A 117,821-nucleotide genomic window follows, 5' to 3' on the forward strand; every position below is an offset into this window, starting at 1 on the left:
TGTATCAGATCTTAACATGCAAAACAAGCCTAAGCTCAGACAGACCTATATATTCCAAGGTAAAACCTCAAACAATCCAGTGTTAACATTAACCGTACCTGTGTTCTTGCGTCCTAAAGACCACTGACTTTTTTTTCCTCCATATTTGTATTTAAATTCCACTTAATTAACATATAGTGTAATATTAGTTTCAAATGTAGAATTTTGTGATTCATCACTTACATACAACACCCTTAAGACCACTGTTTCAACAATGCATCCCTGCCAAGATAATCCAAGACTAACTCCTGCTCCCAAAACCCCATCCCAATTCTTTCCATTTGAGATGCCCTACTATTCCCTCAGTGTGCACTCTCCCGTGCTACAGCACCCTAATAATCCTGTTTGAATAAGAGTTTATGCCTAGTGGTCTTTGTATTAGAGACCTTAACAGGTTTAGGTTCCACTGAGACCCTTCATATTGTGGTATGGACCATCAATTGGATAGTAGTGTGCACATCTGAACTCCTCTTAGCTTCTGCTTGCTCAGAGCCAATCCTGTGCTGAAATTGCATTCCAGTTATTTCAATGAGTTCTTCAGTGTTGGATTTTGGGTTTTGGGTTTTGTCCTGGGAAGAAATTCCCCTGGGACTCTTTAGCTAGCTAATTAGGTATTTAATTATTTTTCTTGGTGAAGATTTAACAAATCTTTGAATTACCATTAGCCATCTTGCCTGTCTATTGTATATACTGCTGCACATCCAAAAAAGTTCACAGAAGATAGTTAAAGAGCCATTAAATCTGTTTTCCAAACTTCCCTTCCAGGAACTGATGAATTCACAAGGTCGTAATAACCTGACATCATTTAGACAAACTTTTTTTTTAATTCTAGTTTGAGATTTTTAAAAAAGATCTTTTTATTTATTTATTTATTTATTTATTTATTTATTTATTTATTTGAGACAGATAGAGAATGCAAAAGTGGGGTGGGGGCAGAGGGAGGAGGAGCAGGCTCCTTGCTGAGCAGTGCTGAATCCTGGCCCTCCAGGATCATGATCTGAGCTGAAGGCAGATGCTTGACTGACTGAGCCACCCAGGCACCCATACCAAACTTTTAAAAATTTAAACTTTTTAAGACCATATAAAAATGCTCTCTAGACTTGTCTGTGTGTAAAAAATTGGTTTTAGGAAAGATACTCTCTTAATATTCCACCTGCCGGGAGGCTGTTGATCAATGACCCTAGAAACTCACAGAAGCAATACTTTCCATTTTAACCTAAGTCAGGCCAATTGTCTTATGGCTCATCTGCAAAACACTTGGGCTACCTCTTGGCAGAATTCTGACCTCTATTTTCTCATTTTTGCACATACCTTCTCAATGACAAATTCACCAAAGGCAATTTGAATTCTAAGTGACCCACGTAGGGAAATTGCTGACATGAACAAAATTGTTCATTTGAGAAGCACTCTAAATCAGAAGAGGAATGAATCAGATGATAAGGGATTTAAAAAAAAAATCCCTGTGCTAATTCACTTATGTTAAATACTCACATAAATTTAAAGAAATAATTCAAGAAACTCCAAAAGGAGGGGGGGAGGCAAGAGCAGAGGGAGAAGACTCCTTGTTGAGCAGGGAGCCCACCTTGGAGTTCCATCCCAAGACCCTAAGATCATGACCTCAATGTCTTAACCAACTGAGCCACCCAGGCACCTCCTTCACGAACCCCCCTCCAACTAGAATATTTTTACATTGTGGTAAAGTAAGGGAGAAAAGTGATATTATTAACTCAAATGTACAGAATCATCTATATTTTAAGAATATCAAATGAACTTTTTTCTAATGCAATTTATAAAACTGTGTTCATAAATCAAATTTAAAAGACTTTTAAAAAAGTATACTTTCGGCTCTTCTAAGGGAAAACATTTCTGTTACAACTGTAGCTCTGAAAAAAGTTTTTGACTGCCATCAGTTAAGCCAAATAGGTACGAGACAAAAATAAATGCAAAGCAGAGCTGTTAGCCATAATTTAAAGTCTATGCTCTCGTTTTCTCTCTCTCTCTCTCAAATAAATAAAACCTTAAAAAATAATATTCTAGTTAGTATAAGGTTAGAGGTTTTTCCCAATAGTTTATAGTGTCTATTATGTTATATAGGTTTATTATTAAACACTTATTTTATTTATACATTTATTATACAGGTTATATGGGTTAACATTGTTTCCACAAGTCATTTAAATTACAAAAATAAAACTATGCCTAACAAAATGAAATTATAATAATAAAACTCTTTTTTTATGGTTTCTTTTTAAGATTTTATTTATTTATTCATGACAGACACACAGAGAGAAAAAGAGAGAGAGAGAGAGAGAGAGAGAGAGGCAGAGACACAGGCAGAGGGAGAAGCAGGCTCCATGCAGGAAGCCTGACATGGGACTCGATCCAGGTCTCCAGGATCAGGTCCTGGGCTGAAGGCAGCACTAAACTGCTGAGCCACCCGGGCTGCCTAAAACTCTTTTTAGAGATTTTAAATTTATGGAATCCTTATGCTACAACCAAAAAGACTTCCTCCATTAGCTTAATTTGTTATTTCCAGGGTGTTAGTTAACTTTAAGAACATAAATATTTATTTAATCAATAAGTAATCTTGAGCAACTAGGCAATATAATTTTGCTATACATGTGCTCCTATTTACAGATTTTATTTATTTATGTATTTATTTATGTATTTATGTATGTATGTATGTATTTATTTATTTATTTATTTATTTATTTATTATTTATGAGAGTATACAAGCAGTGGGGGTGGGGGGAAGAGCAAAGGGGGAGAAAGAGGGAAGGGGAAAGAATTTCAAGCAGACTTCACCAAGCATGGAGTCCAAAGCAGGGCTCAATCCCACAACCCTGAGACCATGACCTGAGCCAAAACCAAGAGTCAAGACACTCAACCACCTGAGCCACCCAGGTGCTCCATGTGTGCTCTTATTTAATAAATGGAGCAGATGCCTTTAGATTATGTTGGTATGCATGTTCATTTTGAGGAATATAAAAGAATCTGTGTAAGAGGATGTACATATAGTATAATAATGAATGCTTTTTCTACCTAGATAAAAAAAATATTTTGTCTTAAAAAGTGTCTGGTTGTGCAGGGTTATAAAAGAATACTTTTTTTGAAAGACAAATTTAAGAAGGTACAGAAAGTGTAGAGACTTGAGGGGTAAACTTTATTAATCTGGGGTTTATAATGAGGTACAAGTTATAGTTTGGAAAGGATCAATAAATGTGTTAAAACTTTTGACAAAATTGGTTAAATGTAATGGATGTATTCACAAGGACAACAGGCTTGTGAAGCCAATACAAGGTATTGTAACACAAAAAATAAAATGAGTAAAACTATAATTTGGATTTTCTTTCTAGAAAAACAGCAAAACTATCACTGTACTGAAATCAGTGAAGTGTCTTTTATCACTAAGTATTTTATGAGCATTTTGATATACACTGTTAAATCATTTGTGAAAAAAGCTACCCACTTTTGAAAAGATTAAAGTTCCTGATAATACTAGTCACCTATTCTTTCATCTTTTATGCTTGTGCACCAAAATTAGCAAAAGTAGACAATGTTTCAACAAGTAGTGTTAGGACAGTTGGACATCCACCTGCAAAAGTGAATTTAGGAGCCCTACCCAACACCAGTCATAAATATTAACTCAAAGTGGATCAAAGACCTAAATAAACAGCAAAAACTATACAACTCTTAAAAGAAAGCATAGGAATAAATCATTAAAACCATGGGTAAGGCAATGGTTTCTTCAATATGAAACCAAAAGCGTGACAAAAAGACAGACACAAATTGATCTGTATCAAAACTAAAAACTTTTGTGTTGCAATAGTCTCATCAAGAAAATGAAGACAATCCATAGAATGGAAGGTGATATTTGCAAATCATCTATCTGATAAGGTGATATAGGACAGAAAGTTAGGGTTCGAAGCCAATGGCCAAGAAAGAATTCTTGAGACGTCTTTGGTACAAAAAAGTGGTTTTATTAAAGCATAGGGACAGGACCTGTGGACATAAATAGCTGCATGGGGGTCATAAGGAGTGGCCCATTATATACTTTCAAGTTGGGAGAGGGTTAGGGAGAGTATAAGTCTTCAAAGAATTTTAAAAGCAAGGTTTCTGGGACCTTGAGGGGTCTAGCTATTGTTGGGAAAAGGTCATTTATTACCATCTAACAAAACCTTAGTCTTGAGACCCGTCAGATGTATATCAATGGGCCATGTCCTTGAGGGGATGATAGCCAACATATATCTTGTGGGGTTTAGAGATAAAGGAAATTTCTGAAGGAATTTTTATATATTAGACTTACAGGTTCCTGGAGGTCAGGCTAAGATTGCCTTCTGCCCCTTAGCAAAGTATTAACATCAAGACAGTTGAGTCCCTAGAGGAATGTCACTTTGCAGGTTTCAAGGATTTGTCAATGGGCTGTAGGTAGTAAGGAAATCTATTTTCTTCCGCCTTTGTTTCCCACATCAAAGGGACTTATGTCCAGCATATATAACTCAACAATAAGAAGACAAATAACCCAATTAAATGGGCGAAGAATTTGAATATTTTTTCAAAGAATATAAATGGCCAATAGTCTTATGAAAATACTCAACACCATTTACCATTAGAAAATTGCAGATCAAAACCAGAATGAGATACCACTTCTCACCCACTAGAAGAGCCACAACCAAAAACAGACAATAGCTAGTGTTGACAGGATGCAGAGACATCGAAACCCTCATACATTGCTGATGGGAATGTAAAATGGTACAACTGCTCTGGAAAACAGTCCAGCAGCTCTTTAAAAAGTTAAACAGAGTTACCATATAATCCAGTAACTCTACTCTTCTATACTCAAGAGAAATGAAGGCATAAATCCACATAAGAATTTGTAGAGGGGGGCAGCCCTGGTGGCTCAGCGGTTTAGCACCGCCTGATCCTGGAGACCCAGGATCAAGTCCCACATCGGGCTCCCTGCATGGAGCTTGCATCTCCCTCTGCCTGTGTCTCTGCCACTCTCTCTCTCTGTCTCTCATTCATAAATAAATAAAATCTTTAAAAAAAAAAAAAAAGAATTTGTAGAGGGCTCCTGGATGACACAGCTGGTTAAGTGTCTGCCTTCAGCTCAGGTCCTGATCTCAGGGTCCTGGGATAGAGCCGCAAGTCAGGCTCTCTGCTCGGGCTGGGGGTGGGAGAGTTGCTTCTCCCTCTCCCTCTCCTTCTGTGGGCTCTCTCTCTCAAATAAATAAAATCTTAGAAAAGAAAAAAAAAAAATAGATGAATGTTCACAGCAGTATTGTTCATAGTAGCCAAAAAACGGGGATGGGGGAGGATGTCCATCAACTAACATAAGGATTAAGTGTATATATTCTTACAATGGAATAATATCAGCAATAAAAAGGAAAGAAGTGCTGATATACTATGACATGGATGAATCTTGAAAACATTATGCTGGGGCTGGGATTAACTACTGATGGGTATGGAATTTCTAGGGAGGATGAAAATGTTCTAAAATTACATGGATGGTGGCTGCACAAACATGTGAATATACTATAAAACAAAAAATTGTACATACACTTTGAATCTGATGGTATGTGAATTATATGACAATAAAGCTCTTTTTTTAAATAGGCAATGTTGAAAGCAGTTGTGTACATAAAAGTTATGGAAAGAAATAGAAGACACAGAATGAAAAATTATTTGATCATTCTAACATGTAGTTATAAATCTAAAATCGAAAATATCTTACAACTATGGACCTAAGATGATAGCCATTCTCTTTTAAACAAAATAATTTGACATCAGTTTTCAATTAATTCTTCAAGTATTTGCATTTTGCTGGTACAAGAACCAGAACGTAATGATAAGGTAGATCTTATTAGAGATGTATTTGAAACCTAAAATTAACATTTACAAGATGGACATGTCCAGATTCATACATGACAACTGATAGTTACATTTAGAAGACAATGCCTTTATCAGGCACATATATTGTCAAAATTATGAAAATATGAAACAAAGTTTGTTACTTTCTCATTACTTGAAATTCTAATAAAGTTGTTTACTATCCTTTTACTTTTTGTTCAAGTGACTTAAAAACATTTTTAAAAACAGATCTATGGGGCACAGATGGTAAATAGTGTTACTATTTTTCCTACTATACTGAATATAGATATTGGCTGAGATTACTTCTTGCCTTTGGAATTTCTAACTCATGTTCATATCTTGTCTCCTCTGACATCTCCTTATGATTTTGCCTTTCCCAAATTCAGGCATAATAAAACTTGTAAGATGTCGTTTTGCCTTAACTCTTTCATTTACTTTATAGAAGAAATTTTAATAGGAAAAATTAAGCTTATTTGACATTCTCCAAATTTTAATTAATTCAAAAATATTGTTGTTTGCTTTTAAAAATCAAAAGAAAAAAACTTGGAAAATCAAGAATTCAGTCTTCCTAGATTAAATGATGCGTAAGTAAAATGTGTTAATAAAAATGTTTTTAAAAAAATATTTCAGTGTGTCTTAGTCTGTTCAAGCTGCTGTAACAAAATGCCAGAGACTAGGTAGCTTATTATGAACAAAAATTTGTTTCTCACAGTTCTGGAGGCTGGAAGCCTAAGATCAAGGTGCCTGCCCAGTGTGGTCAAGTGAAGGCTCTTTTGCAGGTCACAGACTTTTCATGTATCCTCACATAATGGATTGGCTAAAGGAGCTCTCTGGGGTCTCTTATAAGGGCATTAATCTCATGACCTAATCACTTCCCGAAGGCCCTACTACCATCACACTGGGCATTAGGATTTCAAAATATAAATTTTTGGGAACATACACATTCAGACTATAGCAAATGACTGTGTACATTTCAAGTAAAAAGAAATATACTCATTTTTATGTAAAGACTGATACAATAACTGTCTCCAAAAAATATATACTTTATGGGATAAATTACAGGCCTAGAAAACTATCACTGTCCATAATACCTTTATCATCTCATCATCATTTTTTTTAAGATTTTATTTATTTATTGAGAGGGAGAGCACAAGCATAGGGAGAGGCAGAGGGAGAAGCAGACTCTCTGCTGAGCAGGGAGCCAGACATGGGGCTCGATTCCAGGACCCCGGGATCACGACCTGAGCCAAAGGCAGACGCTCAACCAACTGAGCTACTCAGGTGCCCCTCATCATCATCATTTATCTTATAATTGTGCTATACCTCAATAGTGAATTCAACTCTCTTCCATTCTACAAAAACATCACTGTCCATAACATCCTCAATCCTCGGCAAATACAGTCTTCTGGAAGAGACATCAGAGAAAAACTGCCTTCAATGAAAAATAAGCTTATCAGATACTTTAACCAGCGTGGCAATGAAAGTCCAAGACAATGATTCCTGGATTCATGTTCCCAACTAAATGACAAATAGCTTCTCCCAACAGCTGGACAACCGTTCCATCAGGAGACTTTCAACTAGTGATTCTCAGGGATTCTCCAGAAGCCATTGTCTTTTTTTCTTCCAAATTTTTATTTAATTTCTAGTTAGTTAACATACAGTGTAACATTGGTTTCAGGAGAATTTAGGGATTCATTATTTACATATAACACTCAGTGCTCATCACAAGTGCCCTCCTTACAGAAGCCATTATCTTTAAAGGAAGACTGCTAATCAAACCCTCACATCAAGCAGATGACAACAGAAAATGAACCGCTTCTGCTCAAAGCAAAAAACATGGTTAATTTTCTAATACCCTGCCTCTTTTTTCCCTTTTGCTTATTATAGTTTGGCACCTCCTAGAGATAACCCTAAAGGTTTCTCAGTATGCTCTTACATATCTGTATCATTTAAGGATTTTATTCTTAATCCCCTAGGTCATTTTTGGGCACTTTAAGAAATGCAAAACTTTTTGGTTTCCACAGCTACTCTTTGAAACTGTCAAATTCCCCTGTAAAGGGGCACCTTGGTTAAGCATCTGCCTTCAGCTTAGGTCATGATCCTGGAGTCTGGGGATTGAGCCCAGAGCCTGGAGCACTTGGTTCTGCACTTGGCAGGGAGCCTGCTTCTTCCTCTCCCTCTGCCTCTCCCCACTCATGCTCTCTTTCTCTCAAATATTATTTTTTTAATTCCACTGTAAAAGATGTAATATCTATTCCTTTAAACTCCTAAGACCAATTTCTCCCAAAGGTCTCTTGATATTTGAGTTTTCCTCTTAATCATAGCCCCAGCCTTCATTTTTGTAAAAATTGAGACATTTACTCCAAGTCAACAAAATGCTTCTGCTATAATCATAACAGCATTTGTCAGATTCACCAGAGAAGGGACCAACCAAATCCTGCAGCTATTCTCACTGCACTAGTCATTTTCTCTGAAGATTTTCCAGACTTCTATGCAAGAACTAAACCCAATGACAATGTGCTCAGCTCAAGGAAACAATTACTGGCTCATTTCTGTTGTGATAAATTATCATTTATATTCCTAATATTATCTGTAACTCACCAGGAGTTTCTTAGGTCTACACCAGGCTTTTGCCTACCTCCTAAACCCAAATCTATCTTGTGTGTACAGAATAATTAAGAAGCTTTCAGATATTTAAAGCCCTTTTCTATTCAGAGCATGTTTCCTTGGGAAGGATAACCAGAGACTTTCAAAATGAAGCAGGAATTGGCTACTCAGGAGAGTTCTCAAAAGTGTTAACTCTTATGAACACAACTAAAAAAGGTGATTCAAATTTTGACTCATGCTGTGGAAGCCCAACAACCAGTTTGAGTTCACTCTCCAAGATTGTCATGGGCAATGACATAGTCTTCTATTTCCTCTTGGCAAACCAAAAGGCAATTTGCATTTATTATATTATATATAAAGGTCTATAAAAATCACTAGACAGGTACAATAGTCTTCAACTAAGCTAAAGAAAGAAGCTACCTGACTCTATAAAATAGACCCAGCTGGGCAGCCCAGGTGGCTCAGCAGTTTAGCGCCAGCTTCAGTCCAGGGCCTGATCCTGGGGACCGGGGATGGAGTCCCATACTGGGCTCCCTGCATGAAGTCTGCTTCTCCCTCTTCCTATGTCTCTGCCTCTCTGTGTGTGTCTCTCACGAATAAATAAATTTAAAATTCTAAAAAATAATAATAAGACCCAGCAGGACTTTGGGCTACAAATTTTTGTAGTCTGGGTTTTGTAACCTAGGCTCCTGGCTTTGCATTCTAATAGAATACTAATTTTGCTTCTGATATTTTATAGGTGGCAGATGCTTTCTGTTCTGAGACTTAAATGCTGTTATGTAGTCACTGCCAAATCACATGATTCAACAATCAACTATTATTAATATAAAGATCTGAGATTCAGTAAGGACTACCACTGAATACTTGATATACAATTATAACCTGGTAAAAAGCAATACTAATCTGGCTTGATTACAATTGCAGAAGGTAATGGTCTGTCCTTCAACACAGGTTGAAGAAAAACCAGAAGAAAAGTGAGAATTGAAAGAGAAACTACAATTTGCAAAAATCTACAACCTGCAAAATGCCTAAGTCTACCAAACTTTGACAACACTCAAGAAAATCGCCTGAACTCAAATTCTTACTGGTAGCTCAATTGGATACATGTTTCAAGATAAAATCACAAACTCATCAAGTGATAATTCTGCATAGGCTCATGTGTTCTAATGACACTGTACCAGGAACTAGAGAGTTGCTGGTACAATTTTCACCAATCCTTGCCAAAATGTTTCAAAACTAACCAGAGACCCCAAACTCCTATATGTATCCTTCCTTTGGAGATACACCTCTGGTGTTTGTACTTACTTGATGCAGCAAGCTAATAAACCTAGCTTTGATTATGTAGTGGGTTTTGGTCAATGGATGTCACCAGTATAAAATGAGCTAAAGTTCCTTTCTGAATGAGACACAATGGCTTTAACTTAATAGGAAAAGGTACTAAATCAATCCTATATTCTACACATAAATGTCTCAAATCACCAGTATTAAATAAAACCTCATCAATATTAACCATGGGAATTTTATTAAATAAAAATGTATGAATCTGCAGATATAAAACTGATAACCAATCCATATTAATGGAAAAACTTGTAATCTTAAGAAATACTAAAAATAATTTCTCCATATGCAAAAATGTATATTTGATGTTTTTCAAAAAATCCCGATTTTGATAGTTGATTTTAAGTTAACTACTCTAGCAAAGCATCATAAAAGTAAATGGAAGATTATAAATTCAATGGCATTTGGCACGCTATTGTTGTGAATATGCTTTATTTTTAAGTAAAAAATGAATTCTAGCCAAAACAAAGTGTGTGCCTCTGAATATTTTAAGCTTAAGGAAAAAAAAACTCATTAATAAGGAACATATTTTCATTTTTCCATGTTTTTAATTTTTTATAAAGAGTTTCATTAAGTTTCAGTCAATAAGTAGTTCTTAAACTTAGGCTTCATGATCCTTTTGACTTCGTACTTTTAAATGGAGGCATTTCTCTTCAAAACATGACAAATTTCGGAATCCATCAAAAATTATTTTATTCAAATTATGTTTTCCAAAAGAGAGGGTTCTGTGCTAGTCGTCTTTGAAAGTTTTCATACCTACAAAAGAAAAAATATATTTACAAGAAAATTAAAATCTTTTGTAATCTACCAAATGACTTATCAAAAAGCAAACATTTTAGATGTCACTTCTAAAAAGCTAAGATAAAAAAACAAAAGAGCTAAAAATTTAATCTGAAAGTTTTATTATTCTTATAAAAGGATAGCAAGCATAGTGATTTAAGTATGACTAGCTTATATCAGAGCACAAATCATAATAAATTTTATTAACTTTTATCTTCTGCAAAATTTGACAGACCCAAGGAGGAAAAAAAAATCAAATCTAACTCCCTCATTTCATAAATGAGTAGATGAGAGGAATTTGCTTAAGGTCAAATACTTATATTTTAACAAAGCTCAAACCTAGTATCTTCCAGATCGATCCATGCTACACCATGCTACCAGCTGTTCAACAAATTCTCTTGTATCCCCCACCCCCACACTCTGGGATAGTCAAAGTGAAAAGAACACCTATAAAACAGAATCATGAGGGGCACCTGGGTGGCTCAGTGAGTTAAGCATCTGCCTTGGCTCAGGCCATGATCTCAGGGTTCTGGGACTGAGCCCCCTGTCAGGCTCCCTGCTTCTCCTTCTCACTCTGCCCCTCCCCCTGCTCATGCGCACACGCATGCTCTCTCTCTCTCTCTCAAATAAATAAATTAAATTAAATTAAAACAGAACCAGGGGAAAGCCAAGGAAATCAATTTTATTAATCATTTAAGTATAGGGTGCAGTATAAACCACCCTGATGCCTTACGTATATTCTACTTCAGATCAAGACTTTCTAAACTCACAAAAAAATTTTGCTTTGTATTTCAAGACTCAAATATGGTTACTTATAAATAAAAATATTGAAAAATTTACAACTTTAATTGTGGCCCCTAAAAATAAGCAATTGTATTTTCCTGTCTTTATAAATTCAAAATGGCTACTATATAACAGAATATTGAGGGTAAGAACATTCTTTGATGTAAACTCCACAGTATGCTTTTAAATGGCATGCCAATGTTAATTAATGTATGCTGATGTCCACAATAAAAGAATATGTTTAAATGTCAAAAAAGAAATACATTCACAGGCAAAACAATATATGGTTATTAAAAGCCTTAATATTAAAGATACAAGATGTCCCATACCATTTCAGAACCACATTTGCTGGAATGAACATTTCAGATGGACTTGGTGTCATCTGGGCCTGAGACACAGCAAATGATGAAGCAAAATTGTAGAAGTTGTCCAACATCTTTTGTGTGAACTGAAAAGTTAATAATGAACGGATTAATGAATTATACTAAATATTCCACTCAGACTTTAATACTTTTAATTAAAACTATTCCTCCAGTATACTTGGTTTTAAGGATCATGAGTTCTAAGTCTAATGCTGTAAGGAAAGTTATAAAATGACACTGTGGCACAAAATCTTAATAACCTACCTTTTGTACTTCCTTTATATCTCAGAATTTCTGTGGTTTTTAACTATTTTAATTTCCTAACATTCATTTTGGGTGGAAAAATGTTTTTCCTTCAAAATATCTTCTTTTATGTCTGCCTCTACATCTACTATGACCCCTTCCCTCAAATCCCACCCTCCTCAAATCAAGCTACTTTCTCATATAAAATACTAAGAAGTCTTCTTCTTGCCAGTAAGATAAAAGCTTAAATATAATGAGAGGAAATGCTTTACTAGCTTTTATCTTTCTGCCTAACAATATCAAGGTAGTTTAATACGGGAGGCTATCATTAAAAGTTACTTGAACTAATATCCAGAGTTCAATAAAATCACTATTAAAAGATCAGTATCAGGAGAAAAAAATCAACAGTAACCCTCAACACTAACAACAAAATTTTAAAATGTAACTTTTATTTAAAAGATCCAATTCAGAATAGAAACAAAGCCTGTAAATACCTAGGAAAATATTTCAAGACTGCCTTGAGAGACAGGAAAGAAAACAAATTAAAGGGCCTATATATACCACATTCAGTGGAAAGACAGAATATTTTTAAGATGGGAAGACATAATGTAACGGAAGCAATTCTCCTCAAACTAAACCTATAAATCCAATGTTATTTCCAACAAAATCTGGTAAGGTTTTTCACGAAACTTAATAAGCCGATACTAAAAGTATTATGGAGAATATCTAAGCTTATTTGATGAGTAAGGGGTTCGGGAGGGGGGAGGGGGGACTTAGCCTACCAGATATTAAGACTTTTACTGGCAAAGGGACAGGCAAATAAACTAATTGGAATAGAAGAGAGCCCAGAAACAAATCCAAGCATATAAGACAACATGATATATAACAAAGATGCAATTAGCTCAGAGTAAAAAAAAAGAAAAAGACTAGCTTTCAATAAAAGCTTTAATAACTATGAGAACACCTTCACACATTAGAATAGGATAAGAAAGATTTCTCCAATATATAAAAAAAAACAGAAAAGAAACAACTGTTAAGATTATCAACACAAAAATACAATGTCTGCATGAAAAAGATACCAAAAATAGTATTAAAAAACAAGCAACGTACTAGAAGAAGAAAATTACAACATATAGAAAACGTTTTTTTTTTTTTTAAAGATTCCATTCATTTATTCATTAGAGACAGAGAGGCAGAAACATAGGCAGATGGAGAAGAAGCAGGCTCCATGCAAGGAGCCCGATGTGGGACTCAATCCCAGAACTTCGGGATCAAGCCCTGAGCCGAAGGCAGACGACCAACCACTGAGCCACTCAGGCATCCCACAACATATAGAAAATTACAAAGTATTATTACCCAGAATACAAAAAGGCCTTTGCCCAGAAATTAAATTACATTAAAAAGTGCCAAATAATACAACAGAAAATTGGGTAAAATACATAAATGATCAATTCCAATAAAAAAAAAAAATGAGGTCAAAATGAGAAAAGATGCTCAACTTCACCAGTCATCAAGAAATACAAACCAAAACCAAGTGATATTCAAATTTCACCCCAACAGTTTGTCAAAAATTTAAGGTCTTAAATATTAGTGAGAATACATATCAATATGGAAATGAAAAAACTGTCTCATTCATACAATGGCATACTACACAATTAAAAGACTAGATTTATTCCATGTACTAACACAGATAAGTCTTAAAAATCATGCTGAGTGAACAATAGCAAGTTGTAGAAATTTGTGGAGTATACCATTTATAATCATTTTTAAACATACAAAGGGGTAAGTCAACAAGAATGGAAAATAGAGGAAACAAACAAAAAAGGACTACAACACAGAAGAGAAATAAAAGGAACTTCTACAATAATAGTGTAAGAAAATAATACCTTGACTACAGTTATGCAACAGACCCAGAGAATAATCAGTCCACAGAAGAACAAAAAAGAGAGTTTCAAGAAGGATGTTTCGAAAACAAAGTTAAAATTGCTTTTTAAAAATATACTGAATAGGAATTTATACTTGGCAGAGTTTGGGCATAAATTAGACATGGAAATAGAAATCCATGCAAAACATAAAAATGAAGTATTTATTAACCAAGAAAAATAAAAGTCATACAAGAAAGGAAATGTAATCAAAGTACTACCTACATCTGGCTCAGTTCTGAAAAATATTTACCTGATCATAATACTAAAACTCTGAATATTAATTTAGTGAAAACCTGTAATAAAAAGGCAGGGGGGGAAGGGGGGGCCTTGGCTGGTTCAGTCAGTGGAACATATGACTCTGGGTTGTGAGTTCAAGCCTCATAATGGGTGCAGAGATTACTTAAAAATAAAATCTTTTAGTGGTGCCTGGGTGGCGCAGTCAGGCATCTGACTCTTGGTTTCAGCTCTGGTCTTGTAGGATTGAGCTCTGTATCAGGCTCTGCACTCACCGGGCTTGAGATTCTGTCTCTCTGCCCCTCCTCCTTTGCTCCTCCCCACCATAGGTGTGCTCTCTCCCTTATTTTCTTTCTAAAATGAATAAATAAATCTTTTTTAAAAAATAAAACATTTTTTAAAATTTAATCTTTTATAAAGGAGAGAAAAAACTCTATATGCTGGGGAACAGCACTGGTAAGTCAATGGAAAATACCTACAACAAATAAATTGATTAAGAACAGATTAAGCAAGTTTTTTTCTGCCACAAGGAAGTAAATACAGGTAGAGTACCTGTAAATACAGGTAGAGGAAAAAAAAATGAGGGAGTGGTTGAAAGTGAATGCTTTTGAGGAGAGTAAGAGCAGAGTATAAGAAGTACAACAGAGGACAACTGTTTGTTTTTGTTTTTAAGATTTTATTTATTTATTCATGACAGACAAAGAGAGAGAGAGGCAGAGACACAGGCAGAGGGAGAAGCAGGCTCCATGCAGGGAGCCTGACGTGGGACTCGATCCCGGGTCCCAGGATCACACCCCAGGCTGAAGGTGGCGTTAAACCGCTGGGCCACCGGGGCTGTCCAACAACTGTTTTGCATATAAAACTATCTGACGTTTTAAGCCATGTATATGTACTATTAATAAACATTAAATGAAACAAGAATAACTAAGTGTATTTTACAAACATGTTTAAACAAATAATGTTATATATATTTTGTGGATATATATATGAATGTTTCTCTTAATTAAAGTACTAACATAGGATGGCAAAGATACATGAAGTTAGAAGAGCAGCTACCTGGAGAAGAATTGGAAGAAGAGAAACAGTGAGACCAGCAAGCTGTATCAGAAATACTTTTTTTTTAATTAGTAGCAAATATGGCAAATATCAGTTAATCTAGATGGAAATCACTCAGAAGTCTTTGTATGTACTGCACTATAAAGAGAGCTCTATAAGAACAGCTATTATTTTGTCTACCTATTTTTATTTTTTGTGCTTAGAAAAGTCCTGGCACACAGTAGGTATATAATAAAATATTGGTGGAATGTATTTTCCTATATATTTAAAACACTTCATAATAATAAAGTGCTTGATAAAAAATATATATGCTTTATTTAAGAAGTTCAAATAATTTATAAATATATAGAGTAAAAAGTCTCCTTGCCCCTTTCCAGGGAGAACATCACTTTCATATGTATTTTTCAGACATTTTTCTAATACATTTTTCTAATATTTTTCAGACATTTTAATAGGATACTATTAACTATTGCTTTACAACTTGCTTTTCTTTTTAGCACAGCAGTTGATTTTTTTTAATTACTGGGGGAAAAAAAATTAAGACCCAGACTCTGTCATTCTTAATTCAGCCTATTCTCAGATGTGACAAGTCTGCTTTAAATTCATGGCCACAAACTTCAAGAGTATGCTGCCCAGCAAACTCATAAGGGGTTCCCAGGGGTTTTCTAGTCCACTCACCCTCCTCCTCTCCTACTTTTTCTTTATATTTCCTATACTCCTTTCCCCTCAATCTTAGCTGACAACCTTGTTTCCTGTTTCACTGAGCAAAGAGAAGGTATCAAGAGAGAACATGCCCAAGTTCTCATCACATTTATCAACCACCTACATCTGTATCCATATGACCATTACTCTGAATACGGTCTATTATCCTATCTAACGTCTCTCATTTCCTATTCAAACACTCTTCAGCAACTCTCCCAAACTCTTTTCCTGAATGCTTCATTCCCGTTAAACATGATGTAATATTTCCCATTAAAAATGGTAAAAAAAAAAAAAAAAAAAAAAAAATTTCTTGTCCCCACTGCCCCCTCAAGCAACCAAACGATTTATCTGCTATCCTCTATAACTATTCATCGAGACTCATCTATATTCAGTGTTTCCACTTCCTTCTCTCCAACTCACTCCAAACTCCAATTCTCTGAACTCTTAGCTAACTTTTTAATGACTTCTATCTTGTTGAATCCTGTAGGTAATTCTTAGCCCTCATCTTGACCCATCAGCAGTGTGATACTATTGATGCTTCTTCCTTCTTAAAAACCAGTCTTTGCTTAGCTTCCAAAACATTACTTTTTGGGTCTCCTTCTACTTCAGCCTGCTTTTTCTTTCTCTTCATCTCTTAAGCTTCTCAAATTTGAAATGGCCCCAAGCTCAGTCACTGGCCAACTTTTCCACTTAGTTACTTCTCTAGTAATCATATGCCCTTCAAAACTTTAAATACTATCTCTACACTGATAACTGCCACATTTTTATCCATATCCCAGATCTGTCTCTTGATCTCTAGACTTGTCATCTTCAGCTGGATGTCTAACAGGTATCCCAAACATAGTACAACCAAAATCCAACTCCTGATTCCACTCCGCACTTGCTCTTTTCATAGTATTCCTGTGTTCAAGGTCCTCAAGCCAACATCCTTGGGCCATAGTTGATGTCTCTCTTTAATCTCAGACCCTAAATGTGATCCACATGCTGAAACACACTATTGGCTCTATTTTCAAATTATCTCTAGAAATCAACTACAGGCATACCTCGGACATATTGCAGTTCAGTTCCAGACCACTGCAATAAAGTGAGTCAAATGAATTTTCTGGTTTCCCAGTGCACGTAAAAATTTTGTTTACACTATACCATAGTCTATTAAGTATGCAATAGCATTATGTCTTTAAAAAATGTACATACCTTCATTAAAAAATAGTTTATTGCTAAAAAATGCTAAACATCATCTGAGCTTTCAGCGAGTCGTAATCTTTTTTGCTGGTGGAAGGTCTTGCCTTGATGTTGATGGCTGCTGACTGATCAGGGTGGTGGTTTCTGAAGGTTGGGGTGGCTGTGGCAATTTCTTAAAATAAGACAACAATGAAGTTTGCCTCATAGATTGACTCTCTCTTTCACTTGAACCCTTAGAGGCCACTGTAGGATTATTCATTGGCCTAATTTCAATATTGTTGTGTCTCAGGAAATAGTGAGGCCCAAAGAGAGGGAGGAGGATGAGGAAATAGTTGGTAGGTGGAACAGTCAGAAAACACAACACTTATCGATTAAGTTCTTCATCTTACAAGGGCACAGTTTGTGGTGCCCCAAAACAATTATAATAGTAATATCAAAGATCATTGGTCACAGATCACTGTAACAAATAATGAAGAAGTTTGAAATGTTCTAATTACCAAAATGTGACACAGAGACACAAAGTGAGCAAATGCTGCTGGAAAATGTCACCAACAGATTTGCTCCATGCAGGGTTGCCACAAACCTTCAGTATGTAAAAAAAACATGATACCTGCGAAGCGCAATAAAGTGAAGCGCAATAAAACGAGGTATGCCAGTACTTTTAATCACCTTCATTTCCACCTCCCCAAACTACCCTGGTTCAGGTCATTATCATCTGTCATCTAGATGTTCAAAAGAGCCTCCTAAAAAAAAAAAAAAAAAAAAAAAAACAAAGAGCCTCCTAAAATTGATCTTCCTTCTTACTAGAGTGTCCGTCCAAAAATGCAAAAGTGATCCTTTTAAAATATAAGTTAAATTCTATTATTCTTCTGCTCAAAACTCTCTTCTCTTCCAAACAGAATTTGAGTCAAAGTCTTTATAAAAGCCAATGAGGTTACCATATGAATTTATATTGTGGCTCCCTCCCCAATTACCTCTCATCTCATCTCCCATCTCTCACCCTTGCTCACACTACAGCAGCCACAAAGCCCTTCATATTTTTCTTCGAATAACAGATTTCTACCTCCAGGCCTTTGCATTAGCTACACCTCTGCCTGTATCATTCTCCCATCCAGGGCTTTGCTGTACAGTTTAAAAGTCAACCATCATGGAATTATGTCACTTAAAGCTCCATGAGGACAAGGATCTCACTAATCAGGTTCACAACTGTATACCCACAGCCTAACTAACTGAGAGGAAAAAAGAAAATGCTAATATTTAATTCCATTTTTAAATCACTTTGAGCTATTTCATCACTATAAAAACAAGTCTCATCGAAGCATTTATAAATTTTAAAATACCTATAGAAGAAAGCAGGCAAGCTTAAATCATCCATGGAAGCCAACAATTTATGCCATACATATTTACCTCCATTTTTACATGTTTTCTACTACCAGGCTAAATTTTAAAGTATAGAATTTGGTTTTAAAATTTTTTTAGAAAATGTGTACCACATTACCTGAGTGAATGAGTCAACTGAGGATACAGCAGCATTGCCTACTGGAGTCTGTTGAGCCAAACTGTCCAATAATTCCACTGAAATTCCAATCTGAGCAACAGATGGAGTTCGGACAATATTCATGGCTCCAAAAGGATGTTGGCTTCCTTCTCCTGAAAAAAATTAATATGTACCACAAATTTCAAGTTTAACTTGTAGCCACACATATTCCTTTGTAAATATGTGAAAACCCTCCGATCTACATGCACTAAAAAGTTGTTACATAGTTTATCTCTTTTCAGAAAAATGTAAAAGGCTCGTTTTTACACACTAACAAAGAATAAGAAAACTAAAATTTTTCCCACCAGAAAAACAGCTATGACTTCTCTAAAACTTATTAAAATTACTGCTAGGTAGAAATGGAAAGTAACAAAATGAGAAAAATAAATGAATAAGCATTAATCACATTAAAAAATTATCAATGCTAACTCCAAAGGAAGGATATTTTCTAAGATTTTTTAAACTAGTTTTAGTATTTTCTCATTATTCCACTATAGAAAGATCTTAAATTACCATTATAACTGATAAATGACATAGCATATTTTACTAAATGTCACGGATCACCCCAAGGTCACTTGATGTTATCAAACAGGCAGTAAAGAAGCTTATTCATAGAAAATACTTAATAACTTTTTCCCCTTAAAATTCAATGTGTCATTTAGTATACACCTGAGCTTGTAAGTGCCATCTAACTTACATGTGGAGAATTTAGGCCAATTTTTTTTAACCCACATAAGACAATTAAAAAGTTAGTCTGACAAAAATCATACAATAGATTTTTGGTTATCTGCTGTTTTCATAGGACTTTAAGATATTTAATCAAATACTGAAGAACAAAAATCTGGAGCAACATATTATTCCTAATAACTAGAACACTGATTACAAATATCGAAACTCTCCTTGGGCAGCCCAGGTGGCTCAGCAGTTTAGTACTGCCTTCAGCCCAGGATGTGATCTGGAGACCCGGGTTTGAGTCCCACGTCGGGCTCCCTGCATGGAGCTTGCTTCTCCCTCTGCCTGTGTCTCTGCCTCTCTCTCTCTCATGAATAAATAAAATCTTAAAAAAAAAGAAAAGAAAAAAACCTCTCCTTAAGTTTTTAAGCTATGAATAAAAACTTACAATGTATTCTGTGATTTAAAAATATATACACCTTTCACTAAATATGACTACTTTAAGATAGTTTTAGTATATTTAAATTGTTTTACTAAATTTCCATATATTTATGAATTTTCCAGATGTTATTTCTATCATTGTGGTCAGAGAACATATTTTGTATGACTTCTGCCTTTGAATATATTGAAACTTGTTTTACAGTAGCCTAATATATGGTCTATCCAAGAAAATGCTCTATTGTGCACTTGAGAAGAACTTGTTCTGCTGCTGTTGGGTAGAATGTTCTGTGTATTAGCTCTTGGTGGTTTACAGTGTTCAAGTCTTCTATTTTCTCAATGACCTTCTGTCTAGACATTCTATCCATTACTGAAAGTTGGGTATTAAAGTTTCCAGTTGTTGAACTACTTTCTCCCTTTGATTCTGCCACATTTTGCTTTGTGAATTTTGAGATTCTGTTGTTAGGTGCAAACAAGTTTATAACTATTATCTTTCTGAATGGCCCTCTTATCATCTTATAATGTCTTTACCTCTAATATTTTTTGTCATACATCTATTTAGTCTGATTTTAGTCCATCCATTTAAGCTTAAGCTTTTACTGTTTGCATGTATCGTTTTTTCATCCTGTACTTTAAACCACTTTGTGTTTCAATCAATAGTTGGATCATGTTTTTTCTTTTTTTTCCATTCCTCAAATCTCTGCCTTTTAAATGGAGAATTTAATTTTGTGTTAACTAGATGCTTGCTAGTGTACCATTTTAATTCTCTTACCATTTTTTTAACTCTATATTTTTTGTTATCTCCTTAGTGGTTGCACTAGGAAGGATTACCATAAACATCTTAATTTACAACAATCTAATTTGGATTCATGCCAATAATTTCAGTAGTACACAAAAACTTTGTTATGTACTTTCTCTCCCTATGTGTTGTCATAAATTACTTCTTTATACATAGCATGTCCATAACATAGGTTAATGATTTCCATTTTATGAAGTTGTCTTTTATATCAAATGGTGAGGGGGTGGGGGGGGAAAGGAGTTACAAACAAAACAATATTGATTTTTATGATTAACTACATAGGTTTTACCTGTGTTTTTTTCCTTCATGTGAATTCAAATTACTGTCTCATGCCCTCTCTTTTCAGCCTGGAGAGTGCTCTTAATCTCTTATGGCTGAGTCTTTGAGTAATGATCTCACAGTTTATCTAAGAAGGTCTTCATTTCTCCATTTTTTTTTTTTTTTTAATTTTGAGAGAACATGTATGCACGTTGGAGGGAGGGGCAGTGGGAAAGAGAATCTCAGGCAGACTCTACACTGAGTATGGAGCTGAATGCAAGGCTGGATCTCACAACCCTGAGATCATGACCTCAGCTGAAATCAAGGGTTAGACGTTTGACTGAGCTACCCAGGCACTCCTACCCTTCATTTCTGATGGATACTTTCAATAGAGAATTATTGACAGTTTTTCTTTCAGTGCTTTATACCATCCCACTGCCTTTGGACTCCATTGTTTCTGATAAGAAATCCGCTGTTAATCATATTAAGAATCCTGTGTGAGGAGTTGCTTCTCTTACCAATTTATCTTTGACAGTTTGATTAGGATATGTCTTGGTATAGAGCTTATCCTACATGAAGTTTACTAAACTTAATTGTGTAATGTTTTTCATAAAATTTAGAATATTTTAGGGCATTATTTCTTCATATATTCCTTCCACCCCATCTCTGTCCTCCTTCCAGGACCCCTATTGTGCATATGTTGGTATACTTGATGGGATCTCAGAGACTGTTCATTTTTCTTCTTTTTTTTTAAGATTGTATTTATTCATGAGAGACACAGAGAAAGCCACTGACATAGGCAGAAGGAGAAGCAGGCTCCCTGCAGGGAGCCTGATGCAGGACTCAATCCCAGGATCCTGAGATCACTACCTGAGCAAAGGGCAGATGCTCAGCCACTGAGCCACTCAGGTGCCCCTCTTTTTTCTTTCAGCTCTTCAAATTAGGTATTTCAATTGATCTCTCCTCAAGTTCGCAGATTCTTTCTTCAGAGTACTCAGATCTACTGAAACCCTCTAGTGAACTCCTTTGCTACTGTACTTTCAGCTCTATCACTTATATTCAATTCCTTTTGATAATCACTCTATTAATATTTTCTATTTGATGCCGCATCATTTTCCTGGTTTCCTTCAACACTCAGTAAGTCCAATGTTGTTTCCTGGGGACAGTTTCTGTTCATTTATTCTCTGAAAGAGCCTTACATTCTTGTTTCTTTGCATGTTTCCTAACTTTTTGCTGAAAACTGGATGCTAAATATTATAATGCAGCAAATCCAGAAATTAGATGTCTCCCCCTCCTCAGAGTCTGTTGTTAATATTTGTTGTTTCCTAATGACTTTTCTGAACCAATACTTTAAAGTCTGTATTTTTTGTCCCATGTGACCACTGACATTTCTATTAGCTTAGTGATCAGCTAGTTTTTGAAAAGGCATTTCCTTAAAAGCCTGGAACCCAAAAATTCTCCCAGTCTTTGCAGATAGGTTCTGTGTGTTGGGACATCCCTTTAATACTAGCAAGGCAGTTTACAACTCTGCCTTACCTTTCACTTCCTGCTTATGGAGAGCCCCAAAGTCTGCCAGAAGTGGGAACTTAGGACCTTCTTAATTCTTTCCTGAGCATGTGCACAGCCCTAACTGTATATTAACTATTAACTTTGAGGTTTCCAAAAATTCCCAGGTCCAAGAACTCAAAGCCTTTATTCCCCAAACTATTTTACTCCCAGCATTTCCTCCCAAGCTTTGTAGTCAGTCTATTTTTGCCTTGATTGTTGTCAGTGCCTCAGGCATCAGTGACAAATACATTTGCAGGTAAATATTTTTGACAAACACTCCCAAGGTTGTCACTTCAGTAAGATAAAAGAAAGTCTTTTCTTTTTTTAAATATTTTATTTATTTATTCACGAGACAGAGAGAGAGAGAGAGAGAGGCAGAGACATGGGCAGAGGGAGAAGCAGGCTCCATGCAGGGAGCCCGATGTGGGACTCAATCCCAGGACTCCAGGATCATGCCCTGAGCTGAAGGCAGACGCTTAACCACTGAGCCACGCAGGCGTCCCAAGGAAAGTCTCTTCAATTAATCTCCAAGGGAACCACCAGACAAACCAAAATAAATACAGGTGACCCTTGAGCAACACAAGTCTGAACTGAGTCCACTTATACACATATTTTTTACAGCACAATATTGTAAATATATTTATGATTTTTGTAAAAGATTTTATTTATTAATGAGAGACACACACAGAGAGAGAGAGAGAAAGAGAGAGAGGCAGAGACACAGGCAGAGGGAGAAACAGGCTCCATGCAGGGAGCCCGACATGGGACTCGATCCTGGGTCCCCAGGATCAGGCCCTGGGCTGAAGGTGGCACTAAACCGCTGAGCCACCCAGGCTGCCCTCCCCTTATGATTTTCTTAATACCATTTTTTTTCTCGAGCTTATTTTGTCTCTAACTTATTACATATACAGTATATGTAATACACATAACATACAAAATACATGTTGCACATAACTTTTATGTTATCAGTAAGGTGGTCCAATCAACTTATAGGCTATTAGTAGTTCTGTTTTTGGAGAATCAAAAGCTACATGCAGACTTTCTACTGCACAGGAGATTGGTGCCTCAACCCCATGTTGTTTAAGTGTCAACTATAATTACAATTTGTTGTGATTGAGGTCCATTCTGCTCCCTCTGGCACCAGTACCAAGAACATGAGCTAATATTTTCAAGGCTACCACTGAGCTGAGGAACAGGGGATGATGGGTCCACTATAAGTTAAAATGCCACAAAGCTCACTGTTCTTATCAAGATTCAGTGGTTTTCTTGATTAAATGCGTCCCTGGTTACTACAAAGTTTTGGTTAGTTTCCAGAGTCCTGAAAAAGATTCTGACAGGCTATGGAGAGATGGACTTGTGAAGTTCTTTACTCTATCAAAATGTTAATTGTTTTAAACCTAGAATTACACTAAGTCCAGAAAATGTACTGCTATTTGTCTGCATAACAGGCTCCAATGACCTCAATCCAGGAAAAAGGTTCAATACAACCTTTAAGTGACTTAGTTTTAACTACTCCGGGAGTGACTGCCCAAACAGAAAGACTTGTCATCTCTAGCTTCCTTTATCAAATGGAAGCTCTTAGCAAATGATTAAATAAAACTGGCTATGATCCATTCTAAGAGATGGGACTACAGAAATATTCTGACTTCATTTTAAAGGTCTCTGAGGCTAAGACAACTTGAGACTCAAAAGTCTTCAGTAATCTTTATATTTTCAAAGAGATCCATTGTGCAATTAAAATCATTCTTTCACTCCTAACTCTGGGAAACGAACTGGGGGTGGTGGAAGGGGAGGAGAGCAGGGGGTGGGGATGAATGGGTGATGGGCACTGAGGGGGGCACTTGACGGGATGAGCACTGGGTGTTATTCTGTATGTTGGTAAATTGAACACCAATAAAAAATAAATTTATTATAAAAAAGTAGAAAAAAATAAAATAAAAAAATAAAATCATTCTTTCAGTCACTCTTCCCAAAATGGGCTTGACAGAGTAGTGATAACCTTCAAATACAAACGTTCTTGTGTGTAACCATAAAATACTGGGAAGAAACACTGGAACATAATATGCAAACTTAGTGTTTAATTTTGGATCTGAATTCATGACAGCAAAAGTTAAAAAAAAATCAATTACATTGAGCCTTACTGTCAAAAAATTAAACAAAAACAAAGTAAAACATCTGACCTGGTCTTAAGGAAAAAAATTAGATAAGTTCTTCAATTAACATTCTATTAGTGTAAAAGCAGCTGAAAATCTTTCAAAGGTGTTCCTCAAAGGGCCCTTCCTCAATGCAACCCAAGAACCTAACACAAGGCACACCTCAGAGGAAGAAATCCTACAAGAAACTAGTCTTTTACTGCTGGTACACAAGAAAAAGCAGTCATCATCATTTACTGCTTGGGTCTAACAGACTCTCTAAAAATAAATATATTTTAAGTCATTTTACAAAAAAATTTCACAAGAAGAAAAATAGTGAAAACCAATTTTATTAAAATTTTTAGCAAGTACTGAGGTACAACAAATCCAAATATTCACTGTACATCTCCCACGTTTTTAAGCTATAAATAGCCAAAATGGGGCAGCCCGGGTGGCTCAGCAGTTTAGTGTCACCTTCAGCCCAGGGCGTGATCCTGGAGACCTGGATAGAGTCCCACGTTGGGCTGGCTCCCTGCATGGAGCCTGCTTCCCCCTCTGCCTGTGTCTCTGCCTCTGTCTCTTTCTCTGTGTGTCTCTCATGAATAAATAAAATCTTTAAAAATAAATATAAATAAATAAAAATAAATGCCAAAATGAGCCACATTTCTCTGAATACCACTGTTCACTTTAGTGAATAAATGTGGAATATATCCATCTTATAAATATGACTGCTGATTTTTAAAAAATCTTCTAACAGCTCTAACTTATCAATACTTTGGGTTCTTTTACTAGCAACTGCATTATCATAATTCAACACTTCAAACACTGAAATTTTGAAAACTTAATGGCTCATAATTTGGACAGGTATCTTCTTTGATCATAATTTGTAGAACAGTTAGTTAGTTAGTTAGCTATTACAATCCTATTTTTCTATTCATGAGAGACACACAGAGAGGGGCAGAGGGAGAAGAGGCTCCTTGTGGGGACCCCAATGTGGGACTCGATCCCAGGACCCCGGGATCATGGTCTGAGCCCACCCAGTTGTCTGTAAAACATTGTCATTTTTATATTTATAAAATTATTTAGAATAACCAATCCAATTAATGTTTCATTTCTATAGCTATTGCCATCTAATTGCCTTTGTTTACACACCCACTTTCAGCCACGTCCACTTACAAGCTGTATCCAGTCCATTTTAAAGTAAAAACATGGAAGAATACCAGATACATTATCTTACTACATGTTCAAGATTTTGTCACTAAATACTGTGATTAATTCCTCTCTGTTAAATGACTAAATTGGTAAGAATACCATATTTTCTTTTGGTCCTCAGAAATACACTGTTCAATCATCAGTCTTTTAGTATGAGAAAATTCACCTAAGAGACCATCATCTGAAGATTCAGTCTGAGACTTTGCTTATATGATCAACTTCATCATCATCATGAGAGTCTAGCATGCTATTTGTCTCCTTGTATTCATTTTGATTCATACAATAATGGTGAAACTTGTTCCTGTCAATTTTCTTCTCTTTGCAATTATGAACAAAATATAACAAATTATGAATTCCCAATTCTGTTCAATAAAAGCAAACAGCAGACCATAAAAATGGTGTCTGCAGTCTCCTTTCTCATTTCTTAAAAGATGACATAATCTTTTAAACAATGCAATATGAAGATTCTATGATAATGTAATGGTAAAACTAAGGGGCACAGGCCAAATTTGGCCCCACAACCTAATTTCATAAGACCTGTGAGCTAAGAATAGTTTTTACATTTTTAAAGGTTATTTAAAGAAGAATATGCTACAGAGACCATATGTAGCCCACAAAGCTTAAAATATATACTATCTTACCCTTTTCAAAAACATTTGCCAGAGGCAACTAGGTGGCTCAGCTGGGTAAGCGTCTGCCTTTGACTTAAATCATGATCCTGGGATTGAGCTCTGCATTCAGGATCCCTGCTCAGCGGAGAGTCTGCTTTTCTCTCTCCTCTGCCCCTCCCTCCCTGCTTATGCTCACTCTCTCTCAATAAATAAAGTCTTAAAAAGTTTGCCAACCTCTGCTCTAATTAATTCCATCATTCTTCCACTTTCTTATTATTTCAGCCCTTTTTTTTGGCATAGTTGAGAGCAACTGATGAGTAATGATGAAATAATTCCTTAGATTAAATAGTAAAATATTTCATGATATAGGAAAAATAAGATTACCAGTATCACCAAATACATCTTAGATTTGTAAGATGGTCCGGTAGACCTATAATGGTAATTGCAAGACAGAATGACTTTTAAAAATACGTAAGAAAATGTTCTCTCTATTCTTTAGAAGATTTCTACAAAAGAATAAAACTCACAAAGTGTCAATCTTTCTAAGAGTTATAAATGCCCCTAAAAAGAAACTGAAAAACTACAAGTCCACTGGTGAAGATACCGTATATGTACATGGCAACAGATATGACTAAAGAAAATATTTATGCCAAGAATAAGTAATTCACTATGAAGTGGCATTTGAACATGACATATGCTAAAGAGCTACATAAAGCAGCTTAATTATGCCTGTAAAAGCCTTCTTGGTATTGAATATAATTAGAAATCAAATATATATTTCTAAAATATATATTTCTAAAACCTCATTTCTATTGATAGCCTGACAAGCCTGAATACATTTTTCACCCATGCATAGTTCAAGAGCAATGTGACTAACAAAGGTTTATCAACAATAAATATTTTAAACTAGATAAAAATGATAATGTATCTGACATTATAAAACCTCTTGAATTTGAATGTCTAAATGTATTTAAGCAATATTTACCAAGTATCTGAAGTTCATTACTGTGCTCTATACATTCTAAAGAACAGATAGTAAAAGATACAAATAGTCCCTACTCTCAAGGAGCTTACATTCTAATGAGGACAGTAACAGTTACTTAACCTTTCTGAATAGGCTTCATTTTGTTAAGATCTTTCCTAGATCTGTCTTTCTAAATTTTATAAAAACATACTAACTATTCCTTGAGTACCAACTATATGCCAGACACTTTTATACATTCTACATTTGTTATCTCTAATACTTGCAAAAACACTTGCACTGTAGGTATTATTAAGTCCATTTTACCTGAAATCCCCTCTAAGGTGAGACAATTTGGTCAACACAACACACTAGTAACTGGGATTCAAAATAGGTCTATCAAGCTCTAAAGCTGATGCTCATTATAGTTCATTATCCTACCTGTTTATACCAGATTCCATGATATGAACTCTTCACTGATTTTGTGTTTCACAATAAGCCATTTAAGAAAGCAAGTCAAGAAATGTCAGGCAGTAAAAGGTTCCCTCCCATTCTGGCTCACTAGTTCTGTTTCACGTGAATAGACTTATGAGTAGTATCTTGAACTCTTTTGTCCTTCCTAATCCCCTTGACAAGCTCAACCCAGTTTTAAAACAAAAACTAGAATAAATTTAAAAGTTTCTCCCGGCAACTGAGTTAAATGAAATTAGAAGGAGACTATATATGTCATGTGCAGAGAAAGCCAAAGTGATGACATTAAAATATGGCAGCAAGCCCAAAAAGAAAAGAGCAGAATTATAAAGAAATTCAAATGATGATTTATAATAAACTCTAATTTTAACATTTCTTAAAAATTCCTCTTGGGTGCTAAGCCTTTTTTCACGGTTATTTTTAATGTCACTGTCATAATAGACAAACGCTGAGCAACTGTGCCAGATTAAAGACTAAAGACAATTAAATGTAATGTACAATCCTAAATGAATCCTAGGTGGAGGGAATAATGCCTGTTACTAAAGGCATTATTAAGAAAATTGGCAAAACTTTAATGTATACTGTATATGAGACAAGAATATTGTATTAATGCGGAGTTTGCTGAATTTGATAATTATACTATGATTATATAAAATATATATAATATATATTTTTGTATTAGGAAACACATTCTGATGTATTTAGGAGTAAAGGAGCAATGTCTGCAACTTATTCTCAAAGTTTCAGGGGAAAAAATACATATATACACACACATATGCACATATATAGATTTCTAGAGAATGATAAATAAAATGTAGTAAAATTAAAGAATGTGGGACAATGTAAGAAATACTTCATACTATTTTTGTCATTTTTCTCTGATTTTAAAATTATTTCTAAATAAGTAAATAAAATTATTACAAAATAAAGTTGCTTTAAATCCCTGATGCAAAAAAGAATTTTAAATATCAGACTGGGGATACTTTTAGAATTTCATTCTAAACACTACCTCACAGTAGGGCCAGGATCAAAAAAGGAAAGGTAAAAACCCCACCATAAGGTACCCGATTTACTCTGAAGGCCTAAAACCTTAAAATATTACCTTTTCTCATAACAAAAGTATTCTACAAAGCTCTACTACATTCAGTACTCTATTTTATTCAGATAAATATATGATCCCTCTTCTTTATACCACAGGTGAACAGAACAACTATTTCTTATTCTTCTATTAAGTACAATCACATGTTAAAGTACTACAGACACAATAAAAAATACTTGTAAAGTTCCACATAAGTTTTTATTACATCTGACCTAATGTCCTACTCCCCCACCTGCTCTTCCAATCTTGGCCTCTTCTGTTTCCCATTCTCCATATAATTCTCCACTGCAGATGTCACTGGAATTCTCCCTGACTGAGGCATTGAACCATTTCCTCATTGTCTCGTGAAACACTTTACAAATAGTTAACCTACAGAGAAAAGGAAGGTTTAAGTTGAACTCTGTATGTATGAGAGTATGTGGATGTGGCTTAAACAAACTCTTCAAATAGTATAAGAACTCCATAAATATTTACCTTTGACAGACATGCATATAAGTATGCATAAATGTGCATAATATAAATTCTTTCAGTTACATATTTTTGGGAAGAGAAACTGCTTCCAACTTCTAAATTCAGAATCAAAATTTTAACCTTTATTTAAAAGATACTGTACTCATGTTCCTTATATATTGTGAACCAAAACTTCTTAAAGTTAACATTATATGGCATCTCATTATTCACACTTGTAATAGGTTTTAATAGATGTTTAAGTTATTATCAATGGACATGAGCACTTAGTTACCTACTACATGAATGGTGATTTTTCTTAGTCATCTTACAGTTTAACGATCCTGCTGAGGCTAAATAATACTCTCAGAACCAGGTTAAGACAATTTAAAAAAAATTTCAAAAAGCCTGTGCAATCTGACAGTATTAATACAGAAAGGATGTGGAAAGTAGAGTTTCCAATGAAATGGACACACATCAAAAAAATAAAAACAGACTATCACCCAAAAGACCTCATTGAGAAAATTAAAGATGCAGTCCACTGGAAAAAATTCTCAATATTATACTATATGTTAACTAACTTGAATTTAAATAAAATTTGGAGGGGGGGGAGAAAAAAATTCCCAACGCAACCAGACTTGATCATGAAATGCTTCTCTTAACCAGATTAGTGAAGGCAAAGGTGAGTAAATAATCCTGTTTGCCTCTGCTATTCAACTCTCAAACATGTGAAAATTCTAAACTCTGGGGAAAATACAGAGTATTTACAATAGACCTTTGGACTTCCAATTATCCAGATCTGACTCGCATGCTATTAAGAGCTGCAATGTTGAACTGTGGTATGAAGATGATAAAAATGGGAGATAAACATCTTTAATTCAAAATAAATCACCAAAGGCCACCTGGGTAGTTCAGTCAGCGAAGTATCTGACTTGGGCTCAGGTCCTGATCTTGTGGGTCATGGGATCAAACTCCCAACTAGACTCTGCACTCAGTGAGAGTCTCCTTGGATATTCCCTCCCTCTGTCCCTACCTACCCCACTCCCAACAAATAAATAAAATCATTAAAAAAAATCACCAAAATGTGATTTTTGTCATTACATTCAGAAATTTCATTAATTAGACCAATTTAACAAGGAAAACTGGAGGCCCTATAAAAATAGCAAGATTCAGGGAGCCTGTTTCCCCCTCTGTTTATGTCTCTGCCTCTTTCTCTGTGTCTCTCATGAATGAATAAAATCTTAAAAAAAAAAAAAAAACTAATACATCTTTGCAAAAAAAAAAAAAAGAGAGAGAGAGAGAAGAAACATGAATTAAAAAAAAAAAATCCAAAAGAGGTTTAAAAAAAAAACAAACAACCCAAAGAGCAAGGTAAAAATTTAAATCTAACATATCGGGCAGCCCGGGTGGCTCAGTGGTTTAGTGCCACCTTCAGTCTAGGGCCTGATCCTGGAGACCCGGGATTGAGTCCCATGTCAGGCTCCCTGCATGGAGCCTGCTTCTCCCTCTGCCTGTGTGTCTCTGCCTCTCTCTCTCTGTGTCTCTCATGAATAAATAAATAAAACCTTTAAAAAAAAATAAATCTAACATATCTATAACATTAAATATTAATGGACTAAGCATCTTATTTTAAAAACGGAGGATGTAAGAACACTTTTTAAAAAGCAGCACCTAAAAAAAAAAAAATAAAAAAAAGCAGTACCTAACTATATATATAAACTCTTTACAACAAAGCTTTACAACACACAGATTTATGTCAAAAAGTAAAAATGTAGAAAAAATATAGCATGTGAACGCTAACCATGAAAAAGCCAGAAAAGCTATATAAATTTTAAACAAAAAATAAATAAATAAATTTTAAACAAAGTAGACTTCAAGACAGTAGCATTACCAGAGGTAAAGGGCGTTTTATATAGACAAAAAGGCCAATTCATCAATCTTATACACTAATAAAACAGAGAAAGAGAGAACAATTGTTATGTCTTTTATTTCTTTTTTTTTTTTTTTTAATTTTTTTTTATTTATTTATGATAGGCACACAGTGAGAGAGAGAGAGGCAGAGACACAGGCAGAGGGAGAAGCAGGCTCCATGCACCGGGAGCCCGATGTGGGATTCGATCCCGGGTCTCCAGGATCGCGCCCTGGGCCAAAGGCAGGCGCCAAACCGCTGCGCCACCCAGGGATCCCTGTCTTTTATTTCTTTTCCAATCTCACTGCACTCCTTAATAGCTGTATTCACCATGGTGCTTGAAGGCCTGGGCAATGTAGTAAGGCAATAAAAGAAATATGAAATTGGAAGGAAAGAAATAGTCTTTTTCAAAGACATTATGATCACCTATTTAGGAAATCCTGGGCAGTTATTAGAATAATGGAGTTTAGTAAGACAGTCAATATGTTACCCTTTCCTTCATCTTTCGGGATACAAAGTAATATACAAAATTCAGTTGTGTGATAACCTGAAATGCTGTTGAGTATGAAGAGCAACACAAACTCATTCCTTGTTGGTGGGAATACAAATACACACTGCCACTTTGGAACACAGTTCAGCAGTTTCTTACAAAACTAAACATATTCTTACCATAGGATCTAGCAATCACACTCCTTGGTATTTACACAAAAGAGATGGAAACTTCAGTGCACACAAAAGTCTACACATGGATGTTTTAAAGTAGCTTTATCCATAACTGTCAGAAATTGAAAACACCAAGATGTCCCTCAGTAGGTAAATAGATAAGCTGTGGTATATCCAGACAATGGAACATCATTCAGCACTACAAAGAAATGAGCTATCAAGTCAAAGAAGCCATCTGAAAAGGCTTTCATACATATCATGCCAACTACATGACACTGAGGAAAAGGTAAAATCAGAGAAACAATAAAAATTCAGTGGCTGCTCAGATTGGAGGTTAGGGGGAGTGTGTGTGGGGGGGGAGGGGTGAATAAATAGATTTTTAGGGCAGTGAAAATACTGTGTTATGGTACAACTATAGATATGTCATTAAATACTTATCCAAACTCACAGAAAGTATAACACCAAGAGCGAACCCTAAAGTAAACTGCACCTTGAGTGACTACGATGTGTCTGAGTGATTATAATGTAGGTTCATCCTTGGTTAAAAAACAAAACAAAACAAAACCATAACCATTCTGGTGAATGATGTTGATAATGAAAGGAGGCTATGCCTGGTGTGGGATAGGGGTATATGGGAAATCTGTGTACCTTCCTCTCAATTTTGTTGTAAACCTAAAACTCCCTCCAAAAAAATAAAGTCTTTTTAAAAATTCAGTTGTACTTCCATATACTAGCAATAAAACAACTGATAATTTACAGGATGTTCAGAGACTTGTGGAAAAAAATAAAAAGCCAAAATGTCCAACAAAGAGTAAGTAATCAAATCATAACTTATCATCAAAATGTAATACTATGCTATTATTTTAAACAAGTTAGGGGCACCTGGTGGCTCAGTGGTTGAGCATCTGCCTTTGGCTCAGGTCATGGTCCTGGGGTCCTGGGATCGAGTCCCACATCGGGATCCCCATGGGGAGCCTGCTTCTCCCTCTGCCTATGTCTCTGCCTCTCTCTGTTTCTCATGAATAAATAAAATCTTTAAAAAAAATTTAATTAAAAAAATAAAACAAGTTTAAAAAAAAGAACCATACCTCTCTACATCAGTTTTTTTTTTTTTTTTTTTAAGATTTTATTTATTTATTTAAGAGAGAGCGTGCACATACAAGCAGGAGGGAGAGAGGAGCAGGGAGCCCAATGCAGGCCTTGATCCCAGGACACTGGGATCATGACCTGAGCCAAAGCCAGACATTTAACCAACTAGCCACCTAGGTGCCCCTATACCGGTATTTCTGAGAGCCTTTTTTAACTCATGTCACCTTATTGCTTTAAATAAACATAAAAATCTCATTTTCTATTACCAGTCCAGCCCATTTGAAGATCAGAATGTGTTTCTCACTTTATGGGAAGTTTCTAACTTTATGGGTTAATAGGGAAAAAAGGAGGGAAAAGAAGGAAAAACTAAACACTTAATACTTTTAGAACATATCAAAAATCCATAACCCCTATGAAGTATTACTAAGCAAAAATGGCAGAACACAGTAGTTACAGGCATATGAACTATACGTATATATAAGACAATGGAAATTTGAATGTATTTTTCTCCTTAAGTTTACTTTAGGAGGAGAAAAGACTATGCTTAGAATAGTGAACTAAGAATCTGAGAATCTAGATACTAATTCCTGCTCTATTTTAGAAACACTGTAAAAATTTCTAAATCTCAAGACTCTCAACAGTAAAATTAAGGAGTAATTTTTTTTTTTTTTTTAGGTAAAAAAAAATTGGGCATGGAGCCCAATGCAGGGCTTGAACTCATGACCCTGAGATCAAGATCTGAGCTGAGATCAAGAGTCAAATGTTTAACTGAGCCACCGAGATGCCCCAGATTAAATTATTTTTAGGGCCTTCCATTCTAACATCCCATGGCTTACTCTGTTATTATACTTGGCAAGGATATGTTCTACTAGTTGTTTTATGTAGTACCAAGTACACTGTACCTTTATTATGACTTTCTAAAAATTGCCATGAAAATCATGATCCATTATCCACATTCAGTACCCTTTCTCCAGGCCTCCTATACCATTTGTTTTAAAGGCCATTTTATTCCAGGAATTCAGTTCCACTTCTAGGAGTTTCTTCTACAGAAATACAGTGCTAGAAAATACGTACAAAGATATGTGTAAGAATTTTTATTGTAGCATTGGTAGTAAAACAATTTAAAACAATGGAAATAACCCAAATTTCCGTCAATGGGAATTAGTTAAACAAATGATGGTATTGCCATACAGCATTCAATGGTTTCAAAGAGGTTGATTTATACATAATACCTAAAAGTTAACAGACTCTCTTCTCTTAGCAAAATATTGTAAATTCTCTAAAATCCAGCCTCTTAAAAACCAGACATCCTAACATCCCCTTCTAGTCTTTCATGTGTATTAACTACTTATACACGTTAAAGCCTAGTACAATGAACTGCACAAGGAGATATTCAATATATGTTATCCTTTTCTTCACCCTTCAAACATTATAAAATCTAACTGGTTTCTCTGGCTCTAATCTCAACAGATTCTCCAAGCCATTCTGGACAATAATTTTCCTAGAACATCAACTTCATACTATCATTCTTTTGCTCAAAAACTTGTCTACTAGAAAAATTTAAACCCCATATAGCTTGACCATCACACAACAGCTTCACTTTACCTTTAAAACCTTACCCCTCGTACCTCTCAAATAAGAGCTTACCATGCCATACTTAAAAGTCTGCCTCCTCAGTCATTTGGAGATGCTATCCATATTACTACCTTTATGACTGATCATTTCCAAGTGTAATTCTCATCCTCTCACTGCCATCCCATCCAAACCTACTCACATACTTCAAATACATATTGCACACTAATCTTTCACAAAGCCATTTTAAATTAACTGTTTACTAATCTGTGTCCTTTGAATACCATCTTGGAGTGATTTTAATATTCACACATTCACACACACACACAGACACACACACACTGAACCTAACAGAACAGTCATCAACTTGACACATATGTGCTAAGAGTGAAGTAGATTTTCAATAATTAGTTGAGGAATGGGATATACAACAAAGTTTAAACTATACAAGCACGTACTTTTCTGTAATTTATTTAATTGAAATGCCTAAAGCAATTTCTGGTATATTTCCCAAGCTTTCACAATGTAGAAAGACAACTTAAGAATCATGGTATAGAATTACTGACCATCGATTCCCTATCCTGTACTTTTCATCTCTGTAACCTATCTATTTTATAACTGGAAGTATGTATCTCTTAATACCCTTTATCCATTTTACACATCCCTCCATCCACCTCATCTCTTGTAACCACGTTTGTTCTCTATATTTAAGAATCCATTTTGTTCATTCAGTTGTGCATTTTTTTAAGATTCCACATATTAGTGAAATCATGGTATTTGTCTTTCTCAATCTGACTTACTTCACTTAGCAGGATACCCTCTAGGTTCACCCATGTTGTCGTAAATGGCAAGATCTCATTCTTTTTTATAGCTATTATTCTATTGTGGGTGTGTACATACATATATCTTTATCTATTGATAGATACTTGGGTTAACTTCCATAAGAAGTTTCCAGATGAAAAAATACATCATAGGGAATATAGTCACTACTGTTGTAGTAACTAACATTATGGTGACAGACGGGGACTGCACTTATCATGGTGAGTAGTGTGTAGAATTGTCAAATCAGTATGTTGTACACCAGGGCACCTGGGTGGCTCAGTGGTTGAGCATCTGCCTTTGGCTCGGGTCCTGATCCTGGGGTTCTGGAATTGAGTCCCACATCAGGTTCCCCACAGGAGCCTGCTTAGGTCTCTGCCTATGTCTCTGTCTCTCTGTCTCTCTCAAGAATAAATAAAATCTTTAAAAAAATATATGTTGTACACCTAAAACTGGTATAATATTCAATAAAAAGAAAAAAAAAGAAGAGTGCAAGACAATCCCTAAAAAAGGAATTGAGAGCCACAGTGTGAAATGGGAAACAAAAGGAGTAGCACCTACCTTAAGCCTGGGGATCTATATAGTTTGAAGAGGAAAGGGGCAAATATTGAATCAACCCCTAACATGAGTGAACAATCTAGATTACTCAGGGTCTACTTCATTTGGTGTTCTGCTTTGATTTATAGTATTTGGTTTGTGTTCACCAAGAGGCTTCTGTTCACAATCTGAAATAATTTATTCAAGACGGATGCCTTGGTGGCTCAGTGGTTGAGCCTCTGCCTTCAGCTCAGCATGTAATCTCTGGGTCCCCGTTGAATACCACAACCAGCACCCTGCGGGGAGCCTGCTTCTCCCTCTGCCTGTGTCTCTGCCTCTCTCTGTGTCTCTCATGAATAAATAAATAAAATCTTTTAAAATAAATTAAAAAAATAAAAAAACTTGATCGTGAAAGATAAGAATTTATTTAAGAGTTGCTGGTAGGGATGGGGAGCATGATTAGAGGTAGAAGGAAGTACCAAAGAGGAGCAATAATAGAAAAAGTAACACTGGGGAATGCTTTTAAGTCTATATCATACATATATAAACAATAGTTCACTGGACCCTCTAAGCAAAATACAGAGACAGGAAAAAAAAACATGGTATAGTGAACAACTTAGTACCTATAGCTACCCACTTTTCTTAGAAGTTCCATAAAACAAGTTTTAATTTTGTTAATATTTCCTTGTTTGTCCTAAATTTGAGTTAGCATACATTTCCTACTACACTTGATCTTAGCGAAAAGTAATCATACACTTCCTACTAAAGAGAAGAATCTCTTTACATACAACTCCCAGTATTTCATAATTTTTACTAATTTTTTGGTTAAATATCTCTTCCACATTATGAAGTCCAAGGACAGCGTCTAAAGACAAAATTGCAAAAGACTCATTTAAATAAACTTCCCAAATTCTCTAACCACCAAATCATATCTCCTAAGTTTGTGGATTTTTTTTTTTTTTTTTTTTTTTTTTAGGATTTTTATATCCCATGTAGGCAGAAATGAAAGGAAGGAGAAAGAAAAAGATTCTTTTTGTTTCTTAATCTCAAATCCTTCATTTTATATTTTCAAGTTTAATCCTATTCTAGTTGTTAAACAGATTGTTGTTAAACCCCCATATTGTTCCAGCATCAGCTTAAAAATGTATTCACCATATAACTCGTTTCAGATTCCAAGAATCACAAAGAATCTTCTCTCAATCAAAATAAGACTTATAGTAACTGGCTTCAAGATTCCCTACTAACCACAATTCTCCCAATAGAGCTCTCTTAACTTTCCCCAATCAAAACTGTTCTATACAAAGTAATCTTTCATCATCTAGCAGAGAACAGCTAGAACACTATCAAAGTTTTTTGAAATGAAATTTGTTTCACTCGAACTTTCTACCCTCCTTGCTTTCCTACAATTTTACTCATAACATCTCAATTCAATTACAACTGCCTAGAGTTGCTTCAACGAGTCTGTCTCACTCAGAGGTTCTACTTAGCTAGGTTTGCCCAATAAATAAACTTAAACACTTAGGCTTGAAAGCAGCATCTTTAAGGTTTCAAAAATATACATCTATTAAAAGTCAATCTATTCTTATACTTTAATAATACACTATTCTCTAATATGAATAACATTTATATATATAAATTAAGAATTCTGATACTCTTAAAAATTCTGATACTTTAAACATCCAAAAAGTGTCTTTCTAAACTTACTAGTGAAAGAACCAACCAAAACATTTAACAGCATATTATCATTTGCTTAATGTTTGATATGCACTAAGTCGCTAAGCATGGTAAGCTGCTTTATTTTTCTTTAAAAGAACATCATGCTTTACCCATCACAAATACTGCCTTGAAAATGTTTTAATGGATAAAATTATCAATAGCCATGTTATAATGGAAATGATGACAAACCGTTCATTTTTAAAATGGCAGGAGAATAAAAGAACTAATCTTATTATCATAATGGAAATATATCCATTCTTGTACTGAATCAGGTATTACTCTGAGACTAAGTTTTAGACTATTTTACCTAGCCCCATAACAGAAAACATTTCTGAGTTATTACTGTTCCACTTACAAGAACTGGATTAACCCATTTTTGGCTGCTGAATATTCTCCAAATTTGTAAAATAACACATTAAGGAAACATCTGGGTTCTTATGACCCCAAATGTCACCCTCACCCCAACCTTCAACTTGTTGGGTATCATAAAAGAAAAGACGGCCAAAGACAATGCAAAAAAGATAGAAGAATGCACTCTTCACTATTCCCAAAGCCATGTCCTGCAAGGAATACAGTGATGATCACAAATGAAAAACAGACATAAAATGTTGGCAAAGTTGGGGCAAAGAGAGAGAGAAAAAGGTGGGCATTAAATTGATAATAAAATTGCTATGTCTCCAAAAACAAAAAATGGGTTCTAGTCTCCTGGTTGGTTGCTAATATTTACTTTAATCGATGCATATACATTTTTTTTAAAGATTTTATTTATTTATTCATGAGAGGCACACAGAGAGAGATAGAGATAGAGAGAGAGAGAGAGAGAGAGAGAGAGAGAGAGAGAGGCAGAGACACAGGCAGAGGGAGAAGCAGGCTCCATGGAGGGAGCCTGACGTGGGACTCGATCCTGGGTCTCTAGGATCACACCCCGGGCTGAAGGTGGCACTAAACCGCTGAGCCACCGGGGCTGCCCCGATGCATATACATTGATTAAAGTCTACATACAATATAAATCTGCACTTTCCACCTATGCAAAAGGTTAACAGCTAGCTGGCTACTAGCCTACTGCTATACAAACAAAACCTACCACTTTATATTTAAGGCATTGCTATCATGTCCCACAGGCTCCTCAAATCCAAACCAAAAACATCACCTCTCTTCCCCCTGTAATTAGCTGTTTCTCTTCCTATATTGCTAAATACTTAGCAGTATCTAACCTTCTAGCATGTCTTCACACTAGTGATTTACTGTTTAAAAAAAAACGCTGTAAAAATATCTATTTCCATTTCTTTTTAAACCAATATATAAATATTCATTTATGTATGTTTATATTTTATTTTCAAATAGAGGATTTTGGGAGTCCCCAAATGAATATCAAAGTGAACAAAGATGTAGAAAAATGTGCCATTACTTGGTCTTTTCAACAAATGGTTCTAGAATAATTGACTATCCATATGGAAAAAAAAAAAAAAAGAACTTCAATCCATACCTCGCACTAAATACAAAATTAATTCAAACTGGATCCCAGACATATGTATAAAATCTCAAACTAAAAAACAAGGAGAAAACCTTGGTGACCTTGAATTAGATAAAGATTTCTTAGGCTCAATACCAAAAGCACAATGCATAAAACAACAACATGAAAAACTGGACTTTATCAAAATTAAAAATTTCTGCTCTATCAAAGACATTGTTAAGAGAAAAGACAAGTCAAAGACTGGAAAAAAAACATTTTCAAATCACATATCTTATAAAGAACTTATATGTATCAAGAATATATATAAAACTCTCAAAACTCAATAATAAAACCTAGTAAAAAAAACTTTTTACTTAAGTAACAAAACAACAACCCAACTTAAGTAAAAAACCAAAGACTTAAGTAGACCTTTCAACAAGGAACATATATAGATATGCAAATAAGCACACAAAAAAATGTTGAACATCGTTAATCATTAAATTTAAAAGTGTATATATACCTCTATACACCTATTAGAATGCCTAAAACTGAACAAACCAAGTGTTGGCAAGGATGTAAAGAAACTAGAACTTTCATATACTGCTAGTTGAATATAAAATGGAAGAACCATGTTGGAAAATAGTTTGGCAATGTTTTAAAAAATTAAATATAGAGGTACCATATGATCCAGCCATTTCAATCCTAGACATTTACCCAAGAGAAAGGAGGGCATGTGCCCATACAAAGACTTATATATAAATGTTTATATCAGTTTTATTTTTATAGATCAAAACCCCTACAATCCAAATATCCATCAACGGTAAATGGACGAATAGTGGGACATTCATACAATGGAATACTACCCAGAAATAAAAAGGAATGAACTACTGATACTTACTACAACATGGATGACTCTAAAAATAACTCAGCTGAGTTAAGCTAAACAAAAAAGCATACTGTATGTGCTCATTTATACAAAACTCTAGAAATTTAAACTTTTACAATGAAACAAACTAGATTAGTAGTTGCCTAAGGCAGGAGAGGAGACAAGAGAAAGGATTACAAAGGAGCACTAGGAAACTTCTAGCGGTGATATGCTCATTATCTTCAGTGTAGTGTTTCACAGACAGGTATATACATATATCAAAATTTATCAAACTGTATCCTTTAAATTTGTGCAATTTATTATATGTTAATTATATCTTAATAAATTATTAAAATTGTTAATAAAAAGTAAATTTTCTCTGTTCTTTGGAAGATCTCTTAAGAAAGGATAAAAATTTAAAAAATTAAAAAAAAAGAAAGGATAAAAATTATGAAATAGTATCTGCCTAAAAAAAATGAAAAATTACAGGGATCCCTGGGTGGCGCAGCAGTTTGGCGCCTGCCTTTGGCTCGGGGCGCGATCCTGGAGACCTGGGATCGAATCCCACATCAGGCTCCCAGTGCATGGAGCCTGCTTCTCCCTCGGGCCTATGTATCTGCCTCTTCTCTCTCTCTCTCTCTGTGACTATCGTAAATAAATTAAAAAAAAAAAAAAAAAAAGAAAAGAAAAATTAAAATTAGGGGGCACCTGGCTGGCTCAGTAGGTGGAGCATGGGACTCTTGATGTCAAGGTTGTAAATTCAAGCCCCACATTGGATATAGAGAAAAAAAAAATCTTGAAAAAAAAATTTTTAATTACTTCTAATGGATCCTGAGGGTATACTAATGGTTAGAACATATCAAATATAAATAAATATGTATACACATATATCTATGATTTTATAATACTTTAAAAAATACTTTTGGAGGATATTAGGGAATCAATTCATATTTTGAACACTGGCATACAAGGAGGATCAATCAAGCATTATCATGCCTTTCCTATGACTCTACCTCTGAGTAACCAAATAGTAGATATTCGAGAGTCTCTTTATCGCTAGTAAATGAAATCACTGAATTAGAATATGATCATTTGAACCCCTACTGAATTACCAAATGTAGGCATTGCATATATATGGCTAATTTCACAAAAAGAGAAAACCATGTATGAACTTCTTAATCAAACAACACACCATTACCTATAATAATCCCACCAAAAAATTTTTTTAAATAAACTCAAAGGAAGTCTGATCAATCTCTTAGTCCAAGTAATTTACTGGAAATAGAGGACAGAGAATATATTACACCTTTAATTTTTATGAAAGATACTTGAGACATCAACCAGTTGCAATGTACAATGTTGATCCAAAGTACAGCTTTAAAAAAAAGTACTTACAACTTTAAAATATATAAACCAAAAACTTCTCAGATCACTGGAAATCTGAACACTATAATTAGACATTCAATTCCCTATCAAGGAATTATTTTGTTCTTAAATGTGATAAAAGCATTATGATTATGTTTTAAAAAGTAGAAAGAAAAAAAGACCTTTTTTTTTTTTTTCAAGATGTTATTTATTTATTCATGAGAGACACACAGAGAGAGGCAGAGACATAGGCAGAGATCCCTGCAGGGAGCCCAATGCGGGACTCAATCCCAGGACCCCAGAATCACACTCTTAAGACCTTGTCTTTTAAAGACACTTATTAATGTATTTATGGATTACATGTTATGATTCTGGGATCTGTTTCTAAATAATAAGATAAGGAAGAAGTGAGTGGGATTATAAAAGAAATAACACTGGGGGGGAATCCCCGGGTGGCTCAGCGGTTTGGCGCCTGCCTTTGGCCCAGGGCGCGATCCTGGAGTCCCAGGATCGAGTCCCACGTGGGGCTCCCTGCATGGAGCCTGCTTCTCCCTCCTCCTGTGTCTCTGCCTCTTTCTCTCTCTATCATAAATAAAAATAAATAAATAAATCTTTAAAACAAAACAAAACAAAACAAAACACTGGGGCACCTGGGTGGCTCAGTGGACTAAGTATCCAACTCTCAATTTCAGATCAGGTCATGATCTCATGGTCATATGATCTAGCCCTGCCCTGGGCTCTGCACTGGCCAAAGTCTGCTTGGGATTCTCTTTCTCCCTCTGCCCCTCCCCCCTGGGTTGTGCGTGCACATTCTCTCAATCCCAAATAAATAAAATCTTAAAAAAAAAATATTATTCATGAGTTAGTCATTTTTGAAATTGAGTAATGAGTAGAGAATGGTTCAATATTCTATTTGGTCAGCTTCTGTATATACTTGAATTTTGTATAATGAAAAATAAAATAATAAAAAATAAGATATCTTGTTGAATTCACTTTCTATTTTTATGTACATCAATATAAAAATCCTAAATAAATAAGACTGGCATAGGTCAAATTTCTTCTCCTATACTGTCCTCGTCCTTTTTTGGTATGAATATTCTATTAGCTTAGAAATATAAACTAAAAAAAAAAAAAAATATATATATATATATATAAACTAAAAGTTTCTTTCTACTAAAAGTTTATATAAGATACAAATAATTTGTTTCATAAAGGTTTAGGTGAACTTTGTAAAACCATCTAGGCCTGATAGCTACATGTGGAAGGGAGGATTTCCACAATGTTTTATCTTTTGACTTGTAATTATACAGCACCATAAGCTGCATACTGATTTATCTGCCATTTACTACAATTTGTTTCGTGACTTGGTATATGGTCAAATTTCATAAATATTCTGTGTATTTATAAATGTATATGATCTAATAATTAGGTGTGGAGTTCCATAAATGTCCATTGGATCAAACTTGTTAACTCTTTTATCCAAATCTTCCATTTTACTAACATTTTATTTACCTGATTACCTAGGTGAATAAAATATTAACAGCATTTCTCATTCTAAATGTCAATTTTTTAAAATATATATTGAAGTTACATATACAAATTCATGATTTATATTTTCCTAGAAATATTTTGGCTTTCCTAATGAATTATTTCATTCCTACTGAATGAATTTCTTAATCCCTGATGTTTTTGTCTTAGTCTAATTTTTCTTAAAATTAGTCTATTTATGACAGGCATTTTTTTGGTTCTTCATTTTAAAATATTTTAGACCTATTACTCATAAGCAGCAGTATAATTATTTGTTTGCTCCCTTTAAAAGAAATCCTATCCTGGAGTCTCCATGTTTTTTTTTTTTTTTCCTCACAAGTGTACTGTTTACATTTCTTCTGATAATTCAAATGATTTCCACCATCTTTTGCTTTTAATATACTATGCCTTTAGTTTGCTTTTCCTTTTTTTTTAACTTTTCCTCAAGCTTTTAACAAGATTACCTGAAAGTAGAATCAGTATGATTATTCTCTTAACAATAAGACCTCAGAAATCTTTTACTCCAATCACCACCTCTCCTTTCTTACTCATTATTTTCCAGTATATTTAATCCTTGTGTATTTATTGTGTTGTTTTATACAGTAAGGTTGCCAAATTAGGCTACATGTTTACCAATTCTTTAACTTTGCATCTTGCATGCTCTTCTACATCCTGAGTTCAATTTCCTCTTATAAAGTATATCTACCTTCAGTAGTTCTTTCAGTAATGGTCTATGAGTAGTAAACTTTCCATCTCTATCAGCAAAATATATTTCTCCATCACTTTAGAATAATAGTTTTGAGTTATTTTATTCTTCCTTGGCACTTTGAAGATATTAATCTATTAGTTTTGGCCTCTATTCATGCTCATGGTAAGTCTGCTAAACTGCCATCCAGTTATGATTGACTTGTCTCTCTGGTTCCTTTATTACTTTCTCTTTATATTAAATGCCCAGAAATTTCACTATAATGTATCGAATTGCCCCATTATATTCCTTCTACTTATAGATTGTTTGTTTTTAGGCACAGTCACAAAAAAAATAGAAAGTGATCTGAGAATGACTATTTTCTTAATTCTTCCAAAGACTTCAAAACTAACTCAAACTCCATGCTAAAAGTATGAGGCATTAATTTATTACATACAGTGGATGCCCTAGGGTAGTGGTTCTCAAATTTTAGCATGCACAATACCTGGAGAACTGGATTCTACCCAAGGTTTCTGATCCATAGGTCTGGGGTCCTGCCATGAATCTGCATTTCTAACAAATTCCCAGATGATGTTAATGTTAATTCTGGTGCTCAGGTAATCATGATTTAAGAATCACTATCTTGGAGTGCCTGGGTGGTTCAGCTGGTTGAGCATCTACCCTCAGCTCAGGTCATGATCCTGAGGTCCTGGGATCAAGTCCTGCTTGCAGCTCTCTGCTCAGTGGGGAGTTTTGGTCTCTCTCCCCTCCCTCCACTTATGCTCACTCACTCTCACTCACTTTCTCTCTCTCAAATAAAATCTTAAAAAAAAAAATCACTGTCTTAGGGATTATTGGTAATCATCTCATGGAATCCCAGTTGATAAGAACCACAGTGATTTGTCTTGCTTCTTAAATGTAAAGATTAGTATTTATCATCAATTCTAAACAGAATTTAGCTCTAAATACTGCTCTCTCCCACTTCTTTTTTTTTTTTTTTTTCTCTCCCACTTCTTCTAGAATTCCAACTACATAAAATAACAGCATCTAACAGTCCATCATCCTGCCAGAACTGCTTCAATTTATTTTCACACAGCCCTCAGGCTAAAACCAAAATTTGTTCATATCATCTCCCCTACCCAAGATAGTTTACTCGCTCCCTTATACCTATAGGAACAGTTCTTTATGTGGAGAGATATATGGATGTGCTTCAGAGTACATGCATACTTTTGAGTATTTACATTAGGTTACACATATTTTTCATAATACTACGAAATAGGTCTGTAATCTAAACACATTAAAAATTGCTGACTTAAATTCAAATGAGTCGATATGACACATAAAGCTTTTCCTGATCCGTGCCTGCCTAATCTATCCTGGAACCACCCTACACACATCATACTTCCAAAATTTCTTCATTCTACACATACTACCTCCACCCAGAAAAGAATGCCCAATAGGCCTCTCCCAGGTCTAATTAACTTCTTCTCTTCCCAAGAGGTCCAATACCACCTCCTCCAGGAAGCCTTCTCAACCCACTTGAGAGTTAGTTGCTCCCCTTTCTATTCTCTCTCAGCATCTTATACAAACATACACTATTAGACTTCATCCTTCTAATTAGTGGTCCACAAAACTATCTTCCTTTGTAAGAATATGAGTTATCTCCAGCAAGAACTTAATCACCATTTTTAAATCCTCATAGTAGATACTAAAATGTTGTTAAATAAATAAACATGTTGCCAAATATAATTTTTCTTTGGACTCTATAGACATTTTCTAGAATGTACTAAGAATTTTCATGTCTGTTTTCATGTAGATTTTCAAGAGAACCAGAGATTCAATGAGAGTAAATGGCATCTAATCTAGTTTTGTTCTCACATTTCTCCACAAAATACTTCAAAGCCTCAAAGCAAGGATTACGCCCCTATAAGGTCTGATGCCTGCATTATCATTACAACCAAGAGAAAAACATCAGAGGGATAATCAAATCTAAGAGTTCAAAACCATCATTTAAAGAAAAAAAGGACTCATTTTTCTATCCAAATCTACTTGCTTCATCTACTTACAGATGTGCATATTACAAATTCTGAGAAGATTCCTTGACATTATTTATTAAAACACCCAATAAAATCCCTTTACAAAAGTATACAAAATCCCTATACAAAAGTGAGTGGCTCTCTCCAGGGACAGAGAGTGGAAATGTGAGGAGCCTGAGAAGGTCTTTTGCTTATTACTTTTCAAATGTATCAGTTTATCATATGAATTTTTAAAAAATAATACATCACTCTAGCAACCAGTAAAACATAATGGAAAGTTAAAAAATAAGCGCCACATCCTATGTCATACTATTAAGAAAACAGCTTAATTATGTAATTAATATTTTTCTTACCAGATTTAAGACCTGAAATTTTGAAGATGGCACTTGGTTTCCCATTTGTGACAAATCCTAGGAGCTGCCATACAGGCATTCCACTTGAATCAGGATAGGAAAAGTAGACAGATCCTCCCATTCCCTCAGGAAATGGGATTGTTCCCAGCATAAAAACCACAACATGGTTGATATTTTCATAATCAGGCAAGTCAAAAACAAATTTATCCTCTGCCACTTGCTGTGCAGCTGTTTGCACCTAGAAAATAAGAAACTTGTCTTAGTTCAAGAGTTTGAGGAGTTTCTATAACCCTTAACGTGTTCCTGTAAGCTGTTATCAGGTACAATTATAGTCGTTATACCCAGTATAGCCTTGGGTTAATCTGTTAGTCTATATGGAATATCCAAATATACCAGTGTCAAATATAAAAAGAATATATATATTCAGCCTTAAAATGATCGTTTAATGAATGTAACCTTTAAAAAATAGAACTAAATTATTTCAGAAGTGCCCTCAAAGGAATTTACTTACATAAGTAAATCACTACCACTTCAGAATGTCAAAGAAACGAAAGGCTGTTCAAAATACCACACCACCAAAACCTTATTCTCTAGGTAGGTAAAGAAGGTAAAGCACGGGGAATTAAAATGGGTAAGCAATCTAGAAGGAATTAGTTAATCCTCATTATTTGCAAATTCCATATTTATTAATTTGCCTACTCACTAGAATTTATTTGTAAGCACAAAATCGATATTCATTGTACTTTGGTCATTCATGAACAGGTTCGTGTGCAGAGCAGCAAAAATCTGGAGTTGCCTAATGCACGTTTTCCTAGGAGAGGTGGAAAAAAGTTAGCTGTGCCTTTTTTTCTGCTCTCATACCATAAACAAATGTGCTTTTCACAATTTAGTGCCATGTTTGTATTTTGTGTTTTGTTGGTGATTCTGATGTTTAAAATGTCCAAGCTGAAATGCTGGCTAGTATTCCTAGGTCTGAAACAGCTGTTATGTGCCATGCTGAGAAAATGTTACATAAGTTGCATTCAGAAATGAGTTATGGTGTCTTGGCTGTTAAGTTCAACTAATGAATCAACAACACATTAAACAGAAACATGTAGAAAACAAGGTTATGTAATGATAGGCTGATAAAAACTGTCATCAGAAGCCTGAAAAAAATCTAACTCTGTATTTCCCCTAAAAGCAACAAATCAGTATTTACCAACTGAGGAACTGAGTGTTCACACTGACTTCACAGAACTGAACTGCTGTGAATAACGAGAATCAACTATATAAAAAGCAAAAATCCTACCTTGAATATGCTGAGTGGGAACCTGTAAAAGTTTCCTCTTGACTCATTTCATAATCTAATTTTCTGGTCTAGAATTGAATGTCAGTTTCTAGAATGAGATCTTATCTTAAAGTTTGAGAAATCTATTTCCACAAAGAAAACTCATTTTATCCACTTTCAGAAAATGATGGATAATTGCTGTATCACATCCATTAGCAAAAATGAAGTATTAATTCTGAGGGCACTCAGGTCAAAAGGCTGTCAGGAATTTACGTATACAAAATTTTTTGGTTTTCTTTTTAATTGCTTTTGACACTGCATTCACCGTAACACCAAATCTGAATTACTACCAGTATTTTAAGACTGTAAATGGTCAAATCTTATTACCTAGAACGTAACCTTTTTTTGTCTGCTAATAGTTGCTGTTGTACTAATATTTAGCTTTTTTCTTTTATAATATCCTTGCCACTACAAAGAAACTTAAAATCGTTATAGTTGTATTATCAATCAAGTAATAGTTGTCCTAAATTTATTCCCAAGAGACAAGAATGAATGCTCTTAAAATCAAGTTCTGATTCCCTCCTCTTAAGTTTTCCAACCCCATTAAAAACTGTCCAGTTTAACATAGAGAATAAAACAAAAGAAAAACATAAATATAAAACCAAACTGCCTGTATTAGTATCAAATCCGATTTCACCAGTTTTTGGCATGCACATAATCTTAAAAACATATAAAATGATGGTATTTACAAGCCATGAAATAACCATCAGGCAAAATAAATATCTGTTAAATGTCAACTCTGTACCAAGCACAAGACATTCTGTAAATCTGTATTATGACACACTAATCCTTAACCTTAGGGAAAAAGAAAACTTTAAGAAAAAATTTTCAAGGAATGAAACTGAGTTTATAAACTTAAATAAGTAGATTTTTCTAGTTAGATAATGAAGCTAAGTTTTGGATGTCTCCAGGTCTATTTGCCCTTCATTTTGATTAACATGTTCTCCAATTAACAAAGAGTCAAACACCTCCTAAAAATCTCATCTTTTAGGAACTCCTACTGGATATCCATTACAGAGGTTAGGTGTTAGGTAAGTAGACACAGGTTCTACTTTAACTAAATTTCCTTCCAAGTTAGTTGACAACATGTGATACTTGGAATCCATGTGGCCTTTTCTTTATAAAAACACACAGAGGGGCTCCTGGCTGGCTCAGTGGTAAAGCATGTGACTCTTCATCGCAGGGTGGTGAGTTCAATCCCCACGTTGGGTGTAGAGATTACTTAAAAATAAATAAAAATAGAACACACACACATTTTAAATGTCATTCATCAACGACACTCACTCATCAGAGTCCCACACTCATCCCAGGCTGGTCCTTTCATTTTCCCTGCCAACAGCAGGAGACATCCAAAGTTATCTCACCAATATTACCAATTACCACCATCGCCAAAGTGGCCTCCCAGTTATTCGAGAGCCAGACAAACTTTTTGAGGCTACTCGTTTCCAATTTATCTTTGTATTTTCTTGGCACTGTGTACTGAATACATTACCAACAGTTGATGAAGACTGTAATTCCACAAATGGGCTGCAAAATTTAACAAAGCAGGGCGAAAAAATAAATAAATAAATAAAGAACTCTGGATGTAAAGGAGTTAAGTTTGAAAAAGATTCCCGGGTGGTTTCCAAAGAGGCAAGCAACATTCATCCCCTAGTTCACTCCTAAACAGTTCCAGGTGCTGATCTCATTTAACTCTCATTATCTGGCAAGGCAGGTTATTATCTCTTTTGACCAATGAGGATTTTCGCAGGCCACGACTCACACTTAAATTTAGGCGTCTTTATCAGCCACCTTCCAATTACTTTAAGCATATTTTTTTTACTGGGGTCCTTCCACAAAGACCCCAAAGGTATACATGCCCCCAGCACCACCTTCTTTCAGAAACAGGATGTTAGGGAGTAGAGTCAAACGCCAGGTGTACCTCTAACTCACTCCGCGAGCTCAGACAAGAACTTACACTGCCAACGGAGCTTACGTTCCTCAACTACAAAATAAGGATTTTAATAACCACCCCACGAGTTATGAGGGTAAACTCTGAAGTGCCCGGTAAGCGCTACCCGGAAGGCTGAAATTATGAGAAATGGACAAAAGCCGGGCATTGCCAGGCGCAGGGATGAGGCACGCTCGACAAACAGCCCCTGAAGTGGCTACTCTTCAAATGACTGCGGAGCTGAGGGCGGAGGAGAACCAACACCCCAGCGCCCACTCGCCACCCTCCCATTTAGCTGGAAAGTACACTGCGGGGCTTTCCCCGCGTCTCCGCACCAGCGCACCCTCCCCTTGGCGGGCCTCGCCCTCCGGTGTCCTGCCCCCTTCCTGATACCACCCGGCCCCATCCTCACCAGCCTCCCTGCCACCAAGCAGCCAAACATGGCGGCGACTCCGCTCAGCCGGCGGGGACCCGAAGCCGGCGACTACGAGTCCTCGGGCTACGGCCCTAGTCGAGCCCAAGAACCTTCCAGAACATGCAGGAGGACGCCTGCCCCTCCACTACATAGCGACTAGGCCAGCGGCAGGAACGCCTTCTGCCCCCGCGACCTCTGACCCCACGTCCTAACCAGCACGCCCCTCAGGCGGCGAGTACTTCCGGAGCTTACGCCAGCCGCCCCCACTAAGGGAGAAAGACGGGCCAGAACCAGTATGAGACTACAAGTCCCAGAGGGCCATGCGCCGGGTTCCGGGAGGAGCGTCAGGAGGATCTGGCTTTCGGGATTGACGACGGTCCAGATCCCAGGTTTTCAAACTCAGCGCCAGTAGGTGTTTCTCATGTTTGTGTGACATTTTAGAGGTTACAGCGTCCTTACAACAATCACTTCACTAGGTCCTGGCAAAAACTTTATGAGGTAGGTACTGCTGTCTCCATTTAGGTATGTGAGTGACCAGCTCCCAGTCTACACGGCGCTCAGTGTCGGAGCTTGAATCCAAGTCCGGTTTCAACTCCAGGCTCTCTCGGCTCCGCACTGTCACAGAAGCACTAATTTTCAATCAGCTGTTTGGTACTTATTGACAACTTTATTGTTATTACATATTACATATTATTTATATATAAATATGTATACAGGTATAGAAATGTGTAAATCTTATATATATACTTATTATATATCAACATGTATATGTTGTTGTAGTAAGTTGTTATTCTTTTCAGCTTCACTTAACTCCCCCATTTATTTTCTGTAAAACTGTAAGCAAGGTCTTATAGAACTTTATAACTTTGTCTCCATTTGTAAAATAATAATTGTACCTATCTTATAGGGTTGCAGAGAGTGAATAAAGTGAATTGTGTATAGAAAGCACAAAAGAGGGACACCTGGGCGGCTCAGCGGTTTAGCGCCGCCTGCAGCCCAGGGCCTGATCCTGGAGACCCGGGATCGAGTCCCACGTCGGGCTCCCTGCATGGAGCCTGCTCCTCCCTCTGCCTGTGTCTCTGCCTGTCTCTGTGTCTCTCATGAATAAAGAAATAAAAACTTAAAAACACATAAAACACACACACAATAAAGAGGGCACCTGGGTGGTTCAATGGTTGAGCATCTCCCTTTGGCTCAGGTCATGATCCCAGGGTCCTGGGATCAAGTTCCGCATCAGGCTTCCTGCAGGGAGCCTGCCTATGTCTCTACCTCTCTCTGTGTGTCTCTCATGAATAAATAAATAAAATCTTAAAAAATAAATAAAGAGGGGCGCCTGGTGGCTCATTTGGTTAAACATCCAACTCTTGATCTTAGCTCAGGTCCTGATTTCGGGGGTCATGAGTTCAAGGCCCATGTTGGGCTCCCCACTGGGCATAGAGCCTACTTAGTTTTTTTTTTTTAATATTTTATTTATTTATTCATGAGAGAGAGAGAGAGAGAAAGAGAGGCAGAGACACAGGCAGAGGGAGAAGCAGGCTCCATTCCATGCAGGGAGCCTGATGTGGGACTCGACCCTGGGTCTCCAGGATCAGGCCCTGGGCTGAAGGCGGCACTAAACCGCTGAGCCACCCGGGCTGCCCGAGCCTACTTAGTTAAAAAAAATAAAGAAGACATGAGATGAGATTCAGAGTACAGGATGGTCAACCAAGGGAAGTGATAAAGAGAATTTTAAAGGTGATGGCAAAAGGAAGTCCCAGGACATATGCAGAGAGCTATCAATCCAGGGACCATCTGGAGGGGTTTGTTTTTTCAGGGGGAAAAATAGAAAATATAACTATTTGATACTTTGACATGAAAAATTATACAGAGAGGTGTTTTATGGATGGATGAAGATTTAGCATCAATCAGATAATTCAAACTAAAACAGAAAGAGGCCATTTTTAGGCCAATAGAAATAAAATTGTACAAAAAAAGAGTGACTTGGCACAAAATAATATATACATGAATGTTTTGTTCCCTTTGGCTGTTGTAAGAAATTGCCCCAAATTTGGTGGCTTAAAAGAACACATATTCTTTTACTGTTCTAGAGGTCAGAGGTTGGACAAACTCACATCAGTAGAGCCACAGTTTTCCCAGAAGCTCTAAGATAAAATCCATTTCTTGCCTTTTTCAGATTTTAGAGCTGTGTTCCTTAGCTTATAGCCTCATTCATCCATCTTCAAATTCAACGGTGTAACATCCTGCTCCATTCCTTTTTTTTTTTTTTTTTTTTTTTTTTTTTTTTTTTTTTTCCTGCTCCATTCCTTACATTGCCTTCTTCTCTGTACCAAATTTCACTCTGTCTTCCTCTTACACCAATATTTGTAATGGCATTTAGGGTCTACCAGGATAATCCAGAATAATCTCCCCATCTCAATAGCCTTAACAATTATACCTGTAAAGTCTCTTTTTCTTTTCTTTTTTTCTTTTCTTTTTTTTTTAAGTCTCTTTTTCCATGTAAAGTAACATTTCCAGGTCCCAAGGATTAGGACCTGACCATTTTGGGAGGACATTATTCAGCCTTCTACATTATCTTAATAAAAACTCCAAATGTAGATTAAATTAAAATTGTTATTTAACTACGTTAAGAAGATAAGAGAAGAGGAAGAGGAGGTATGGGTATGGACAACTAAAATTCTCCTCAAACACAGTCAATGTATATCAAAACGAATGAATCAAAAGAGAATAACAATTGCATATTAGAATGATCAGGTAAACACAGGAAGAAATAGCTAAAAACTTAGTGCTTGCTTCTGTGGAGTAGAACATGAGCAGAAAACTACTGTTTTTTGTGTAAAAGCCTTTTTATCCTGTTTCACTTTTTTTTTTTAAGATTTTATTTATTCATGAGAGACACACACAGAGAGAGACGCAGAGACATAGGCAGAGGGAGAAGCAGGTTCCACGCAGGTAGCCCGACGCAGGACTCCATCCCAGGTCTCCAGGATCAGGCCCTGGGCTGAAGGCGGCACTAAACCACTGAGCCATCAGGGCTGCCCCTGTTTCACTTTTTAAACTATGTGCCTATATTATTTTATAATTACTATAAAATCTATAAAATCTAATTTTATAAAAGTGAAAAAAATGAATCAGACTAATCTCTAAAATTCCTTGCACTGCCATGATTTCATGCCTCTTTAACATTATTGTTGAAATCACCAGCATCACAGCCGCTGAAATTCTGATGCCTAAAACAAACACTATCAGGAAATCATCAATAAAAATCATACTGGTATAAGAACTTCAGCTCAGAAAAAGACATACTGGTGATTTGAAACTTTCCAAGTGACAGTCTCTCATGAAGGGAGATCTGAGTGGCTTTCCCGTTGCTTATCTCATCGCCTATACCAGATTGCAAAAATATCACAAATTCTTCTTCTCCCTGTGTCCATGACCTTGCAGTGTGACTTTGCAGCTTCTCACATCAAGAGATGGAATCTATGTCTTCAGCCTCCTGGCCTTCTTACCTGATTTGATGGAAAGAATGCAGAAGTGATGTGCCAGTTCCGAGCCTAGGTCTCAAAAATATTTGCAAGTGTCTGCTGTAGTTCTTGGAACTTTGACAGTCTACCACAGAAACAAACCAAGGATAGCTTGCTGGATAATGAAAGAAACCTGGCCCCCGTGCCTCAAACAACAACCAGTCAAACCCTAGTAGTCTGTTCTCTCCTAGGAACAGAGCTACTAAGCTGATTTGCAGCTGACCAGAGACGAGTGAACCCAGTCAAGACCAGAAGGACCACTCAGCCAAGCTCAGCCAAAATAGAATCATGAGTTAAATAAATTTGAAATGTTTTGTTATGCAGCAAAAGCTAACTTCTGTGTGGTTCCTTCACAATTTGTGATTACTTTTTATTCATTAATTTTCTTTCCCTGTAACAATTACTGGTAGTTATCTATTTAACATCCACTTCCCTCTTCTTTCTTGTAAACAGGTATCCATCCATTTTTTTTTTTTAAGATTTTATTTATTTATTCATGAGAGACACAGAAAGAGAGAGAGAGAGGCAGAGACAGACAGAGGGAGAAGCAGGCTCCATGCAGAGAGCCCCGGTCCCCAGGATCCGGCCCTGGGCTGAAGGCGGCGCTAAACCGCTGAGCCACCGGGGCTGCCCTATCCATCGTATTTTTGTTCAGGAATCCATCCCTCTTCCAGGAGGCTCAGAGCCCCAGAGGAAGACTCTGCTTAATCTAACCAACAATTTTCCTGTCCCTTTGCAGTGGTAGGTTTAGACTCAGTCCCACGACCAAATTCTGGTCAGTGAAACCTGAAAGGAAATCTGCTGGGGGTTGCTGGGATAGGTTTCTCACTCTAAAGAAAATCACATGACGAGATGATCACTTTTTCCTTCTATACATTGACATAACTGAAAGTGACACCTGAAGTTGTAGCAAGCAACCATCTTAAAACTTCAGAGAAAACGATCTGACAAAAAAAAAAATGTATACAAAATTTTAGGAGTTTAAATTTTAAACATTTTTAGCAGTTTTAAATTTTGCATCAAATAAAAAAAAATTAAACAATGGCCAATATTCAAAATCAATGACTTTCTGACCACCTACAATGTAATGGTTTTAGAATTGAACACAAAAACACTCCCTCAACTCATTGCACACAATATTAACAGAAATCACCCAACTTGCTAAATTTCACATCAGCCTGGGGTAACTGAAACGGAAAAAGTGAAATGAGTCTGCTTTCATTCACCTAAAGTTTTGTTCTGTCTCAGAAAATAACCACAAAATACCAAGAATTTTTTTAGAAACCCATCAATTAAAAATTTTTTTTAAAAAAACATCAATTCAATACCAAAATGATAGTCATTTTCTACATAGCAAGGGAAACCCACAGATGATAAATGAAGTTAGGAGAAGTTACACATTTTATAGTGTTAGAGCTATATTCTAAAGAAAAAAAGTTTAAAGGTTTTATTTATTTATTCATGAGAGATGCAGAAAGAGAGGCAGAAACACAGGCAGAGGGAGAAGCAGTCTCTTCATAGGGAGCCCGATGTGGGACTCAAAACAGAACTCCAGGATCATGCCCTGAGCTGAAGGCACACGCTCAACTGCTGAGCCACCCAGGCATCCCTAGAGCTATATTCTATGGGTAGAGACCATCTAGCACCTTTTTTTTTTTTAAGTAAGCTCTACATCCAACATGGGGCTTGACCTCATGATCCTGAGATCAAGAGTTCATGCTTTACTGACTGAACCGCCAGGAGGCCCTAATGTGGGTCTTGTTTCCAATCTCTTAGACTCATTTTCCCTAGATCAGTGTGTGCCAGAGTGTAGGTTAAGATGATTACTAGGTTCTTGATGGGATGAGCCCTGGGTGTTATACTGTATGTTGGCAAATAGAACTCCAACAAAAAAAATATACAAAAAAAAAAAAAAAAAAAAAGATGATTACCAGGTTGTGCAATCAACTTAGTCACAACCACATTACCAAAAGCAAAAAAGAAAGAAATAGAAATGTTAGAATACATCATACAGGGGATCCCTGGCTGGCTCAGCGGTTTGGTGCCTGCCTTCAGCCCAGGGCATGATCCTGGAGTCCCGGGATCAAGTCCCATGTCGGGCTCCCTGCATGGAGCCTGCTTCTCCCTCTGCCTGTGTCTCTGCCTCTTTCTCTGTCTCTCATGAATAAATAAATAAATAATCTTAAAAAAAAAAATACGTCATACATGATAAGTGTATTGTTTCATGGAACTTTTTGTTTTGGTTTTATATATATGTTTGTGTAGCTGGGATACTATAATCTATTTCTTACTGTAGGGTGTATTAAAAAAATGTTTTTTAAATTGCTCTTCTAGATGATGCAATTAAGCAGATGACTATCCCCTTTTGCCTCAAGTGAGAGTTTTAAGGCTTTAAGCACTTCTGTACAATATGACCATCAGTTCTTTTTTTTTTAAATAAATTTATTTTTTATTGGTGTTCAATTTACCAACATACAGAATAACACCCAGTGCTCATCCCGTCAAGTGCCCCCCTCAGTGCCCGTCACCCATTCACCCCCACCCACCTGACCATCAATTCTTTAGGCCTCTACCCTTCTCAAGCATTTGCTTAAAAAAAATAAAAATAAAAATAAAATCATTTAATTTCTATCCAGCCTTTTCCCAGTATTCTGTAGGATGATACACCTAAAGTCATATTCCAGTCCTTTCTTAGCCAAATTGTTCTTTCCTTCTAAATGCCTCAAGACTTCATCGTACTTGCCATCTCTGCAATAGCAACCATCTACTCTCCTTTGTAGATCTCTTCACACTTAGGTCCCTGCCTACAGAGCACAATACGGCTCTCAGCCTCTGCCCTATTTCCTATTGCTGAAATCAATGTGGGGAGAAGTGGAAAATCACTCTATTCATTTTACTTAAAAGGACTGAAGAAGACCAAGATAGAGCCAGAAAGAGACTGATAAAAAGACTAAATAGTTTTAAATAAATGAGAACCCCTATTAACAGAATTGGTTCTGAGAAAAGGGAGGCACAGGACCTCATGTCAGCCCCAGGCAGGAACAGCTTCATAGGTGTGTGACCACTGCAATAAGTACAGGGCACTGGGCTCAGAAAGAACTAAGTACAGACTTAGTAAAATGTCTCCACCCTTCCCATCTTGACATTCTTAGTAATTTTCTTTGAACTTGGATTTTGTAAGTAAGCTCCAATGGGACAAGGTAAGTGTGTTTTCCTCTACAATTGAGTAGGCAGGGGTCCTGACAACCCCAAGAGGCCATGTTTTCAGTTTGAACCAGAACTTGGTTTGAACAAAGACAAAAAGCATTTTAAGAAACTTCAACAACAACAACAACAAAAGAAACTTGAACAACTAAGGAACACTATTCCTGCTTGTTACTTCATTACTTCCTTGTATTAGTCAACCATTTAATACTGAAGATAACAGAACAAAATGGGGACGCCTGGGTGGCTCAGCGGTTGAGCGTCTGCCTTTGGCTCAAGGAGTGATCAGGGGGCCAGGATTGAGTCCCACATGGGGCTCCCTGCGAGGAGCCTGCTTCCCACATCGGGCTTCCCTGCAAGAAGCCTGCTTCTCCCTCAGCCAATGTCTCTGCCTATTTCATGAATAAATAAATAAAATCTTTAAAACAACACCACAGAACAAAAAGGAAAGATAGGACAATGGATAGTTGTTTTCCTTTGTCCTAAAATCAGTAAGTCAAATGCAGAGAATGTTGGCAGAATGTGTAATACCAGTAAGTGAAATAAAAGTTACTTTTGTGGGACACCTGGGTGGCTCAGCGACTGGGCACCTGTCTTTGGCTCAGGGTGTGATCCCCCCAGTCCCAGGATTGAGTAACGCACCGGGCTCCCTGCTGGAGCCTGCTTCTCCTTCTGCCTGTGTCTCTACCTCTCTCTGTGCCTCCTATGAATAAATAAATAAAATCCTTTTTTTTTTTTTTTGTTACTTTTGTGCTGCATTTTCACTGTACTGGCAAGAACTAAATACACATTTAAGTACAAGCTACAAAATGCTAGTTGCATTATTTCAATTTGGAGTTCAATGCTTTTATGTTTGCAGTGAAAACTCATATGAAGATGATCGGCAAAATTCAAGCTAATATAAAAACTTAGAATGGTGTTTTTACTTAGAATGGCATTAAAAGCAAATTTTAAAATATTGTAAGTTGAGAAATCACAGAAAAAAAATATTTCGTATTTTTCAGTCCCCTTAATGGCACCTTTTTCCTGCTTTTTAAACAAGAGGCTTGCAATTTCCTTTTTCAGTGGGCCCTGCAAATGACCACTAGCATCCTATTCCTCTGGAATTATTCTATATTTCTTTCCCAAAGAACTGGGTGTGAGGTCCATTAAAGTACAGGGGGCTTCAGGAAGACGTCATCCTGAAATCCATAGACAAAAATTCTGTGTCACTCACCCACCCAAGCTCTGGAGCACATCATGACTTGGACTCTCTTGGAAGCAATGAGCATAGTCTTGGCCTACATGGACAGTTATACTGCTTATTAGTACCTCAACTGAGGTGGGGGTGCAGATTTTTCTCAGGACGTAACAGTTTGAGGCAATGTTCTGGCTTGGTAGTGGTGACTGAAACAGACTGGCACATTAGTGGCTAGGACTCCAATGCAAGTCGGAGACATGATGGTAAATTACAGGCCAGAACCAGCATCTTTCTCCCTGCCTACGACACTCAGGTCTCATGGTAGCAAGTAAAATACTTCAAATATTGCTTTTCCTTTTTTTGGATATGCAGTTACCACTGGATCTTTTCATTTTATGCTCTGTACTTCATAACTCCTCATATTCATTTCCTTTTGACACATTCCAAGTAATTTCTTAGGATTTTTTTCCGGGTCACTAACCTCTATTCAGTTGTATCTAACTAGAATCATTCACTTTTACTTCATTTTTCACTTCTGAAGGTTCTATTTGTTTCTTTTCTGAAGGTTCTATTTGTTTCCTTTAATAAATCCTCCTGGTCAGTCTTCGTATTCTCCTACTGCTTGCTCATTTTCGAGATTGCAATTTTATTCTTTTTATTCATTTTGACAAATATTTGAGTACATATGTGCAAGGCGCTGTTCTAGTGCTGGGGTTATACCAGCAAGAGTGAAAAAAAAAATCACCCTTATAAAGACTACATACCCCAGTAGAAGGAGAAATACAGCCAACCAAAGTAAATTATGTAGTATATTAGATGATCATTTAAATGTTCAGTAAGAAAGCCAGGAAAGGGTGGAGTACAGGGAAAGAGAAAATAATTTTACATGTGGCTCTTTTACATTTTCTGCTAATTACAGTATCTGACGTCTTTGGTGGTCTATTACATACTGTTTCAACTATCACTCATAGCACATTTCATTGCCTATCTGGTGATTTCATGAGTTATTTGATCTAAATTTTCAGCATCTTAGAGGAGCCTCCTGAAGTGGTTAGTTTCAGCATCTGGAATCCACAGCAAGAGTAGGCCAACTATGGTTTTGAACCAAATATGGCCCACTGCGTGTTTCTGTCCATTTTATTGAACACAGCCAGGCCCATTCATCTATTGTCTAGTCACTTTCACATTACAGTAGCAATGTTGAATGGATGTGGCAGAGAATATAGCCCACAAAGCCTAAAACATTTACTATCCAGCGGTTTACAAAAAAAGTTTGCCAACTGCTTATCTACAGATACACACAGGAATTAGTGATAAAAGTAAAATGGGTACCAACATACACTGTTGGAGCAAGTGGTACAATATTACTAGAAATACCCTCTCATGAACTAATTCTGACAGATGAGGGTGTAAATCATCGAGAGATAATGAAGACTTGTACACTGAGCTGTAACTCAAAATTTTGTTCATCACAATAGCAAAAAACCGAGGAGCAATGAACACATCCAAAAAGGTGTTCAATACTAGTACATTCATGGAAATCTATGAGATTTATAAAAACAAGTCTCACGAGAATCTCAAAACTTGATATTCAGCCTTGTATTTTACCTGGCACCCTTCATTTTACTTCCTATCTTATGATTACTCAGGTTTTCTTTATTCCCTCTGCTTTAGGTTAACTTCTCCATATGTCATGTTGGTGCTAATTCTTTGGGGGATTTTCTGGTCTATCAGGCTCATTCTTGCTGTTTCTTCTTGTTCATAAACAAAGCACCTTATGTTTGGAACAAAAAGATCCACTACTCTGATTCCCTCAATCTACTTCTCTTAGCCAATATCTTTCTAGAAAAGCAGATGGAACACTGTACACACTCATTTCTTTCATTCTTCAACTGCATTCAAGCTTCCATGTCTCTCACTTGCTCTAATGGTAATATTTCCATTGGTTACTAATGGTCTAGCTACAAACCAAATAGTATTTTTTAACTGACTAGACAGCTCAGTTAATTCATTATGTATTCCAACTCTACAGATTTTTATTATTTATTTTTAAAATATTTTATTTATTCATGAGAGACAGAGAGAGGCAGAAACAGGCAGAGGGAGAAGCAGGCCCCTGGCAGGGAGCCCGATGCAGGATTCGATCCCGGCACTCCGGGATCAGAACCTGAACAAAAGGTAGATGCTCAAACAGTGAGCCACCCAGGCTTCCCCAGATTTTTAAATATAATTACTATAAAGTTATTATAGAAGAAACACAAAGACTTAGGAAATACAATGTCTGAAATATAATGTCTGATACATAAATGTCTGATATGTAACAAATGAGGTCCCTAAGTGGCTCAGTCAGTTCAGCGTCTGCCTTTGGCTCAGGTCATGATCCCAGGATCCTGGGATCAAGTCCCACTTTAGGATCCTTGCTCAGCAAGGAGTCTGCTTCTCCCTCTACCACTCCCCCTGCTTGTGATCTCTCTCGAATAAATGAATGAATGAATGAAATCTTTATAAAAAAGAAGCAACAATGTATTTAGGGTACATCTGAGTACTATTCCAGCTGCTTCACTTATTTAATCATTTGATCCTTAATAACCCTATGAGGTAGGTATTCTTATCCCTGTTTCACACAAGAAGAAACTGAGGTAGATGTTAAATTACTTAGCTCAGCTCATGTTTGCAGAGCCAAGACTAAAGTCCGCTTAATCCTAGAGCTTACACTTAATCACTACATTATATAGCTTTCTTCAGTTAAAAGGACTACAAAAATGATCATTACAAAAAAGAAAGGGAATACTTTTATTACTTTCAACATTTCTTTTTATCACAATGAAAATAAACACACAGCTTTACAAAAATAAATTTTTATTAAAAGCAGTAGAGTCTGAGCAGAAGACAGTACAAAGAATGTAAACAATGTAAACATCACTACATTCAGCTCAGCCTGATTGAATGCTGAAAGACAACTCTAAATGCTCTATGTGCCCTTACTAGCAAGATACATTAATTCTATTATACACAGAAAACACACTCTAATTTTGATAAGGAAAAAATATTTTATCGAAGTCGGTCCCAGCGCCAAATACTGGCATCATCACAAACAGCTATAAGAATACTGCTATCCCTGCTAAAACTGGTTTGTCGAATAGCAGCACCACATTTATGATGAGTCAGTGTTGTACATCTAGGAAAAAACAAGACAATAGGTTAAAAGCCATTCATAAATATTGTCAGTAGCAAATTAAACCAACGAATAAGAAAACAAACAGATGTTCCAAGTCATATGGAAAGCATTTAAAATATCACTAAGAGCTCAATCTCTAATTTCATAACATTTGGGTATATTTTAAATTAATAAAAAGAAAGGTGTAACTTGTCACCAAAGTACTCATGATAAACAGCCATTATGAGAATAAAAAATATTTTTAAATAACTGAGTCATATAAATGTTAAAAATGATTTAAGAATGATACTTCAAGGGATCCATGGGTGGCTCAATGGTTGAGCGTCCCAGGTTGTGATCCCGGAGTCCTGGGATTGAGTCCCAATCAGGCTCCAAGCACGGAGCCTCCTTCTCCCTCTATGTGTCTCTGCCTCTCTGTGTCTCTCATGAATAAATTAAATATTGGCATAGCGTTTGAGAAAAAGACAGAAATTATCAATAAAAATTTCTAAATACTTACTTAGCTTTATGAGGATCTTCCACTTCTAAATCCCAAACATAAAGTTTGCCAACCTGATTGCCCAATGCAAGCATCTGTATAAACGTATTTTTAAAAACACCAAATTATTAAAATAGGCTATAGAGCATTCAAATATTCCTAAGATATATTCATATTTCATAAAAACCTCAGTTCCAGACTATGGCTATACTCCTGATTATTTCTATTTCTTTGTATCTTATACTTCTGATTCGTAAATGGATAACAGCAACTTATACTTCAGAGGCATCCTGAGCAAATTAGAAGGCAAATTTATGAAGGACTTTACAATTTACATTGTAGCAAAAGCTACAGACAGCTCCTCCAAAGTTTTCTTATAGAAATAAATACCCAGATAATTTGTTACTACAAATTCATAACACCAATCTCTAAAATTTCTCTAAGCTTTTCTACAAAAAAGCTATTTAAAAAGTTAACATTCAATCACCATAACATTAAATCTTAGTAACAGATGTTATGGAAAGTAAGCACCATTGCCAAGATTGACACCTGTCAACTGCATTTATAATACGCACTGCAAATGGTGTGGAGAGCCTACTCTATAAAGATAGAATAAATAACATCAACGGCTAAAGTAATCAATCACTACAAGATATCAAGGTAGATTCTTAGAGGAAACTGAACATGGATGCACAACAGAGAAAAGTGAAATTACAATGGTCTGAAGTAATTTTAAAATGTAGAAATATGTTGCTACCTTTTGCCAGAAATCCATAGAAAACCTCATGTACCAAATGTCACACTGGCTGTAATCGAATCGCCCAAGAATAGTCACATTAGACTCACTGGGTTTAATTTTATCTATATCATCTTCCATTTTGCCAGGTTTCCAGCACACAATGGCATTTTCACAAGACTTTAGAAGACAGAAATGAGAAAAAATTGTTACATATAGAACTGAAATTTAAAACTTAAAACAAAGCCTTCTTTTCTCTATTATCTTTTTAGAATTGACAGTCTTAAGACCTGGTTATCCATCTAGTAGATACAGTGATATACATTTATTTATATTTACAGAGTCAAGGTCCACACTTGAGGATAAGAGGTCATCTTACAACAGAATTTGACAATATTAAAAAGCATTATATTATCTGGAATATCCATTTTGAAGTCAGAATTTCTTTTCCAAACCAAATTCAGCTCTCAATACTCTGGCATCCAGAGACTTGAGTGTTTTATAACATTTGTTATAAAATATAAAATATAAAATTAAAAAATATATATATAAAATTATATGTTATAAAATATAAAATTATAATTTATAAAATTATAAACGATAAAATTATAAAAACTCTATACAAAAATATGCTTTTCAGTATGGCCCCTGCTTAGAGGCCTTAAAAATCATATTATATAGAAGGTAATAAACTCAGTGGTTTAAATCAAGACATTGATATGGGGATACGACTGAAATAGACTAAGTTATACTTTTCTTATTCTGTAACATAGTATCTTTGCTGAAAAAAAACTGCAACACAGTGGGCACTATTCATATTATAGGTCAGTGGTGTGCCAATTAAGGAACATTTGGCAATGTCCCTGGCCTTTAGCAGGTAGAGGCCAGAGATGCTGCTACATCCTACAATCAATATACAGGATGGCCCCTCCCATTAAAAATAAAGATTGTGTAGCCCAGTATTTCAACAGAACCTGGACTGAGAAATTCCTGTTGGTAGAGAGCTTTCCGGAGTTTTACAGGACACAGCCCACACAGCCACATGTTGCAGCTCTGCCCGTTTCACTAACATATGAATGGTTCAAAAGCAGGGCCAAAGGAAGATTAGGGAGGGGACAACACTTCCCCCCATTTTTCTTCTCTTTTTTAGATTATATAAAATCCCAGGGCTATATATCTGATATACAAGTTCTTTACTGTAAAGTACCTTAGACATCACCTACTTTGATGACTTAACTAAATGTACAACTGGAATGACAGCTTGTAGACTTCCATCCAAAGACTCCTCTTGGTCCCAACCCTAATGAATCAGAATCTCTACAAGGGAAGGCCAACGCAGAAAAACTGCCACAGTTCTTCAAGTGCTTGTCACTGATTACACTGGTAAAAGATCCTTAATAAATAAAGTCCTCGCAGGGAGAACTAAAACTTAGGGAGGGAAAAAGAATTTGTTCACTGTAATGGATGACTGCACTTGAAAATCATGTAGAGAGCTTTTTAAAATTACAAATTCCCAAGTCCTTCTGCCAGATTTAGGATCTCTGGGATGGTGGCCTAGGTCTCTATTTTTACAATGTTCTCCCTGTGATTCTGATGCAGAAATAGATTTGCGACTGCCAATATAGTTCACTCAGGTCAGCTTCCTGAAACCTAAAATGCAGAAATCCTTTCCTATCATCTAATTAAGTTCTAAGAAAAATTTTAGAGCTAGTGGCTTTTTATTTCCACTTCCAAAACAACGGAGTATATGTACTCCCCCCTATTTATCCTCACTATTACTTAAAAGACTGAATACCAAATATAAACCAAACATAAAACTTTGGAAGGTAGAAAGAAGGCAGACTGGTTAGGAACCCTGGGACATGAAGATGTTGAATTCCTTGGCTTTCTTTTGCTTTGTTTATGTACCCCAGACTGGACACCAGATAGAGCAGCCAGCAGCTCAGCAATACTCACAGGTTAAGTCCAAAAATACCCCCACCAACAAAAGCCTGCTCTAACCAAAGAACCAGGAAAGGGACAACATAGCAGGAGAGAAAATTTTCAAACACTCTAGTCCAACATCACAGAAAAAACTGGGCCCACCCTCTCATGAACCAGCAAAGGCTAAGTGGGGAGCACTTCTCAGGTGGCAACTATGCACCTCAAGTGCATACCTGAACCTCTCTACCCCTCACTGACTCTCTCTACCCCTCATCCTAATGAGGTAACTCCTCCTACTCTCTGGCTGGGGTGTTATCAGAGCAGACCTAGCAGAGAGCATGTTTACAATCATCCATGACCCCCAGTGTCAGGGGAGAGCTAGTGGAATAGTAATGAGACACCATCATCTCCACTTTCCCATCACCTGCCAATCATGAAGCAATGCTTCCCCTTCCCCTAATGAAAATTAATCAGAGGAAGCCTCCTGTAAAAGATCTAAATAAAGTTAAGAGTCTTGTGATACAACACTTAAAATATCTAGATCTCAATAAAAAAATTCAATTATACCAAGAATCATAAAAATCTTAACTTTAATCATAAAAGACAATAAATACCAACACTGAGATACATAGATAACAGAACAATCTAACAAGGATTTTGAAGCTGCCATCATAAAAATACCTCCATGGGGTAAAAAAAAGTGCTTCAATGAGCAATTACAAACACATTTAAAACAATAAAAAAGTCAACGAAGAAATAAAAGGAATCAAATGGAAATTTTAGAAATGAAAAATACTATAACCAAAATAAGAAAATCAACTGAAAGTTTCAACAGAAGAGAGTCAGTGAATTTAAAGTTAGAAAAACAGAAACTACCCAATCTATACAAAAGAAAACAAATGTAAAAAATGAGAGTCCCAAGGGTTAAATAAAAATCTAACATTCGTATCATTAGAATTCCAAAAGGGAGGAAGAGAGTGGGTCTGAGAAAGAATTTGAATAATGGCTGAAAAGTTCCCAAATTTGGGATAAACTATGGCCCCCCAAAACATAAATCTACTATAAATTTAAGAAGGTGAGTGAACCCCAAAAGATAAACTCAAAGAAACTAGGGTATGTTTACATTTAAATTTCTGATAATTAAAAAGACAAAATCCTGAAAGCAATTAAGACAGGACACATTATGTTTAGGAGAAAAAAAAAAATCCAATGATGGCAGATGTCTCATCAAAACCACAGGCCCTGGAAAGAAGAAAACAACTGTCTACCCAAAATCCTGTATTAAGTGAATATACCTTTCAGCAATGAAGGAGAAATGAAGACATTCTCAGATGAAGAAAAAGGAGGAACTTGTCATTAGCAAACCTACCCTAAAAGAATGGTTATAGGGGGTTTTAGCAACAAAGGAAATAATTTAAGAAGAAATTTTAGAACATCAGGAGAGGAAAAAGAAGGAAGGAAAGAGAACAATGGAAGGAAAAAGAACAATGGAAAAAGCAAAACGAGTGAATACAATACTCTCCTTATGTTTGATGGCTGAAGCAAAAATGGTAACATTTTTTGATGTTCTCAATTATAAAGGAAATATTTAAGACAATTATACTGTAAATGGTGGACAAAGCAACATAAAGGGAAGGTTTCTACACTTCACATCAAGTGGTAAAATGTACACAAATTATGTAAATATGTTTTTCCATTTATGTTTGCATGGTAGGTATATCTTGAGGCAATTTTTTAATCTTTTTTTTTTTTTTTTAAAGTAGGCTCCGTGCCCAGCATGGAGCCCAATGTGGAGCTTGAACTCATGACCATGATTATCAAGACCTGAGCGGAGATCAGGACTCAGATGCTTAACTAATTGAGCCACTCAGGCACTCCAGCAATTTTTTATTTTGAACCTACATATATTTTATACCTGAAGTGACTTTCTTATAATGGCATTAATGAAAATACATAGTATATAGCAAAAGGTAACAAAACAGTTAATATGCATATATAATGTAACATATAGAGGAAACATCAACAAAGCTACCTAAAGAAATATACTCAGTATTACAGATAAAATGGAATTCTAGAAGCACTTGGATGGCTCAACTGGTTAAGTATCTGCCTTCAGGTGAGGTCATGATCTTGAGGTTCTGGGACAGAGCCCCACATCAGGCTCCCTGCTCAGTAGGAAATCTGCTTCTCCCTCTCCTTCTGGTCCTCTCCCCGCTCACACTCTCTCTTATGTGAGCTCGCTCTCAAACAAATTTTTTAAAAAAATTTTAAGTGGGATTCTAAAAAATGTTTATATAGCACTGCTTGGCTGACTATTAATAGAGCATGAGACCCTGATTTAGGGCTTCAGTTCAAGCCCCACACTGAGCATAGAGCCTACAAAAAAACAAAAAATCATGTAACCTACAGGAAAATAGGAAAAAAGCCCAGATAAATTAATTAAAGAAAAAAAAAAAAGGCCCAGTCACCAAGACATAGCAACAACAAGCAACCCACAGAGTGGCAAAACATCATAAAACTGAAAGCAAAAAGAAAAAAATGCACAATTACAGCTGGAGACTTTTCCATCTCTCAATAATTGATAAAATAAGTCGAGAGAAGAATCAATGAAGTTATATAAGGATTCAACCACTGTCAAACCAATAGCACCTGACACGTATGGAGCTCCACACAAACAGATTACACATTCCTTTCAAGTTCCCACAGAACACATTCAAGATAGTCATAAGTCTCAGAAACAACCAAATCACAGGGAATATGCTCTGAACACAATGAAATCAAACTAGAAATCAGTAAGATAAAGATTAACACAATCTCCAACACCTAGAAACTAAACACACTTCATATCACAATTAGTGAGATGCAGCTAAAGAAGTGCTGAAAAGAAAACTTCTAGCATCTAGTACTTATCTTAGAAAAAGTCTCAACTCAATAATGTAAGCTCCCACACCTTAAGAAATTAGTCAAAGAGCAAAACATAGCACAGCAAACAAAAGGAAGAAGAGATAAAAAAAAAACTGGTGAGCCCTTACCAAAACTTACCAAAAAAGAGAAGACAAATTACCATTTCAGGAATGAAACAGAGCTATCAGGAAACTTTGCAGTTGTCAAAAGGAAAATAAGAGAATGTTACAAACAACTCTACACATAAATTTTACCTTAGATGGAGTGGATCAATTCCTTAAACAGCACAAACTACCACAACTCACACAATAGGAAATAGTTAATTGAATAGCTCTTTTAACTATTAAGGAAATGGAATCTGTATCTTTAAAACTCTCTCTCAAAAATTTCTAGGCTCAGATGATTAGAGAATTCTAACAACCATTTATGAGGAATTTCTATATAATTTCTTCCCAAAAAATATCAGAGGAAACTTGCCGATTCATTTTATGAAGCCAGTATTAGCAATACCAAAACCAGACAAAGACATTACAAAAACTTCAGACTAGTATCATAGCCTCATGAATACAAACACAGAAATCTTTAACAAAATATCAGCTATTAGCAACACATTTAAAAAATTACACACTATGAGCAAATATACTCATTCCAGGGATACAGGACCAGATCAATATTAAAAAAAAAAAACAAAAACAAAAACAGAAAAGCCAATAAAATACATCCACTAACAGGCTAAGGAAGAAAAACTATATCTGTATCATGAAGTGATACAGAAAAAAGCATTTGACAAAATTCAACACCCATTCATGATAAAACTCTCAAAAAATTAGTAAGGAGTACAGTTCTCAACTTGATAGAGAACATCCACAAAAACCATACAGCTAATATACCTAATTGTGAAACACAGAATTCTTACCCTCTAATATCAGAAACAAGTCAAGAATGTCGGATTTTAACACTGCTATTCAACACAAAACTGGAAGTTTGCCAGTGCAATAAGGCAAGGTCAGAAAGGAAGATATAAAACTGTCCCTACCTGCAGATGAGGTGATAGTCTACGTAAACACCCCAAGTACTAGACAAAAAAAATCCTAGAATTAGTAAGCAGCATAGCTAGGTCACAGGATGCAAGGTCAATATGAAAAATCAATTGCATTTCTGTATACTAGCAATAAACACAGAAATTAGAAATACCATTTACAATCACCCAAAAAAGAGAAGTAGTACTTAATTATAAATCTAGCAAAGTATGTATAGGACTTGCAGGCTAAAAGCTACAAAATGCTGATAATAAAAATCAAAAGATCCAAATGGAGAGACATACTATGTTCATGGACTGGAGAGCAAAGATGTCAATTAATTCCCCCATCAAACGGATATAAAACAGAAAGGCAAAGGAATCAAAAGAGCTAAAACAATTTTGAAAAAGAATAATAAAGTGGAAGAAAACACGTAACTGTTTCCAAGACTTATTATCAAGACTGTATATATATTCTAGTGGTAGAGGTACTAGAGCAGAAAAACCAGAAACAGCCTCACACAAACAGGCCAAACAATTTTTGACCAAGGTGCAGAAGCAATTAAAAGGAAAAAGAACAGTTATTCCACAAATGGTGCTGAATAACTAGATACCCATAGGCAAAAAATGAACTACTTCTAAACCTCATCCAAAATTAGCTCAAAATAGATCATACATTTAATATAAAACATAACCCTATAAAACTTCTAGAAGAAAACAGGAAAAAACCTTTAGAATCCGGAGCATAGAGGTTTTAAATGTAACATCAAAAGCACAATCCATAATTTTTTTCAAGCAAAAATCAATAAATTGAAATTCATCAAAATTAAAAACATTTGCTCTGCAAAAGACCCTGTTAAGAGGATGAAAAGACAAGCTATGGACTGGAAGAAAATATTTGCAAACTACGTATCTGACATAGGATTCATATTCAGAATATATTAAGAACTCTCAAAACTCAACAATAAAAAAACACAAAACCAATCCAATTAGAAAATGAGGAAAAGATATGAAGAGACATCATCGAAAAGGATATATGGATGGTAAATAAGCATATGAAAGATGTTCAACATCACTAGCCATCAGGGAAATGTAAATTAAGACCATGATGAGATATCACTACACACCTATCAGAACAGCTAAAATAAAAAATAGTGACAATACCAAATGCCGGCGAAGATTCGGAGACACTGGATCTTTCATACATTGTTGGTGGGAATGTAAAATGGCACGGCCACTCTGGAAAATAGTTTGGCAGTTTCTTAAAAAACTAAACAAACTTAACCATGACCCAGCAATTGCCATTCTAGGCATTTATCCCAGAGAAATGAAAACTTAAGTCCACACAAAAACCTGTACACGATTGTTCATTAGCAGCTTTATTTGTAATACACCCAAACTGAAAAGGACCAAAATGTCCTACAATAGATGAATTGTGGTACATCCATACCATGGAATACTACTCAACAATAAAAAAGGAAAACGACTGATACACACAACAACTTGGATGGCATTATACTAAGTGGAAAAAACTAATCTTAAAGGGTCCCATACAGTAACATTCTTGAAATGACAAAATTCACATGTGATGAAAAGACAACATAAACTCTACACACACATTGTACAATGTCAATTTGCTAAATTTGATACTGTATTACAGTTATGTGAGATGTATGTGGGAGAACCTGAGTGACGGGCAATATGGGACTCCTCTTGTACTTTCTTTGAAACTTATTGAGAATCTAATTATCTCAAGATCAAAAGTTAAAAAAAAAAAAAAAAAAAAGGGTAAAAAGGCCAAGAAAAAAAGTCAGGCTCTGCCCAAGAAAATATGAAACGCCCTGAAATCCACATCAAGAAAAGAAACTGGATAGCAATTTTTCCAAATATGACAATCCTAAATGTTCAGATAACATCACCAACAATACTCTAAATTATCAGCAAAAAATATGTAAATGTACATCAACACATTAGAGAGCAGGGGTTGGCAAACTGCAGCCCATAGCCAACTCCAGCTGTCTGTTTTTGTAAATACAAATTTACTGAAATGGACACGACATAACAAAAAACTCACTATGGCTTTAGATATTGGTTATTTTATAATACTGGATATCAGAAGAATATCATCTTACAAGTTAACGTTTTTCCTATTATTGCAGCACAAGTTATAATAATTCATCAGGATGTTTTATGCCTAAAACAAGTTTCCAAATCTATGAGACTTTACGGAGGGGCGAGGGGAGGGAATTTCCCATCTGCCATCCAATTTACCAAAATATAAAATAAATTGTGCTCCCTGCAAAGTTCCAACTCACACAAACACAAATAGAAGTACAGCTTAACAGCAGTTAGCATACCTTGGAAAGTATCAAATCACCTAACCATCGCACACAATCGACATAATTCCTATGTATGTCTCTGGTGGAAAAGTCAGGAAAGTGAATTTTCTGAGAAATAAATGGCCTGAAATGGAAATGCCAAAAGTTAAAAGAAAAAAGTTAAAAAAAAAAAATTACCATAGGAGAATCACATTAATTTTCACTTTCAGATTTATAAAACATTGACAAATGAAATATATGACTATTAACTCTGTGTTCCTAGAAAACTGCCAACTTTCCTGTTTATCGAGAGCTAAAGTCTCATTTCATGTATTTGTTTCTGTATTTTTTCCATTATCGGCCTTCAATTTTATCTTATGAAATTTCATTTATAAAAATTATACCTGCTTATCTTACTATGTAGACCAAAATTAATCACTTCAATTCTGGCTATCCTAACCAATGATAAGCACAGTCATCCGATTACAGCACCAAAAGTTTCTCATGGAAAACATTAAGCTATCTACTCAATCCTTTAAAATTAAGCATTAACAATCTATGCAACTCAACATATCTAAATTATTTCAAAAGATAGTCACCTTTCTAGGAACAATGACACATCATTCCAAAGGCTGCTAAAAATAAGGTTAGATGAGTCTTGCCTTGAGCAACAATTTCTAAAAATGACCTCTGACAGGAATCTGGCATTTATTAAGACTTTTCCTCTATTTAGGAAAGTGAAACATAGTGCTATTTTTTCCTTAAAAATGTTGTGAGAAGACCACCAAGCATAGAAATTGCTACTAATTCTATAATTAAAAGTATACCTAACATTTCTAATCTAATGATTCAGTTTTATACTGAAATAACTGTAGAAGAATGATATGATGCCATGAATTAATTGTGTCTTGGGCAACTCACATGTCCTCTCTTTACTTTTCTCTCATATGTAAAAAGGATGTTGGGCTGAATCATCTCAAACATTCCTTCCAGTTCAAATTCTGGGAGCTTTTCTTTATTAAAACATTAAAATGTTATTAATGATCTGATACAAATTCTCAATTCTACTATAATTATGTTAATTGCTTTTTAGCCAAATATATATGTTAGTGCACTGAAATATTTGTTGACAGTTATAAATTTAACTGACAATCTATTAATAACCTGGTTTGATAACCAGAAAATAAATGTTAGCTTTTTTGTTAAAACAGAAGTGCAAAGTTAATATACACAGACATGACAGTTACAGTGAAAACATTAATAGCCTGAAAAGATTCTGAAAAGACAATGACCGAATTAAGAATTGAAGCATTTCAAAAATATATTAAGAGGGGTATCTGGCTAGCTTCGTTGGTGAAACGTGCAACTCTGGATCTTGGGGCTTTAAGCTTGAGCTGCATGTTGGGTATGTGTGTATGTGTGTGTATACATATATACACATACACACACACACATATATTTTTTTGTAAGAAAACTCTAAAGTTCGCAGAGTCCCATGAAGCAAGGCCCTCCCTGCTTCTGAATTTTCTCCTTCTAAAATATGGATCATCATTTAAAGGAAAGCATTACATTACCACGAATAAAAGCCAAGAAACCCATTTTAAAAAATCACGATTTACTCTCTTGACTTTGAATTTATTAGACTGTTGACAAATAATACAAGTAATATTATTCTGAAAGGTTCTTTACTCTATCCCACACCAAGTTTAAGCAGCTTAAAACTGTTATAATGTAATAGCCAAGCATGTGCTTACCTAAATAAAAATAAGTGAAAAGTACCACTAAATTAAGATGAAACCACAACTTAAGGGGGATTTTGAAAAAGGAGCCACAAACATTAGACTAAAAATAAGACTTTGATTTAAAATGAGTAAACTTTATGGTATGGTAAACTGGTACCTCAAAGTTATTTAAAAAAGGCTTCTAAACTCAATGTTGGAGAATTATTTAAAAATTCCAGAGAAAGTAAAATGCATCTATCCAACAGCATGAAATAGTTTTAAATAGCACAGTTTTTACCTGTTAGTTTTATTTGGGTTATAATCGTAAGATTCCTTAATTGCATTCATCATTCTCTTTGAATTGATCCTCCAAAGTTTAAGAGAGTGATCCATACCACAGGACATTATTTTTTCACCCAAAAGATCATAGTCCTGTATGTAAAACAGAAAAGCTTAAATATCCAAAATTGCCCAAAATTAAACTATCCAATTTTCATCTGATGTACAACATAATGAAAACCGTATTTCAAGTCATATACATACATTTTATCTATGTAGTCCATAAATCAGTTGATGCTGCTTTCAAGATTTTTTTCAAGATTTATTTTAACTGATTTGTCATGATCACAATATGTGAGCTTATACAATATATAAGTAAATTATTTGAATTTAGTTTTATCTATTCAATTATCTTTAAATATTTCCTTTGATTTTGAAAGTAAACTGAATGAATTATTCATTATATATTACATGTATTATAAACTGAAACAATTATTCCATGACACAAAGACCTATGTAAGTTTTCTTTGTCCAACCCTGATTAAACAATGAAACTGACAGCTATATGTGAAACTATACAATGAGTCCTTGAACAAAACTGAAATTTTACTTTTATCTGTGTACCTAAGTAAAATACTTGTTATATAGGTTATAAGTTCACTTTTAAAAAGAAAAAAGGTAAAAAAAAAAGGTCTAAAAAAGGGACAAGATATTTTAACTTTTTCATTTGCTACCTACTAATTTTGAAGACACGTAACAGAACATCTATAATAACAACCTTATCCCACCTTATTTCATAGATAAAACAATGAGGCACCAAGATGCTATTTAATTTAGCACATGGTTCATGTGTTAAAATAAAACCTTTAAAAAAAGGGAAGATTTAAAAAAAAAAAAAAGGGAAGAAAACAGTACAGAGTTCTATTTGAGGAAGAGAATATTTTCTTTATTAATCTAGATATTTCTGTGTACTCCAACCTTTGAATTGGTCATGAATACTGTTTTACAAGAGCCTAAGGGTTTTAGGTTTGGTGTTCACTGAATTCACAAGTCTGGTTGCTGCTACTTCTAATTACCTGTCAACAGCAATAAGACACCCTTACGATCAGTAGCTCGAATTTATAATTTTTTTTTTAATTTGTATTTATTTATGATAGTCACACAGAGAGAGAGAGAGAGAGAGAGAGAGAGAGAGAGAGAGAGGGGGGCAGACATAGGCAGAGGGAGAAGCAGGCTCCATGCACCGGGAACCCGACGTGGGACTCGATCCCGGGTCTCCAGGATCGCGCCCTGGGCCAAAGGCAGGCGCCAAACTGCTACACCACCCAGGGATCCCTCGAATTTATAATTCTTAACGGATGGTGTCATGGCTTTTAGGACACAAAACCAGATGGGAGAATGCTACTGCAACTTTAGAAAATCCAAGGTGACAAGGTAGCTGAGGAGGTAGGTATGATTCTCCAAAGAATATAAACTCTAACTACAGGAATATTTAAGTCCTTTCAAATAAAACGCTACCTGCTTCAAAACATGGTGCCTCTTTACAGTTTAATAAAATACCGAAGACTTGTAAAACCACTAGATAAGCTATAAAATAAAATGTAAGTAAAGCTAAAATAATGTGAAAATACTAGCTGACCAAAAATATCATTATCATTAAAATGAATCAACAAATTATAAAACATAAAGATACCATGAAACCAAAGGGTTACCTGAAACTTAGTTTAAGCATAATAAAACAATTCCTAAAAATAGATCTTATATTTCAGCTTCAAATAAAAAATGAAAGCCGATCTCAATTGCTAAGCAGCTTAACCTTTTTCTTCAGTAATTGAGAAACAGCAAAACAAAAGTTACCTTGGTGATTTTTGATTGAACAAGTTCATGGTATTGTTTCATGAGATTCTAGGTGCTGGTATAAAGTGCAAGAGTACAGATAAAGCACAAAGAGCCTTACTTGCTTTATTCCTTCATCTGTAAACTAAAAACCTTATTATGTTCCAAGTAAATAAAATGAGTGGCTGGCAGACTATATGAAACCAACCATATGCTTTCATGTCAGAGTTCCATGAGGATTGTTCAGAGCTCTGTACACCTGATGGTCACTGCCCTGCAGCTTTCAACTTACAGCACTCAGAACTTCATCTCTGTGCCCTTCTACGCCTCCAAATATCGCCACCAGAGTGTCTGTCTGGATATTCCACAATCGTAAGGCATGATCTAGACATAAAAAGAATTAAAATGGACTTTTATCCTTCATTTACTCTGGACTCTCAAAACCTCTGTAAAGAAGTAAAAACTACAAAAGTTTGGACTTCAGCAATACACAGGGAGGACTGGGAATGTAATCTACATTATATAACTGCTTAAAAAATTTACATCAACATGCAGACTTAAGTATGAGCTCAAACTTTTCAGATCAGAAAGAAATATCTATGTCGTCTTAAAATATGTTTAGCTTATTTACCTCAAATCATATCCTAATTTGATGGACTCATGCTCCTGAGATAATACTTAGAGATTTGACTTAGGTTTCACATTGAAACTTACATGTCACAGAGTAAGATACTCTATGACACAGAGTAAGATAAAGCTTTTTCCTCCACAGAATCCACATTTACAAATTGAAGGGGACTGCAAGATTTCTAAAGTAAACCCAAAATAGGATTAAAAACTACATACACCACAACAAGCTTTTATAGTATTATAGACCTCCTAGAAATATAACTGTAATTTGAACAATCTCATTTTCCACTAAACATTAGCAGCAAAATATATAGCAACAACATAAAAATGTATTCTGTGAAATATAACAATGCCTATACTATATATGAATATTAACATATTCCATACACTAGAAGGCAATTATAAATTGTGTTTAATAGTAGAAATTAACATTGCTGTAAAAATTATTTCTTGATTCCAATTGTGTACAATTTTTTGTGTAGACACTTGTTTTCATTTTTCTTGACTACATACACACACAGCAATAGTATTTCTACGTTTAACCTTTTGAGGAACTGCTAGACTGTTTTTTTTTTCCAATAAAATAGTATCTACTTTTAATCAGTGATGTTTGATTCCTTCTTTAATTTAAAAAGGCGATCATATTTTAATTAATGGTCTATAACAGCATGTGCAGCCATGGTATAACCTATATGACATTTTCACAAGGCGCTGTTGCTTGCTTTTTTGAAATCAGATGTCTCTAAATATATGGTCTAAACAAAATATATAGCCCGATTATGATACAACTTAGAAACTAAAAGAACACAGGAAATTTTATTGTAACATATTGGAAAGCTTAATATTTAACAAAAGCAGCTCCCAAAATTTTCTGGACCTATGTTTCTACATTTGCAGATCATTATGGTAATTAAACTGTAGGAAATGCCACTGTTTTTTTATGGTCTTAGATTATCTATTCATGTTACTATGATACTTTTGTGAAGTTGATTAAGTGCTGAGTATTAGACTAAGGGTCTTAGCAGGCTCAAAGGACAAAAATCAGACCTTGAATGAAGTTTGAATTAATCCAGGTCGCCATTTGCTTAGGTTTTGATAATAGTCCACCCAAAATAGCATGACTAATAGAAATTTTTATATCTGAGTGATATTCCTGCCAGCAGCACCAACTGTTGAATGTTAAATATGAGTTTTGCAAGGTTAGACTGGTTTTTAAGGGAGATATATTTTACTTTCCCACCAGCAATGTGTAAGGGGCTTCAAACTTATCTACCTCTTAGTCAACATATGTTACTGCCTTTTTGATTACTGTCAAAACCCTAGTAGGTATAAAGTGGTCTCATTGTGTGGGTTTTTTTTTTTTTAAGATTTTATTTATCCATGAGAGACACAGTGAGAGAGAGGCAGAGACACAAGGAGAGGGAAAAGCAGGCTCCACGCCAAGAAGCCTGATGTGGGACTCAATCCCGGAATCCCAGGATCACGCCCTGAGCCAAAGGCAGATGCCCAACTGCCAAGCCACCCAGATGTCCCTCTCATTGTGTTTTTGATTTGTATTTCCCTAATGAAACGATATTATGCATTTTTTCATGTGCTCACTGGACATTTGTGTATATTCTTTAGAAAGTCTGTTCTACACCTTTGTCCATTTTTTAAAGGGTTGTCTTGCTGAATTTTAAGAGCTCTTGATACAAATCCCTTATTAGATCTATAACTGTAGGTTATCTTTACACTTACTGACACAACAGAGCAAGAGCTGGGTTAGAGAGCTGTAATATTTAGAAAGTGTGGCATTATGACCTATATCACTTGTAAAGAAATACTTGGGCCCAGCTATTATCAAGAAAAGAGAAAAAGTTATCAACTCTTCTTAGATGTTGATTTCCAAACTTAAGCCTTGGTAGATAACGAAAAATCACACAGAAGCATTTTCATGGAAGAGTTTTGATTTGAGAACATTTTTTAGTACCTGCAGATTGTGAGGGAAGGTTACAGGTTTGACAAGCCTTTAAGAATAAACTTGACTAGAATAATAATGTAGAAAAAGAGAAAAGGCAATCAAGAACAGAATGTAGAAATAAGAACACAGCTGATTTCAGAAAGCTCAGAAATTAGTAAAAGGCTTCTCTGAACCCTGAATAACTTCTATTCCCAACATAAGCATATAGAGCAAGGCAGGGCTTTTTCTTTACATGTATGGGAAATATTTCAAAGAGCTTATGCTGGAGAACTTAGCATTTTAAGGAATTCTATTAGAGAATCCTTTATAAAACAAAAACTTTATACATGAAAAAGCAAAACAGATTTTCAGATGCATTATTTCTAACTACATGGCTGGTCAGTGATAAGAGGACTTGCTAAACTATTTTAAGAATTCTTAATATTATAACTTTGGTGATCTGCCACTTAAAAATTAATATAGCTTAAAATAATCCAATTGAGGATAAATGATGATAATGCACTATCGTGATTAAGGTTGATACATGCTTAATCTTCAGTACCAATTATTTTATCTATGTCTGATATTAAAAGCATATTTCATGGTCTTTTTACCTAATTTTGGACCTGGGGATGCTAACATAGCCTGACATTCTATTAAAATGTATTTTGTGGGCAACCCTGGTGGCTCAGTGGTTTAGCGCCACCTTCAGCCGAGGGCCTGGTCCTGGAGACCAGGGATAGAGTCCCGCGTCCGGCTCCCTGCATGGAGCCTGCTTCTCCCTCTGCCTGTGTCTCTGCCTCTCTCTCTCTGTGTCTATCATGAATAAATAAATAAAATTTAAAAATAAATAAATAAAAAATAATAAATAAAAAATAAAATGTATTTTGTAAGTTCATTTTTTAAAAACAGATTTCATTTATTTATTCATGAGACACACACAGAGGCAGAGACACAGGCAGAGGGAGAAGCAGGCTCCATGCAGGGAACTTGATGTGGGACTCGATACAGCGACCACGGGTACACGACTTGAGCTGAAGGCAGATGCTCAACCGCTGAGCCACTGAGGCGTCCCTACTTTATAATTCTTTTCAAGTTTGGCTGTTGGTTTTTTTCTTTTCTAGTACCTTAGAACTCTTTGTCCCTTAAAAAATAATTCCCAAATAAATAGGACTAAAGAAACATTTGCTTCTCTTACCTTTACTTACTGAGAGGAGAAGATTTGGATCTCTTGGGTGGAATTTCAGCTCATTGATAGCATTTCCATGGCCAACATAATGCTACAATAAATTTATAACATTCAACTTTCATATTAAAATCAATAAATTCTTTCATTAATCTTAAGAGAATGGAAAAATAGTTTCACTTAAAGTAGTGGTTCTCAACCCTGGCTGCATATTAAAATCAACGGACAAAGTCAAAGGAAAAAAAAGATGCTTAAGTCTTATACCTGCAGGTACTCTGATTGGACTGGATCAGCTAGGACCCAGGCAAGGATTTAAAAGATACTGAGGTGATTCTAATGTGCCCCAGAGTTAAAAACTTCTGATTAAGGTGATTTGCAAAACTTCTTAGTATCAAATTCCCAGGTTTCACCTTTCAGTTAGTTCTTTACATCCCTGATCAGGATATTTGGAAAAAGTACTTACTCTTCCCCTATAGTTCATATAGACCCTTTCAGAATACAGCAAGGCAGAAGAGAAATTACTTTTTTTTTTTTAAATTGCAAATAATAAAAACTTCCCGCTTATTCCTTAATTTGTATTATCAAATGTAACAAAGGTCTCAAAAGACTTGTCTAAAAGAAGCAAAAAGCAAAAAAAAGTACAAATCAAGATTGTAAGATATTGATTCCACTAGCTTTCAATTAAAAATGACACATTTTCACACAATTTTCTGTATTCAAAAAAGTGTGTATATAATTTAACCAAAAACCTACCTTTATGCACTGCATTGTTATGGGATTAATTATCCTAATTATGCCTCTAGATCCAGCCACTGCCAGCAAAGGATGGCTTGTATTACTATCATATGTCCATGCACAAGTATAAAAGTTTTCATCAGCCTAAGAAATGCCAGTTAAGAAATAGAATTTGTTTTTGAAAAGTAAACATGTCAACGATTATAGTATAATACATGGAAACCTCTAAAGAAATGCTCAAGTTTTTGACACAGGAGTTCTCGTTTCTCCTTACACAACCATATTTAAACAATGGACATTTTAGGTTTACAATCTATACCATGCGGTCAAACAAAGCCAGTCCTTCCATTCAGTTTTGATGATTATTTAGATCCCTGCATAAATACTCCACTGTCATTTGAAAGCAACCATAGACAATATGCAAAAGAATGAGTATAGCTGTGTCCCAGTAAAATTTTATTTACAAAGACAGGTAGCTAGCCCCACAGGCTAGAACTTGCTAACCCTTTTTATCTCAATACTTCTGACTATGCCTTGCTAGATAAAGAGTTAACTGTTTAGTTTTCCACCTTTTCCTGTGAGAAACTTTCCCAACATGGTTACAGGTCACTTCTTTCTGCATAAACTACAGAAGAATGAATATCCTTTCCTTTTCTTGTTTGCTAGGTTTTCAAATGGATCTGAAAGAAATACCATATCATCAACCTTTGTCTAACTTTCGGCTTTTTAAATCTTTCTTTTTCTTTAGGTACTCATGTTTTGCAGTATTTTATTTCCTAAACAAACAGCACATTTACTTTTTCCCTATAGGCTTTGTTGTTCAAGTACTTGGTATGAGTGCCAGTCACAGCTTCTTATCGGCCCCTATTTATTAATATTAACTACTCTGAAGTGATAAAATTCTAAGCAAGGTCAAAGAAACAAGACGTTTTAGCTACTCTGCTATCATTTCTATTACCAGATTTTCAAAGCACATCTTCAGGCACCTCTATCCACCTTTCAATGCATTTCTAGGGATCAGGAAAATTAGATAAACTAGGTATGACAAATTTCTTGGGTGATAGTTAAGAAACAGCACTGGTTAAAGAAAGGACACCATAACTTTGGGAACTACGAAAAAGTTTTGGTGCACTTATTAAAAGTCAATTTCTTTAGCCAAAGATATTGAAAACCCAAGAAAGGATACATCAGCATCCACATAAGACTGCAACAACCGGATTTCTCCTTGTGAGTGACATTCATATAAGGTAACCTAATAAAAACAAAAATATAGTAAATTGCATCTCAAATACAGAAACCACAATTTCTTCACCTTTGAAACATATTTTAGTCACAGATGTCTTAAAGATACTACAGAAATTGCTTTAGAATAGCTTCTTTAAACTGAAGGAAGCATTTATAGGGATCCCTGGGTGGCGCAGTGGTTTGGCGCCTGCCTTTGGCCCAGGGTGCGATCCTGGAGACCTAGGATCGAATCCCACGTCAGGCTCCCGGTGCATGGAGCCTGCTTCTCCCTCTGCCTATGTCTCTGCCTCTCTCTCTCTCTGTGACTATCATAAATAAATAAAAATTTAAAAAAAAAATTTAAAAAAAGGAAGCATTTATAAAGCCTAATGTATTACATAATTTCCTTAGTATAATAAATATTGTAGCAATAATAATGGTTTCTATTTCCAATAGATCTAATTTAAATTTAGATCTCATTCATGTAATTGCACCGACTCTTCAAAGTGAATACAGTTGAATTCCTCAAAGTAAAATTGTAGTTTATCATTTTTTAAATCAAGTTCTTAAAGTCTTTGGTAGTTTATGAATACTTACATATTAATTACAAATAATAAAGTCTATAATTTGCCTACTAAGTTTTTCTCATGAACACAGCTCATTAAATATTAACTTTCTGATGTATGGCTGTCCTTTTATTTGCTGTATATTCTAAAGTTAATATATAAACTATATACAATTAAAACTTTAATAAATTTTCTATTTTTCTTACAGATTATAGTCATGTTAGCAATACTTATTAATTTTAACAGATCCTATAAATCATCTATCACTGCCTATAAAATTAATAAAATCACTCTAATAGTCTAAAAAATATTCCTTATGAGTGCTAAACTAGTTTATGTCCTAGAATTTTGTGGAGTTTTTTTTTTTTCTTTAAAAAAGTCCGGAGATGCCTGGGTGGCGCAGCGGTTCAGCGTCTGTCTGCCGTGTGGCTCAGCGCAGGATCCCCAGGATCCGGGAATCTGGGATTGAGTCCCACACATCCAGCTCCTTGCAGGGGAGCCTGCTTTTCCCTCTGCCTGTTTCTCTGCCTCTCTCTCTCTCATGAATATATAAAATCTTAAAAACAAACAAAAATCCAAACAGAATTTTTTGTAAAAATTCAGTAAACTATCCAATGGCCTTTCATGTCATTTTAAATGAAACTAGGGATACTTTCTGTTAGAATACCTGGAACATTTAAATAAGTATATTGAAGCACTACTTATAATTAATTCTATTATCATGGCCAAGTTAGTGAAGTATAATCTTAGGTTTATAGTTATGTCTTAAAAATAGATTCATATCAAAGCACTTATGTTCCCAACTAGGAAAAAATAACCTAATCTTTTTCTTGAACCTGTATCTTTCCCCATGACTTTTTTTCCCCCAAAGAATTTAGGAACCAGACAACTATAAGAAGCCACGTATCACAAGCCACATTTGGCTAAACACCAAAAAAAGCTATTATTCCATGTTATCAATTGCAGTAGCCAAGTTTCAAATTTTCAGTATTTCAACAATCTAGTAAAAGCACCAGAGCCTTAAATGTAATGAAACTTTCCTTAAAGAAAGTTTTATAGAAAACTACCTGAAGCCAAATTTTACTTTTTAGAAAAATGGAATAGAAAGGATCTAGCCCAGAATGGATGCATGTGTTTATTATGTTTCTTAAACTTGTAGGGAAAAAAAACTTGAAAATATGCTGACATTTGAAAAATACAGAGTTCACAACTCTCTTGTAAGGTTACTTTGTTTGAAAACAGAATACCAACACTTGAGAAACAAAAATCAAATATAGAAAACAGTATGCATTAAAATCACATTCTTTTATTGCCTAAGAAGCTTAATACAACCACTAAAGAAGCATAAAATTTTATTTTACTCAAAGTAACAATGTATGGATCATCTCTCAGATTCACTCCTCTTCACCTCTTAAGCTAAAGGCAGAGGAAGTAACTTGTATTTGTTGTTAAACGGTATCTAATCATTCTATTTCCTCAGTTTTTCTTTTTCCAAACCTAACAACTAATTTCTATGGTATTTCTCCTAATTCCTAGTATAGTATTAATGGATAACCAGAATGTTAGCTAATGCAAACTTAAGAGGACAATTTTCCCTAAGGACTAAGGAATCTTCCAGTTCTCCATTCATCTGGAAGTCAACAGAATAAATAAGTCTTTGCAGTCCACCAGTTCAGCCCCCATTTAAACTAAAAAGTTCAAAATGGTTTATGTTAAAATGTGTCACCATGTTTCTTCCATACACTTCTCTCAGTTCAAGATACTTTTTGGCTTCTTTAAATAAAAATAAATCTAACATGTTTATTGCAAATAGTTAAAATACTTTCAAAAAAAAAATACTTTCAATACCTAATATATAAGCCACTGGATTATGCTTTGAATTTACAGAGAGCCACTAAGCTTATTATTTTTAAGAAACTATAGACTTTATATCCTAATTTGAATGATACACAAAAACAGGAATCAATTTTTTCAGCCATTCAAAATGAAATATTAATGAGAACAAAATATAAACAGAAAGCTGTTTCATAAACAACTGAGAGTAATAAATGAAATAAAGACGTATTGTCAGTCATGTATACCAGGTTTCAACATTTTCAACTAGTTTGTGACAATTTCTAGAATATTACATAAGGAATATTAGTAAACCAGCTATGCCAAATTTACTTCACGATAATTACACTTCAATATTATTATTATTATTATTTTTTTTTACACTTCAATATTATAACACTGAAGTCTAATAATCAAACCAAATGCCAAACAGACCCCTGAACACTCACTCTGTTGCTTCCTACAGTTGCAAACACTAATGGATCTCCTTCTTTACTGTGCCAGTTAAACTGTACTCCAAATAATGGTTGATTATGATCTTCCTATAAAAAAAAATCATAAAAGAAAAATTACTATAATTTAGAAACAAAAGAATGGTGAACTGACCATTTCATTTCCCCTTAAACTCCTCCCACACCTGCCACAAAATGTAGGCCACTATTTAAAGTAGAGATCAGGAAATGAGAACTCATCTGTGAAAACACTTCGATATTTGCCTTCTGTTTTCTTAAACCCAATCATATTCTGATCAAAATTAAACTGGATAATTATCATTGATGCATTTAATCTCTTGGGACATACGGACATTAACTTTTGTTTCCCAAACAGGAAATGAACAAATATACAAAAAGTTAATACAGCTTCTCTAACACTCACTAAACCTTATTAGGTTTAATTTTTTTCCCCGTAAAATGAAGTATATCAGACTCCATTCAAATCACTGCTTTCCATTATTCCTATAGAAACAATTTCAAATAATCTTGGATTTGGGTCCAAAAAAAAATCCCAAATTTGATAACAAACAGTAATACCTGAGCAGTGTTGACCAGGGGAGGCAAAGGACTGTAACATCAGTTACCAAGAGGCTATTACGGAGGTACATAAAATACAAGTACAGTTGAACCCTGAATGACACAGGTTGGAACTGCAGAGGTCCAATTAAACACATTTTTTTAAATACAGTACTATAAACGTATTTTCTTATGATTTTCTTAACATTTTTTTCTTTATGTTACTTTAAGAATGTAGTATAAAATACACACATGTACAAAAGAGGTGTTAATCAACTTTATGTTACTGGTAGGGTATATTACTGACCTCTGATCAACAAGAGGTTATATTAAGTAGTGAAGTTTGGGGGAATCCAAAATTAAGCTTAGATTTTCTACTGCACAAAGGTGGGGGCAGAGCACTTCAAGCCTCAAGTTGTTCAAGGGTCAACAGTATTCACTTTTATTCACAATATTATTTTTCAGCCTTAGACTTTTACTGTCAATCTCCTGGCACTGAACATTAACTTTCACATTCACCTTTAACAACCTTCATTTCTCATTCTTTAAGTCACAGCTTTAGGTTTTTGAAATATTTAATCATTTTAAACAGGAAAACCAACACCTCCCAAACATACTACCTAGAAATAGGTTAAAATAACTATTAACACAAAACTATAATAGACACTTTGCTTAAAAAAAAAAAAAAAAAAAAAAGAATACAGGGACGCCTGAATGGCTCAGAGGTTGAACGCCTGCCTTCCGTCCAGGGCATAATCCTGAAGTCCCCAATGAAGTCCCACATCAGGCTCCCTGCATGGAGCCTGCCCCTTTCTCTCTGTGTCTCTCATGAATAAATAAATAAATAAAATAAAAATACGGAAATTAATTTCCCTCCATTTAAGAGAATATAATTTGACACACTGAGCAATGTATTTTGCTACACAGACAGGAAAATTAATTTCCATATAGCCAGAGTTTTTTATGCTTTCTGAATATTTACCACAAATGATAAGGATTAAATATTTAAAAACTGCACGAAAACATCTGTTTCAATTTATGTTGACTGAAAGTTAATAGATCACATTCAGTTCTTTTTAGTAGCGGCATCAAGAAGTGGCTTTGTTTGAAAGTTTTAATCAAAATACAAAGAATAACACATTCCAAAATCTTTTATCTTAATACAAATAAAAAAGAAAACCCAGTACGTAATACTAGGTATTACCCATTTAAATTAAAACAAATAAAGCAAAACAAATTTAATAACTATGCAGTCTAGGCAACAACAAAAACCTTCAAAATACTTTTTAAAAAATTTAAAACTTGACAAAGTATCTGAGCAGAAAATGTTTACCACTGAAAATTATTCTGAAGGCGAGCACTCAGACTACAGGATCTGTCTTTCTGCACATACCTTGAGACTATTTACACACTTGAAAGAATATTTGCATTTCTTTGACTTCCATTTTCCCTTCCCCCAACTTTTCCTTCCAGGAGCATTTGGTGTATTTGTAGGTGTATCAGGGCGTTCAGTGTTGGTACCACTTTCTATACTGACAGCATCATCCTGTAACCAGTAAATTAGGAAAAATTACGTGATACAGCAATACTGTAACAGCAAATGACTTTGTGCTGGGTAGCTGACTGACCCAGAAGTAGTAATTAACAAATTCTACAAGAAATGGAAAAAATGATTCCTATCTCCAAATAAGGATAAAAAGCAAACCAGTTACACATTATTTGTGGATTTTGGGTATTTCAGCAATAATATAAACAAGAAAAGCTCATCAGAGTAATAGTAAGAATAATATTGCCTTTAAATAATAGAGCACGGTTCTATGCCAGCCACCTTAATACACTGGCTCATTTCATGTTTACAACTCTTCACAGAAGGTACTTTTAGATAAGGAAGTGTTGTTTAGAAAGCTTAAGTGGTCTCTTGCTGCTTAGGGTTGCTGGGATTCCAACCAAAGCTGTGATTCCTAAATCTGACTCAACTACATGTTTTCATAATTCATTTGACCGCTGCTCAGCTTGGAATACAGTGGTCAGTGGCCCTCTGAGGATCAGGGAGTACTACTGCCTCTTATTCTAGATACAGTTTCTGAAAATCCTGTTATCATTCAAATTACGCTTAATCAGAATACGACCATTTAGGATTTCTTTAAAATCTTACATATTCTGTGCTATTTACAAGTGACATTTGCCTCACAGCTCTTATGTAATAATGCTTATATAGAATTCCAGAAACTCTCTATACTTAAAGTCCTTCCAAATGTAGAAATGACTGCAGAAAATCATGAAAATTCACTTAATGTATACCCTATCTCCAGTCTCCAAAATACATTCATGGCTCTTTAATCTAAGATTTAACTACCTCCTCTGACTACAGATTTCAGTGTGTTCTTTGGAATAAAGAGATTTCTTTAAACCTATTGCCTTAGGGTAATAGTTCCTAAACTCACTCCAGAGGAAGCCTTTTTTTCAAGGAATGCCTGTTAATATCTATTAAAACAAGTCTAGGAAACACTGCCTTAGGGGGTAGTTCTAAATGACTGCCTCTGAGTTTTATATTTACAGAAGTTTCAAAAATTAACGGGAGTGTCCAAAAGCATATAAAAAATTCATACTAATTCACCTAAAAACAGGATGGTATTATACAGTTATTCTTGGGGATACTTTTCAAAATTTCAAACGGTCCTACCTTTAAAAAAAAACAAAAAAGACAACACTAATTATTCTTGAATGTATCAATTAGGATAAAAAATTGGATAGATGGGACACAGTAAGTGTTCAACATTTGAATTGTAATTTAATGTAAATACAATCAGACAAAAAAAATGTAAAATTCTAAAGTTCAGTTCCTAGGCTGAAATCACGGTTTATATCTCTATTTCTCACCCTCTTTCCCAGTTTCACATAGTTAACATCTAGTGTAGAAAATAACCAACCTTCAGTGAAAAACTATGTACTATCTATAGCACACCTTTCCATGATATCAGATTCTAGCCCTCTTCATTGCCTTTGAACAACCTTAAAATTCATTTTATATTGTGGATAACTGAGGAAGAGGTTCAAAATGCCTTCCCTTCCACTCTCTAAAAAACTTTTGCCTCCATCTGCAATTTCACCTCTCCATTCCTTTAATGCATAAATGTATATTATTTGACTTAAACTTGCCTGGTTCTCTCATATGAGTAAATAAAAATTAACATGTTTCACTTACCTTTTTCTGAAAATTGTCTTTTAACACTAGAGAAGTAAAATAATAAGACTGACATTTATTCACCGGCTTCTTTACATTCTGGCCCAAAATTCAACTGCAAGTCAAGAAACCACACGAAACACTGTTTTGTTTAACTTACTCATCTCCAAAGGAAAATCACGAAGGAATCCAATGGAAATGCAACAGTCACAATGCTTTAGTTTTATCTTTAAATTAAAATCAAACCTTTGCTGAGTATCTGTGTATAGGTTGACTTCCACCTTGGCACCTCCTCAAGATACAAAAAGATGATATGGCACTACCATCTTTTTTTGCCCAACGAGGAAACAGTAATTTGTCCCTTAATCTTGCCACAGGTTACTTAAGCCAAGTATAAATCTCTAGATTCATCCCTGTACTAGGCAACCATTAATACTCTTCCAGAAGTGAAATAAATACTCTGCAGTCATTAAGACCTTTATAAATTCAATAAAATGGCATATACATATACAAAACCCCTAAAATACGTCCTTTCAATTCTTTGATTCACATCCACAGTAATAATTGCTCAGGTTACCTTAACTCCCAACTCAAAAACACCACATTCTTTACTCACTTGCTTTTGGCTTTTCATTATTCACTTTCCTCAAGAGTAAGACCACTACTACCCCTGTTAGCTTTCTCTGAACTTAATTTTCTACAGTGTTCTTTACTGCCTTTCCTCACTGCTTCCCTCTAACCCATGTCCTCATTTAGGGTTGCTGGGTGGAATTCACAGGGCCTGTGAATTTAAATGGCAAAAACAAACAAACCTACTTAATTTTCACCATCTTTAACTGAAATTTAGCATTTCCTTCTATTAAAAGAAGGCAACATACATGCAAATACTACTATAGCTCTGACTTTCTCATCAGTGGAAATCAAATATTTTTATATTATTCTCGTAGTTGCAGATCTCAAAAAACTTGTTTATGACCATCGCTACTACCAGACCCTCCGCTTGATCCAGTTATTTAATGTGCTAATGAAGTAATTGGGGCAGACTAGCTCAGTAGGCAGGGCATGGGCTCAGGATCTCTGGGTTTTAGTTCCAGCCCCATGCTGCGTGAACAAATTACTTAAAAAAAAAAAAAAACTTAAAAAAAGTACTTATTTGAACATTTATATTAAAGCAACTTACTAAAACAAACCTTAAATTTGTTTTGAAGAACATTTTAATAACATTTCATCATTTTGTTAGTTTATTTGCAGCCTTATATACTGTATTTTATACATTAAAAAATGTTCTGAGAAGGCTACCCAAATGCATTGAGGTGTCCAAAGCACTAAAAAGGTTTAAAGTCCCTATTCAAATGAGAGAACCAAAACAAAAGCTTAATCCACTGTTTGGTGCCAAACAGCTTTAGAACGTAAAGAATATATCCTCGAGGGTCTACCAAAAAGGCTTTCAATTTATTAGGTCCCCTGAAATTTTCCTCAGTCTAAATAGAGTACTGACATTTTCATTACATTTCTGCTCGATTATTTAATATGTGCAAGGGCCAGAAGCATAAGTCTTCATAGTAATTAACTGTTGTATAGTACTTCAGAGTGGAGCAGGGACTCTTCTATGCAATTTACCTGTATTATCTCATTTAGTCCACACAAACACTCTTTGAGGTAAATAGCATTATTATCTCCATTTCTAAAAAAATTAAGAAAACTAGATCAAGTAGCTTGCTCAAGGTCAAGCAGCCAGTAAGCAGATTGAGAATTTTAACCTAACATGTGGATCCAATCTGTACTCCTAATGGCTCACCTAATTTGCCCAGAAATAAAACACGCTCCAAGGACTGAAATGAAGAGGGCCAAAAGCGTTAGAAAGCAATATATAAAATTGAGAAGTACAAACAGGAAAAAGATTTAAAGTAACGTTCAACACCTCAACTTTCCAGAAACTTCAAGTCCAAATCCCACAAACTACCTTTCTTCTGTCTACAAAAATTCTTTTCCATCTCTCCAGTGAAAATTTTGGTCATGACACCGTGCCATATGTAAGCCTCAGATAGTGATGTAACGATGTAGAATTTAGGAAATGGGTAAGACGGCGTTTATTCCTAAAACTGGACAAGCTGAAAAAAAAAAAATGAAAAAACAACACCCTCCCACAACACTTTGAAGGTTTTAAAAATATACTCAGATATTATTGCCATGCATGATGAAAATCCACATTTGGATAACTCTGAATTGTCGTTTTGCTGACCTTATTGGTATAAACTGAAAACTGAAAATTAATGTCACTTTAGTCATTCCTGGCGACTTACCTAAACACTAGAATGATTACCGAGATCCATTTCGGAGTTTTTAAAAAGAAAAACTCTGATTCCAAAATATCTTAGATTTGCGAAACGACGAGTCCACACCTGAAGCCATGTGTCTTTACCCACCGTTGCCTAAAATCTTCCAGGTCATCCCTCTACTCTAGTAAAACTTTAAAAATAGTAACCGATTCTTCCCATTACAGCAAAGGTGGTTTCCCTCCGACTCATAAGACGACCCTCTCAATTCTGCTCCGGAAGGAAAGCCGCCTGTCAGGGACGCCCCATCCATCCCCACCCACAGGGCAGGGGCAGACCTAAAATCCCATCTTCAGAGGAGTCACCCAAACCCCGTGAAGTTGAAGATGTAACTGCGCTTCCCGTGCTGGACAATCGGTAAGGGTCGAGGAGAGACACGATCCAATTCCTTCTTAAGAGTCGCTAACTCACGCTGGCTCCTCCTTCCAACTTTCTCAGAAAAACCTCTAAGTTGCCTTTTAAACTCCGGGAATCTCAGATCTGCACTCCCCCCGCCAAGCCTCCCAAAGGCCCCCCCGACCTCGCCCGGGGGTCTCAGCGCAGACCCCTCGGGACCCCCGCCCACCACGCTCTCTGAGCCCTCTCTCCTCCGCCAAGTTTCTGCTCGCTCTCGGCCCCCGCTCGAAGTCCCCGTAGAGACAAGTTCGATTTTCTCCTCCCCGCCCGCGTTTTCCTGAGGGTGACACCTCTCCCTCCCCCCACAGCAGCCACCCCGCCCGCCCCCACGCCGACAGTTTAAAAAAGAACTTAAAACTTTCATTCCGGAGTCCCGTCCGCACTGCTCTGGGCTACACTCACATTCTCGTCTCCAGAGAGGTCCGGGTTGCTGTTCTCGTCGCTACTCAGCTTCTGCTTCTTGGCCGCAGGCATGTCTGTTCCCGCCGGCGCTGTCGACACTTCCCTCTCGGACATATTCCTCCGCCTCCCTCCAGGTTCCTGCCGCCTAGGGCGGGGCCTCCGCCACACCGCCGTCAAGCAAGCCCGGCCGGAGCCTGCCGCAAAGTTGCCGCTGCCGCCGCCACCCCCACCGCTCCCCCCACTGTCGCAAACCGCGCCCAGCCGCCGAGGCGGGCGTGCGTGCGACCCCGCCACACTGCTGAAAAAGGGGCGCGCGTGCGCGCCCTCCCGCGCAGCTTCCTGGCTCGTTCCCTTTCCCTGCTCCCGTCTTGCCCTTTTCCCGCCGCCCTCCCGGCAGTTTGCACGGAGAGGTGGGATCCGTTGGCTGTCGAGAGCAGTATTTCGTACGTCCCCTTTCCCCACTGCCGTCTCGAAAAAGAAGAGGCGGAACTCAAAGGGATGCGCCCTCACCCCCTTCCTCCTTCCAAAGACGTTTCAGCCGCAATCGGCCCAATCGTTCGTTCCCCGACCCGCTGCAAGGACTCGAAAGTCTGTGGAATGGACTAGACCACCGATGTTCCAGGGGATGGGGGGAGATACGAGAAGTCACCTCTTGCTTTAGCGGCGTACGCCAAGTGTCCTTAATCTTGAGCTCGGAGGACAATACTCTCGCTTTATTCGGGGGGCTCTGGAAGGTCTAGTGTTTCGCTGTGGATAGGAGTTCGAAAACCGTGCAGTCCCTCTCACTTGCCTCCCCCATCTAGCAAGTGGAAGTTACCGACTCAGACCTGCGCATGCGCCGGGGCGTATTCTCGCGCTGGGTTGTCCAGACCCGCCTCCCGGGGCCCCTCCTCTCCGAAAGCTCGTCGGCCGGACCAGGTAGTCTTCCACCGGGTTTCCGTAGCCCGGGGTGGATTTCAAAGCACCAGCGAGGCGGACTGTCGGGATGCGTCCTAAATTCTTGATGACTGTCTAAGCCGATGAATATTTATTTTAATCAGTGATGATTCTCACCCACTTGTGCCGATGTTGAGTATCATTTAAATTAGCAACATCCTGCTGTTATGATTCTAGACTCCAAGGAGTCGTATAGTCTAAAGTGCCCTTTTTAACAAGAAATTGTCAAGGCCCTGAACAACGCCAAGGCCTAAAAATCAGTAGTTATCTCCGACTGTGTATGACTGTGATACTTGACGGACAAAATTTTAAGGACACACCAGATACGAGAAAATTTTAGGGAAAGGCAGCAAAACTGTTATACTTCACCAAAATGTTTGTTCACTGTTGGTATATCTGGGCGCTTGACAGGTGTCAAGTAAAATTGGAGAAACTTGTGGATTTGTTAGATGGTTCATTAAGGCACATAAAGAAGCAGCAGGAAAGGAGAACCTTGACAAGAAGTAAAAGTAAAAGCCAGACCCTCACCCCCTTTTTGGTAGATTTTAGTTGGGACTAATCTTTCTGGGCCTCATTGACCTCATCTGTGAAAATGAGGAAATTGGAAGGGACCGGACACTTCCGGAGGACCTACTTGATACTACGTATTTTTTCTTTGTTAGACCTCATTACATCACCCAATGGGTAACCTGTTTAGAGTGTCCCATCCATAAAATTCTTGTGTACTTGAATTACTTCTGCATTATGCCTTAAGAGAGAAGGTCAGTTTCATTATCTGCAGATTGGAAGTCACTCTTCCTTCGGAAACAAGGCGAGAACTTAGTTGAGTATGAAAAAAAAAAAAAAAGGAAGGTAAGGCAAAGGCAGGGCACAATAAGAGGTCTTTGCAATGAAGACTCGGGAAAAATAGGAGGCTGAACAAAAATTAAAGTTCAAGTCTTAATAATAAGAATTGCAGGGTCGCCTGGGTGGCTCAGCATTTGCGTATCTGGCCCAGGGTGTGCTCCCGGGGTTCTGGGATCAAGTCCCACATCCGGCTCCCTGCGAGGAGCCTTCTTCTCCCTCTTCCTATGTCTCTGCCTCTCTCTGTCTTTCATGAATAAATACACAAAATAGTTTTTAAAAAATAAGAATTGCAGTTATTTGTTAAACTCTTCTAATATGCCAGGCATTCCTCAGTTAGAAAGAGATGAGATTGGTATGGAGTCAGCAACTGAGAAAGTAAGATGTGCTTAGTGTGACATTTTCATGGGCAGAGACAAACTTCCTGTCTGTTGAGAAGATTGTGAAATTTTGCTCTACAATTAAAGGATAGTCAACTAAAGCATTTACAACCCGAATTACACTGTGTGTCTGGGATCAGTGGGAACTGGAAAGTGGGAGTCAAATTCTGGTCATAAAATTAGGAAAGTTGCTGAACATTTGAATACAGGACACATATGGAAGGAAAATGCCTCTATGTATGCATGTTATCTGTAACAAAGCAAAAATGTTTTTAAAGAGTTATTAAAACTTGGAGGAATATTTTTTAAAAATTTTCTGATGAGTCAGGGATAATGAATGGAAATTAGTTAATGCTCATTAGTGTTAAAAAATTATTCTAACACTTGTTAAAATAGTAAGGGACTTTATTCAGGACTATTGTAATGGGTATCATGACTATTGCCAATAGAAAAGAGTTAGGGCTCAACTCTGAAATGTAGCAAGCAAGGATGGAGATTTATAATCAAGGAACGGAGTTGGGGGTGAAGGAGTTTAGAACATACCACCCACAATATGCTTCTTTAGTATATCGGTTATTTTGAGCTGAGGTCACTTGAAAAAAAGCCTTTCTCTGAACTCCTCTTATCTGCCTAAAGACAGATCCTCCAAAGGAGCTCAACTGTCATAAATCCCCTACCCAGGAGTTTCATCAACCAGAGAAGATTGACTCTTATCACAGAAGAGGAGACTAGAAGTCACACCACACCCACACCAACTTTGTCACCAACTGTCATATCTCCCATCTATTGTAAGGGATCTTTAAAAAAATAATAATTTACTCTCATCTTTCAAAAAAAAAAATCATTTACTTTCTCTGTGTGAAATACATCTCCCAGCCCCTTCCCCCATTGATGGTATAAGCTCAAGTCTCACTACTTTTTGGGGTATTCACTTTTTGTTCCCTGTGATGCCCCTACGCATGTTATATTAAAATTAATAAATTGTATACCTTTTCTCCTGTTAATCTGCTTGTTATCACTTTATTTCATAGACTCAGTTATCCAACCTAGGAGGGTAAGAGGAAAGGCTTTTCCTCCACTGTGTGACGGAGAGGGTAGGAGGTAGTGGAAACTTAGTAAAAATAAACATTCAGGGTAGGAGGATTCTTTCTAAACTGACTTGCCAGAGTGATCAGATATCCAGAGTTGGGGAAAAAAATTTGATCAGCTATCAACGGTGGAGATCAAAGGTGAAGATCAAAGACAGGTCCCAAGGACGAGGCCTACTTGAGAAGAGGGCTCAGAGGAGCCTGACTACCATTTGGTCAAGAGGAGAGTCTTTGTGACTAATCTAACATATATAATATATCATGCATCTTACTTGAAGTGCTATCCTCCTGGTATTTCTTAAATACAAAAGACTATTATTAAAAATCATAAATTTCTCGACACTGAATTACTGTGAGGGATTTCAGGAATCATTACAATTGGAGAAGTCTTACCACACACATTTTTACAAATGTGGAAACTATGACTTAGCATAGTTAAACAATTTTCACAAAGACACACAGCTTTTCAAAGTAGCAAAGCTAGGGATCATATTCATATATGATTGGTTGGAAAGCCAAAGCGCTTTTGCCTCAGAATAAAAAACCCAGGCAGCTCTAGATTTATGTAATTTTACTCACAGATCTTGGTCTTCAGACCACATAATCTTTTATACACTATCAAAGAACATTAAAAAGCTACCTAACTTGGGACAGAAAGAAAACAACTAGAGAAACAAGGGAATCCAAATGAAGTCTGGAGTTCACTTAACAGTTATGGATATAGGGATCCCTGGGTGGCGCAGCGGTTTGGTGCCTGCCTTTGGCCCAGGGTGCGATCCTGGAGACCCGGGATCGAATCCCACATCGGGCTCCCTGTGCATGGAGCCTGCTTCTCCCTCTGCCTATGTGTCTGCCTCTCTCTATTTCTCTCTCTGTGACTATCATAAATAAATAAAAATTAAAAAAAAACAGTTATGGATATATTTTTGTTTTTTAATTTTGACAAATGTGCCGTGGTAATATAAATGTTAACAACGAGGGAAACGGGTGTACAGGAAGTCTTTATATTATCTTCACAACTTTTCTGTAAAATTATCCCCCACATGCCAAAACCCTATTTTTTCCCCAAATTTTTATTTAAATTCTAATTAGTTAACAAATAGTGAAGGGAAGTCTGAGTGGCTCAGTAGTTGAGCCTCTGCCTTTGGCTCTGGCTGTGAACTCTGAGTGCTGAGATGAGTCCCGCATGGAGCTCCCTGCAGGAAGCCTGCTTCTCCTCCCTCTATGTCTCTGCCTCTCTCTGTGTGTCTCTCATGAATAAATAAATAAATAAAATCTTAAAAAAATAAAAAAAGTATAGTATAATATTAGTTTCAAGAGCAGAATTTAGTAATTCATCACTTACATATAACAGTGATCATCACAAGAGCCCTCCTTAATGCCCTTCACCAGTTTAGCTCATCCCCCAACCACCTTCCTCCATCAACCTTCAGTTTGTTGTCTAACATTAAGAGTCTCTTATGGGTTGCTTCCCTCTCTTTTTTTCAAAAACCCTATTAGAAAAATGTATCTCATATTCAGCTATGGAGAATACCAGTCAGAAATACCCCTTAGCCTTCAAATAAAGGGTTGATTTATTTTGAAAAACTTTCAAAGATCATTTATTTATAAAGAAGATAAATTTTACAGTCTTCCTTATTGTCTTCTAGTATCATGTAAGCTTCAAATCAGGAAATGAGTTTCAAAAGCTGAATTAAATCCTTCCCATTTCAGTTGAAGTCTATTTCTCATTCATTCAAATTTTTTTTGTCTCTTCTGCTTCATAAATAGCAGCTGTTCATCATCACTCATGCACTGTGTAATCATACGCTTGCAGATCCAGTTTTCTATGAACAGAACATCATATGGCTTCTTTGAACATTTTAAAATCAATCAGGAGGAATTTACTGAATGCCATTTATGTGCAAAGCATTATGGTAATTGTGTGTGGGGGGGGGTGGGGATTAAAAAGGGAAAAATGAGACACAGTCCCTGTCTTCAAAAACTCTAATATTCTTCCAGCATTGAAAAATGTCTCATGGAGACTTTCTACCTACATTTTGAGAGTAGCTCTTCCAAGACGGTGCTGGTGCTGGAGTATAGCCATCAGAGTCATGGATTCTTTTTTTTTTTTTTTTCTTTTTAAAGATTTTAATTATTTATTCATGAGAGACACAGAAAGAGAGGTAGAGACATAGGCAGAGGGAGAAGCAGACTCCCTGTGGGGAGCCTTATACAGGACTGGATCCCAGGACCTGGGGATCACAAAGTGATGCTCAATCACTGAGCCACCCAGGCCCCCCAGAGTCATGGATTCTCTTGTCAGCTCAGCAATTCTAAGCCTTAGGACCTTGCTTGACTCAGTATAAGCCTGTCCCCAGCCTGCCTCTTCTAAAGGTCTCCAGCTGAGGGAGGGGATGCCTCTTCTCTCTTGGGCGTGTTAGCAGCTTCTGCATACCCATGCCCAACAGCACATCACAGGCTGTCTCTCCAGATCCAGGAGGTAGATGGGGTTTTGCTACCTCATCCCAGCTTTACAAGTGAAGGAAGGAAGTCAGGAAGATAGAGTGAGGAGCGGAGAGCATGTCACCAGGTGTGAGATATTCCTGGACTGAACTTGAATTACTTCTAATCAATAGCTTACATGGCATTCTTCTCTCCAAATGTCCCAAATGTATGTGATCTAATATCTTTGCCTCAATTAAAGTCTTCTGAAAGGAGATGCCCTATCATTACCAATGAGAGCTGTCGAGTTCCTTCATTTCCTGGTTTAGATAAGCTGCCCATTGCCTCAGTTGGCTAACTAAAGCCAAATGGAGCTGCCTCATTTTTCTTCCTCACACTTTTTTATTTTCCTAATGTTTTCTTTCTCTCAGCCTGATTCATCTTCTTTTCCAGTTGCTATGGATCTGTATAATATTTCCTTCATCTGTGATTAATACCGACCAGCTGCAATATAAGGCAAAACATAATCTGATTTCCTTGCACTTCCCCAAGATTTTATTTTTATTTTTTTAAAGATTTTATTTATTTATTTATTTATTTATTTATTTATTTATTTATTTATTTATTATTTATTTATTTATTCATGAGAGACACAGAGAGAGAGAGAGAGGCAGAGACACAGGAAGAGGGAGAAGCAGGCTCCATGCAGGAAGCCCAATGCAGGACTCATCCTGGGTCTCCAGGATCATGCCCTGAAGACGGTGCTAAACCTCTGAGCCACCCAGGCCGCCCATTCCCCAAGATTTTAGATTAATAGTTGAATGATTATATTCCCACACCACTGAAGAAAAACAGGTCAACTCCTCAGAAATGAACTTATGCTCTAAAACGTAAGTGATTTGCATATAAATTATGATCTATCCAATATCTAAATCTAGGTGTCTTTAGGGAAGACTTTTTTAAACCATAAAAGCAGAGGTTGACAAATTACAGCTTGTAGAGGCTGCTTTTAGGCAACCAACGTGAGCAATGGAAACCTGAGTGTGGTAAAAGGGCCCACAGTGATGACCAGGCTGACTCAAACAGGCCCATTAGGTGACCCATGTCTAACCCTAATAAGCCCTAGCTGACTGATCGGTGACTTACACCTGGGCATTAGGCACCAAAAAAGGAAAATCCCATAGGTTCCCATACCTCCCCCTTCACTACAACCTCCCAGCACCTGGCAGACAGTCTCTCCTTTGCTGTCCTGCCTGCTGTCCCCTTGCAGTGTATTCAATAAATTTCTACATCCTTTGCTTGGGTGATTTCTTTCACGGCCTGAGCCGCTGGCCTCCACCTAATTGGGTCACCCCACATTTGGTGGGGAGACTTGGCCAGTTGCTGCACTCCCTGGATTCTCCAGAAATTTCTCAGGCTTTCCCTTGGACCAATTCTAGCACTCCTTGAGGAATTGACAAACTCTGACAGAGACAAGCTCTCAGTGAGCATCTGAAGCCCCAGGGGGAACCAGCTGGACTTGCCTGAAAGGTTGAGGGCTTTCCTCTCTTGCCCTTTGGAAGGACTCTTCCCACCTTTTCCTTTCTCTTCCTGCCTTTCGTCAGTCTAACCCTGCTTATGGGTCAAATGTTTGGTGGCCACCTTTTGGTAAATAAAATTTGAATGGAACACAGCCATTCCTGTTACATATTATTTATGGCTTCTTTTATGCCACAATAGTGGAGCTGACAGAGGTATATGGTTCTCAAAGCCTGAAATATTTGATACCTGGTCTTTCACTGAAAAAGTCTGCTGACCTCTGTCTTAGACAGAGTTTTCCACTTCTGAATAACTACCATGTGGAGAGGTCTCCATCTTTAAATCTCTGTGACATATCCAGAGGCCCTGTAAAATGAACTGCTTACCTGGGGCCTGGGCCCCAGCCCACAACAGAGGGACCCCAGTACTTAGAGGTTTGTTGAGGCAGGGATGAATGCATCTCCTGCAGAGCTGCTGCATGATTTGAGGCAATTTTTTCTAGCTTCCATGGGTCTGTATCTTACTTAGAGAACTGCACGAAATGCTTTCAGTAGAAAAAGATTATTCCATACAGGTATTAAAATATGGTAATTCACCCTCGGACTAGTTATCTCATCTCTGGCCCCTTGTGTAGTCTTCACCGGTTGGCTCTTCCAGCATTTTGTGGCTCCTTCGTCTCTAGCACCTGCATTTCAGGGATGCTCCATGAAGGGGGCAGGAAAGGCCTCTGGCAAGCAAAGCAGCACACATGGAGAGCTAGGAGTGTTCGGTGAAGAGGGCTGGAGGAGAGCTCTGATGGGAGGGGGAGCCAGAGAGGCAGGTTGCCAGCTCAGCCCCCACCTGCAGGAGGACCCCGGGGGCCTTGGATTGAAACTGAACATCTCCAAAACTTGGTACTACATCTCTGAAATGAGATAATAGTGATATCTACTTCGTAATATTTTAATACCCCTAGTACAGTACCTGGCATAATACATGGGATCATTTAATATTATTCACATTGCCATTTAAAAAGCATAGTGAAAAAAAAATCCCACAGGAAACCAACTTAAAAAGAGAAAAACATATTACAGCTCTTTATAGACAATGGAACACATACATGAAGATACTCAGAAGCCATCTTAGGGTAATGGATTATGAGTCATTAAAAATTTTTTTTGTATCTTCCTGCCATTTTACAATTGTCTGCACAGAGCATGGATTTTATTACTAGAAAAGAAAAACCAAAAGGATAACCATGACTGAATTTTTCTTTCTTTTTCTTTTTAAATTTTTAAAATTTATTTATTTATGAGAGATACACAGAAAGAGGCAGAGGGAGAAGCAGTCCCTGCAGGGATCCAGATGCAGGACTCGATTCCAGGACTCCAGGATCACGCTCTGGGCCCAAGGCAGATGCTCAACCACTGAGCCACCCAGATGTCCCCATGACTGATTTTTTCAAAGAACTTCCTAGAGGACCAGACAGTGAGCTTGTGGAAGCAGCCCTGGGCCAGTACTACAGGACAAAACACCACCTCAGGGCATGCTCTCGTGCTCTCCGGGGCAGTTACTGGGCAGCTTTGAATTCCCTGCAGTGATCTGCCAAGCAAGAGGTTCTTCTGGCTCAGTTTCTTCATAGTTCTCTCACTAGGAAGCAAAGGGCTCACCTAAGGCAGGCACAGCTCTGCTCTGGCTTGCCGGGCTGTGGGTCTCTGTAGCCAGACCTGCCTTCTTACCTTGCCAGGGCAGACATAGTGACAGGTTTGTCGTTCTGCTTCTCTCCAGGACTCAGCAGCAAGAAGACCGCCTGGCCCTTCTCTCAGGGTTCTAATGAACTTCCAGAATCACTTCTGATCCCTCACAGAGCCCCTTCTCCAGGACTATGACAACTGACAGAACCAGGGGAGAAAAAGAGAAAGGAACTTGGGTGCTTTTCATGAGGGGGTTGCAGCAAACCCAGGGGAAGGGTGGGTACTGGCATGTAGCAGCTGGTCTCCCAAACAGCAGTGCAGTAGCCTTCCTTGGCCTTGTCCTCCTTGATCGTGTGGAACCTACAGCCTGGGCTGCTGCACTAGTACAGGGAGGGCATCTCTGGGGGCAGCCCACAGCCCACTGTCTGGGCCTTCCTAGCCCCAGGCTGAGTTCTAGCAGTTCCTCTTTGGGTTTGAAGATTTAGGGATCAACTTCCTGAAGTGACTGGGCGTGTCTGGGTCCCCACCTGTACTCACCATTATGATGACCTACACTTAGGAAGTCGCTATCCTGTGCCTCCCTCCACTAGGCCACTCAGAGCACACATGCACTTTGTTCTCTCCTGGTTGATCATTTTTATTCCCCCAAACAAAAATAATTATTTTTTTTCCTAGTTTAAAAAAAATTATGCTACCTGGATGCCTGGATGGCTTAGTCAGTTAAGTGTCCGACTCTTGATCTCAGCTCCGGTCTTGACCTCAGGGTTGTGAGTTCAAGCCCCACATTGGGCTCCATGCTGGGTGTGGAGCCTACTTTAAAAAATAATAATAAACAAAATTTAAAATGATGTTAGGGGCACCTGGGTGGCTCAGTGGTTGAGCGTCTGCCTTTTGGCTCAGGTCATGATCCTAGGGTCCTGGGATCAAGTCCCACATCAGACTCCCTGCAGGGAGTCTGCTTCTTCCTTTGCCTATGTCTCTGCCTCTTTCTCTGTCTCTCTCATGATTAAATAAATAAAATAATAAAATATTTAAAAATGATGTTTAAAAAATCCAATTATTGATGAGATGTGGAAAAAACAAGTCACAGAACAAGGAGTAGAATAGGTTGCATTTTCACTCTTAAAAAATACTAAAAAAGACTGAATTTGATTATATATGCTTAGAAGAAGAAAATCCTGAAGAACATTAACAGTAGTTATATCTGGAAAATAGGATTGATGGAGAAAGAGAGTTTCATTTTTTCTTTACATGCTTCTCTATTGTTTGAATTTCTTATAATAAGCCTGTATTACTTTGTAATTTAAGTAAGTATATAATGAAAAAGGAACATTATCTAACCTCCTTGCCAAATGTCTTATGCATTTAATAGACATTTGCTGATTACCCACTATGTTTAGACACTATTCTAGGTGTTGGGAATACCTGATAACAAGCAAAACCAGACACTTTCCTACTGTCACAGAGTTTACTGTCTAGTGGGGGAAACAAACATTAACCACATAATCACACAGATAATTGTAAAATTACAGCTGTGGTAAGTACTATTAAGGGGAAGTGTAACATCAGGGCTGATGCTAGCCCATAAAGTATCTGTATGCTATTTTTTTAAAAGGTGTCCCAATAGACAGAAACAACCCGGAATAGACATAGCTTAGCAAGCAGACCATGCCTTTGATGAAGTAGAAAAAGGCAACCCTTCTTCCAGATTGACACAGCCCAGCTCCACAGTCAAGGCTTTGTGAGTGTAGCACAAACTGGATTTCATCTACTATCATTTCAGCTGGGAACCTTTACTTAGGTGAACAACATGCAGAAAGGTACCCAGGAGCCCTACAAAAGGTTCCATGGACATATAAAAAGTGATATTTGAGAAAGTTTCTCTGAGGAACAGACAGAAGATGAGAGATGAAAGAAGAATGGGATTTTTTTTAACTTTTTTAAAGGATTTTATTTATTTATTCATGAGAGACAGAGAGAGAGAGAGAGAGAGAGAAAGAGAGGCAGAGGGAGAAGCAGGCTCCATGCAGGGAGCCCAACATGGGACTCAACCCCGGGTCTCCAAGATCAGGCCCTGGGCTGAAGGCGGCACTAAACCGCTGAGCCACCAGGGCTCCCCAGAGGAATGGGATTTAAACAGGTGAAAGGGAGGAAGGACAAACATTCCTAGGGAATGGTAACAGCATGTGCAAAGGCCCTGGGGCAGGATAGAAATATATGCCTTTGGGAAACTGAAAGGACATTGTTGGTGAAGGACTGAAAAAGTGACTGGCGCAGTGGTAACAGTTCAGTCTAGAAAAGTGGGTAGGAGATCAGATCTCACAGGACCCTGTAGACCATCTTAAGACTGCCATGCAAAAAAATCTCCTGCTGATAAGACTTATCAGAAGGAATTAAAATGGCAATACTTTTTTTTAACTTTTTGTTAGTATTTCACTTCAGAATACAGTTCAGTGAGGTTTTTGTTTTTTGTTTTTTTTTTTTAAGAAGGCTCCATGCGTGGAGCCCAACATGGAGTTTTGACACATGATCCTGAGATCAAGACCTGAACTGAGATCAAGAATCGGATGCTTAACCAACTGAGCCACCCAGGCATCCCCAGGTTGATGAGTTTTGACATAGGCATACTCCTATAATCTATATCTAATCAAGACATAGAACTCCATGTGCATTTCTAACAAACTCAAGGTGATGTCCATGCTGCTGATTCAAAGATCACACTTTGAGAATCACTGGTCTAGATGATAAAATGAGAAATGGCTCATAAATAGTTTCTAGACATTTATCTATTTATTCAGTAAACATTTTCTTTAAGTACCTGTTGTTTGCCAGGCATTGCTAGGAATTCAAAAATGATTAAAACTTCATTCCTCTCCTCTAGTAACTTATAGTCAGGTAGGGGAGACAGAGGTAAGCCAAACGGGTATTTCTAGCTGTCTTAGAAAGTCTGCTCACTAAATAATGGAAAAACATTTTAAAAAAATATTTTATTTATTTATTTGACACAGAAAAAAAGTACAAGCAAGGGGAGCAGCAGGCAGAGAGCAAGGGAGAAGAAGACTCCCCACTGAGCAGAGAGCCCGATGTGGAGCTCCATCCCAGGATCCCGGGATCACGACCTGAGCTGAAGGCAGACGCCCAACCTACTGAGTAGGTAGGTAGTAGGTGCCAACCCAGGCACTCCACAAATAAAATCACTAAGAATCACTAAGAATAAAAGCAAGGCTTTATAATCGGTCTTACCCTAGACAGAGGATTCCTCACCGCCACACTGAATGCAAACATGATAAGTAAGATCTACTTTATTGAGTGTTTTCCATTGGTCTAGTACTGTACAAAGTGCTTCCCATGAAGCTTGACGTTTAATCCTCTCAATGACTCTATGAAGCTAGGATCATCTTGTCTACATTTTACAGATTAGGCAACTGTATAGTCCAGAGAAGTTAAGGGACTAGACAAAGGCCATTCAACAAGTAAGTGAAATAATCAGAATTCAAACCCAGATCTGGTTGACCCAAGTGCTGGTCCTTTTAGTCACTAACACTTGCAGCTTTTTAGAAGAAATGAACCTTCAAAAAAAAAAAAAAAAGAAAAGAAATGAACCTTCATAAATCTTTTTTAGTGCTAAAAATACTAACAAATCCTACAGTAGAAATATTCAACACAGATTACAGTTCTATGGTAGGACAGGTAGGACAGCAAATAATCTTAACTAGGTGAAAATATGTGAAGTCTTCATGAGGAGGTGGGAATTAGCTTGGAAAATAAATTTTTGTCAGAGTTTCCCTAATGAAGTCTGAGAGGCAGAGATAATCCAGTGGATGCAAATGCTGTCTTCCAAACACTAAAAAAGCACACTCTATTGTGGATGAGGGAAAGTTTTTTGAGATCAATTATAGTCTGCATGCAATTTCCCTAGTGATTATACAGTGCTTTTGCTTACTAAGTACTACCTTATGATTACCACTTCAACTTTCTGGTTTTCTTGATAACAGGAAGAAAGTGCCCTAATGAGTGGACATTTGTATTTTAGTCACTGGAGAGGAATATTCCACAGCATCACTTTAATACTTGGGTATACAGTTTGTAAATAGATACCTTGTTCCTTTGGAAGGCGCCAGATCGTGAAATGCCATTGGTCTGTATGTAGTGGGTGGCCAAAGAGTTTTCTCTTTTGCAGACATCAGTGGGTAAGACTGGAGACAGGGAAGTGAGCTCCAAGGTGACCACAACACAGGAAACCTAGATCTAAGGCAATGCCAATGAAGATGGGTGGAAAGTAAGGGGTTGTTTCCAGAGGTATTTAAGAAATATAACCAGGGCGCCTGTGTGGCTCAATCAGCAGAGTGTCCAACTCTTGGTTTCAGCTCAGATTATGATATCAGGGTCGTAGGATTGAGCCCCATGTTGGGCTCTGCCCTCAGCACAGAGTCTGCTTGTCTGTTTCCCTCTTCCTCAGCACCACCAATACCGCCTCACTGCGTGCCTCTGCTCTCTTTCTCATAAATAAATAAATAAATAAATAAATAAATAAATAAATAAATAAATAAATAAATCTTGAAGAAAAAAAAGAAATATAACCAACAAGACTCAGTAATTCATGGAATGTGAGGAGTGAAGAGAGAGGCATAGTATGACTCAGGTTTAGAGTCGGGCTGACTTCCTGGATGGTGTTATCTCTAAATAAGATAGGGAACAGAGGAGGAGAAGAAGGTGGAATTTTTAGCTTTTAGCGTTGAGCAGATAGACATGTAATTTTATTTCTCCCCAAAACTAAATATAGTCTTCAAGGGCAAATGCAAATGACAATGGTCTATTACTAGTGTAAGGGAAGAGTTAGCTCAAAAAAATGGAGATAATTCTGATGTCTTGTTCTTTCCAAGAGTTTTGTGTGCATTAAATAAGACAATATGTGTGGAATAGCTTGAAACATTATTGCATGGAAAAAGGTTAAATGATAATTTTGACTTTTGAAATAAAAGATTGCTCGTTTTAAAAATCACCAGCCTTGATTTTAAAAATAGTATCATTTTATATGCAATTTTCTCCTAATACAATCTTGAAAAAACAGTATGAAGAAAAAGGTAATTATGATTAGAAGTGATTATCTTCTGAGACTCTCAGGGCCCTTTTCGAATGTAAATCAAAACCAGGAATGTCCCAGGGTCCCTGGGTAGCTCAGTCAGTTAAGCATCTGCCTTTGGCTCAGGTTAAGATCTTGGGGTTCTGGGATTGAGCCTGGGGTTGTGCTCCCTGCAGCAGGGAGTCTGCTTCTCCCTCTCCTTTGTCCCTGTCCCCACTGGTGTGCGCATGTGCATGCTCTCTCCCTCTCAAATAAATAAACTTCTTTTTTTTTTATTTTTTTATTTTTTTACTTTTTATTTACTTATGATAGGCACACAGTGAGAGAGAGAGAGGCAGAGACACAGGCAGAGGGAGAAGCAGGCTCTATGAGGGGAGCCTGATGTGGGACTTGATCCTGGACTCCGGGATCACACCCTGGGCCAAAGGCAGGTGCTTAACTGCTGAGCCACCAGGTGTCCCTAGTTCAACTTTTAAAATTCTTTTTGTCTTAGTGTTTTCAAATATGTTTACATTACTGGTTTGCTTTTTTATTATTTTATTTTATTTATTATTTTTTTAGGATTTTATTTATTTATTCATGAGAGACACACAGAGAGAGAGAGGCAGAGACATAGGCAGAGGGAGAAGCATGCTCCATGCAGGAAGCCTGATGTGGGACTCGATCCCAGGTCTCCAGGATCAGGCCCTGGGCTGAAGGCGACACTAAGCTGCTGAGCTACCGGGGCTGCCCTGGTTTGCTTTTTTAAAGATTTTATTTATTTGAAGGACGCCTGGGTGCCTCAGTGGTTGAGCATCTGCCTTCGGCTCAGGGCGTGATCCCAAGTCCCACATCGGGGCTCCCTCCAGGGAGCCTGCTTCTCCCTCTGCCTGTGTCTCTGCCTCTCTCTCTGTTTCTCATGAATAAATAAATAAATAAAATCTTTAAAATAAAATAAAAAGTGGAACTAATAATTAACATACATCAAAGCCTTGCTACATGCAAGGTACACTACGATTTATTTCATTTGATCTTCACAACATCCTTGCTCCTCTATTTTACAGATGGAGGAAGATGAAGTGGAGAAATGAAATTACTAGCTCAGCACAGAGTTGTTAAGTGCTGGAGTTGGGTATGACCGCACACAGCCTAGCTATGTGTGTTGAACTCTTCAACCTTGTACCGACCGTATGGCTTCCTACTGTGTCATCAGCATGTTTATCCCTGGGTGGATTGACCTGCATGTATTCTTTCTTTCTTTCTACTTCTCTGTATTTCTAGTAATAAGCATACCTTACTTTGAGGTTAAGAGAAAAAGGTTATTTTAATTTAGAAAGCAATCAGATAAGTGAGTTTATTTTAAATAGCCCAATGCTCATTCATTCCCTGAAAAGAACACTTCTGTATCTAATTTCGATTTGGAGCATTATGTACACTACTGTTGGAAGACCAAGTTTTGTCTTGTGCATGGTTCATAATGTGTGCTTAAGTCTCTGAAAAATAGACTACAGTTATTCTTGGGTTAATTAACTGTCATTATCTTAGAGTCTGGAATTTTACAGATAAATGTGCAATACTGAAATAAAACTTAAGCTGTCAAAGCCAGAGAAAAAGGAGTATGGGGTTTTATTTATTTATTTATTTTTTAACATTTGTAACCTTTACATTATCTGAAAAATTGTTAAGCAAGCTTAAGAAATTCGCCACTATCTACAAGTTAAAGTCAGCCCTAACAAACAGCCCTGAGATCTGATGTTTAAAAGAAATGTGAGGTTAGTCCCTTCGAAGTGCAAAACTGCATTTCTAATTCTCTTTGTGAATATTTGGTTTTCCTTTTTCCCGTGTTCATATTGGTTTGTTATTGTATGATGTCTCAGGAGCATTAGTTTGTTGGATCAGATAGTGCTCTTTTTGTTGGAATAAGGCAACATCAGGGATGTTTTCTGTTGAAAGGATAATTAGATTAAATTACATGGACTTTGCAAAATAACATGAGGCACTTAAAGGGAAACAATAAATAAAACAAAACAAAAACCCCTCTAAAACAGGTTACGCTTGGATTCACTGAACTTGACGCTAATAATTTGCCATTGATGCATATAACCAAGGCCCGGAAAGAAATATACTTAATGCAAATATACTTTATACAAAAATGACTTCTTGCTTTGGGTTTGAAGATTGTTGGGGCCAGGCGGGAAGGGAAACTCCTCAAGATGGCGGATACGCCAAAATGGCTGAAGTTCCTGTCACCACCTCCACTTGGGATGACAGCTTGAGCAGACCCTTACACCTCTCCTTTGGACTTCCTCAACCGAACCCAATGCCCTTCAAACCCCAGAGGATGAAGTCACCTTTGACTGGTCGAATTGCAATCCTTCCTTTGCATAGTGAGGGTCACTCTGACTGGTTGGATTGCAATCCTTCCTTTGCATATGAGCCAACCAATAGGAAACCGTTCTGCCTTACAACGTTATGTAAACCCCCTACCACCTTGTCTTGGCGCGACTTCCTCGACTCACTCTCTTTCCCCCGTGAGTCGTGGAACCTCGCCCGAGGGTGCCTGCAATAAAATCTGTTCTTGGACCCTCGCTTGCCTTGGCGGTCTCATTTCCGTCTAGTTACTAAAAAAAACTTAACAAAGATATGTATGTATTTTAAAGTGTCTGTGAGAGAACCTTGAATAGGTTTTAGGTACACAGCAGTTTTTTTCCAAATGAATATGAGTAACAATAAATGCTTTTAAAAAGGGAATAGGAACTAAATTAGAAATTGTACCTACTGTTTATTCCAACTTGGGTTCTTACTTTATTTTATTTCAATAGAAAAGGTGACTTCTGGTTTTTAGAACAGAGACTTGATGGAGCCAAGTTCAAGCATCCAGATGGCTCATAGCGACAATTGCTAGATGAGAATTTTGTTAAGTGTAAGTGAATCAGAAACATAGGGATTATGTGCATATGAGGTTAAAAGCGCTCCTCAAAGTGCACAGAAGTTTAAATGTGCAGAGGAAAGATGCTCAGTAAATTGCTCAGGGCCATTCTAAAATGCACATACTTGAAATATTTAAGATTTGAGGTGTTCATTAATGAAACCATGGCTATCCATCCCGATGTGGGACTCAATCCTGGGACTCTGGGATCACACCCTGAGCCAGAGGCAGACCGTCAAATGCTGAGTCACCCAGGCATTCCTTCAGTCCATTTTTTAAAAACTTGTTTACCCTTTCTTAATGAGTTGTAAGAGCTCTTTATATATTCTAGATATAAATCCTTTGGCAGATGTACATAAAATGTTTCCTATAATCTATGACTATCTTTTCACTTTATTAATGATATCTCTTAAGTTTTTAGTTTTGATGAAGTTCAAATTATTGATTGTAAAATGATCTCTTCTTTTTCGGTTCTGAGGTCACAAAGATTTTTCTTCTATGTGTCCTTCTAAAAGTTTCATTGTTTTAGCTTTTACATTTAGATCCATATGACATTCTTGAGTTAATCTCTATGTATAATGTGAGATGAAGATTGAGGTTTAATTTTCTTTTTTCCATATATATATCCAGTGGTTCTAATATCATCTATTGGAAAGACTTTTCTTTCCCCATTAAATGCCTTGGCAACTTTGTCAAAAATCAACTGACAACCTATGTATGGTTCTTTGTCCAGGCTTTCTATATTATTTTGTTGATCTGTACATCTATTCTTTCACCAGTACAACACTGTCTTCATTACTGAAGCTTTACAGTGAATCTTGTTTGTCCTGAACTCTGTTTTTTTTTTCATATGCTTCTTATGTCATTCAAATGTTTCTCCCAGGGGCACCTGGGTGGCTCAGTGGTTGAGTGCCTTCAGCTCAGATCACTCAGGGAGTGATCCCTGAGTCCTGGGATCAAGCCTCTCATCAGGCTCCCTGGAGGGAGTCTGCTTCTCCCTCTGCCTATGTCTCTGCCTCTCTCTGTGTGTCTCCCATGAAGAAATAAATAAAATTTTAAAAAATAAATAAATAAATGTTTATCCCAAAGATGATCCTACTTACCAGGACCAAGCACAATCTTGTTTCCTTTCATACCCCTGATGCTTTACAATATCTATAAAAGCTATAAAAATAAAGGATCATGCTATCCCTACTCTTGTTATTTCTATTTTCTTCCCTGCCCCAGGAGACCACTCTGTACTTTGACTAGGAGACTCTTTGACTTATCAATGGCAAAAACTTGTGTGTTTTTTTTTAATGATTTTATTTTTTATGTAATCTCTATACCCAACATGGGGCTTGAACTCAAAACATCGAGATCAAGAGTCACGTGCTCTTCTGACTGAGTCAGGCTTGCACCCCTAAAACTTCTTTTTAATAAAATTTTTTTGTTTTGTTTTGTTTTTAAAGATTTTATTTATTTATTCATGAGAGACACACAGAGAGAGAGAGGCAGAGACACAGGCAGAGGGAGAAGCAGGCTCCATGCAGGGATCCCGATGTGGGACTCAATCCCAGGTCTCCAGGAACACACCCTGGGCCAAAGGCAGGCACTAAACCGTTGAGCCACCTGGACTGGGGTGTGGGGGTAGGGCAAAGAGCAAGAGAATCACTCCACGCTGAGCACAGAGCCTGATGCAGGGCTTGATCCCCAAACCCTGAGATCACAACCTGAGCTGAAATCAAGAGTTGGACGCTCAACTGGCTGAACCACCCAAGCACCTCCCTAAAACTTGGTTTTAATAGACAATATGGAAGGTCATGAGATGGGTAAATGGGGTAGTTGTACACATGCTCAGGTGAATTGCAAAAAAGAGATTCCTGTATAATGTTACAAAGATTATTCTGGGATGAAAATTATAACAGATGAAACATATCCTTATTATCCATAAGCTAAGTCTAAACTTGTTTAGCTGGCATTCTTGTTTCCTAAAGACTTCTTCATATATATGATGCTCCAGGAAAACTGCTCATTACTATGTTCTATAGCTTCCTCACCTCTATGCTCTGATGCTGCCATCACTTGAATGCCTTTCCCCCTTCATCTTAGAATATCTAAATTTTCTCCTTCCACAAAGCCTTTTGCAATCTTCTCAACCAGGAGTAATTGTGCCTTTTCTAGAAATCTCATAACACTAATTTTTATCTCTCTATTGTATTTATCTTAGTAATATAATAGCTTACATTTACTGATTACTACGTGACAGACATTGTGCTTAGTACTTAACATACATTATCATTTTTAATCATTATAAAAACATGATAAGGTAAACATTATTATGATATAATTGACAGATGAAGAAATTGAGTCACAATGAGATTAAGTAATGTACTCAAGGCCACATGATTAGTAAATTTTAGTGTTAAGATTCTGACTAAGTTCTGACTCCAGAGTCTGTGTTCCTGACTCATATGCTGTTCTGTTCCAAATAGTGCCTATGTTGCTGGCCTCTCTCAGAAACTCTGGGATACTACCAAAGGATATCAATAGACCTGTTTGCACATGGCCAACTAGTACACTGGAAGAGATGGTGAAGACTTTAGCATTGCTTGTGAGGCCCCAGAGATATCATAATTTAAAACCCTTGAACATAAAAAGAGGTAGGAAGACTCGCTGCAGTTTCTGGTGAGTGTGCCTCACATGGGATGGGAAGTGACGCTTTTCTTTGCCTCTTGATACAAGTTCTGTGAGTAAGGTTTTGAGTTGGCACAGTTGGTGTCTCTAAAATAGCCTTCCCTTCCAGTCCTTGGGGAATTTGGTAAAACTTCTTTGTCCAAAAAAGATACAAAATAGGAAGAGCTAGACTACTTTTTGGTCTTTCTTTTTAAAAATATGATTTGTTTTGAATAATGAAAGTAACACATGTACATTTTGTATAATTTGGAAAATACAAGAAAACCACAAGGAAGAAAACTCTTCTATAGTTCTACCACTCAAAGGTAACCACAATATTTGTGCCTTCTATTCTTCTAATCCTTTTCTGTGGATTCACATGAATATATGTGTATATTGGAAAATGTAATGATATCACATTATGGTTTTGTAAGTAATTTTTACAACAACATAGGGTGAATATCTTCCTAAAATATCATTTTAATGGCTCCATAGTAATACATCATAAGAATATCCATAATGTAATTAAGCACACCTCAATTGTTCAGCATTTAAATAGTTTCTGATTTTTTTTTAAGATTTTATTTATTTATTCATGAGAGACACAGAGAGAGGAAGAGACATAGGCAGAGGGAGAAGGCTCCATACAGGGAGCCCGATGTGGGATTTGATCCTAGGACTCCAGGATCCTGCCCTGGGCTGAAGGCAGGCATTAGACCGGTGAGCCACCCAGGGATCCCTAGTTTCTGAATTTATGCAGATACATGTTTATATCCATCTGGGATTGTTTCCTGAAGGGGGAGAGAAGCTAAATCATTCATGCAAAGTTACATTTCACCCTGGTAAAGTTGTACAAGTTAACACACAATGGAGTTAGGTTACTATTTGATGACTAAAAGATCTGTAACCCCGCAGGGGCCAGATCCTGAAAGGGCTGCCAGAATTGCAGGGGAAGACCCCTCCACTGAGAGCAGGAAGAGGAGGAGTTCCAGGCAACAATGAGAAAATACCAACCAAGCTTTTCGATTTTCATTCCAGAATGCTAACATTGAAAAAAAAATTAAAAAGAACACTAACTTTGCCATATGCTACCTGTTTCTTGGTCTATACCTCAAAGTCCATGGATCAACAACACAAAATACATGTACTTCAAGTTCTCAACAGAAATGTTAGGTTTAACCTAGCTAATTAACTGTGCCACAGCCCCACCCCAGGCTGGATTATTTGTGGGCAGAATCCATTTCTGATTCATCTCGATATCCTCAGTGCCTTCACACTCAATAAATATTTTCTGAATGAATGAAATCAATTCTATGTTTACTATCCTAACTTTATTGATTTTCTTGAAGACTTTAAAGAAGGTGAGCTCCTGGGATGCCTGGGTGGTTCAGCTGTTGAGCTTCTGCCTTTGGCTCAGGGCGGGATCTTGGAGACCCAGGATCAAGTCCCACATCAGGCTCCCTGCATGGAGTCTGCTTCTCTCTCTGCCTATGTCTCTGCCTCTCTCTCTCTCTGTATCTCTCATGAATACATAAATAAAATCTTAAAAAGGAAGAAGAAGAAGAAGAAGAAGAAGAGGAAGGAGAAGGAGAAGAAGAAGAAGGTGAGCTCCTGGAGTTATCACAGGGACTGAGATTTTACCTGGGGTGAGAAGAGAATTGGAGCAACTGAAACCACTTTGACAGGTTGGAGCTTCTAGGCAGAGATCTCCTGCACAGGCTCACTAATACACCTAAGTAAAGAGATCTTGAAATAATCATATTCAAACCTACATTTGGAATCTATTCAATTGCAACACACTTGCATAACCTGGCTTTATAGTATACATATCAAAGTTTTTTAGAAAATCCCTGTTCTTATCAGCAGGAGAAATGTACTCTTTTAACAAGATTTGTTGTTGAAACTTGGTGACCAAGTTCTATTCTTTCAGGTGAGATTCCAGTAAAACAGTTTTCACTATAAAAAGATGGATTATAGTGAAACATTTTCCAAGCTTTTGTGGGCCCATAATAATAATAATAATACTCTTTTGCCAATATCCACTATAAAAAATGTTTTGCCAATATCTACTTATCTCTAACACTCATTCATGTCATACTCCTGAAAACCACCTAGAATATTTGCCTGAGCCAGTTCATTTGCATAAAATAAAGAACATTATGTGGGGCAGAGCAAGTCCTTAAGAAGTCCCATAGTTTTTCTCTCTAATGATTATAGTACTGAAAAGATACTATTTGGTTTCTGATGCCTTTATTATGAAAGTCCTGAGTAAGTGGACCCTTATGCAAACAAATAGTTAATGTCTCCTTGCCTGTGAATGCTAAAGGATGGGGTTGCGGTTTTAGGTAAGTTTTAATAAAGACTGGAGCTTTAAGTAACGTGTTTTTTAAACTTCTCTGAGCCTTATTTCCTATTGTGTAAAAAGCATGGGACTACGGAGAGTTGCAGAAGGTTGGTTGTACTCGTATCATTTCTTTCCTATTTCTGCTTTCTTGGCTTTGCTAGTCTGCGAATCATTAAGAAATTTGGAGCCAGCAAGGTAGAATGAAGATCTGTGGAATTTGGGGAAGGCTAGTGTTAAAGTCCTAGCTCTGCTACTTAACAACTGTGAAATCTTGGGTCAGTCCTCTAAATGAGCTTAATTAAGTTACCTAGAATATGGAATTGTTTGAGCTTCAAATAAGATAAAATTACTTGAATCCTTGTTGTGCCAGTTTATTTAATTTTTGAATGTTCATAAAAGGCCGTTTCTTCTTTGGTTGGCTCCTCTTCTTCCATGTATTACTTATCTGCCTCCTTTTCTTAGAGTTTTGCCATATCTTCCTTTTGTTGTATCAGTGAGTATGTAACCCTCAGGTGACCTATTCTATTCTCACAGCTTCAGCTATTAAATATATGTTGACGTCTGCTGTTGGTATGTAGCACTGTCGTTGAGCTTTAAGATCTGTGTGTCTTACTGCCTATTGGACAAAACTACCTCAAGAGGTCAAGGTCAAATGTTCAAAATTCAACTGTCTTTCTCCCTATGCTTGCTCCTTCCTGTCTTGGTGATTAATACCACTATCTACCAGTGGACCCACTCAGAAACCTGGTATTCATCTTAGATTCTGCTCATTCAATCACACTTTTACTCAAGAAGTCCAAAGTATTGTAGATTTTACTCTCTAATAGTTGTTTAACATCTTATCTCCTCCTCTTCATTCCCACTGCTGTCACCTAGTTAAAATCCTCATAAATTATTTCCTGAGGGGTGCCTGGGTGGCTCAGTCAGTTAAGCATCTGCCTTCAGCTCAGGTCATGATCCTAGGGTCCTGGGGCTTGGTCCGGCTCCTTGCTCAGCAGGGAGTCTTCTCCTGTTCACTCTGCCACTCCACCTGTTTGTGCGCTCTCACTCTCTCTCTCAAATAAATAAATAAATAAAATCTTTTAAAAAATTATTTTGTGGATTACTTGAATGCCCTGCCTTCCAATCTTCCTGCCTCTTTTCTGGTTCCCTTTAATCTATTCTCATTGTTGTTACAATAAGTTTTCTTTTTTTAAAAAAAGATTTTATTTATTCATGCATGAGAGACAGACAGAGAGAGAGAAAGAGAGAGGCAGAGACACAGGCAGAAGGAGAAGTAGGCTCCATGCAAGAAGCCCAACGCGGGACTCAATCCCGGGACTCCAGAATCACACCCTGGGCCAAAGGCAGGGGCCAAACCACTGAGCCACCCAGGGATCCCCACAATAAGTTTTCTAAAACAGAAGTATAGTTATATTATCATTCTGCTTAAAACCAGTCAATGGCTCTATCTTTCCAGAGAAGATTAAATTCCTTAGGTTATCCCATGAGACTCTTTATGATCCCATTAATTTTGAATTCAGTTTTGTTGCTGTTCATCCCACCACATTTACCTTCTTTCCAGACACAGATTCTTCTCTATGTATCAACAAGTTCATTTCCAAGTGTTCTTAGGTTCATTTGTTCCCAAGCCCATCAGGACCAAGAGATGTTTAGGCTTGCAGGCTTAGGATGCAGTTTCACCAAATAGATTCTTTGGAGACTTCAAACAAGACAGATGAATTGTTTATAATAACAAAAGACTACAATATAAATCCATCAATGGAGTATTGATTATATAAGTTATGATATATCTTTATATGTAGCTTTTAAAATTAATAAAAAGGGCACCTGAGTGGCTCAGTCAGTTGAGCGTCTGCCTTCGGCTCGGGTCATGATCCCAGGGTTTCAGCCCCCATTGGGCTTCCTGCTCAGTGGGGAGTCTGCTTCCCCCTCTGTCCCTCTCCCTCAGTTCATGCTCTTTCACTTTCTCTCTGAAATAAATAAATAAAATCTTAAAAAATAAACAAGTAAATAAGTAAGTGAAAATGAATAAAGAGTATCTACATGAACTAATATAGAATAATCTCCAAAACACTTAAATAGGAAAAAAATTGCAGAAATTAGTGTATATTACGCATTAATTTATTTGAAAGGAAATATAAGAAACTTTTTTTTATTTTTTTGAGTAAATTCTATCCCCAACGTGGGGCTTGAACTCACAACTCCAAGATCAAAAGTTGCATGCTCTGCCCACTGAGCCAGCTAGGTGCCCCTATAACTCTTAATAATGATCACCTCTAGGTAGAAGTCACAGTCTAGGGAGGAAGGAAGACTTGTTTAGCACTGTATATCTTTTTACACTATTTGAATTTTTAAACACTTACAGTTATTGCTTAAAAAACCAATTCATGGGACGCCTGGGTGGCTCAGTAGTTAAGTGCTTGCCTTTGGCCCAGGGCATGATCCTGGAGTCCCAGGATCGAGTCCCACATCTGGCTTCCTGCATGGAGCCTGCTTCTCTCTCTCTGCCTGTCTCTGCCTCTCTCATGAATAAGTAGATAAAATCTTTAAAAAAAATTCATTAGTCTTTAAAATCACAAATCCGGTATGCTCTTTTCTCCTACCTTCTGTACAATCTATGGGCTACCTTCTCCTAACACCCTGAACATATGTTGAGGTAGGTGGTCCTGCTCTTTGGGGTTGGCTGCAAGTATAGAAAACTCCTTGGCAGCCACGACGTCCTTAAAAGTGAAATTTTAACTGTGGCTGTTTCCGAAGTTTCAGGAGCAGTGGTTTTCCCATTGTCCAGCCTTGAAGTTCCTAAATAAATGATTATATTTCCAGATTTAACTTTATTTAGGTATCTGACATTGTTCTCCCTCCTCCATACACATACACATAAAGCCTTTCATTCTGACCATGACTTTCGTCTTGCTCATTATTTTTGATGGCATAGGTGTGTGCATGATGATGCAATGACTGGATCATTGTTCTTCAGAACTGTCGTTATCACTGAAACGATTTATCCTATAAGTATGTAAATTTGCCATTTCCAATTGTGTACTACATCTATTTTTGTTTTTATACTAATTGCATGTCTCTTCCTACTAACACTATTAATGTTAATAACAGCTGCATCTGTTTTAACTTCTCAAAAACATTTGTAATTTTTGTAAAACACTGAAAACCAAAAGCAAATACATCAAACATACAAAGATCAAGGTAACAAAGTGATGGTCAGCAGACTGAATTCAGCCTTCATTAAGTTTTTTGTTTGGCCTGCATATAACTTTAAAAATGTGAATTTGTTCTCAGAATTTCAAAGTTGAAGGAGGTCTGGTTTGCCTTAAGAGAGCAAAGGCACAGCAGCACTGAGACCACATTCTGGCCAAGTAAAATCAGCGAAAGCCTGAGGCTGCTCATTTCCGTAGCTGGACACAGTTCACCTCACACCTCACATTCCAGTTTACCTCAGACCCTATCCTGCCAGTTGTACTCACGGTAGGTATTTGAGTTTGCCATACTGCAAGGTAAGATATTAATTAAATGGATTAAAGAATAACCCAATGGAATAATTAAATGGATTAAGGAATAACCCAGTGAACCTGTGACCAGGACTGAAATTACCTCACCTGACCACTAACTCCTTCTGGCATGTCTGAAAGAGTTGATGAGTCTTTGCTTGGAAGCAGAGCTTTGTATTTATGAATGTTCATAAATAGAAAGTATTTGAGTAAAGATATGTAGTGAATTACTTGTAGTTTACTGATTAGGCTGAGAGCTCTTTCATACATGTTTCCTTTTGCTTAAAATACCCTCTTCTAAAAATTAAAAAAAAAAAATACCCTCTTCTTCCTAATTCATCCTTTTCTCTTAGCTCATCCTTCAAAATTAGCTTCCTGGGAAACCTTCCCCAATCCCCCAACCTGACTTGGTTGCCCTTTCCCCCACACTTCTGTAGAATCCTTCTTTTATCTTAGTCTCTAATTATAGATTTTGGTCTAAAATTTGTTCCATGATCTTTTGTTTGAGCAAGATTGGGAACTTCTTGAGGGCAGGGTATGCGTTGAGTTTTATTCATATCCTACAGACGTCTTTTAACTTCATCGTAGAGGTCTCCTATATGCCCTATCAGGCATGCAGAAAGCTTTCAACAAACACTGGAGGGAATGAATGATTGAATGATTCCATCAATAGATTGTATATAATTTGCCTTCTGTTACACTGTCAGTAGCAATTTACTTTAGTGGTCAGCTTATTTATAGTTTGTGTTGGAAAATGTTTTTTGATTTAAGTGTTGGAGAATAGGAGAAACAAAGAGAGTTCAGGTCTAAACTCATAAGTCTTGTGTGGGACCCAGGGTTGTTAAAAGACATTCACTTGGGATGCCTGGATGGCTCAGCGATTGAACATCTGCCTGTGGCTCAGGGCGTGATCCCCAAGTCCTGGGATCGAGTCCCACATCAGGCTTCCTGCACGAAGCCGGCTTCTCCCTCTGCCTGTGTCTCTGCCTTTCTCTCTCTCTCTCTCTCTTTTTCTTTCTCTCTCTCTCTCTCTCTCTCTCTCTGCGTCTCTCATGAATAAATAAATAAAGTCTTTAAAAAAAAAAAAGACATCCACACTTTTCTCTTCCCAGAAAACACAGTGCCAGAATATTTAATTCAGCTGTACAGTCTCATGAGCATCTGTAACATCTGATTATCAAATAAATGATTCAGAGTAAGATGGTATTGGGCTTACATAAAGTAGGGAGGGGAATGCTATAATTACTGAGTGAAGACATACTGATGTCATTAATATGCCTATGTAAGAAGTTAGTGGGGAAATAAATTGCAATGAAATTCAATTGTAACCTAATGACTTATTATTACCTTGAATAATTGAGACCTTGGTTATCATCATTGTTGGCATCATCATTACAATCTACCTATTAACTGAATATACCCTTCTATTTATATCCTTAAATTCATTCCCACCTTGTGGTATCACAGAAAGATCTTTGGTTTTGTTCCTGGTTCCTGGCACAGAGCTCCTAAAACCCTTGGAATTTCTTGGAATAAGAGTGATAGGAGCATCTTTTAATGAGGTCCATCTTGGTGAGACTCTAAATAGCTTTAGCAAGGGGACTGCAAGCCAGAAAGAGCAAACCTAGCTTAGAAGCTTGGAAATTTCAGCCCCACTTCCTGAGAGGGGAAAGGGAGATTACGTTTAACCACCAACACCCAGTGATTCAATCAATTGTGCCTACGTAATGAGACCTCCATAAAAACCCATCAACAACGAGGTCCGAGGTCCGGAGTTTCCAGGCTAGCAAACACTTCTAAGTGCTGGGAGCATGGCCCACCCCAACTTCACAGGGACAGAAGCTCCTGCGCTTGGGACCTTTCCAGACATCATGCTATGTGCCTCTTCATCTGACTGTTCATTTGTATCCTTTATAATAAACCAGTAAATGTAAGTAATGTGCTTTCTTAAGTTCTGTGAGCCATTTTAGCAAAACATCCAACCTGAGGAGAGGGTCATGGGAATCCTCAATTTATATCTGGTAGATCCAAAGCACAGGTGGTCTGAGACTTATGATAGGCATCTGGAAGTAGAGGTAGTCTTTTGGGGCTGAACCCTTTAACTTATGAGATGTGATGCTAACTCCAAGTAAATAGTGCCAGAACTGAATTGAATTGTTGGTTACCCAGTTGGTGTCAGATAATTAAGGAGGTAGTGTTGGAAAAGACATCAGATATATGACGTCAGGAGGAAAAAAACCTCACATGCTCTTGATCATTATATTGATCACAGCATGCTGATTGTTAGCAGTGCTAAGTTACTTTAGAGTGTCCCTTTAAATCTGTTTCGATTCCCTTTCCCCATTGCCTTTCATGCAACATTATTCATTTGCTCCGCAAAAATTGAAATCCTGTTATGTGCCAGGCCTATGCTAAGACCTAGGGAATAGTGGTGAGGAACACCACTACTACTGAGTCGTATGAGTCCCTACTCTCAGGAGCCTAGTGATAAAAACAGACATCCATCAAAGCATCACATATACATATAGATTTACAACTGTGGTAAATGCTGTAAGTGAGAGGTATAAGATGCTCTGATTGTTCTCATCAGAAAAAGCATGACACACTTTCCTAAGGAAGCTAATCTAAAGACCTGTGGGAGGATAACTAAGTGAAGGTGTGGGAGTGGGCAAACTTAAACGTCACTTCTTGCAAAGTCTTCTGAGACTGAGGATTCTTTTTCTTCACTCTTCTATTTCAGCACCTTCCTCCTCTAGATTATCCCCCCCTCCCCCCCACACAATTTGGCTGCTATTAAGAGCCTCTCAGCATATACTCAGAACAGCATTGGAAGAAAAGCCTTTTCATAAGCCTTCTTAAAAAACAACAACAACAGCAACAACAACAACAACCAGATAATAGCATTAGATGCTTAGTAAAGAAAGGCCCCTAACTTCTCATAATTGAGCATAGAACTGCTCTCCTAATCTGTTTCCTCCTCACTTTCCAGGCAGATCCCCAACTGGGTGCACCCAGCTAGGGCCCTAGTGATTGGGAAAATTATGAATAGAGCTATGAGCCAAGACTACTGGATGGCAGTGGGAGCGACTCACTTTGCTGAGTGGAGTCAGACATGTCAAATAGGTTTTGAAGGGTAAAGAGGAGAGGGGATGGCAGGAGGA

General features: G+C 36.8%; 3 protein-coding genes and 2 long non-coding RNA genes across 11 annotated transcripts; 2 read left to right on the plus strand and 3 right to left on the minus strand.

The window, feature by feature from the left end:
* Positions 1 to 10,267: 10,267 nt before the first annotated feature.
* HIKESHI (heat shock protein nuclear import factor hikeshi) lies at positions 10,268 to 49,784 on the minus strand. 4 transcript variants are annotated; one of them, XM_038568372.1, is made up of 5 exons: positions 49,563 to 49,776; positions 45,894 to 46,131; positions 18,618 to 18,769; positions 11,745 to 11,863; positions 10,268 to 10,608 (listed from the first exon to the last, which is right to left on the minus strand). In XM_038568372.1, the coding sequence occupies exons 1-5, from the start codon at positions 49,590 to 49,592 to the stop codon at positions 10,554 to 10,556; spliced, it is 594 nt and encodes a 197-aa protein (XP_038424300.1). In that variant the 5' UTR covers positions 49,593 to 49,776; the 3' UTR covers positions 10,268 to 10,553. The 4 variants fall into 4 exon arrangements, with proteins under 4 accessions (XP_038424300.1, XP_038424303.1, XP_038424301.1 ...); XM_038568375.1 differs by lacking the exon at positions 49,563 to 49,776 and adding an exon at positions 46,597 to 46,704; XM_038568373.1 differs by lacking the exon at positions 10,268 to 10,608 and adding an exon at positions 14,455 to 14,533 and having other exon boundaries at positions 49,563 to 49,784.
* Positions 49,785 to 49,836: 52 nt separating this feature from the next.
* LOC102156370 lies at positions 49,837 to 53,420 on the plus strand. Its single transcript, XR_005375536.1, has 2 exons — positions 49,837 to 50,063; positions 53,007 to 53,420. It is a non-coding gene; the product is annotated as an uncharacterized LOC102156370 (long non-coding RNA).
* A 6,892-nt stretch (positions 53,421 to 60,312) lies between these two features.
* On the minus strand, positions 60,313 to 90,102 carry EED (embryonic ectoderm development). 2 transcript variants are annotated; one of them, XM_038568376.1, is made up of 13 exons: positions 89,303 to 90,102; positions 84,378 to 84,530; positions 82,424 to 82,516; positions 79,538 to 79,603; positions 78,370 to 78,495; positions 77,629 to 77,710; positions 74,154 to 74,245; positions 72,045 to 72,178; positions 70,065 to 70,170; positions 68,872 to 68,946; positions 61,884 to 62,042; positions 61,148 to 61,221; positions 60,313 to 60,648 (listed from the first exon to the last, which is right to left on the minus strand). In XM_038568376.1, the coding sequence occupies exons 1-13, from the start codon at positions 89,414 to 89,416 to the stop codon at positions 60,522 to 60,524; spliced, it is 1,401 nt and encodes a 466-aa protein (XP_038424304.1). In that variant the 5' UTR covers positions 89,417 to 90,102; the 3' UTR covers positions 60,313 to 60,521. The 2 variants fall into 2 exon arrangements, with proteins under 2 accessions (XP_038424304.1, XP_038424305.1); XM_038568377.1 differs by lacking the exon at positions 68,872 to 68,946 and having other exon boundaries at positions 89,303 to 90,100.
* LOC106560201 (zyxin-like) lies at positions 89,305 to 92,936 on the plus strand. 3 transcript variants are annotated; one of them, XM_038568379.1, is made up of 2 exons: positions 89,305 to 90,369; positions 92,102 to 92,936. In XM_038568379.1, the coding sequence occupies exon 1, from the start codon at positions 89,373 to 89,375 to the stop codon at positions 89,961 to 89,963; it is 591 nt and encodes a 196-aa protein (XP_038424307.1). In that variant the 5' UTR covers positions 89,305 to 89,372; the 3' UTR covers positions 89,964 to 90,369; positions 92,102 to 92,936. The 3 variants fall into 3 exon arrangements, with proteins under 3 accessions (XP_038424307.1, XP_038424306.1, XP_038424308.1); XM_038568378.1 differs by having other exon boundaries at positions 89,305 to 90,220; positions 92,098 to 92,936; XM_038568380.1 differs by having other exon boundaries at positions 89,305 to 90,220.
* Positions 92,937 to 99,140: 6,204 nt separating this feature from the next.
* On the minus strand, positions 99,141 to 113,037 carry LOC119864960. Its single transcript, XR_005375537.1, has 4 exons — positions 112,985 to 113,037; positions 112,708 to 112,856; positions 102,263 to 102,412; positions 99,141 to 101,733 (listed from the first exon to the last, which is right to left on the minus strand). It is a non-coding gene; the product is annotated as an uncharacterized LOC119864960 (long non-coding RNA).
* Between the last annotated feature and the right edge of the window lie 4,784 nt (positions 113,038 to 117,821).

This window comes from Canis lupus, chromosome 21 (assembly GCF_011100685.1).
Source record: "Canis lupus familiaris isolate Mischka breed German Shepherd chromosome 21, alternate assembly UU_Cfam_GSD_1.0, whole genome shotgun sequence".
Lineage (NCBI taxonomy): Eukaryota > Metazoa > Chordata > Mammalia > Carnivora > Canidae > Canis > Canis lupus.

What these genes read in the sequence shown, in the direction of transcription:
- HIKESHI (XM_038568372.1), bottom strand. Translation starts at nt 49,592, where the DNA reads ATGTTTGGCTGCTTGGTGGCAGGGAGGCTG. An exon ending in CAGTTGACTCATTCACTCAG is followed by an intron (nt 11,864 to 18,617) that starts GTAATGTGGTAC and finishes TTAACTTTTCAG; the next exon opens with TTCACACAAAAGATGTTGGA. An exon ending in GCAAATGTGGTTCTGAAATG is followed by an intron (nt 10,609 to 11,744) that starts GTATGGGACATC and finishes TTTCTTTTGTAG; the next exon opens with GTATGAAAACTTTCAAAGAC.
- LOC106560201 (XM_038568379.1), top strand. Translation starts at nt 89,373, where the DNA reads ATGTCTGTTCCCGCCGGCGCTGTCGACACTTCCCTCTCGGACATATTC.
- EED (XM_038568376.1), bottom strand. Translation starts at nt 89,416, where the DNA reads ATGTCCGAGAGGGAAGTGTCGACAGCGCCGGCGGGAACAGACATGCCT. An exon ending in AGTGTGTAAATAGTCTCAAG is followed by an intron (nt 82,517 to 84,377) that starts GTATGTGCAGAA and finishes TTTTTTTTATAG; the next exon opens with GAAGATCATAATCAACCATT. An exon ending in TAACAATGCAGTGCATAAAG is followed by an intron (nt 77,711 to 78,369) that starts GTAGGTTTTTGG and finishes AATTTATTGTAG; the next exon opens with CATTATGTTGGCCATGGAAA.